This window comes from Aethalodelphis obliquidens, unplaced genomic scaffold, assembly GCF_003676395.1.
Source record: "Aethalodelphis obliquidens isolate GAN/ISIS:26980383/991018 unplaced genomic scaffold, ASM367639v1 scaffold4, whole genome shotgun sequence".
In the NCBI taxonomy this organism is placed as follows: domain Eukaryota; kingdom Metazoa; phylum Chordata; class Mammalia; order Artiodactyla; family Delphinidae; genus Aethalodelphis; species Aethalodelphis obliquidens.
The window spans coordinates 34,754,247-34,898,425 of record NW_020837948.1 but is presented as its reverse complement, the minus strand read 5'-3'; the positions used below and the strand labels follow the sequence as shown (position 1 = coordinate 34,898,425).

Here is a 144,179-nt window from a genome sequence, read left to right as displayed (position 1 = left end):
TCCCGGACCGGGGCACGAACCCGTGTCCCCTGCATCGGCAGGCAGACTCTCAACCACTGTGTCACCAGGGAAGCCCCACAGTATTATTCTTAACATGTCTTTCTGATTTATTTTTCGCTTATCTAGATCATTCATAATCATAATGTTTTACTTAATTTGAGAAAAAGAGAAATAATTCATGTCAATATTAGCATTACTAGGAAAAACAATGTAACGCTCGACTCTTCAAATGCCTATGTACCGTCATTTATTTATACAAGTAGGAAAAGTGAGCCACGTGAAACAAGTACAATATTTGTTGAATACCTCCTGATTTACACTCTCCTGTTTGTAAGCCTATTTCTCCCTCTCAAGGCCAACCTGCCAGTAGGATCTCAAGAAAGGAAACAGAATTAAATACGATTACAGAAAGAAGAGATTGATTTAAGAGAATTCCTAGAAGACAAGATGAGAATGGGAAGTGCCCCCAAGTCCCCTGAGTCCCTTGAGATAAAAACAGGAGACATGAAGGTGGTAAGAAAGGTCAGCCTATGCCCTCATTTTTCCTTTCTGGAAAATTCCTGCTGGGAATGGTAGATCCTGAGAGTAGGAGAGGGGGAGAGGATGGTGACATGTTTACCCAGGATACTCAGAGAAAGGCTGCAAGGCTGTAGGGCATGAGTCAACAAAACTTTTCTGTAAAGGTTCAGATATTAAATAGTTTAAGCTTTGTGGCCTATATCATCTCTGCTGCAATTACTCAACTCTGCCCTTGTAACATGCAGGCAGCCATGGACAGCACATAAATGAATAAGTGTCGTGGACCAATATAAGTTTCTTTACAGTATCAGGTGGCAGGTGGATTACACCTAAGGCTGTAGTCTGGATATATCTGCTCGAGGGAAGCTTTGCATGTGGCCATGTTCAACCTGGCATGTCTGGAATCTTATGTCAGTATTGGCAGAGGGAAGCAGTTAGAGAGATAGCCTAAGGTAGCCCCCTTCTGGATCGCCTCCAGCTGGGGTGCTGTGGAGGGACGTCAGTTTTGTTACACCCTGGTAAAGAGATAGACACAGGGTACCATCAGAAGCATGTGGGACTGGGATCAAAAGAATGCTATGTGTAGGGACTTCATGGGACCGTGCACTCCAATAGGAAGTTTCAGCACAATGCCGTGTTAAATTAATTAAACAAGGAGGCCATTAGACTGAAGTGGCTCTAATGCCCTGGCCGCCTATGTAAGCAAACCAAAATTTAAGCCTATAAATGCCTCAAGGTTACAAAATTGAAACTTAAGGACAACCAATCACAAAGAGACAATGGGCTTTAAGCTACAGATAATCAATAATTTCCTTTCTTTGTGTCCACCTTTACTCCATAAGAATCTTTCCCCAAGCTCCTGTCAGTAGAGCACTCCTAACCACTTCTGGTTTGGATCTGCCCAGTTGGAATCAATTTTTGCTCAGATAAACTCTGAAAAATTGTATTATGCCTCCGTTTATCTTTTAACAGCCCAAACGTTCATGGATCCACCACAGCGATCACTAACTCAAGGAATATATAGGACTAGTCACTCCACAGCAGAGACCAGAGAAAATCAAGAGAAGAATCACTTGTTTCCACAGACCTTGTCTCCTGACATCACCATAAGGTCACATAAGCCCCACGTCGCATGTACCAGAAGGCATCTTGGCAAACAGCTGGGGATGACAAAAATATTTTTTTTTAATGTCGAATCATCTCTAAGAGAATGTTACCAAATTATGTAGAGAAATGGTTAAATTGCTGAATTTGAATGAGTTTACTGTATTGTAAATTAATAATAGTAAGGGAGGAGAGGGAGGACGTGAGACTTGTGTTCTACCCTACAGTCAAGGCATTGCAAGGAAAGCCAGACAAATTATAGGAAGAAAAGAGACACTTTAAGTTGAGCAGATCATTATCAAAAATAAATATTCCACCCTATTATACAATTTCACACAGGGTGTTTCTTATTCCTTGAAAATTTATTTTGTGAAAAAAGGATGTTAGTCCAATGCCTAATCCTCACAATTCTGCATCCTGCCTACGTATCAACATAGAAAAATAATCCCTACGCAACTTTTCATCTTTAGATCAAAGACTGATACAAGGCTTATATAGATACAGGGCTTTTTTCCCTCTAATAGGAGTAGAAAAATTGAACAAACAATGTGAGCCACAGAAGAAGAAAAAATATTCAAATAGCTCGATTTATTTGCACGCTTAGGAATTTACTTTCTCTTAATACTAGCTTCTCCATTCTAAATTTCAAATGATAAAATGCAAACTTAGGAATACTAGGGAAGATCAAAAGGATTTTTAAAGTACATGACTCTAATCAGAGCTAGATGATACATTAAACTGAAAGCCAAAGTTTGATTTGGTGAAAGCAGCTTTTCCATTTCTCAGCAGGCTTGGCCTTGCTTTTATGACACTGACGTACTGCCTGCTGCACTAAGAAGGCACTTGGCCTTTGCTTTAGATTAAGCGAGTCTGGTCCTCACTCCTGATGGCTCTCCCATGTCATCTTTGTACCATCGTGATGTTATGGAAGAAAATACAAAGTTGGTTCATATCATTCTAAAGGCAATCTTTCTTTAATTATTCATCGATGGGCCAGTTTCTAAAATATTATAACTGAAGATAGAAATTAAGATCCATTTTCCCAGATGACCTGTAAAATATCAATGACAGAGATAAGCAACAAGAAACTGGAAGTATGGCAATGCTTTAGAGCTAGAATTTTGTTTTATTTTTTCATTATTTCTAAAGTTTCTCTATTAAGATGTACCTTTAAAGGCTTAGTCAATGATGTCAAGAACTTCCCAGAAACCCCATGTCCTGTAATTTTATGACTATAATAAACTTTTTGCAAAGACCCCTGCTATTTATTTACTTATTGATTTTTTTTTGCCACAGAAGAGACGGCTCATTCCTGAAAGCAGAGATTCTGACTTGATTTTTCTAAGCCATCAGAATATTATGAAAAATAAAAGTAACAGATCCCTGGATCCCTAAACTTACAGGTAACTAACAGTATATGAAAGAACAGGACTAAATAGTCAAAACAAAAAATAAATACCGTATTATTATGGTAATTATTATTACAAACAAAAATTTATACTATATTGTTATGGTAATACCACATTTAGTTATATAAATCCATATCTCTTCTCATAATTTCAGCCTAATTGAAGGGTGAGTGGCATGCAAGCATCTAGGTTCTGATCTATGGCTACTCTTAACAAATCCTTTAAATCTCACCATTAAATCAAGAATGATGACTGCATTTAAGAATTCCTTTTAGGGACTTCCCTGGTGGCACAAGTGGTTAAGAACCCACCTGCCAATGCAGAGGACACAGGTTTGATCCCTGGTCCGGGAAGATCCCACATGCAGCAGAGCAACTAAGCCCGTGCACCACAACTACTGAGCCTGTGCTCTACAGCCTGCGAGCCACAACTACTGAACCTGTGTGCTGCAACTACTGAAGCCTGCGCGCCTAGACCCCGTGCTTCACAACAAGAGAAGGCACCGCAATGAGAAGCCCGTGCACTGCAACGAAGAGTAGCCCCTGCTCGCCACAACTAGAGAAAGTCTGCATGCAGCAACGAAGACCCAATGCAGCCAAAAATAAAAAATTAAAATAAAAAAAAAGAATTCCTTTTATTTAAGGGCATAGCTAATTAAAAATAAAAGAGTACCCTTAATCAAGATCTCCATTTCCTCATATTTATTCCTTTTAACTACATAATTCCACAGAGTATAATGTGTCTAATCATGAGAAAAGAAAGACAAATCATCAGACCTTTCTTTTCAAGTTTTAAATTTGGAATTTTCAAGCAATTTTGTTTTCAGGGATAAGGAAAAACAGATGCTTCTCCAATTTCAAGGCTGTAGCCAGATCTTTAGTATTTTCTTGCTAAGAGAGTTTTGCAGGGTAGGAAGACAGAATCTTGTTGAAGCCAAGCCTTTCCTCTTTCCTTTGAAAAATGTTAGTCTCATAAACAGACTATTTTAGTGTGATGAGGTAGGGAGAGAAAGAGCCAGATCTTCCAGAGGGTTACGACCCTCAATATTGGGAAGTAGTATAATGAGAAGTAAACCTAAGTAGTATAATGAGAAGGAAAAAGAAGTCAAAGTAATGGAATTTTCTTCTCTCTGAGAAGACAACAGTCCTGCAGAGTACCTCTAAGAATGTTCAACACTTTCCAGCCCTTCACATTTGTCATATGAAGCAATAAAAGCCAAGAGAATGGATTGAGAGGGTAGGGAAAAGGTCACTTGGAGATTAGGGGAAGATGAAAAGGCTTCTAGCAGAGAAAGCAGCATTCCTATTTCCATTCTAAATTCCCTGTGTGTGGCAATGGCTGGGTTAGTTATCTTTGATGTAATACAACTTCATTTTGGATTAATTTTGTGAAGAGAAGTGAAAGTTATAAAAGGTAAATAGTGATTACAATCGATGTACCTCATATTGCTGTTTCTTTCAGTTTATCAGGAAAAAAATGTCAAATGTTGTGAAATAACCTAAATGATTTCCTATGGTCTTCTACTTACCCAGGGTCTCTGTTAGTATGCAGTAAATTTTACAATGGATGCTACTAGTTCTAAGTATTGAAACTCATTTCCTGAACTATGCTTAGTTACAGAGCTGTTCAGAACAATTATTTACTGGATTTAAGGCTGCCCCATAAAAGATACCTTTCATGTGTGTTGTGTGCAGGGAAGAGAAAGTGAGGTCTTCATGTTACTGTGCCAACACAGCTCTAAAGAGTATTCATTCATTCATTTTATAGTGGTTAGTTTGAATAATAGTCATTTAACCTTCTCAAATCTCTGTTTCTTCATTTATTAAACCCATCTCAGGGGCTTCCCTGGTGGCGCAGTGGTTGAGAGTCCACCTGCCGATGCAGGGGACACGGGTTCGTGCCCCGGTCCGGGAAGATCCCACATGCCGCGAAGCCTTTAGGCCCGTGAGCCATGGCCGCTGAGCCTGCGCGTCCGGAGCCTGTGCTCCACAACGGGAGAGGCCACAACAGTGAGAGGCCCGCGTACCGCAAAAAAAACCAAACATCTCAAAAGGTTCTGTGGACTAAAGGAGTTAATATACGTGAAGACACTTGGATTGGTTTCAGGAACGTACAGGTTTTGAATTTTTCTAAACTTTACTGATTCATTAAGTAGCAAGTATGAGACAAGTGATTTGAATGCACGCAAAGAAATATATGACGCGTTCTCTGCCCTAAATTTCTGAGGCACATTCATGACTGGGTCAGTTGCAGAACTTAAAACATGACCAATAAACTTGGCACATACTAGCATTCTGTCCCTGAGAATGATTTATGAGGGGTCCCTTACATACTTCCTGCCTGGGCCATGGGGAGACTTTCCACCAGGAGCCCAGAACTGTTTCAGCACTGACTGGCCAGCAACAGCAGTGTTCCTTCAGTACAGGAAGACTCAAAGTCACCTGGGCTAGAAGACTGTGTGAGGCACCTGCATCAAGTTCCACCATGCTTCCCTTCTCTCAGCGCAGGGTGTTCCATCATCATTCTAGTCATGACCTTGCTTTATTGCTTAGGGAAAGATTACTAACAGGTCATGGATAAGCTGTATAGAAAATAGCAAGCTCATAATAAATATGCCGTGGAACAAAATCACTGGCAGACAATGCCCTGGTATAGGAAGTAGGTGGAGAGGGGACCCATTCACTAGATCTCTGTGACAAGAAATGTAATTTTTATGATTTAAGGCAGGGATTTTCACACCTTGTTTAAAAGAAAGAACAGTATGATCAAAGAAATGCATGTTTTATGCTAGCACTATGAGCACACTTTGACATTTCTTTTCATTTCCTGACAACTGTTTTGCAAATTTCTCTCTAATATTTCCATAAATCAGTAGCTGGGTATATAAAATTGTGATTACATAGTCTCTGCAAAATCGGAGAAAAACTTCTTTAGGTGACTAACTTCAGGATTTTCAAAAGTCTGTATATTTTACACATTTTAGTTTAAATTATAAGCAATCAACTTCCTGGCACTTCCATCCTGCTCCATACCTGTGTCAAACCTGCTTCCATGACCAGAGAATTCCCTCAGGATGCCAGCAAGTAAGACAACGGACTGTGTGTAAGCTCCTCGGGGTAGGCTGAGGGAGGTGGCTGGGCACTGACAGTATCCTGGTACAGTAAGGATGGTAAAGAGTCCAAAGTATTTAGGATGGTTTGAATTTGTGTGACTTGAGGCAAGTAATAGAATAAGTATAGTCAGAAAAAGAGCAGTGTGTAGACTCTAAACCCAGTTTTGGTAGCACTGGGTTTGTGATGCTAATGAAACAATCGAAAACGTGTGTCTGGGACCTGAGAACTGATTTGGGTCAGTATTATACAGCATAAACAAGAAGACAGGCTGCGGGGGAACTCCCTGGCGGTCCAGTGGTTAGAACTCCACATTTTCACTGCCGAGGGCCCAGGTTCAATCCCTGCTCGGGGAACTAAAATCCCATAAGCTGCGTGGTGCAGCCAGAAAAAAAAAAAGGCTAGGAACAGGAGAAAAATTGGCATCTAGGAGACAAAACGAGCTGCCCCTTAAAAAAGAACAAGCTTAAAGGTTGAGGAGGAACCAGATATTAATGAATTGGGTTTTATTGGCATAAAACTATTGGCATAAAACATAATAGTATTATGCCAGTTTTGCTATATTAGAATTTTTTATCCAAGATAATTTGTTTCTAATATTAATTTGGAGATGTAACAAAAGTTTATGGAATATTTGGTTTTGCAATATTAAGTTTCATCCATCACTGATGCGTAGGATTGGCTATAAGAGGAAATGTGCAGACTAATTTTTACAAAAGTAGACATTGTTTCCTGAGACTTGAGTTTTCAGATTGCTGAAGAAATATTTCTTCAACTTTCAGAAAAAATACCCTCTGGAAAGCCTGAGAACAAAGGTGAAAAAGTTATGTCAAAACTAGGTTTTGTTTTAGTTAATTCCAAGTGATTGAAAATAATTATTTTGTTGAAAGCTAGTTTGTAAACTTAGTTATTGTATTCATTATCACATACCCCATAGTAACAGTCATTTGGTCCAAATGACTTTCCCTTGCCTTTGTTTAATAAAAATGCTGTTCCAATTGTTCCTTCTTCAAAAATAACCTGTAATAACATTGCCACTGCAAAGTTGGCCACTGTTGGGATTGCAAGGGTTGCTCTCCTGATCAGGATCAAACTTCAAGTCCAGATGCCTCGCATTTCTGTGACTAGAGAAAATATGATGCAATCAAAGCATGTCAGAGATGTACCAGCAGGAGGAAAGAGAAAAAAGACTATGAGGTCCTTTTGGAGAGATTCTTTAGGCATATTATCTCACATGATAGTATCTTAGAAGCATAATGAACAGTTTTCTTTTTATTAGTTTAATGATAAATCTTCTGATGTCTAGATATTACGTGAATTCAGTGATGATTTTAGTAGATTCTCATTTTCTCACCTTAGAGCTTAAGGCTGCTTATCAGTAACGAAGAAAAATGATTACTTTGATTTTCAATTTTAATGTTACTTACACACTTTTTTAATTAACAAAGTTGTGGAGCACATAACTTTAATGCACACATTGAGCTAAAATTTATCGCATGTGAAAAAAATCACAAAACTTGCCTTTCTCACCAACTCCTGATTATTTTCCTGCCATAAGCTGTGAGTATTCAATCAAATAAATTTCAGGTTGTGCTTCTGAGCATAAAAATGAAGTATTCTATTTCCATGTATTTCTATTACTGTGGTCAAGAAATTTTTTAAAACTCAGGATTTGAATTCTATGAGGGAAAGAAAAAAGTGTGTGTGTGTACGTGTGTGTGTGTGTGTGTGTGCGTGCAAAAGTTTGGAGGTCTATTTAACCATTCCATAGCAAATGCATTTAAAACTCAGTAGCATAAATGCTAGAAAGCACTGAATTTGTATCTATACAAGATGGAAAAAACTTGGCAAAGAGTCAAAAGCCTTTTTGCATTCCCTTGACTGACTAAATTCTTCCCTTTTTAGCTGATTATTCTGGCATCCTATGCAGACATAATGTATCTATTCCAAATTTTTAGACAAATAACAAATTTCAGAAAATCTTCAAACTGTGTGTTTTACCTTGAGATCCATCAGTCTCTGTGCATCCTTTTCATAAACACATAGGAGAAGCAGAATGAGAGGACAGAGTATGAAAGTTCTAGCAAAGTTCAGGCAATTGTACTGAAGGAAAATTTTAGACATTCCACTGAAAAACGCACAAAACTCTTTGTAGGTCAACTTTTTTGCAAAAACAATCTGTTTTCCTGTATGAATCAAGAGGTTTTTAACTTTAATCTTTGTATACATAATATATGCACAGAGTTTGAAAGGTCAAATAGTGCTGAAAGCTAAATGAAAACGAGAGTTTCTGTGAAATGTCAGAGAAAGACAGAAACTGTATGACTTCAGTTACCTGTGGAACCTAAGAAACAAAACAAATGAACAAACAGAACAGAACAGAAACAGAGTCATAGATACAGAGAACAAACAGGAGGCTGCCAGAGGGGAGGAAGTTGGGAGGAGGAGAGAAATAGATGAGGGAGATTAAGAGGTACAAACTTCCAGTGACAAAATACATGAGTCATGGGTAGGAGATGTACAGTTGGGGAATACAGTCAGTAGCTATGTAATATCTTTATATGGTGACAGATGATAACTAGACTTATCATGGTGATCATTTTGAAATGTACAGAAATACCAAACCGCTGTGTGTAACAGGAACGAACACAGTGTTGTAGGGCAATTATACTTCAAAAACAAACAGGCAAACAAACTCAGAAAAAGAGATCAGATTTGTGGTTACCAAAGGCATGGGGTTAGGGGAGAGGGAATTGGAGGAAGGTGGTCAAAAGGTACAAACTTCCAGTTGTAAGATACATAAGTACTGGGGATGTAATGTACAACACGATAAATATAATTAACACAACTGTTACATTTGAATGTTGTTAAGAGAGTGAATTCTAAGAGTTCTTAACACGCAAACTTTTTTCCTATTTCTTTATTTCTGTTTCTATATGAGATGATGGATGTTCGCTAAACTTTTTGTGATAATCACTTCATGATGTATGTAAGCAAAATCATTATGGGGCTCCACCTGTGTTATGTTTTTTAAAATGCTCTGTGGTCAGTTTTTGGCAAACACTGTCCTGCAAGGGAGAGTTATCTTTCATGCTTTTTAAAAATTAGTATGTTCTTCCGTGATTACTACTGGATGATTTTTAATGCCACTATTTAGTCTTTGTTCCAATATAATCTTGTCCCCTTAAGGTTCTGCTCAAAATTTGCTATTCCTTAGGAATTTTTCTAAGATTTCAATCTCAGCTCTATGAAGTTGGATGACATGGTTTCAAAAATATTGGCAAAGAAAGCTTTTAATTTTCTTTTGATTTCTTTCATTTTTATGTTCTAAAATCACTTTATGTCCTACATAAAGTACCACATCTACCAGATGTGGTACTTTAAGTACCACATAAGTACCACATCTACCAGAAAGGCTGTGTTGCATACCACAATTGTTTATCTCTTGGTAACTGACAAACTCATCAAATTTATCTCCTATGTCTGATGCAACTTCTACTGCATTCAAACCCATTTAAAGATATTAGCCTGTCATATTATTTTTCATAATATGGAAAGAAAGAGTAAATTAATCATGATAGTCATACATTAGAAATCTATGAGGTTGTTTAAAAACTAGGTTAGATCTATCTAGAGAGGCACTGATGTTGCCCATGATATAGTAAATGAAAGGGGGGAAAAATAGTGCAAGATTCGTTTTACAGTTTTATAAAATTAAATAGACAAATAAATAAGATAACCCTTGTGAATGTGTGTGTGTGTGTGTGTGTGTGTGTGTGTGTGTGTGCCTACATGTAGGAAAAAGTTAGAAAGCCTATGCCCTATTACACTAATTAATTAGGGGAGTTAGAATGTGAGGGGTGGGAAAATCGAGAAAAGAATGGTGAAGGGATGGAAAGATTATTTGATTTGTGTCCATAGCCATATAAAAATGTTATAATTTAAACCAGAACAGAAAATATCAATAAAGTATAGTCTCCTGAAAGAAAAGTTCCAGGACCTTACTTGAATGTGATTTCTAATGTCTTACAAATTTTAACATACAGGAAGATTTTTTTTCTCATAATTTAAGCATATTTCTTCTTTGTTAGTCTTTTTTTTTTTTCTCCTGGCTGGGTTAGAGCTTTATTTATTTATTTATTTAACATCTTTATTGGAGTATAATTGCTTTACAATGGTGTGTTAGTTTCTGCTGTATAACAAAGTGAATCAGTTATACATATACATATATTCCTGTATCTCCTCCCTCTTGTGTCTCCCTCCCACCCTCCCTATCCCATCCCTCTAGGTGGTCACAAAGCACAGAGCTGATCTCCCTGTGCCATGTGGCTGCTTCCCACTAGCTATCTATTTTACATTTGGTAGTGTATATATGTCCATGCCACTCTCTCACTTCATTCCAACTTACCCTTCCCTCTCCATATCCTCAAGTCCATTCTCTACATCTGTGTCTTTATTCCTGTCCTGCCCCTAGGTTCTTCAGAACCATTTTTTTTTTAAGATTCCATATATATGTGTTAGCATACGGTATTTGTTTTTCTCTTTCTGACTTACTTCACTCTGTATGACAGACTGTAGGTCCATCCACCTCACTACAAATAACTCAATTTCGTTTCTTTTTATGGCTGACTAATATTCCATTGTATATATGTGCCACATCTTTATCCATTCATCTGTTGATGGACACTGAGGTTGTTTCCATGTCTTGGCTATTGTAAATAGAGCTGCAATGAACATTGCGGTACATGTGTTAGTCATTTTTTAAAAAAAAAAACCCTTCTTTCATGAAGTTGTGGAAAGTGTGATGAGATAGTGAAATTTGGGTGCTGAATTAGACTCTCAGGCAAACCATATACAATGAGTTTTTTAAAATAATGTAAAAGAATAGCTGTCATACCCATTCTAGATACTAACCTTGTCCTTTTCCTGGCAACTCACATAATCCTTGTTAGATTCTTCTTTGTATCTAAAATCAGTTTTTAAAAAGGAGTGTGATATCTGCCTTCTAACTTGTAGAAGGTTGTGGTAATGTTATGGGATACAAATGATCTCTTCAACATATAAAAAAGTGAAAATGTCTATAAGTATAAATCTATGATAATCATAACTTGTTTGTAATATTTGAACCAGGTAAAAACATGGAAGACTACAAACTTTGCATCTAGGATCATATTCTGAAACTAAGCCCAAGATCTTAGAGAAATATAATTAAAAATCTCCTCCCTACAGGAGAAGACAGAAGGAAGCTACAAGTACAAGTTTTCTAAAGATTAAATGCTCTTAGAAAAGAGAGGGAAAAGAAGTCTCTTTCCTTATTCCCACAGGGAGAATTAAGCATCTAATTTTTAATTTTTATTTGCTCTTTACATCCCAGTATGCCACAGCAAACTCACAAAGGCCCAGTGGGATATTTAAAGTTTTTAAGAAAACAGCACTATTCAGTATCTGTTGTACTCTGTACAAGCTGCCAGCTTGAGAAATTCAAAGTCTTAATATTTGATTGTACTATATTCCTTTAGATGATGTTATTTGCAAAGATGGGTTTTCAGCAATCACTATGATAATAAAAGCAAGTACCTGTGAATATCAGTGTAGGAAAGGAAACAAGGATGACAGTGTCCAATCCAATTCCAAGCTTTGAGAAGGTATGCAGTGTCCAACGGGTGCACACATTAGTAATTGTGATTACTGAAGAATGAAATAAAAATATAATTGTTCTTTAAATTTATGTGTGTTGTGTTTTTCAAATAAGTATTAAACTTTTAGGAAATAAATAGTTATTACATTTTGGACCTATCTTCCTATCTAGTTAATAAACACAGTTGTTAGCTGTTTCTTTGGGTCTAGATGTGCCATGAAAAAAATTACTGAGATGCTAAGTTTGTTGTGAACTAAGAAAGTTTGGGAACCTCTGGATCAGTACCTAATCTCTGCAAAATTACTGTGTAATACAGGAGTACAGTAAACTCACCTCAGTCTATGCCTCTTTTCCTCATAACTTAAATGATAGAAAGGAAGATATTTGCTCCCTCCCACTCTCTGAGAGTTAAGTCCATATTCATTAAAATGGGAATAATTCTAAGACAATCTTAATTTTTTTATCTAGGACAGATCAGAGATGGCACCAAATTTAAGTTTTATTTCCCCTCACTAATTACAGGATCCACTGCTATCTTTTTTTCTTTTCCTTTTTTTTAATGAATTCTTTATATATATATATATATATATATATATATATATATCCTTTTTTTTTTTTTTTTGGCCACACTGTGCATGTAGCATAGGCATACAGGATCTTAGTTCCCTGACCAGGGATGGAACCTGTGCCCCCTGCAGTGGAAGCACAGAGTCCTAACCACTGGACCATCAGGGAAGTCCCATTGCTATCTTGTCATAGGAATAATAAAGCATATTATTCACATTTATATAAGCATGAGAATGAATTAATGAAAAAATTACTTTCCACCAAAATGGAGACATCCACCCGACAGAGGGCCAGACTTCTTGGGCCTAACAATTCACTGAAAATTGAGAAAAAGCCCTGACAATGCATTATTTCATCAATTAAACAGTTATTAATGTGTAAATCCATCAGTGTTTTGATTGGTGAAGAGGATATAACATTGGAAAAGTCTGTCTTCACCTGGATAAGCATAGCCTAATGCTTTAAGGTTTCATGTGTACAGATTGTAAACCTGCAATGTAATTAATTATCTAAGCATTAAAGAAAAAAAAGGAAAGAAACAGAGAAAGACCAAAAAAAAAAAAAAAAGACTAACCTGTATATCACTGATGTGTCTGTGTTCTCTTATAATACTGGATTCATGAACTATTGCCAACCAAGGTCATTCACTTCAACTGGAATGAAACACGATAGCAATGTAATTTTCTTAAGCTCCTATGTGACTTTCCTTCCATGTGTTACATTTTCATCCCTCATTGCTTTTGTCTCATTTCATGTCTTCTATTATAAGGGGCTTTAATATGCTTACTCCCCAGTCTCTTACTGGCCCACATTCAAACCACTTACTGTAAGTAATTAGCTTAGTGTGTCTGAGCCTGTGTTATCTATGCCTGCTCTGTTCACAGCAGTCTTTTATGTGTATTCTTCTTATATCAGAATTTTAAAGAGTCAAAATAAGCCACAGTGTCCTCAGCAGACATTGGTCCTATTTTTTTCAGTTCCTAGCAACTAACTGCTCTGTTACACTCTTTGAGTAAAAACACAAATCCATCGACAGATGTATTGTTTAATTAAAAACTAAAAGGTTAAGTCAGACTAAAATGTATGAAGGGCTACTATATTACAGAGTCCCTAAGTCCAAAATGAAATACCAAGCAACTATAAAAATATGTTATATAAAATGTGCTCAGAGAGGATTTAAGGAAGATCGAAATGAAGTCAAAGAATCTGTATCCTTTTGACAAATACATCCTCAGCATTTCCCTCAGCTTGACTGATCTTAAAAAAGCTTCTTCCTGACTCTAGGCCCTGACTTCCCTTTTCTTAGAATATTTACTTTTAGAAAACTGGTGAGCGTAAATTTTCTCTGCCCCTTTGAGATGTAAACTTTTTAAAAAGGTTCTTGCCTATTTTACAACCTAGGGATGTCTTTTTTGAGGATTTAGGAGCCTTTCCTTTGAAATGCATTATCAAGGAAGATAACATCCCTATTCATCCCTCCCTCACCCATTTCTGTGTAAGGATGGGAGATTAACTTCAGTGGGCTCTTTGCTCTGAGTTGTAAAACTATCTCACTCATGAAGAGAAAGTTTATTTTTCCTTGGGTTAAATAAAGCCCATTGGCAAACACAGGTGGCCTATATCTTCCCCTCACCCCACCTCTTACAAACCACACCACCTTTTCTTTCTGCAGAGCTGAGTTCAGACTGAATTTGGTGTTTGTCTGTCTCTCCCCTATGCAACAATCTTGAATAAAGTCTTCCTTTCCTGTTTAACTTTGCTAGAGCAATTTTTGCTTTGATACCCTAATGCCTGATAAAATTATTAAAAAAATATTCAAAATCATTGATTTTATTTCATAGTTTTTTCCCACCTCTGGCCAATCAGCTGAGTACTGTGGAGCTGGGAAATAAGAATTTAAGAGAATAAGCATTTCCACTGACAGTTTATATCATCAAGTAATTCATATTTCAGATTATTAAATTATCATACATTCATAAAATAATGTTTGAAAATAAAAATTAAGCCAAGAAATTAAATTTAGTGTATTATCGTTCTTGATTGTTTAAAATTCAATTGTCTCTTGACAATACATATAGATAATGAAGAAATAAAAATTTACTCTAGATGTAGACATGGCATTTTGTTTATTTTACTTTTACATGGTATGACCCAATACATATTTATTGAAGAAATTTAAAACTGTGTTTGTATGTTATTTTTTTTCCCTTGAAATTATAGTCATATGCACTATTTGTTGCTAGTTTATAATCAGTTGTAGAGATAGGGATTGTTTATGGATTTAGAAAAGGATGCTGACAGGTTTACAATGCAAAGGCAGGTGTCTGGGATTCAGCTGGATGCAGTCATCAATCAAAATAGAGAAAAGGAGAGAGGTAAGAAAAGAGGGAGGGGCAGGGCAGATGGTGAGTTCAGCTGCTGACAAATTGAGTTTATGATGCCTGTGATTTAGACCGAGAGGTGTCCACTAAAACCCTAAATATTTAATGGCTGATCAGGGCTGGACTTGGGCATTTGGAAAGCAGGAGGGAGAAAGATAATGTCCTACAGAAGGGGAAACTCTGAGCTCTTTAGATGTGAAAGAAATGGAACAGAGAGAGATTAATACATTCCACAGAACAGAGGAAAATTGAGCAATGTCCTAAGAAGATCAGGGGGCCTTCAGAATAGAATGAAGGGACTAGGTTGGTAGATAACTGTTAAAAACGACCTCTTTTCCACTGAAATGGAATGAAAGATAAACGTTAATTTGTAAACAGGGTGTAACGAGACCCTGAGAACAGTCCTATTTAATAGTCTCTGTCTTCTCTGAAAAGCAAAAAGCACTATCACCTGTGGAAAATGAGGTTAGGATGCATAATCAGGGCTTTGAAATGTATGTTCCTTTATGGAGACAGCTCTAACTGAACCAGTTGGGGCACAGAGCAGTGCAAATCATTTGTGATCAGACATTGCTTTGTAACGTTACATCAATCCATCACCTTCTGAATCACTAACACAGCTGTCACTGCCCTGCATGACTTGTTGTGTCGCTCCCATTGTGTGTTCTGGTAACAATTTGTAACACCATATTACACTCCCATATATTTATTAACTGTAAGCACTGGCTTGCGAATGGGGGGTGAGAGGGGAGGGGATCTATTTCCATTGTTATCTGTGTTATGCTTGACATCAATCTCCTCTACAAAAAAATGCCTGGTAATAACATTGAACTGTATTTTAATATAATTGATTAAATACAGTTCTATTTACTAAAGTCCACAAGCCCCTAAGGAATACAGACAGATGGCCTCTCTCTCAATCTCTTTCTCTTTCTCATTCCACCCCAACCCCCAATTTTTAGGGTTCCTGGCATTAAGTAAACTGTCAATAAATGTTTCTGGAAGCTGAATGTTCTGATTTCGTTTAAACCTTTAATTGCTTTACTTTTTTTTTTTTTTTTTTTTGTACTTGGGCCTCTCACTGTTGTGGCCTCTCCCGTTGCGGAGCACAGGCTCCGGACGCGCAGGCTCAGCGGCCATGGCTCACGGGCCCAGCCGCTCCGCGGCATGTAGGATCTTCGCGGACCGACGCACGAACCCGTGTCCCTTGCATCGGCAGGCGGACTCCCCAACCACTGCGCCACCAGGGAAGCCCTAATTGCTTTACTTTTGAGGAGAGTAACTTTAGTCACAAAACTGCATACTAAAGCCCCTATTGGCGTAAAAAGAAAACCTTAAGAGGCAGTTTTGTAAGAAAACTACATATAACATAATGCATTTCTTGGCTAGCCAAACAGCGTTTGAGCATTATAAACACAACTGGTATCTCCTTTTAATAGCAAGTATAAAGTATGAGAGCATATTATTTATGTTCTCATCTCAGACTTGTTCTTTTTAATTCGATTTTGAGAAGGTCTTACAGATACTGATGGGATGAAATGCCAGCCTAACAGTAAAAGAATGTTAATAATTTCAGGATGTACAGAATTCATGCTTACCCATGGAAAGACAATCTTAACAAAATTTTGAAATTTATTATTTTGGGGTTTTTTTCTATGCTTTTTAAGGATCAAATTCTTTTTATGAAAGATAATTTAAATAGCTTTTTGGTATTTTAAAATAAAATATAGAATAATATGAAAAATTCACTCTTGGTCAATATCTGGAGACAAAACCCATGAAATCAGAAATATGTGCCGTCGTATTTCTAACCGGGTAAAGTCAGCATAGTGAAAACCGTTCTGCTGCATTTGCCAAATAATTCTCGTTAGTTACTGAATAGTGTCACTTCTAACTGGAAATATTTCCAATGATCTGCATGAGAAAAGAATTCTGGCAAAATTACTAAAAGGATAGGAAATGAATAAATGAAAATGTAATTTTTACCAAAGAGCCAGAAAGAATCCTCCATCAAGAAAACGTTCACCTCTTGCACTGCTGGTGGGAATGTGAACTGATACAGCCACTATGGAGAACAGTATGGAGGTTCCTTAAAAAACTACAAATAAAACTACCATATGACCCAGCAATCCCACTACTGGGCATATACCCTGAGAAAACCATAATTCAAAAAGAGTCATGTACTGCAATGTTCATTGCAGCTCTATTTACAATAGCCAGGACATGGAAGCAACCTAAGTGTCCATCGACAGATGAATGGCTAAAGAAGATGTGGCACACATGTACAATGGAATATTACTCAGCCATAAAAAGAAACAAAATTGAGTTATTTGTAGTGAGGTGGATGGACCTAGAGTCTGTCATACAGAGTAAGTCAGAAAGAGAAAAACAAATACCATATGCTAACACATGTATATGGAATCTAAAAAAAAAAAAAAAAAGGTTATGAAGAACCTAGGGGCAGGATGGGAATAAAGACACAGACCTACTAGAGAATGGACTTGAGAATACGGGGAGGGGGAAGGGTAAGCTGCGACAAAGTGAGAGCGTGGCATGGACATATATACACTACCAAATGTAAAATAGCTAGCTAGTGGGAAACAGCTGCACAGTACAGGGAGATGAGGTAGGTGCTTTGTGACCACCTAGAGGGGTGGGATAGGGAGGGTGAGAGGAGGGAGATGCAAGAGGGAAGAGATATGGGGATATATGTATATGTATAGCTGATTCACTTTATTATAAAGCAGAAACTAACACACCATTGTAAAGCAATTATATTCCAATAAAGATGTTAAAAAAAGAAAATTAAGAAAAGGTTCAAAAAGCAAACCACCTTTACTGTGGTAGCCAAGCCAACACTACCACCTGCTGGTAAAAATATAAATTGCAAGCCTGGAAAGGCTATGAAAGGATTTTAACACTTTTTCTGGAGGCCAGCTTATTTTCATGTCTAAGTGCCTTAAATTTGCTTACCGACTATAACTTCATAAAATATAATTTTAGAATTATTATTCTATTATTATATTGGGTAATCACCTAACTAAAATACGTGTTTGAGGTTTTTTGTTTGTTTGTTTGTTTAAATCTAAGTTAACCTCAGCATGTTCCAATGAAAAAGAAAAAGCCTGAGCTTTGGAGCCAAAGATACCTGGATTCAAGTTCTAGCTCTGACACTTATTAGCTTTGTGGCCCTGAAAACTTAATTTCCCTGGGCTTTAGTTGTCTCACATGTGAAACAATTTATAGGACTGTAGTGAGTACAAAATGTGTAACATGTCCAGCTCATTTCCTCATACCCAAGAGATAAACAAAACTGATATTTTCAATAAGCAAGAGCAGCCTCATTTTCACTAGAATTTACCTGACCTTTGCTATATTTTTTAAAAGTGTTTTCATGAGTAGTGTTACCCAACAGGTTTGCTGCTTATAATTTTCAGAACGTCAAATTCCTTGTCAAAGACCTATGGTAATTATCATTACACCACTTACTTATAGAAAGAAAGCCAACAATAACCTGATTTAATCTAACCAAGGCAAAAGCAGGATGTATATAAAGCAAGGGAAAGAGAGAGGAGAAGGAAAAAAATTCAGATACATTTGAATCAGTGATGTATTTTTCCTTTCCGTGGGCAAGCTTCTGCTTTGCTGACAAGTAGCAAAGACCAGCCAGTGTCCTGTCATTGGGAAACCAGATGGATCAGTTTTTTCCATATTCTTTAAAGGATCTCAGGAATATTGCTGAGGAGCATGTGCCAGGATGTCTTTGTTTTACGTCTGTCAGTGTCTTGCACCTCTCCACTTAGTTATGTCAGATCTGCTCTGTTTTACTTTATTTATCAGAATTTCTCATGTCCCATCACCACATGATGCCATGCACTCAACCCCACTATTCTTGGATCCCTCCATGAAACAGGCTGTAGTAAATGTTCGGTCCACATTATTACTGAAGTACCTCGCTAATACAAGAAAAGGAATTCATCAAGTGCTGTCTCTAATTTTTTATTTCTGAAAGGAATAGCCCTGGGAAAAATTTAGAACAGGTAATTTCTCTCCATTGCTTTCCAACTTACTGGTACCCTTTCTTCCTCAACTCACTTTACTGCATCCCAGAGAACACATGCTTCTGTGTTTTTTTGTTTTTTGCGGTACGTGGGCCTCTCACTGTTGTGGCCTCTCCCGTTGTGGAGCACAGGCTCCGGACACGCAGGCTCAGCGGCCATGGCTCACGGGCCCAGCCGCTTGGCGTCATGTGGGATCCTCCCGGACCGGGGCACGAACCCACGTCCCCTACATCAGCAGGCAGACTCTCAACCACTGCGCCACCAGGGAAGTCCCTGCTTCTGTGTTTTGAGAAGAAAGCCCCAGCAGCAAAATTACCCAATTATTTCTTCTCTCTCCTTTACTTTCAAACCAAACTTGTATTTTCTTAGAGACCAAAATTAGAAATAAGAAAACATAATTAAATCACTGACCACAAAATGCGATTCATGCCCTTCCCCCATCTTCCTCAATGTGTTAGTTCCTATTCAGAAGTTTCCAGCCCTGATTTCACTTTAACAATCACCTAGGAAATTTTTAACGAATTTAATTGGTCCTGGATGGGGCTTGAACATTGTTTTAATGTTCCACAGGTGACTTCAATTATAGTCATCTTAGCCAACAACTCAATCCAAACACTAGTTAATGAATTTCAAAAAGTTAAGAAATAAATATTTTCACAGGTTAGAGAGGAAGAAATATACTAAACCCATAATGTTTATTTCCTTTGAATAAGTAAAAGGATACAAAAATAGTACAGTAATTCAAAAAGGTGAAACTCATGAAAAACATTTTAATCCCATTGTTACTTTCAAGTACATTCTGCAGGATCTGCTAGCTCTACCCCTTGAAAACATTCTTGGATAGATTCCATAGCTATGTGGCCATTTTTAGGTATCAGAAAGGTTCCATTTCTCTCTGGCCCCCGAATTAGAACTGACTTGTGGAAAAGAGTCCTAATAAGAGCAGTAGGTTAAATTCCTCACTACAGACGGGCCCCAACTTACGATGGTTCCACTTACCATTTTTTCAACTTTAGGACTGAGGTAGGAGATAGATGGGCCCCTGGGCTGGACAGCTGGTGTCTGTCAGGTGGAGTAAAACTGAAGCTTTGTTCTCACCCAGGCACTCCAAGACAAAGCTAGTGGCAGAAGCTGAGCTCTGCTCAAGTAAAGAGATAAGATGACCACTCCTGAGGTCAAGGAAACTTCCCTGTCTGCACATGCGCAGGAAGGCTCCCTGGGGGTCAAAAAGGGAGGGGCCGCCACCCCATAATAAGTGTGGATATGCACCCACAGGCCTCTGCGGTGGGATCCATCTTAGCAAAAATTTGCGCATGCATGTTGGGGAGGATCCTAGAACAGGTCACACGTGGGAAAAAAGAAACAAACAATTGGCCAAAGTAAACAAAGACCCGGAAGGACTGTCCTATGTAAGTGATTTAAATCACCTCTTTCCTGCGCTCCTCATTTAGGACGCCCACGCTCCTCTCCGCGTGTGTATCTCTGCCCAGTTTCTGACTTACTGAGCTCCTCCTCAGTAGAGAGGACGCCCACACGCTTTCTCTCCGGGTGTGTATCTCTGCCTAGCTTCAGTCCTAAACTGTTTCTCTGTGTGCTCTCCCATACATTGTGCTGTATCTTTAATAATAAACTTTGTACCTGTTTTTACAGTTTTTGCCTCCTTGAAACATTCTTGCTTTCAAATAGGGGAAAGAGCCAGGGCCACTTTGCTTCTAGCCTCCAGCCCCTGGTGGTCTAGTGACTAGGATTCCTGGTTTTCATCCAGGCTACCCAGGTTCAATTCCTGGGCAGGGAACTAAGATCTCTTTTCAGGACCACTCACTGCCGTCTCTCTGAGATCAGGATGGTGGGAAAGTGATACTAATTCAGTAGAAATTGTACTTCGACTTTTGAATTTTGATCTTTTCCCAGGCCAGCGATATGTTGTAGATACTCTGCTGCCACGTGGGCAGCGGCCGCCACAGCTCCCAGTCACGTGGTCACTGAGGTAAACGATACAACCATTTTGTACTCATACAACCATTTTGTTTTCACTTTGTGGAATTCAGAATTCAATAAAATCAACACTTTATTATAAAATAGGCTTCGTGTACAGGATGTTGCCCAACTGTAGGCTAAGATGTGTTCTGAGTGCCTTTAAGATAGGCTAAGTCATGATGTTTGATAGATAGGTGTATTAAACATATTTTTGACTTACAATACTTTCAACTTACAGTGGGTTTATCAGGACATAACCCTGTTGTAAGTCAAGGGAGATCTGGACTTTTCATCTTCTGTATTCTTGTGCACTGAGGAAGGGGTGGAAGGAATAGAGGAAGAGAGGCGAAAACCTGACACCACCAGGACCTACATAATTTTCTCTTGACTAGCCCTGGCTGACCTCCATGCCCTCCATTATGGCAAGTCTATAAAAGCTGGTTTAACAATGGGGTGCAATTGTGGGTCAATACTGACATCTGAAATTATCAATTCCCAGGCAGGCTGACGCTCCCTTGAGTTGATTTCTTACAGACCTACCCACCTTACTTTCTTCCTATAGTAGGCCCTCATAGCAGGCAGCTCTTTTGGGCAGAGTCCCATCAGGGCTGCTCGAGAATGTCACATTTCATGGCATCTCATGATCTCATGGCACATGGGAAATTCTCATTTTCAGATGTTATGAGTGCATCTAACCCTCTGAGGCTTCCTCTCTTTGCATTGTGATCCCTCAGCTTAAGCCAGGAACCCAGTTCTGTGTTCCTGTCCTGCCTTAACATGTTGGGGTACATACTCCATTCTGACGGGAGGGACTGAACTCAGCAAACATCCAAGTAAGGAGGAGATACCAGTCTCCTTTCTTAGAAATACCCTCATCACTAGCGTGATTCTCTTAGGCTTTCTCATTTGACTTCGAAACACCCAGCAATAGTTGTTTTTTTAACATTGTTTCTAATATCATTTCTTCTTTGCAAATCAACTCTTTGGGGGCATAATTTACATATAGCAAAATGTACCATTTTAATGTGCATAGTTCAACAATTCAAAAATAAAACTACCATCATAGTAAATAGTTCTGCCACGCCCTTTTGCAGATGTGGTATTAACTGATTTCCTGGTTTAGGTCATTGTTCTATGGATATGTAAAATGTCAATATTAGGGGAAGCTGAGTAAAGCTTATAGGGGAATTGTATTATTTTTACAACTTTTTAAGAGTCTAAAATACTACAAAATAAAATTTTAAAAATAGACAAGTTAAATCTAAAAAGAAAAAACTAGAATGTCAATTCTTGATAATCTTTATAAGCTATATTCATTTTAGTTAAAATTCTAAATGTTTTGATCCAATTTACCAGATCTGTTTTTGATTTCTTAGTTATTTTTCATCACTCACATGTAACATATGTTAATGTTTATTGTTTGGGGTACATACAAAAAAGGCTAAAGGAACCTGAATGTGCTATAGTGAGGGGAAAAGAATATTACATCTCAAATTAATGTCCAATTTGATTTCTTTAAAGATATTGTACTGAGAATTTTGATAACCCAAGATGAATTAAATATAACCTTTCCAAGACACATTACTTTTGGTGTCAGATACTTCACAATAAACCATCTGTAACACATATCCTACTCATATAAATCCTATATATTCATCTGTCTTACATGGAAAATGTTATATGAAAGAATTTTAGACTATATTTCATAATGAATGGCTTATATTGAATTAAATACATCGATTGAGATAGCAGAAATCACTGGATTAATTAAATTACATTCACCGACTTCAAAAGTACACTGATTTTCCCTCTCCCAACCATCAAATGTATGTGTATACATAAACAGAGACAAATCATATTTCAAAATCTGTGACATTTAATAAGGTTAAACACTTAAAACAAACTAATACAAACATTTTGATATTTTAAAAATATATATATACATTTTACTAATTATTTATAGTAAAGAAAATCTTGAAAAAAATAAGAGCCAAAATTTTACTTGTATTTTCTGTCACTTTACATAGCTAAACATTATATACTGTTATTTCCATGTATAAGAGCTTTACATTTGTATTTCCTACAATTAAGAAAATCCAAATGTTAAATTTTAAGACATATATCCAATTATGTACAAAAATCACCATAGTCAACTTACAGATTCAAACTTACTTAAAAATCATTATAAACTGTGAAAAATACATATTATGAAAAATTATGTTCTAAAAGTAGCATAATACCAACTCATATAATCTAGGTAAATCCAAAAGTATAAACAATGTTTATAAATTACAGTAGTGTCTATACTGCCCTATCATAAGAGGAGGTATTCTTTGTAAATATGTATGTTATAAATAAAAGTCTGACTTCTTTCAAGTGCCAAAATTATTTTCACTTTAATCATTTTCATTTAAAGCTTTGTAAAAATGTTTATCATCTTTAAAATTGAGTATGCTGAATACAGTGAAACCCTTGGTAACTGAAAATCATTATGAATGCCAATTATTTAGTGACTTATTCATCGAACTATATCTATGAGTGGGGTGATTTTTTTTCTTTTCTCTAAATTAAGTGGCTTTAGACTACTATGTTTTATAATTATTGTTTCCTCTCTTTCTGTTGTTTCACATCTCTAATAATGAGTTCCTGAGGATTTGCCATTATTTTACAGCTAGAAAATGTTTCAATTCCCTGCTTTCACGTATAGGATATAGAAAGCCTAAAATCTCCTTTTAGCCTTGGCTCGAAGAGGAATTTAAAATGTGTCCGTCTGGGTGGGAGGGAGACTGCTTCTGAATTGAGGTATCACGTGTTTGCTCCCCTGCCTACCTTGAACTGTCTCTTTGGTTGTTATGAATTTCCTGCTTCTCAAATACCTGGGTTTTTGACCACCCATCTGGCTTCAACCTCTGATGTTTATATGTTCCTGGTTTAAGTAGGTCTGTCCCTCTGATTCCTGACCCACTGCTCCTGTAATTCTCTAATATTCAAGTGTGCTTGCTTGCCTAACTCTAATGCATTCCTTCTTGCATTTCAATTTATAAATGCTACTCATTTCTTGAATCATCACTGGCCACTAATTACCACCAAACATAATCTCCTAAACTCTGTGAAGTACTAATGCTTCTGATCCTGGTCTCCTATCAGGCCTTTACTCTGTTTGTTATTCTGATCACAGTGTATATAAAACACTACTTGTAAAAAGCTAACCTAGGAAAAAGCTGATAATGAATCTTATTAAATTAGTAGCCGTATTTTATGAAATTTCAAATGGGTATGAACTTCAGCACTTCTTTTAATCAGTAAAATTCTTGACCAGGTAGCAGTTATTTTTACTGATGTTCACTGATCTATCTCCTCCACATTCTGAGTAGACAAAGTTGGCCTAAGTCTGATCTGAAAAAATGGAATTATAATGTTATCATATATGTGAAATACTTAATCTTTAAATAAGTGGATCAGTTAAAGAGTAGAGTTCAATGTTTTAATCAAACAACAATAATACATGCCTACTATGAGCAAAGCACTACTGAAGTGCTATAAGGAATGTACTAGGTGATCAGTTTTTAAAATGAGAAAAGTTAAAGGTGATCAGTTTTGAAAATGAGAAAAGTTAAAGTACTGAGTATACAAACATTGATCAGTAGTTCATTAAGAAATCTTTTCAAAGAATATCAATAAAATGCATGTAAGCCATTTAAAAAAAGCGATCTTTTCCTGTCTAATTGGCACTTTTCTTTACTGAAGCTGGCACATTCCTCTGGAAGACATGTAATTGAATAAAACTATCATAGAGTAATAAGAGGTAAGTGTTAAAAATCAGCAATATCAACAAATCACTTTCTGGAATTCTTGAGTTAAAGTGAAGATATGTGCATACAATGCTAATATTTCTGAATTCACTATGTACTGGGACACAAAGAAGGTAATTAACCAATATTCTAATAGTTCAGTAACTTTCTGTAATAAATCCAGGACAGATTAGTATATGTATATTTAAAATCAAATAATATTATTTAGATGGTTTTAAATTCATGGTCTTTCAATAACAGTTCTTGAAACTTCGAACATAAACTTGATGAATTTAAATTTTTACACCATAAATTTTCTAAAAAAGCCCAAACTATTGGCAATGATAATTAAGATAAGACAAGTTGTAAGAGGGATAGAAACATCACTTTGTTTTTAAAATGTAAACTTTTAACTAATCATTGGTTTTATGTTTCTAGTATAGTTTATTAGTTGGGGATTTCGTACCTAGATGTATCTCTGTGTGTATATGTGTGTGTGTGTGTGTGTGTGTGTTTTGAGGCTTCTGATGGGCCTTGAAGGCACAGGTCTGTTTCTTATATTAAAACAAAACCAAATTAAGAGTCCATACATATACAGAAAACACATTTAATTATAAAATATCAATTTTTAAAATATGATTATCCATATTGTATAGTTAATGCTGCAGTGACAATGTGTATTCTTACAGATGGAGGCCAATTTTCAATCTTCTTTTTTGCTGTTTTACCCATCATTCCCTGCTTTGCTGAGATCACATTCTAATGAAACCGTAGTCACAACTGAATTCTGATTTTGATATGGCACATCCGTGCCTAATGGTGGCGGTTTATACAAAAAGACTGCAAGCCCATTGAAGAAAATGGTGATAATTTTACAAGTAACACCTAAATATAGAAACAAATATTAATCATGCATTTGGGCCTTTAATTATTAAAAAAATTAATTCTCATTGAAAAATTCTTCATGAGTAGAAACTCACTACTGAAAGAGAAGTATATAAGCAATTAGTTTTATGTTTTAAATTTTTAAAACTTTAGTGAGAAGGTTGATATTCTTCAATAGAACATCTGTCCATAATTCAATGAACTAGTCCTTATTTTCTTTCTAAACAATGAAAATGTACAATAATTCTTCTATTTTTGGTTACAATAATACATTCTTAACCAAGGAAAAATAGCTTACGACATCCTTGAACCTGAATAATAAGTTGCAACATTTTCATGTCCATGATGAAAAGTAATTCTAAAAATAAAAAAGGCTTTGGAGTTCTTAAAAGAAAGCCTCTATGGGAATATATAACATTCAATACTCTTCACAGGCTTCAATTTGTCTTCAAAGAACTCTGATTTTAAGCTCAGTTATTTGAAGAAAAACTAGTTCTGGTCACAGTACAAGCATCAAAGTGCCAGCCAAATAAATTAAATGACCTCACAATATGGTTTTTGCAGTAGCTAATTTGTGTTAATCATTAATATTTTACTCAAACTGTGTATTTGAAAAACAGGCATACTCACTGCGCTAAGCATTTCTAGATTTATAAGAAGAACAATTACATAGGTACTACAGTTACAATGTTCTTGGAATATTTAAAGGTATATATGTTTTGGGGAAAAAAATTCTCATATTCACTACAGAGTAGGTAAAGGAACAATTCATTATCTATATTTTTTGGTCAAAAAGTACAAACATAACCAATTAAATAAATTTTTAAGCATAAAAATACACTGAATAAAAAATGTTTTTTAACTGGTAAAAGTGATGGGAAGGGCTTCCCTGGTGGCGTAGTGGTTGAGAGTCCGCCTGCCGATGCAGGGGACACGGGTTCGTGCCCCAGTCCGGGAAGATCCCACATGCTGTGGAGCGGCTGGGCCCGTGAGCCATGGCCGCTGAGCCTGCGCATCCGGAGCCTGTGCTCCGCAACGGAGAGGCCACAACAGTGAGAGGCCCGTGTACCGCAAAAAAAAAAAAAAAAAAAAAAGTGATGGGAAGATTAATTTTGCCTATTCTAGTCAATATTTATCTTCTCATTATTTTGCTAGATTTATATATTTATTTCTTCAGTGGATAATTTATTATTCTGTCATTATAAATTCAGACAGCATACTATGGATTTAAACACATGTAGGAGAAACAAGCTATCTTGATACATGTGTGAAAATAATCACACCACAATCACACATTATTTTAAATACACACATACACACACACACACAGTTGACTCTTGAATAACTGAGGGGTTAGGGGCACTGGCAACCCATACAGTCAAAAATCCTCATATAACTTTACAGACTGCCCTCTATTTGCGGTTCCACATGGCGGATTCAACCAACCTGAAGACTGTGCAGAACTGTAGTACATATTTATTGAAAAAAATCTGCTTATAAATTGACCTCAGCAGTTCAAACCCATGTTGTTCAAGGGTCAACTCTGTATGTGTGTGTATTTATACCTAGAATTTCTCTATTTTTAAATACTCTAATTTCTTAGGTTGTTTTTTTAAATTTTAAATTTTATCATACTCTTTCAAACTAGATGCATTGATCTATTTCCTTATTCTTAATTTTCATTGATTGCTTAACCAAGACTATGGAAGACAGACTACCAAAGGCAAAAAGGGTTAAACGTCATGGCTAACCTTGTAAACCATAAAAAGGTTTCTTACAACGTGCCTTAGAGCCAGAAAATACTTCCCTACCTCAGCTCTGTGTGCTTTCCAAAGCCCAGGTGCCTAAATGACAATCGTTTCAGTTTCTTAGAATTCTCTTTTAGCTTTTTGTTATACTTTCCAAAAAAAGTTTGAAAGAAGTTGTTAAAAGAAAATTATATGATATGTGATATGATGAAAGCTAAATGTTACTCTCTTCTATTTTAGACTGAGCCTTGCAGACTCCAGTTAAGACCTTTTATAATATGCTATGATAAATGATCTTGGCTTCAGGACCATAGGATAATCCAAAAGCATGGACTGAATATTTCAAAACCTAAGTAAGTAACAATAAGATTTTTTTTCTCTTGACATAATCCATTTACTCTAAAGATATCAAAAAGTCACCACTTACTTATGGCCACTAGCATATAGGCCATCTTGATGTTATTATAAATCCAGCAAGCTCCTTTAATTCCACATTCGTTGACATCCCAGAGAATACATGTGCTGTCTATTGTGATGCCAAATATAATAGGCCCAGGTATTGTGCCTAGAAGAATTACATGTGAAGATTATATATAAGTGATTATATATATATATATATACACATAAGTGAATATTATAGTTTATAATTACAATTTTATATATGATTATGTATATATTTTATATAAATATAGGTATTAATCTGCCCATATGCAAATCAATCCGTTCATGTACAAGTAATAGGAATATAAAGAAACGCAGATAAAACATTCTAAAATAATTATACATATTATATATTTCTAATCAATTCAAGAAATTATTTTAATAAACGTCTCTGTCATGTATTGGGTTAATATTTAGTTAAGTAAATATTCTAATTCACTGCTTTTCTAATTTAATAAATGTCTTTGAAATTAGCTATTATAATAGCTAATTCTAATTTAATAAATGTCTTTGAAATTAGCTATTATACTTTAAAAAAATAAAAATAAATTATTGATGCACAGAATAAGTCTCCTAAACTACAGCATATATATTATGCGTGTGTGTGCGGGTGTGTGTGCATGTGCATGTAAACTAATGTGGGTGTGTATATATATTTATATATATATATATATACATACATTCGGTGACATAGATGTGCATGGGAATGTACATATGTACATGCACACAAACGTTCACACTAACATGCCTAGTTCACCATTAATTGTGCAACTATGGGCAAATCCCTGAATCTCTCAGGTCCTTAATTTACTCATCTAAAAAATTGAAAACTTGGTCTAGGGGATCTCTTAATATTTCCTGCTTTTGATTTTGATTTTTATAAATAATCTTAATATTATTCATAATATTATTCATTAATATTATTCATAATATTATTCATAAAATTATACACACATATAATTACGCGTAAGACATGTTTCTGCCTTATTATTCTTCCTACATCTGGAACCTTAAAAATTTTCTGGCATAAATTATTTCTTCCATCAATTCTTAACTAGATACAATATTCACAGCACAGTTTTTATTGAAACATATAAATTCATCATTTTTCAATGCTAATGTAACATAATTATGTCCTAAATGGAGTTAAATACAGAGAGGAAAAGGAATTACAATAGTTATAAATAAGATTTTATCATAATTTATGTTGGTGATGGGTTTTATATGAATAGAAAAAAAATTATGTCTTTTACTTGCTCTATTAGAAATGTGCTGATGATAATATGTTATATTTTAAATAAATATAATATACTCTTTAGGGTTATATTTGCTACAGAATTGGAAACAACAGTTAACCAATCAGGTAGGTGAAAAGTAAAGTCATTATTTTCCTATGTGATATATAAATAATACTACATCTTGAATAGTGAAAAACAGCTCTCTTCAATGACAATTGCAGAAACTAATTGCAGTTCCACTGCAGTTAAACTAATTGTTTTCTTGGCACATACTGTAAGTGAATAAATCAATAACAGTAATGAATAAAAATAACCAACAGTTACCAATGCATTAAGAAAAATGGCATACCTAATAATCGAAGCAACACACACTGTATTCCCAATGCTAGAGACCGCTGCTTTTGATCAACACACCTGGATATATTAAATGCATATAAGACAAAAAATGGTTGTATAGTGTATTTACTCTTTGAGCAAATTCATTTTTGTAACAGCTTAGCATTTCTAGATTAAAGCAAATACTACACACATGAAATAAACAAATTATTTATAACAGCTTATATACAGTTCAACCTTTCTGGAATTATAAGAGAAGAAAAATGTTATCTCAACTAAAATACTGCAAATAATACCAAAAAGGAGTCAAGTGAGTTTTAACAAATGTATTGAATATGTATGAATTTTAGCAAATGTAAAGAAGAAAGGACATTCATTAACAAGACTTCTATTTGACTATCCCATAAGTTACAAGTCATATGGCTTAAGTTGCAAGCAAATAATTCTTACTCTCTTATTAACTTTGAGATAGAAATCATACCTGTGAGTTACGGTTACAAATTTGAGGTAGTGTAAAACAATTTCTGATGCTCAATTTGATTCAACAATATTTCTTTAAGTAATAACTCTCAGAGATGAATGAGACATGATGTTGGCACACAAGAGAGTTAGATGGGAGATAGAAGAGATCAAGTAGTCTTTAAAAAAATATATATGTAGGTAAAAAGTGACATAGATGTAATAGGTGTTATGTTAACAGACTACTTAATGTTTTTAGACAAAATCTCTGAAGCCTCTGTTTGTCAAAAAGTATGTGAAAAAGCAGTGAGTATCAAGGAACAAAAATTGAAGACGGAAAAACCTAGTTTGTTAGGAAAGATATAGAAAGGCTGATGAGCTTACGGAAGGGCAAATAGGAAATATTTTTACAAAGTGGTGTGGAAGGAAGAAGAGCCAATGAAAGCACAAAAGACTGAAGAGCCAGGGGAGAGCCAGCATATTTTACTGTTTACAGGAAGGTTTAATATCACAGCACCTACTGTATAAGACAGAATGCACATCATTCTGATTCTGACACATGTGGAATGCACTGCCATTTCCATCATACTCAAATGCAAATGATTATAACTCCAGCTTACAACCGAAGCCTCATGAAAGAAGCAGAGAAACTAGCATCGAGTACATGCCAAGTAGGCAATGTTAAGACACTTTCACAACCATGATTTTGTTAAAGCCTCAAACATCTTGGGTTCAATGAGGTAGCATTCCCAATGCCACAGAACTAATGATCTTGTAAGGGCTGAATTAGTATTGGAACCAACAGTCAATATAAACCCCAAATAAATCCCTAAGTCCATTTTTTTTCATTCAACATGTTGGCTTAGGGATGGCAAATTTCACAATATAACACATACCTTAGGATAGACACAGTTATAGGAGTACCAGCCATGAAGGTAAAAACAATTGCAGCAAAGAAAATGCCAAGGAATACAGGCAAGTTTTTACATTGACTCGAACACTTCCCAGCTTGAGCTTCAAAACTAAAACTTGATGGAGTAGGTGTTACTTCTGTTTTTCTTTCAATACATGAACAGTTATAATATACCTGGAAATATTAGACATAAACATACTAAAAGTGCTTATCTTCAAAACATATTTTATCATTGCAAATTATGTGAGTTTTAGACATGGCAAACACTTACACAGTCTTAATTCATACACATCAAATAGTGATAAGAAACAGTAATAACCCTTAAGAAATCAAGCAAGTGAAAACAAGGGGCCATAGTCACAAAGCAGAATAATCTGTATTTGACTTTTGTGTCCATTATTTTAACTTGTAACCTGTTATTGATTCATGTCTTATAAAACAAATTGACAAGAATATAACAATTAGATGATCTCACACATTCTAGGCTGCTTTCAATAGATCACAATTGTTCAAATAGCTTTCCTAATTTTCTTCTTTTCCATTATTAGGACACAAAGAAAAGCATGCATAGTGACAATCTCACTATTTATGCTAGTTTGGAAGAACTAACACTCTAATTTTAACAATTGCCACAGTAAATTAACTAATACATTACAAGAGTTTGAGGAAAAAAAAACTACTTTCAACTAAACCTTTTTACTATAATTTTCTGAACTTTTTGAATTGTTTTACCAAAAGCAAACTGGATCCTTCTTAAGATGGCATATTTATGATAATCAAAAACTAGAAGTTATTATGTTATCCTGAAGGCTATTTTTATTAACATATTAACTATTTAATATATATATACACATATATATGCACATATATGTATACATATAAATTAATAATATGAAATGTTGGAAAGTAACATGTTTAAAAATCACAAGTATTACTTTTGCAGGAAAAGAGTTCAGGTATTTGAAAAGTTAGGCATAATCATTTTTAAAGGCTTTTTACATCTCAAGCCCACCCTTACTACAAATCTTTTTATATGTTTAAGGCCTCAATAAAGTCAGAGCAGAGCTAGAGAAGTCAGAGTGAAGTGGTGCTTTTACTGTCCCAAAGGCCAGAGACCACTGGTACTGATTCAGGAAAATCAAATATGCAGGTGACATTCCTAAAATGAAATATTACATACTCAGCAATCCGATATGTCAAATAATGAAATAAAGTAGCCTTTAAAATTTTTAAGAAGGAAAACTGAAAACAGTATTTTGTATCTTAATGAAGCTTTACAACTCTCTTACATAAAAAAGTATATATTTGCCTATAATATAGCTAGCTGCTAGAACATCTGTTTTTGTAGTTCAGATCACTGGTAGGAAATATATTCTATTTCTGTGAAAAAATGTGCATAGATATTTATTACATTATTATCAATGCATTTTGCCTATCTGATATATTTCATAAAAAGATCCTGTGAAAAAATGAGTTGTTACATGGACTAGTTGGACATAAAAAAGCCAGGTCAAAAAGAAAATTTGGAAGTCAAAATAACTTGCTTTTCTGAAACAATCCCTAGAAGACAATTTATTGTTTAAAATGGTGATGATAATATTTGGTGACAAATATAAATATCGAATTAACCATGTCAAAATAACCAATACCATTTCAAGTGTGCTCTGGGTATTAGATTTTTTATTTATTTACTTATTTATTCATTTATTTTGGTTTCCTTGTGCAGGATGGTATTTGTGTCTATACATTTTGCTATGTGAGTAAAACCCTTCCATTAATTTAATTCCTTGTCATAATCTCTCATTAGAGTTAGTCAATAGCACTTATTGATTGATGATATTTTATATACAGGAAAATGCTACCTACTTATCTGCCTCTCAAAGGAATAGTTTACCTTCACCTATGATATGTATTATGCTCACTTGTGGAATCTGATTCCTTATAACTGACACAAACACCTAATTTTCTCAACCTGTTTTGAAACTAAAGCAACCCCAGATGTCCACTGGTTTGAAGGCATGGTAATCTTTCATTAAATTTTCACAGGAACTTTATGGTAGTTATTTAGTTAGTTTTACTCCAAGGATTAAAACTGCAGGTCAACCAAGTCTATTAAGTCTGCTATGATTCACCACATTTTTTCTGGCATATTTTTCAATGTTCTTAGACAACTATTTTTAAGTCTATAAGCTAGGTAATATGAAAAAAAATGTATACTGTTTCTCACATTCTGGTTTACCCCTAGCAGAAAGATGAAATCCTACATCTCTGTTGAGATAAATGTTCGATGTATTTATTACACACAAAATCATTAAAGATATGTATACATATATACAGACATATATTTATGTGCGTATATATGAACATATAAATGTGTATAACCACACACACACATACAGACATCTGTGTTAGTTCTAAAATAAATCTGAAGTACTGTTATAGATTATTTCAATTAATGATTTCTATTTATTTATGTAAAAATCTTTTCTTGCAATCTTAAAGTTATCTTTATATAGGAAAAGGAATGCCATTTCACTAATACATATTTCAAATATCCAAGATTGTGCTGTTTTGTCATATAATTCTTACATACCTTATTCATTGTAGTCTCTTATATCATATTATATATTTCCCTCAGGTCTTTTTAAAGTTATCACATTATCTATTAATGCATAACATTACCTATTATGTACTACTAGTAATGTGAATATTATTTCTTCCCAGGCTATTAAATTTAACGAAGATAAAATCTTTAGAGTGTAGATGTAGTACAACAAAATTCTATTGGATTTTCTTAAACCATTTAATTGTATTAAAAAGAAATCATATTTAGGTAAACTGATATGCATTCTTTTTTTTTAATTTTATTTATTTTTTGGCTGTGTTGGGTCTTCATTGCTGCACGCAGGCTTTCTCTAGTTGCAGCGAGCGGGGGCTACTCTTCATTGCAGTGCACATGCTTCTCATTGCGGTGGCTTCTCATATGTGGAGCATGGGCCCTAGAGTGCGCAGGCTTCAGTATTTGCAGTGCGTGGGCTCAGTAGTTGTGGCATGCGGGCTCTAGAGCACATGGGCTTCAGTAGTTGTGACACACAGGCTTAGTTGCTCCGCGGCATGTGGGATCTTCCCGGACCACGGATAGAACCCGTGTCCCCTGCATTGGCAGGCGGATTCTTAACCACTGCACCACTAGGGAAGTCCTGATATGCATTCTAATCCACAGCTAAAAGTAAACTTGCATTTGAGAACAGATTAGTGATCTGTATATATTTTTAATGTGTCCATGGTGTATCAATTAAAAGCAACAAATATTTACTGTGTTTTTATTATATACACTGTACTCAGTAAGAATAAGAGAAGTTCCCTGACTTCCAGCGACATAAAGTATAGTTGAGAAAAAATAAAACAATGTAAAAAGGTAAATAATATTTCACTTCTATAACAGAAGTGATGTTATAAAGATGTAATGTGAAGAACTGCTAAATTGATTTTTCAACAGTAATTGAATGTGAGGTGTAAAGGAAGAAGAATCTTTTTCATATGGAGTGGTCAGGGGCCTTTTTTTTTTTTTTAATTAAGGTAAGAACACAACAAATTTTAAGTGTATGATGCATTATTGTTCACACAGGTACAATGTTGTATAGCAGATCTCTTGAACTTACTCATTTTACTTGACTGAAACTTTATGCCTGGCTTCTGAATGGAGGAGGTGGGCCAGGAAGGAAAGACTAGGCACAGCATAACACCACTAGAGGGATAAGGAAGGGCATCAGAAATACACAAACATACTGCCTCATTGAGGTAAAGGAAGTAAGGTAAAGTAAGGTAAAGACACAAGTTACCTTTGGATGTCTTTTGGAAACAGAATTTGTACAACCTGCATAGCAGGGAGAAAAATATTGGATTCCATTTCCTCCACAGATAGGATAATAATATGATCGCAGGCAGTTACAATTGGCATTACAAGGAGCGATCAAGTTTCCCAGTTCTCCTGTCCTGTCAACAAGAAATAAAAGATGGGTAAATTATCTATGTTATAACTTTTAATGAACAGTTCAGAAGCATTGTTATATCTTGCCATTCAATCATTTATTCACTTACTCAACACTTCATTTAATTACTGAACAAATAAAACAAACAGAATGTCTGCCTTTTCACATACACCTTAATTAACTTCTTGTGGAAGAGACAAGCAGTAGAAACAATAGCTATATAATATAATGTCTGTCAATGATTTAAAAAACATAGGCAGAGTAAGCAAATAAAGCAGTTTCTCATGTGGTACCAGATAATTCTTTTTTTTTCTTTCTTTTTTTTGGTGCGGGGTGAGGGAGGGCTGGTTCTGTGGTTGTAGTACATTTAGCAGCATCCCTGGCCTCTACCCGCTGGATGCCAGTAGCATCCCCTTAGTTGTGACAACCAAAATGTATCCACACACTGCCTAATTTCCCTGGGATGTGAGTGAAATTTTAAACCTGGAAGGATGAATACAATTGTAATCTTCAGCATACTCACTTTATCAATGGGAAAACTAAGTCCCAGAGAAATTAATTTACTTTTCTTTCTTTTCCAAATATAATACTCCTGGTTCCCAGGCTTGGTGTTGTTCCATGCTGCCTCTTAATAGGAGGAACATCTTTTAAAATATAAAGGGTTACCCTAGGCAAAGATACTTCTCCAATCCCTTATTTATTTGTTCATTAAACCAATATATATTGAGCAAGTGCTAGGCCCTATACTAGGTATTGGGACTACAAAGCTGATAAGACAGTCACCATTCTCAAAGATTTCACAGTCTAGGAGTAGAGTGGACACAAATTTATACACTAATATGGTTATAGACTGTGGTTATAGATATCAACAGAGTGTATTTTATACATCTGCACTGAGGAATGACACTTAAAACAAGCCAAAGTTTAGATAAGTGGGTCTGAAGGAGCATCTGTCTGAGATCAGTCTTAGAGAATGAGTAAGAGTTAGCTGAGTAAATGGGGAAGGCGAAGGGTACTTCAGAGAAGCTGATAAAAGTCAAAAGGTGAGAAATAACATTCTATATGGAGAAATATGAATGATGTCTGAGGCAGGGAGTGATAGGAAATGTAGTTGGAAAAGAGTCATGGACCAGATTGTTGAAAGCCTCATGGGCCTTGTTAAAAAACAATGGGCTTTAACTTATTTTGAAAAAGTAATCAAGTATTTTAGACTGAAAAGTGGCAACGTGAAAAGTACATTTTAAAGAAATAACCCTATGTGGAGTTTGAATTTGGAGGAAGGGGACCAGTTACAATACCCTAGGCAATAAATTATGATAATGTGTAGGAGAACTAAAATAGAATTTTGATTAAAAAAAAAACAGATTTGAGAAATATTTTGGATGTAGAATCAGTAAGATTTGGTGTTTGGTTGACTGAAGATAGGAACAGGATGGAAAAGTCAAGAGTGACTCCTAGTGTCTAACTTGGCATTTTGGTGGAGAAGAACTAGTTCTGGGGAAGAGGTGATGGGTATGGTTTTATACATGTTGAGATTAAGAGTCTCAAATTTGGTGAAGAAATCTGGCCTGGAGCCAGGTATCTTAATATCCATTTGCATATAGATGTAGCTGAAACTCTGAGAATGATAAGATCAACCATATAAAGAGTCGAGAGTACAGAGAGGTCTTGGGAGTTCATTTATTTCATGAATACGTAGTGAGCTCCAATCATGTGCTAGACTCAAAGTGGTGGAAATATATCTAAAATAAATAAAGAAGTAGAGATAAAGATAGAGGAAGGAAGGGAGGGAGGAAGGAGGGCAGGGAGGGAGGGAGGGAGAGACGGAGGCGGGGAGAGGGAAAGAAAGGAAGGGAGGAAGGGAAGAGGGAGGGAGGGAGGAATAAAATTCCCTGCAGCCATGAAGCCAAGTTTCTTGCACTGGGGATCAAAAACAGTAAATGAGTGATTTATCTAAGTATCAGAAGATAACTGCTATGTTGCAAAATGATGATACCTAAGGAGTAAGTGGAGAACAAGAAGCTCATGAAGGAAACAGATTAAAGAGAAGAATATAAAACAAATGAGGAACAAATCAGTAGGGAGTTTGAAGGAAAGGGTGATCAAAGAGTAAATTTTAAGTAATTCATCTCTCTGCTTAGAGTCTCTCTGTCTTCAAATCTATTCCACAGGCTGCTGCTAGATGTCTTTATCAAGCATGATGCCATTCATGAAAGCAATCAGGATAGTCTCTGCCCACATCTAGTTTACAATATAGATGTAGAAATCAGGTGACAGAAAAACTATCCCTGCAACTCTAGAAATAGCCTCTACACAATAATTTTTAAATTAAATTTTTCCAATATATAATCCCCATATTATTGATAAATGATTACTAAGAATATGAAAATTTAAGACAGTCTGAGGCAAACTACAGTAGAAACAAAGAAATATAGAATATATTCTTTATTATCAAGGGTTTAATCACCTTAGCCTACACATTTTCTAAAGGTTTATTTCATAAAGTAAAGGGGAAACTATTACCAGGAAAATAGCCAGTGCCTGTGAAGTTTATTAAATTTTCTTAATATATACATATTTTTTAATATATAAAAATCTTAAATTTTTAAAAATTGAATATTAAAAATATTTAAAATGTATCATTTTGATTATACACAAAAAATATATAATCTTAAAAATACACATAAATGTGTGTTTATGCATATATATGTATATATGAGAAACGTGTTTATCACGAATAGCTGAATTTAAACATTAATGTCTTATTTGAATCCAAATTATTATTCTATAGTTATGTTTCTACAATAAGCAAAGATTTCCCTAAATCTACTGCAACTTCTTGATAGACATGCCTCTTTAAGGCGCTGTTTCAGATAAGCAATGAAATTCTAGCTATAGGCCAGATAGGGAAAAAATACTGTGTGTACTTACTACAAACCCTGCATCTTCACAACCTCTCTTTCTCCCACTTCACTAAGAAGGTATTTCTTGAGCTTTTTTTTTTTTTTTTAAATTAAGGGTACTTTAATTAATTTATGTATTTTTGGCTGTGTTGGGTCTTCGTTTCTGTGCAAGGGCTTTCTCTAGTTGGGGCAAGCAGGGGCCAGTCTTCATCGTGGTGCGCGGGCCTCTCTTGTTGCGGAGCATAGGCTCCAGATGCGCAGGCTCAGTAGTTGTGGCTCACGGGCCTGATTGCTCCGTGGTGTGTGGGATCTTCCCAGACCAGGGCTCGAACCCATGTCCCCCTGCATTAGCAGGCAGATTCTCAACCACTGCGCCACCAGGGAAGCCCTCTTGAGTTTCTTAGTCTGTTCTTTCATTGTACTTTGTCTTATACACGTGTTTCTTGCATAAGGTTATTATGACTAAGCTGTCCATGATGTAGACATTTTAATATGCAGGGCACATAGCTAAATTAAGAATCTGGGACCACAGAGAAAAATGATCTGACAGGGCTTCCCTGGTGGCGCAGTGGTTGAGAGTCCGCCTGCCGACGCAGGGCACACAGGTTCTTGCCCCGGTCTGGGAAGATCCCACATGCCGCGGAGCGGCTGGGCCCGTAAGCCATGGCCGCTGGGCCTGCGCGTCCGGAGCCTGTGCTCCGCAACAGGAGAGGCCTCAACAGTGAGAGGCCCACGTACCACTAAAAAAAAAAGAATGATCTGACGATTTCACACCTCCACTGTGACTTCAAGCCTTATCTCTTTATTAATAGAATCTACACACACACGCACACACATCCCGTGTGTGTGAATGTGCGTGTGTATGTGTGTATACTCACTTTCAGTTTTTTTCACCACTGAGAATGTGTATGTAATTAAGCTCTGTCTCTATGTCCCAGACCTTGATACCTCTCGATGACCAGCCCTCACATGCACGTCAAACTGACACCACCTCACTTGCTTTCCCTTCTGATTAGGCTAAGGCCACTCATCTGGTAGTGACTCTTGCTTAAGGTAGAAAATATCAGATGGATTCACATCCACATCATCTCTGCATCAAGGTGATAGAGTAGTATTAAACTATCCAGAAGTTTCTGTACTTCTAAAAGGAACATACAAAAAAAGTGGTTTCTTGGGGTACATTTGGGTAAAGTTTATAGGTGTCAGTCAGTTTCTGCACAACTTACCTCTATCTATCTTTCGACCTTTCCAGGTATCTTTCTACTATTTCCAGACACATGACCTAAGCGCCATTCAAACTGGTACCTTCACTTTCTAGCATTTATGCTTTGGCTTAACATATTCCTTTGCCATTCCCTCTCTCCCAAATCTTTCTCTCTCAAGCTTTTTGTATACTTAGAGGATATTTTAGCCCTATTTCTCTATTATGCCATGAAGCCATTCCTAAATCTAATTAAAGAAATTGAAAAGCTCTTTTTAATTCCATAGCCTTTTATATCTCTCACCACCTAATTCATTGTTCATTCACTGTTTTGTTTCCCAATCTATCCTGCTACCCTAGAAACTCCTTTAGAGTAGGAATTTTGCCATAAAAGTCTGCCAGAGGAAGCAGTCGATGAATTGTTGAACAAATGTAATGGAGCTGGACTAAACATTGCTTTCGAACATTTTTCATTAATATAAAAGAATGACAGACATGAACAGTAGCTACAAATCACGATAATTGTTACTGGCAAACTTTTCAAAACAAACTTTTTCCTTTATTTAGGTTATCTGAATGCCATATTAATACAAAATTAGAGAGTCCTTGACCTGGAGCACCATCCCCTTCAACAGTCTCAAACACATATATTCAAACAATTAAAGCAGCACTGTGGGCCATAAAACACACTGCTGGGCAATGTCCTACAGCCTGATCCTCTGTTGTGGCTTAGGATTTCAAAGCAAAACAAATAAGGCAAGGAAAGATAAAATGGTCAAACCAGTTATAGGTAGAAATATGTTTACAGGTCATAACAACAAGAAGTTATTTATTTCTCTATAATAAACATGAACTTCTAAAGTAAACACAACAGTGATTAGTATCACCTAGTTTTAGCTTCATTTTAATTTCTCTACTAGCCTATTTTCAATCCATCTAATAGGAGAATTTCACCATAGGGAGTTTTAAAATTTAAATCAATAGGAATATGAAATAGGAATAATATGAAATTCTCCCTAGGATGTTGAATCCATTACGGACAAAGATTCTGTAATATTAATCTTTGTATCCCCGAGAATAGTACTCAGTACAGAATAGTTGTTTCTTAAATTCTTTCTGAAAAAATATCCAACTGTTAATATGATATCAATTATTGAAACTAAAAGTAAAAACTACATATTCTTACATAGGAAAAGCAGCCTTCCAATTTTTTTTTAAAAAGCCAATTTCTTATCATTTTATTTAAGAAAGCATATACTTGGAAATACACACATAGTTTATTACTCTGATATTAATATCAAAAAGCAGTGAAATATACTTACCCATTATATGATTCAGATACACCTGCAAATGGCTCATTTTCACAGTTGGCATAAACAAATACAAAAGTCAGTGTAAGTGCAGTTATAGACATGAGCAAAGCAAACTTCATTATGTTTTTACACGTCATTTTGAATTTCGAAACAAGGATACCACCTAAAATCTGACCAAGAGCAGCTCCCGGAATTAAAACAGTCCCTAATGAGAAAGAAGACACAGTGAGAAAACATACACGTATACTCAGTAATTTATACCAACAATTGGAAAACATCAAAAACAAGTAGTACTATGGTTTTAACATATGAAAGCACTCATGTGATTTAGAAACAACATGAGTAAATGAGTTAACAGTTATATTAAGAGATTAATAAAATTAATGTTTTGAATATTAAGATTAATATATATTCGCTTTACCTCTGTATATAGCATTTGTATCTCTCAAATTCATACAATAGATTGTCTAATGTCAGAAAATTGGAAACGTTTATCAAAATCAGTGTAAAGTTTAAACTTCAAGGAGTGGGCTATCCAAAATTTTATGCTATTTTAATAAATATCTAATGTGGTAAAGTAAGATTATTAGATTAAGCTAGAACAAAGAAAATGTTTTACCTGCAAGGGTAGCTGCAGAGCTGGAAGACAATCCAAACTGATTTTCTATAAATTTAGGTAAAAATGTAGCAAATCCAGTAGTAACTAAGGCTTCTGAGCAAGTTGATAGAACTAAACACATAAAGACAGTATTCCTCATCAAATTCTAAAGAAAAAATACAGTTCACCAAATGAATAACTATGATTATACTGCAAAATGCAGCATTAGAATGGTAGGTACCATGATGAAATAGCACATTTTAAATACACACAATATAATTATTTGTAAAATTTCAGCATTTTCTTTAGCACAAAAGTATAAATACTGATCACTAATAGTTTTATACATACAATGTTGAGAAAATTTATACATGGAGCACCTAGAAAATTGACAGATGATTAATCAGTAGGGTGAATGTGCCTTGATCATATGCAAGGGACCAGGAAAGGAGGTAGAAGCTGGCTTGGAAAGTTCTCTTCCCCAGTCTTACTATATATCTCCATACAATAAATCTACCCCATATTCGATTTTTTTAAATTGTGTTCTGAATCCCTATGTCCAGTAAATGAAGAATTGACTGTGAGCAAAGATGAGAGTGGTCTCTAAGTATCAAACTTTTGGTATTGCTCCACAAGTATTGCTCTCGGTAGTTAAGAACCTTAGGTATAGAGTTAAGCAATTTTCAATAAGGGTCTATATTGCTGGAGTTCTCAGAACCTTATTAATCTACCAGAGGGGAGTGTAGAGATTCAGTTATTTCACAATATTTAACCATAAAGTGAACACCCACAAAGTATAGTTCTAGAATATTCAATGCAAAAAAATTTAATAAAACTGAGCAACACACACACACAAAGGAGTCACAAAAAGGCAAGATAAGAGATTTAGAAGTCAGAGCCAGATGATCGAACATAAGAATAACAATAGTGACAAAAGGAAAAAAAGTACCTGAATGAAGAAATGCAATAATTTTTAAAAATAATGAGCAGAAAATATTTAAGTTTTCAGATTGAAAAAGATAATGGAATCCAAGCAAGGATTAATGAAAAATGATACATATTTAGGAATAAACTAGTGAATTTCCTGAAATCAAAGAGAAATGAAAAAATTTACAAATTTGCAGATAGAAATAACTAAGAATCACATTAACTTGAAACTTCTCAACTGCAACATATTTAACTAGAAAAGAGCCAAACAACATCTACAGACTACTAGAATTAAAGGAGTATGATCTGAAAGTATCCATCCAGTCAGAAATATCATTCTGACATTCAAGGATACTTAGATGGCATCCTATCTGAGAAAAACCAGCAATAAAATGCTGTATCTATAGAGATCTGAATCAGAATCAAGATCTCAAAGCATGAGAACATAAGGATAAAAAAAGCATTGGTGAGTAATGACTCTTGATACATATAAGAATTTATAGAATAAATAGAAATATATGAAATAGAAGAGAACTACTATAAAAGAAAATAACAGTAATTAGAATTAAAAACAATTATAAACAATCTCAGCAAAACACAAGAATGTGCCTGTATGGAAGAGGAGGAAGGAGAGTTAAAAAGTAGGATGAATGGAGTAAAAACATGTTAAGGCTTTCATTTGAGGAGGGAAAAAAATAATAAAAAGTAAATAAGTTCAAATCTTGAAAAGGTAAAATTATAAATTCCCTTATGTACAAAACTTTTATGATGCTAAATAGAAAGAATACTTCTCTGCCGAGTTCAATAAAACAGACCATAACACTTTTGTTTCTTTAACCTCAAATTCAAAACAAGTAACCACTAACCGCCACTTCTTTCACAAGGGAAAAATATTGGTTTGGCATTCTCAAAAACATTTACAATTCAATGATAATTGATCCATCCATTACACAAGGGAAATGGCATGGGATAATGGACTATATGCTAATGCGGAACCACTGAATATTGATATTGCCAATAAGATAACTCATGTTCTTCCAACCGATCTACTCTGGAATAGTTTTCATTTACTCAAAGCACAATACAATTAAATCTGAAGAGGTTTTTATAAGAGCTAGAACTATAGTAAATAAGCCAGCAAGAGTGCATTATGATAATATTTGTGTGTATGGATATACTGTTTACATATATTTGTAATATATACATATATCTACATATGTATGTGTGTATAGTTGTATGTGTGTGTGTGTGTGTGTGTGTGTGTGTGTGTGTGTACAGTGTTATTTTACCTTTAGAGCAGCTGGAAAATCTTTAAAACTTTGTCCAAAATTCCCATCTGTATGTTGTAAAGAATTACTCTGATGAATCTGGGAAGTTTTTCCATCTTGAATTTCTGCTGTACCTAAAAATATAGTAAATTTACCCACTCTATCTTCTTGCTTTCTAATGATTCTTTCTCATCCTTTATGCATTAAACAAAGAATGTTTAAAGCGCTTCTCTTCTACTCTAATTCTAACATGTTTTTTAGATGAAATAATATTTATTACCTATTATCATGTCTAATTTTTAATAATAGTACCGTGAATAAATCTGAGAAAACAGTCAATACATAGACTCATAAGTTGGATGGCCCAAGGTAGAAAGAAATCAATGAGTCCATCTACTTCTACTCTGCCTACTTTTCTTCTACCCATTTCCAGAAGTTAATCATCTATCCTGTTACATCTATTCTGTTACATATAACAGAAACAACTAAATGCCTTCAGCATGGAGAAAAATACTTCTATAGATATGTATATGAACCACATGATTATAAAGAAACAAAATCTCACAGACAAAGGAATAGATATTCTTTTCTATTAATCTTTTCTTTTAGGACAGATTTTTAGTATTGAAATTTGGTGAAAATAAGTATACAAGGGCTTCCCTGGTGGCGCAGTGGTTAAGAGTCTGCCTGCCGATGCAGAGGACACGGGTTTGTGCCCCAGTCCGGGAAGATCCCACATGCCGCGGAGTGGCTGGGCCCGTGAGCCATGGCCACTGAGCCTGCACGTCTGGAGCCTGTGCTCCGCGACGGGAGAGGCCACAACAGTGAGAGGCCCACATACCGAAAAAAAAAAAAAAAAAAGTATACAAAAGCATGACTTTGGTGACAATTGAAAAAAAAGTACTTGTACTATCATTAATAAATAATTAACATCAATTGGCTCTTGAAGTTACTAACTAAATACAAACTAATAGTTTAAAGTTACTAATAGTTTAAAAGATATTATATCTCACATAAACATAAAGCAAGATTCCAGATAACACATAAGATATAAATTTAATAAAGAGGTGAATATGTACAGTTTTATTGGGTATTAAATGAAAATAAAGAAAAACCATGAATATTAAGATTGTTACCCAATATTTCCTAAAATAAAGACAGATATTCAAAAGTTTGCATAGGCAGACAACTGAGATTCTATTAAAAAAAATAGTGAATTTTCTAGGGTTCTTAGTAATAATGTAGAAAGCAACAATTGGCCTAGAATTGGAATAAAACTCCCTGGTTTTAAAGAAAATATTTTTACCTGGTAAGTGCTTTGGAAAGCAAGAAAAAGGTATTATCAAAGACCAGGCAAAGAGCCAAGACATGAGAAATCCAATCCACCATGCCCCCAGCCATCGTGGATCATCCTCAGTGATATCAATGCTATATGACAGAAAAACAGGAGGTAAAAGTCAACTCTACCTTGTTAATTAAAACTCAGTCACGATAATTATATAATTTATCATTCAAATGCATATATAGAGAAATATTATTATATTATCCAAAATTTTTAGTGGAGCCATTTTGAAGAATCACAATGGATAGCAGGCATAAGTGAGAGCTCTAAGAATAATGATTTACAAAGTATTCCACATGGCAAATACAACACAGAAGTTTTAAATATTTAATAGTAAATATATGTATGTTGACTATTTGAAAGCATGCATGGAATTTCTGAACATTCTTTATCTAACTTTGGCTACATTTTTCTTCTCTGAATATTATAATATATAGTATATATATAGAATACTAAATACATCTCACAGCGAATCACTGATTTTTGTTAAACGCCCATACACTATGCCCCAATTGTGGCATTCATTTGAATGTGAAATTCTTCTTAAAGTGATAATATATTAACAGTTTGTTATAATGGTTGTCATATTTTTATATCAACAGGCTCTTCCTCAAAACACATCATTTCTACAACTCATTTCACTCCACTGAAATTAAAACCCAGCTTTCTGCTCAAGGGCTTCCTCTGTACACCTTTTTATACAGTCTGGAAAAGATTAACCTAGGGCTACAAACATCAGTATCTTTGTATTGTACCACCTTCTGAAATTTTTTATTAACCTATAGTCTCTAAAAGATTAACCTAGGGCTTCCCCGGTGGTGCAGCGGTTGAGAGTCCGCCTGCCGATGCAGGGGACACGGGTTCATGCCCCGGTCCGGGAAGATCCCACATGCCGCGGAGCGGCTGGGCCCCTGAGCCATGGCCGCTGGGCCTGCGCGGCCGGAGCCTGTGCTCCGCAGCGGGAGAGGCCACAACAGTGAGAGGCCCACGTACCGAAACAAAACAAAACAAAACAAAACAGATTAACCTAGTCTCTAAAAGATTAACCTGGGACTAACAAATCACATACTGTGACCACATTTTCTTATTCATTGCTCACAGTCATGCAAAGGACTGTGAAGTTACAGTAAAATGAGAAAATATGGCCTCAGCAAAGGCCACTAACTTCTCTATTCAGGAAAAGGAGATGGTAACTCAGTGGGTAAGAAGGGGATTTTGGAGTCAAAAAGATCTACTTCATTTCATGCCTTGGCCACTTACCAAGTTCTGTGTATCAACTACCTTATAAGATTATTAAGAGGATTAAATAAAATGGCATGTAAAATTACATTATACACAAAACCTATGTTGTCTAGAACACAGTATGGGATAAACAAACATTACCTATTATTATCCTCCAGTGTTACAGTTGTTAAAGCTGAACAATTGTGATCTCTATATTATCAGAGCTACTATAGCACTTAGTCTGAGAATCATAAACTCTCGAGACTCTTCAGGCTATCTACCTACAGCTAAATCTACTGAAAGCACAACTAACTTTAATTAAACTATTATTTTTGAACAATGCACAGGGTACTGGTTATGTATTTTGAAAATTTTCACCATCTAACTATTAAGCATCCTTATTTGTAAATAAATACTCTATACCAAGAGATGGTGTGGCATTAATTCGTGAAGCAATGCAGCCAAAATAGTACATAAAAATTGTGTGTATTCAGTTGTGTTTCCTGAAAAATCCCTCATGATATTCTGAAGAAATATTATAAAAATATTCCGCCTATGGTACTAACGTGATTCAAATAATATAAATCTAAATAAAAGAAAAATAGATATTGCCTTGCCTTTGTCCCAAATCAGCATCAATGTACACGGTTAGCAACTGTCCTCCCAACACATAGCCAACAGCAGGGCCTAAAATTGACATGGAATAGCCAATTCCTAGAAAAAGAACAAAGACAATGAAAATGGTCATCTGTGGGACTTTGCTTTGAATGTCTGACAAGTGAAGAAAGAGAAATATTTTACTATAGAAAAACAAAATGATTAGAATTATATGAAAATTACACATATTTGTCAAGGAGCTTAAAATACATAATTCAATGTCAAATTTTTTAGACTACAATAGTGATGGCAACAAATCCAATAATTATAAATTTATGAAAGTTATATCACGTTAACTCACAGCAGGGGTAGTTCATCTACTATTACCCTTTGTGAACAGTGATAGTAATTACTGGCTACAATTCTTACGGAAGAAAACAAAGTGAAATGAGAAGGCTTTTATATTCTATACACATTCCAAAAGCATTCTATGGCAGCTGATTTAAAACCTGGATCTGGTTCATTAGTCTGTTTCTTAAAAGTAAACCATTAAACTCCTTCTCTTAGTGAATCTCCCATTTTAACTTGCAACAGAATTAAACTGACCTTATTTCTCTGATATTTAAAACTTTGCCATATATAACTTTTTACTTTTTGTTAAAAAATTATGCATACATCAGTATCTTCATATACTATCACCTTCTGAATTTTTTCATTAATTACTGAGATTCTCGTTCTCATACACAAAAGAAAAGGAATATACCATACACAAAGTGAAGCATACATCAATGGTAAAAATGACTTATGTACTAGATCAAGGCTCCAAAGTAGAGGTCATTCAAGATGATCTGAAAACATATAAGAACTTTTATTTATCTATCAACTACCCTAATTTATATTATAACTATATATATATATATATATATATATATATATTTTTTTTTTTTGTGGTACACGGGCCTCTCACTGTTGTGGCCTCTCCCGTTGCGGAGCACAGGCTCCGGACGCGCAGGTTCAGCAGCCATGGCTCACAGGCCCAGCCGCTCCGCGGCATGTGGATCCTCCCGGACTGGGGCACGAACCCGTGTCCCCTGCATTGGCAGGCGGACTCTCAACCACTGTGCCACCAGGGAAGCCCATAACTGTATTTTTGAATGTAAAAAATGTATTGGTAGAAAATTTTAAGTATATAATTTATAAATAAGTATATATATATATATATATATATATATATATATATGACTCATGCTCAAAAAATTTTATAGCTAAAAGTACATGATTAAAAATGCTGGAAATCTGGAAATCAATGATTCCCAAATTATCTTTGGTGATAGATCCTTTTATAAATTATTTCCAAAAGGGTTTAGACTGATACATTTGTAAGAATACCTTATAAGTTTTGTGGAAGTATAAAATTGCTATAGGGCTTCCCTGGTGGCACAGTGGTTAAGAATCTGCCTGCCAGTGCAGGGGACACGTGTTCAGGCCCTGGGCTGGGAAGATCCCACATGCTGTGGAGCAACTGGGCCCGTGCGCCACAACTGCTGAGCTTGCGCTCTAGAGCCTGCGGGCCACAACTACTGAAGCCCGTGTGCCTAGAGCCCATGCTCTGCAACAAGGGAGGCCACCACAATGAGAAGCCTGTGCACCACAATGAGGAGTGGCCCCCACTTGCCGCAACTAGAGAAAGCCCACGAGCAGCAACGAAGACCCAACACAGCCTAAATAAATAAATAGATCTATTTTAAAAAATTGCTATAAAAGTTTCTAAAAGTTTATTTTCATTTTTTGACTTTCTTCATGTTGGCATGGATCTATGTAATTCACACTGAATAGCACTATCTATATCACCTGCTTTCTCAGTCCTCAGCAATTACTCCTTGGTTAACAATAAAGAATGCTTTGCATATGTTCACAAATATGTTCATAAAAGAAATATATCAAGAAAGCAAAGAATTTAAAGTTTTCAATTGATGAAAGGTGAATTTGCTATGACCCCAAAATTAAAAATTCTGGTAATGGTGGATAACCTATGGTAGACTAGCATTTCCAACCAAATTGCCCACTAAGAAAAACTTTTAAAAACTGTAAAAATTATTTTTAAATATAAGGCAGATAAAAATAGTGAAGGACCACTGTGTTAAGATTCTTAAGAAGAGAGAGATTTAACAAAAATTGGGACTGATTTTTTTTCCTGGGTATGTTGGCTAATTCTATAAGAGGCACTGGGAGGGTAAACTGTCTTTTGCTAGTCTCTAGGAAGTAGGGAAACAAAAGTTGCAGTTTAGGGAGTAGAGCTTATAAACTTTCCCTGTCCTACATTTTAAGTTGGCACCTACGAGGCTATACTCTAAAAGCAAGGATGAGTTAGAAGTAGACTGGCTCACAGCGTAAGTGCAGTTTAGCACTTACTCAGTCCCTGAAATTAGATAAAGGGCATCCCAGACTGTAGTGTTCCCATGTACGACAGAGGTGGGAAAGTTATTAAAAGACACACAGAGTGATTCTGAAAAAAAATTCTAGAACTAGAATTTGTCACAATAAAAATGAAATGGATCCACAGCAGATTACTTAGAACTGAACTGAGTATTACTAAACTGGAAAATATATTATTAAATCAGTAAATATTTATCAACAAGCACAGAAAAAATACAGGATAGAAAATACAGAAAAGACAGTAAAGGAGAAAGAATACATTAAAAAAAAACAAAACCCACAAAGGCCTACCATACATGTAATTGGAGTAACTGGAGTCCCAAGAGAGGAGACAATAGGGCAGAAGTTATATTAATAATCATAGGAAATATTCCAAAACCAATGAAAAGTATCAAGCAATATATTCATGAAGTCATATAAGTTCAAAACAGATGAAATAAATGTAATCTTTCACCTATACACTCATAGTAAATAAAACAAATGAAAATCAAATACCAGAAAAGAATCTTAAAAATGGTAAACATACATAAGAAACAGTGGAAGTGAATACAGTAGAATAGCACTTTTAAAGTACTGAAAGAAAATTAATGGCCAACTAATTATCTATTCCCAGTGAAAACTAGATGAAAAACTAAGAGAATTCATCACATGCAGACTGTTGCAATAAATTAACTCAAGACTGTTCTTCATTAACTCAAGGAAAATGATCCCAGACTGAAACTCAGAGTAGCAAAGTAAAGAAGAGCAATAAAAAAAGGTGAACATGTTTATAAAAGTGGATCAATATTTTTAAATAAAACAATAATACTTATTTCAGGAATTTAAATATAGAAGGGATTACAGTACACAGAAATAATTGAATCAATGTTGGGAAAGGAATAAATTTAAAGGGTTTTAAGACTTATGTGATGATTAGGAATGTGGTAAAAGTATCAATTAACATTAGAATTTCATAAAATCAAGTTTGCATATAAGGTAATTAGCAGATGAACAGTAAAAGAGCATATACCTAGGAAGTTAATGGAGGGGAGAAATGAAATAATAAATATTAAATTATCAAAAAGAAAGAAAAAAAGGGCAAGAAATAAGAGTGTAGAGCAGATAGGAAGCACATATTAAGATGAAAAATTTAAACACAAAATAACATTAAATGAATTTAAAAGTTCAATTAAAGGACAAAAATTGTAAACCCCAAAAAAGCATTTAAAGAGGAAAAGGTTGTGAGGCTAGAGATGCTGTGTAACCACTTTTTTCCTTCATTCTAATAGGTAGCAAATTTTGACTGTTTTCATTTTGCCCATTTTTGCCTTGTTACATAAAATTGTTTCACATAGAGGAAGGCATGCTACCAGTAATACATACTATTTTAAAAGAAATAAAGAAGGGAGGAAGATTTTGGAAATGGGGAAATGTATACAAATATAAAAAGCATATGAAAGGATTTCAATCAACAAAACCTAATTACCCAATGAAAAGTATCAGTTAACTGAAATTGAAAAAAACTAAAATGAGTTTCCCAGTTTTGTTACTTTTTGTTTTTTTCCTTTACTCTCAAAAATTACCATTCAATGAATTCCTACAGTAGAAGAAAAAGATAAGGTAGCAGGCCTTGTGGCTGCTATCTTTAGAAAGACCTGCTTGCAACTTTGGCTTTTGTCTGGCACCTGGGATCTTAAATGTCCAGAGGGATGCCACAGTTCCCTAACTAATAAAGGTGGCTCATTGTGCTCAAACTGTTCGTATAAACAATGCGGTTTTGTTGAACACTTGTATTCCTTCTGAGAGTCTAGAAATTTTCTATGTGCAAGGCAGAGGGTTCCTACATGATCAACTACCAATAAAATCCTTGGGCGTTGAATCTCTAATGAACTTAGCTGGTAGAAAACATTTCATACATGTTGTCACAACTCCTGGCTGGAGGAATTAATTTCAATCTGTAGGGGGCTCCATGAGGAGGGAGTGGATTCTTGTAAGCTTGCAGCTGGTTGTCTCTACTTCACCTCATGTACCTTTTCCCTCTGCTGATTTTGCTTTGTATCTTTCTGCTGTGATAAATCATAGCCCTGAGAACTGTCAAGTCCTAGAGAACTTCAAATCTGGGATGGCCTTCACCCCACCTTCGCATGCTTAAATAATTTTTGAATAACTTCGTATTTTGTGTGTTACTAAAATATAAAGATTGAAGTTGTTTTATGAGAAGTACTGATTAGAAGAGGACCTCAGAAAGAAAATCTGTGAACTGGAAGAGCGAAAAGCATCACTAGTAGCTAATTGAAATAAAAGCACGGAGAAGTTGTACAGATCGGCCAGAATGTGTAATGAGAGCATCAGATCTTGTGGAGAGACCAAAGCAAAGCAAGTAGAGAGAACAGGTAGAAGTGTAGTGCTTTCCATATTAAAGATGAGCCTAAGAGATTAGTACCCTCTATCAGGGCTGCATTGAACACACTTGGCTTCCAGTGACTACGGCAATAGGTCTTTGTTATAGACTAAGAGTTTGTGTCACCCCAAAATTCATATGTTGAAACCTAATTCCCAATGCAATTGTATTTGGAGGTGGGGCCTTTGGGAAGTGATTAGGTCATAAGAGTGGAGCCCTCAAAAAGGGACTAGTGTGCCCTTAAAAGAAGGCCCCAGAGAGCTCCCTTGTCCCTTCTGCCATGGCTAAAAGTCAGCTGTCTATGAACCAAGAAATGGGCCCTTACCAGATACTAAATCTATGGGCACCCTGATCTTGTATTTCTCAGCCTCCAGGATTGTGACAAATAAATTTCTCTTGCTTGGAAGCCAAATAGTCTATGGTATTCTGTTATAGTAGTCCAAATGGACTAAGTCCCCTACATTAGAATAATAGACTGATAAAGTGAAAATTCATGTGCAAATAAATTACACATTAATTTGGATGTAGGGCCATGCATGGTCTAGTTAACTCTACCTTCCAGGAACTTCAGGGATGGAATTTAAGAGAAACTTGTACTGCTAAGTATTAGTTCACAAAGGAAAAAATTGAGTCATACATAAAAGGCATTAATCTGAAATAGAGAACTCCACAGGAGTTTCTGAGTACCATTGTGTGGTTTCTTTTGTTGACTCTAGTCAAGTCCACGTAGGATGAAGTAAGTCAGTAGAACAGCAGAGCTCTATCCCCACACCTGTGTAAATTAGCCTGGGGTACATTCCAGCAATCTAGACAGCCTACTGCTTGGATGGCACTTCCAGGAAGGCTGGCATGCCCCCCACAGGAAACAGAGCAGGATGTCAATAAAAATCATAACCACATTCAACTAAAGGACATGATACATCAGCATATAAACAAAAAAAGTAATATTGCATTTACCAAATGTAAATACCTATGAAATCATAACTTCTTAATAAGTGTATGTTATGTTTTACTTATAAATTAAACAAGCAATAAGATAAAATGACACCGAGACATTAACATTACAGAGCAAACTTACCTATATAGAGAGAAGATTTGTGGGTGGGCACAGAATCATCAATAAAGGCTGTTCCTAGGGTATAAAGAGGAGTTCCTCCTGTTCCCAGCAATAGTTGTCCCAAAATAAAGACATACAAGTAGTAGAAAAGTGAAGAACTTGAAGCAGTACAGGTGGTTTTATTCTTTGCTGTTAAGCATGTATCTTTAGGGGAAAAAAAATTGTGAATTTATCAAAATTTTAGCTAATAATTTAAACATCTTACAAATTATACTTGCCTAACATAACCTTCCTTATTTCTTCCAATCACTTCACTTTGATTATACTTAAAATATTTAAAAATACATACATTATTAAAAAAAATTTATGAAACATTACATCAAAATTTAGAAAATACAGAACAAAACTGAGAAACATTACTTAAGAACCAAAATTAACAAATTGTGTAAACACAAGTGAATTAAGTGGTGCCAGGGAAGGACAGTTTTCAAATTGAAGGGAAAAAAAACACTACACTTGATATTTTTACAAGTCATAAATACAGTATGACCACCGTATTGATTTTTTCTTTAAAAAGATTTTTTTTTTGTTACCACTATATTGATTTTATCAATCAGCATCTTAAACACATTTGAAAAGTGTACTTAGACTATAGGATATTTTGGCCAAAACAGTAATTCTCAATATTCACTACATGAGACTCCCATGGTGGCACAGTGGTTAAGAATCTGCCTGCCAATGCAGGGGACACAGGTTCGAGCCCTGATCTGGGAAGATCCCACATGCCGCTGAGCAACAAAGCCCGTGCACCACAACTACTGAGCCTGCACTCTAGAGCCCGTGAGCCACAATTACTGAGCCCACGTGCCATAACTACTGAAGCCCGTGAGCCTAGAGCCCATGATCTGCAACAAGAGAAGCCACTGCAATGAGAAGCCTGTGCACCGCAACCAAGAATAGCCAACGCTCGCTGCAACTAGAGAAAGCCCGCGCACAGCAACAAAGACCCAACGCAGACAAAAATTAATTAATTTTTTAAAATATTCACTACAAAGCAGTAATATTTAGAAGTTATGTCCTTCTTTTTTACAGGTCAAACTATTTTATTACATTTATATTTTGAAGCAATCTTTGGGTCCATAGGATGTTTTTTTGAATATTTTAAAAGGAAAAATTGTTATCTATTTTTTTCTTTTTTTCCTTTTATTGAAGTAGATTTACAATGTTGTGTTAGTTTCTGGTGTTTAGCAAAGTGACTCAGTTATACACATATATATATATATTCTTTTTCATATTCTTTTCCATTATGGTTTATTACAGGATATTGAATGTATTTAGCTCCCTGTGCTATACAGTAGGACCTTTTTGTTTATCTATTTTTATATAGATTGTATCTGCTAATCCCAAACTCTTAATTTATCTCTCCCCCACCCGCTTTCCCTAAGGGGGGTAACCCTAGGTTTGTTTTCTATGTCTGTGAGTCTGTTTCTGTTTTATAAATAAGTTCATTTGTATTGTATTTTAGATTCCACATATAAATGATATCATACGGTACTCATCTTTCTCTCTCTGGCTTACTGCACTTACTATGGTAATCTCTAGGTCCATCCATGTTACTGCAAATGGCAGTATTTCATTATTTTTTATGGCTGAGTAGTATTCCATTTTATGTATTGAGTCTTCTTTATCCATTCATCCATCAATGTACATTTATGTTGCTTCCACGTCTTGGCTATTGTAAATGGTGCTGCTATTAACACTGGGGTACATGTATCTTTTCAAATTAGAGTTTTCTCTGAATATATGCCCATGAATGGGACTGCTAGATCATGTGGCAACTCTGTTTTTAGTTTTTTAAGGAAACTTCATACTGTTTCCACAGTGGCTGCACCAATTTACATTCCCACCAACAGTGTAAGAGGGTTCCCTTTTCACCACACCCTCTCCAGCACTTGATATTTGTAGATTTTTTAATGATGGCCATTTTAACCAGTGTGAGGTGATACCTCATTGTAGTTTTGATTTGTATTTCTCTAATAATTAGTGATATTGAGCATCTTTTCATAAACCTATTGGCCATGTGTATGTCTTCTTTGGAGAAATGCGTATTTAGGTCTTCTGCCCATTTTCTGATTGGGTTGTTTTTTTTGTTATTGAGTTGTATGAGCTGTTCATATATTTTGGAAATTAAGCCCTTGTTGGTCACATCATTTGCAAATATTTTCTCCCAGTCTGTAGGTTGTCTTTTCGTCTTGTTTACGGTTTCCTTTGCTGTGCAAAAGCTTATACGTTTGATTAGGTCCCATTTGTTTATTTCTGCTTTTATTTCTGTTGCCTTGGGAGACTGACCTAAGAAAACATTGCAACAATTTATGTTAGGGAATGTTTTGTCTATGTTCTCTTCTAGGAGTTTTATGGTGTCATGTTTCGTAATTAAGTCTTTAAGCCATTCTGAGTTTATTTTTGTGTATGGTGTGAGGGAGTGTTCTAACTTCATTTATTTATATGTGGCTGTCCAGCTTTCCCAACACCACTTGCCAAAGAGACTGTCTTTTTCCCATTGTATATTCTTGCCTCCTTTGTCAAAGATTAATTGACTTTAGGTGTGTGGGTTTTTTCCTGGGGTCTCCTTTCTGTTCCACTGATCCATGTCTGTTTTTGTGACAATACAACACTGTTTTCATTACTGTAGCTTTGTAGTATTGTCTGAAGTCTGCGAGGGTTATGCCTCCAGCTTTGTTCTTTTTCCTCAGAATTGCTTTGACAATTCTGGGTCTTTCATGGTTCTGTATAAATTTTAGTATTATTTGTTCTAGTTCTGTGAAAAATGTCATGGGTAATTTGATAGGGATTGCATTAAATCTATAGACTGCTTTGTGTAATATGGCCACTTTAACAATATTAATTCTTCCAGTCCAAGAGCATGGGATATCTTTCCATTTCTTTAAATTATCTTCAGTTTTCTTTACCAATGTTTCATAGTTCTCAGCATATAAGTCTTTCACCTCCTTTGTTAGGTTTATTCCTAAGTATTATATATTTTTAATGCAATTTTAAAAGGGATTGTCTTTTTACTTTCCCTTTCTGATATTTTATTGTTAGTGTAAAGAAATGCAACAGATTTCTGTATGTTAAACTTGTATCCTGCTACCTTGCTGAATTCTTTTACCAGTTCTAGTGGTTTTTGTGTGGAGTCTTTAGGGTTTTCTATATATCATATCATGTCATCTGCATATAATGATAATTTTACCTCTTCCTTTCCAATTTAGATACCTGAGAAATAGTTATCTTTAGGATTTGATTAAAATCTTTTTAAAAAATCACATTCAGTGGCTTCCCTGGTGGCGCAGTGGTTGAGAGTCCACCTGCCAATGCAGGGGACACAGGTTTGTGCCCCGGTCCGCGAAGATCCCACATGCCGCGGAGCGGCTAGGCCTGTGAGCCATGGCTGCTGAGCCTGCGCGTCCGGAGCCTGTGCTCCACAACAGGAGAGGGCACAACAGTGAGAGGCCCGTGTACCGCAAAAAAAAAAAAAAATCACATTCAAAGCCTGGGTATTAAAGTAAATCCATATTTCCTAAACTCATCATATAATATTAATGAACTAAGAGATTTGTTAAAAATATATTTCCAACCCTTTCCCTTTGAATCTGGTGTAGTATCCAGGAATTTTCATTTTAACAATGGCCTCAGCTAATTCTATTTTCATTTCCTTGATATCAGATCAAGATTTATTATTTCCTGATTGATGAGACATAGGCCCCTAAAGCACCAATCCTGAATATTCTTTAACTGGTTCACTGTCATCAAATTTTCAGATGCAAATTCTATGCATAAAAATATATATTTTAAATTTTGTATTTAAAATATACTCTATAATACTGTATATATTCATGTTATAAGAGGTTGATGGATATTTTGGCAGATAATTTATTTATATTTATAACTGGGCTAGGTCTGCATTATCTGTGATATTTCCCTGGTCATGTCAAACATTTGAATTATAATTCTTGGTTTCAATATTCACTTTCCTGGAGGTAGTAGATTAGACTAACAATCTCTTATTATTTGCTTTGTTATTTGCAAATTGTTCATTTTGCAAAACTGAACATACGTACATGCATTATTGGTTTACTATTTTCTCCTATTTCCTTTTTATAATAGGTAAATTGCCTTTAGGAAAATATCTTTCTGTAGTAATCTGGTAGACTTTTTGATTGTAAGAGTATTCTGTGGGGTTTTGGTGTTTTTTTGTTTCTCCCAGAGGAAGTAATCAATGGGTTTCAACCTACTTGTTTAAATAAATTTTAAATAAAACAGAAGAATACCAAGAAAAAATCCAAGCTCTCCCTTACCTCTGCCTGCCTCTATTTATGCTCTCCCATGTCACTTAGATGAAGGCAATAACCCCTGTTAACAGTTCCTTCGAGCATTTTTCAGACATTTTCTCACACATTCACATGTTTTATATCCATTTACATTTTTACATATGTATGATCATACGAAACATACTATCCTTATTTTCAACAACTTCCAGTTTTCACTTTTTATGTCCTAGAAATCCTTGATGTTGGAACTTAAAGCTGTATTTAAATTTCTTTGTTGGCACTGTTATAATATTCCACAGCATAAATGTGATTTATTTACCAAGTCCACAACTTCTATTTTTTTTTTTAAGTTTGCTTGTATGCTTTCTTTTTAACATCTTTATTGGAGTATAATTGTTTTACAGTGTTGTGTTAGTTTCTGCTGTATAACAAAGTGAATCAGCTATATGCATACATATATCCCCATATCCCCTCCCTCTTGCATCTCCCTCCCAACTTCTATTTAATAATAATATAACATATATTATTAATATTATATTATACATACATTCAGGTCAAAACAATGTTGTGATGAATATTTTTAAAATTTATCTTGGCATATTTGTGCAAGCCTATCGTATGACAGGTTCCAAAAAGTGGAACTGCCGGGTCAACGTGTATAAATATTTATATTTGATTTGCCAAGTTGCCATAACAAAGAGTTATAAATATATGCATTCCCATTAGCAATGCAGCAACACTTTTGAAAAAATCTTCAGTGAACTTAAGCATTTTTCTGTATGTTTATTGGCCACCTGCATGTTTTTCTGTGAACTAACTTCTCAAATTTACTTCAGAGCTTCTGAGTTTGATATCTGACTTATAAAAGTCTTCCCTTTCTCCATGATTACATATAAAGTTATTTATGTTGGGTTTTATCCTAGCATTTTTACTACTTTATTTTTTAATTCATATGTAATATATTTTAGTGGGAAAGACAGGGATTATAGCATTGTGTTGGATTAACCAAAGAGTACATATTTTGTTACATTTCCTATGTATGGGTTTATTTCTGGATAATCAGTTTCATGTCACTGATCTTTGCAGTCCCTCTCCACAGATCTGTTTTAAGTACTTCAGCTGTCTAAGGTTTGTGGGTATCAATATTTTAGCCCGGCTATATCCCATTTTACAGTACTACATGAAAGGCTGTAACAGTTAACAGATCTAATTTTATCATTTTTCCCAAATAAACAAGGCCTAAGATCTACTTATTAAAACTACTGTATCCAATATATTACTCTCTCTGCATTACTTCTGAATAATTTCCTTCTTTTACTTTTCCTAGAATTGATAAAAATTGATAATGAGATGTCAAGCCACAGAAAGGCATGGATGTATCTTAAATGTTTATTGCTAAGTGAAAGAATCCAGTCCACAAAGGATACATACTTTATAATTCCAAATATATGACAATCTGGAAAAGTAAAACCATAGAAATAGTTGCCAAGGGAAGAGGGGAGGGAGGGTTGAACAGATGAACCACCACAGGATTTTTTTTAGGGTAGTGAAACTCTTCTATATGATGGTTTGATTGTGGATATACGACACTAGTCATATATTTGACTAGTATTTGCCAAAATACATTGAACTTTATAGTACAAAGAGTGAACTCTACACAAACTTTTAAAAATCATTTGAGGCCAAAAGTTTCCAGGAGGAAAGGCAGAATGTGACAAAAGGATCTAACTGTAATACAAATATATGAAACAACCTCACTAAGGAGAGTGGGGGTAAGGGTGCTGACCTAAGTAACTTTGGAATGAGTGGAGTCTGCAAGACTAAAGGCAAAAGTAACTATATATAATCACTGTATTCTAGATGATAAAGTTATTTCCCATTCCGTAATTAAAGAAACCAGGGCCCACTGGAGAAATAGCTGATTTTAGGACTGGAGCAGGAAATATATAGGATGAGCCTGCAGCACCTCAGAGTGCAAGAAAATAAGGAAAACAAACAAAAATATCTGCAATGATGGAGGTATGTCAAAGGTACACAGGAGCCAACCGAAAAAACTCCAGGTAGACAAAGCTGGAATAATTTGAGCAACGAAATAAAGTTGCATTGGATTATAATCTAATGTAAAATATAAATCCATGCAGCCACACTGAAAAAAAATAATTGAATAAATAAATAAATGTGGGAGAAGAGACAAATGTCTAATGCAGAATAACTCCGAGTAATTTATGTAGATACTGCATCCTCAAAGAGATGGCACATAACACTCCACTTCTGAAATGTTGGGTGCACATAGTGACTTTCTTCCAAATCATATAGTATAGAAAGGAGGAAAAGAGTTACTTCACAATGGATTAACCTGAAAAATACTACCTGAGTCAGGTGATCAAGGTTTTCATCAAGAGTGATAAGTGATGTTGATAGCATGTACCCTTCATATGATGTGATGAAAATGGCATTTTGCCTGTGTGGTCCTCCCCCTGAAAATCCTATAAAGCCAGTCTAATCACAGGAAAAACATCAGACAAATCCCAGCTGAGGGACATTTTACAAAATATCTGACCAGCACTCCTCAAAACTTCTATGGTCATCAAAAAAAAAAGAGAAAACTCTGAGAAATTATCACAGTCACAAAGAGCCAAAGGGACATGACAACTAAATGTAATAAGGTATACTGGATCAGATCCTAAAATAGAAAAAGGAAACTAGGTAAAACTAAGTAGATCTACATAAAGTTTGGACTTCAGTTAACAAGTAGAAAATTTAATAAATGACGTACCAATATTAATTCATTAATCATAAGAAATGTAGCATACAAAGTAAGATGTTAATAATAGGGGAAAATGGTTGTGGTATATATGGAAACTATACTATCTTCACAATTTTTCTGTAAATCTAAAACTGTTCTAAAAAGGCAAGTTTATTAATATTTTTTAAAGTATAGAATAAAACAGCCAAGTACAGATAAAGGCTTAAACTTTCATAAAAATTAAAAATAAATAAATAAATAATATAAATATACAGCAGCAATTTTTATTAAGCAGATACTACCAGAAATGCAAAAATAGACATAAAAAGTTAAAACAGCAAACTAATTTTCATCTTTCCCAGTCCAAAACAGCAAATTGTTAAAAATAAGCAACAATAGAGCAGGCCTAAACAGTATAATTAGTACCACTGAATTTAGGGAAACATGTCAAATTCTACTCTCTTATAAAATTGTGTCTTCCATTTTTAGGTACCATGGACAATTCTAAAAAAACCTGACCAAATATTATGCAACAAAAATATCAGTATACAATCCAAAGAGTAAACAACAATAATACTCTATGACCAAAATGGAAAAAAAAAAAAGCTAGATACTTTTAAGACAACAGAAAATGAAAAGGCCCTTCTATATGGAATTCAAAAAAATTAAAAAACTCTATTAAACTATTCTTTGATCAAAAAATTATAATTACAAAATTTCTCAGAAATGATACTAGAAACAAACCACATCGAAATTTATATGCTATAACTAAAGTGGTTCTTATAAGAAAACCATCTCATTGAAACAAAAAAAGACCCCCAAAAAAAGAAGTCAAAATAAAAAACATATAAAAATAAATTGCACATTAATGAGTTGCCCCCAGCACTAACACCACTGGCACTAGATGAGTTTATCATAGAATAGCGATGGAGAAGATAACATGCAAAAGAATATCTAGGAAAAAGAAATACTGAAAAAAGCAAGCAATTAAGAGGCATCTCTAATAAAAAGCAATAAAGAATTAACAAAGGGGGGACTTCCCTGGTGGTGCAGTGGTTTAGATTCCGCCTGCCAATGCAGGAGACCCGGGTTTGAGCCCTGGTCCAGGAAGATCCCACATGCCACAGAGCAACTAAGCCCATGTGCCACAACTACTGAGCCTGCGCTCTAGAGCCCATGAGCCACAACTACTGAAGCCCACACGCCTAGAGCCCGTGCTCCACAACAAGAGAAGCCACCACAATGAGAAGCCTGCGCATCGCAAGGGAAGAGTAGTCCCCGCTCGCCACAACTAGAGAAAGCCTGTGTGCAGCAACGAAGACCCAATGAAGCCAAAAATAAATAACAAAATTAATTTAATTTAAAAAAAAGAAAGAATTAACAAAGGAATAGAAATCTGATTAATAAAATGTAATAATAAAATTCACACAAAAATAAATCCTTTGAAATAATCAGTAAAATAAACCACTAGCTAACATAATGAGGAGAAATTACATATATACAAATAATACATGAAAAAAGGAAATAAACTATGAAGAGAAGAAATTTTTTAAAAATCACAAGAGACTACTTAGAACAAATTACTAGCATATTAATTTGAAAATCTAAAATGGTTAATTACCAAGCCCAGATACTTTCAGAGATGAATTTTACCAAAACTTTATATATTAAATAATAATCATGACAATAATAATAAATGATAAACTTAACACTACTTAATCTATTCCAGAACATAGAAACAAGATAAAAATTACCAAAATATTTTTACTGATTACAAATTGATAATAACATGTGAAAAAGATTAACAACACCGAAGAAAACGATAGACCAATCTCATACCTGAATATCAACGCAAAAAAATCATAAACAAAATATTAGCAACAAAATCCAACAACATATATGAAAAATACAGCATGTCTTTTTAAAGAAGCACATTAGGAAGTCTATTAAAATTTAACATATTAGATCTAATTAGAAAAATCAAATGATCAGTTTCATAGATTTCAAGTAGAAAACTGACAAATGTCAACATAAAATAGGAATAGACATTTCTTTAACATGATCAAACATATAAGTGTGTATACATACACATGTATGTATATGCACACATACAGACTGCTAAAATCAGGAGTAAGACAAGGATGTGCCCTAACTCTGCAACTTTTCATATTGTATTGGAAGGAAAGGGAAAGGAACTAGAGGCCTATGAATTGGAAATCAAGAGGTAAAACAATTTCTATTTGCAGAAATTATAATTGTCTTTTTGGAACACTTAATTGGTTCCAGAACCAATGGAAAAACTACTAAAAACAATAAAGGAATTTAGTAAAGTAGTAAAACATAAAATTAATTTTGAAAGAGATAAAAAAAGAATATACAAAAAAATAAGTTAGCTTCACATGCATAAGTTAGATGACATGATGGTAGAAATACCAATGTATAGTAAGAAAGATCAACTAAATACACTTAGAAATAAATGTGAACATCTTGTATGAAGAATACTTGTCTACCTAGCATCATTGAGAAGCAAGCAAGGTGGGACGGAACAAGGAACAGTATGTCATAGAGGCATGGTGTCAGAGAAAAATTCTAAATCTGAACAGCAATCTTTCTATGTGGGGAAGAAATAAAAGCTAAATAATTTATTCAGAAGGAACATCTGTCTCAACCAGAGAAAATCCCCACTTGTCCAGACAGAGTTCCAGTCCCTCTCCTGCGTGCATACTATGTTATGCAGGACTCTAAAATGGTCCCCAAGATTCCCCATCCTAATTCCTGGGACTGTGAATATGACAACATCACACCTAATTCTGTTACAGTGGCAAAAGGGATTCTGCAGAGTAAGTTCACCTTACTAATTAACTAACTTAAGTTACTAATCGGTTGATTTTGAATTAGTCAGAAAGGAGATTATCTGGCTGTGCTCAACAATCTAATCACATGAGCACTTTAAAAGCAGAAAGCTTTCTGTGGCTAGCAGAAGCAATGAGAGAAATTTAAAGCAAAGGGGCTCTGTGAACTTTTGCTGCCTTTGAAGATGGAATGTGGGGAGCTTCTAGGAGCTGACAGCAACCCCCACTGACAATCGTCAAGGAAATGGCGATCTCGGTTCAACAATTACAAGAAACTGATATTTCACAACAGTTTAATAAGCTTGGAAAAGAATTCTCTAGAGCCTCAAATGAGAATGCAGCCAGCTGACACCCTGAGTTTGAGACTCTAAGCAGAGAACCCAGAGCTGTGCCAGACTCTTGAACTATGGAGTGTGTAAGATAACATATTTGTGCTTTTTCAAGTTGGTAAGTTTGCGTAATATGCTATGCAGCAAAAGAAAGTTAATACAAACATCTTACAAAAAGCTGGCCAAGGAATAATTCACTTCATTCAAAGGTAAATAATAACCAAAGAAGAAAAGCAAATGCATAGCAGAACGATTACCATATTGCCATCCTTTAAAGTGATAGGAACAATTGCTTCCTAAAATCAAAAGGTGAAAACAGGGATTTAATAAACTCATGAATGTGGTGAGATAAGGGATTTTAAAAAAAGGAAAAAAAGTGGGCTGAAAGAACTCTGGAAAAACACCCCCTAACAGAAATAAAAGTCACATTGCAATGGACAAGAGAGACTAGAGACTGTGAGAATTACAAGGACAGACAGAAAAGCCTTGAGAAATACAAACAAAATTAAATGAACAAAACCTAAGACTTAAAAGATTAGAGAGAAAAATTATAGAAATGATATTCAGACAAAGAAAATAAACATGCATAATCAATCAGAATAGAATATATATATATATATTCAAAGGTAAAACTTAATAAATGAACACTGATCTATAATTTTAAAAGGCATAGAAAAACCCTGGAAATTTTGATGCAGAACTTTCAACACTAAAAGTCACTGAATTTTAAAGATGAAGAAAGACTTCTTTGAACAGTCAGGAAAAAAGATAGTCACTTAGGCAGAGGAAAAAAAAAAAAAAACCCTTAGCTGGCATCAGACTTTTTTAAAGCAACATTAATCCCATAAAGGCAGTAAAGGAATGACAAAAAAAAATCAGTGAAAGATAATATGACTCAGAAATTTTTCACTCAGCCACACTCTTATCCAAATATAAAGGCAAAAGACAAATATTTAACATATTTAAAATCTCATGGAATTAACCTTTCCTTTAAAAACAAACCAAAAAAACACTTACTAGAGGGTACGTTTCAGTTTACCACGAAATAGTCATTCAGAGATGCATCATGGGGACCTAAAGAAGACTATTCATCTTAAGTAATATTAAATAATTTATTAAATTGTGTCTGCTACAGTACAGCTTTACAAGATAGATAGATTTACCCTCTATGTGAATTCTGAGGTATTATTGCTTAAGGAAACTATCTGAACCTCGAATTTCAACTTCTAACGTGAAATCAAAAAAATTCTGACAAAATACTTAACGCTAAATTAAAGGCATGTGATTTGACAATACACCACAAGAGGGAGCTTCTATGTTGTTTATGAACACAGAGGAGTGTTGCCAATAAAATTAAGGCTTAGAATTTTACTTAATGAACAAACCAGTGTCTAGTCCTGCCCAGTAACATGCGTAGGAACTAAAGGCAAAACGGCAAAAGAAAATCCATATACCAGAATATTTATAAGTTAAATATCAAGCTCAGTGCAGCCCTCACCCTCACCTAGAGGTCCACAGCCTGCTCCCCGCCAAGCATTTACCTTCAACACCTATAAGTTTAAAGAGACCAACTTTTCCTCTGGCCCATCTTGCTGCCAGGGGCAGGGAAGGGTGTTGCAGTCATGGTATTCCACTCCCCTAGCCACACTTTTCTGACAGTATTTCCAGGAGGTGCCCGTGCCTCCTGAGAAGCACTGTTTTCTGGGAGAACCCGGTCTGCCTAATTACCTGCATCAGGTACTTTGAGGTGGCTAACTTTAATGAAAAGCAACCTCTCTTTCTCTCTTCCCAGGAAGTGACTGTAATTTTCTCCCCCTGGCTCCACTTCCCATATTCAACCCCCAGCCCTGAAAAGGGAGAAGGAGCTGCTGCTTTTCTTTAAACTTGACCGTCCCCAAGTCTACGTAGCAGCTTCTGGACTGGAGATGGTAGCTCATCCCTACCTCCCTCTCCTATAACCTCTGTTCACTTATCCTGTGTACCAATCTTGCAAAAATCTTTCTCGCAAAACTTTAAGAGAAGAACAAATTATCTTTGAGTTTCAGTGTCTGTGATATGGGCCCCTCTAAGCACAGGGCTCAGGGCAAGACCCTTCTTGTCCGGACCTAAGGGCAGGCAGCTGGTGGCAGCTTTGAGAAAGAGGGGGAAAAAATACTCTTCTTGAAGGTGGGGAGCAACACTCAGAAGTCCAGACTTCCCTTGCCTGAGACAACTGATACAGGAACAGGAGATAGGCCAGGTGGCAGCAGGGAATTCTTGGGCTGCTTTGGTTCATAAAAATAGATAGCGTGGGTGGGAAGAGGCAGCACAAGGAATCTCACAGACAATTTAGGACTCTCTATTTATGGGTACTAAAAAGTTGAGAGAGCCTTTGCCTGTGCAGCTAACCCACCTGGGATGCTGACCTGATCACTCACCTCCCATGGGAACCTAACTCAACCAATAAAGTGATTTTTCAAAAAAAAAACCTATCATGGCATCCATACAAAGATGTTGTAAGAAAAAAGACCAACATACTTTCATTAAAATTAAGATTAGGACACGGACCACAGAAGTATTTTCATGGAGCAGGTGAAAAATGTGAACACATCATAATGGCAAAGCAGAAATGAAATAACTTAGAAAAGAAGTGGTGAGAGGAAGAAAGAGGATATGAAGCTTGCACTGGTAGAACTCAGAGAAAAAAGTAAAAGGGAAAAACTAAAATCTCATAGAAAGGAAGATAAAATTGAAAGGGGTACAAGGGTGAACGAATTGAGAAAACACAGTAACAGGCACGTAATACAGAAATTAGAAAAGTGAGTAAAATGAATGATAAAGAAAAAAAGCAGAGGAAATGCTAAGGATATAAGGTGGCCAAAGATCATACATACACAAAATTGAAGTATCTGAGGAAAAAAAAAAACTAACATCATGGAACAAAATACTCAGATATGTAGTTTAAGAAAATGTCCCTAAAATGTTAATATGCATGTAAATCTATATACTTCAATCTGCATAACTGGGTGCCAGGGAAACATGACATCAACAGTCATCACCAAGATAGAGCTTAAACTGGACTTTGAGGAGACTCCAAATTTCATAGACATATGGACTCTTGAGAATATTCTTGGTAGAAAATATGAGCAGTATATTATATATCCAGTGTCACAAGCACTTCTAAATGATTTCAGAATACACAGGTGAAAAAGGCTGCTGAGAACTTAAATAATATAAGAATGGATAAGAAATTCCCTAAAAGGCAATGATCAAATTATGAATGTAAAAAAGAGAAACAGTGAAGTCACAAAAATGAATAACACCTTGTGCCAAATAACATATTAATCTTTAACTACAATTAAATCTATCCTATTTTACTCACATTGTATTGTTCCAGAGGAAAAAAACTATAAGCTTTCACATACACTTCCTAGCCTTTACAACTTTCTGCAATCATTTTACCAGTGAAGAAACTGAAGCCCAAAATCACATGCTATGCATAGTCAGATTTTGCAACACAGCCTAATAATCTGATTCCTATTCTCTGATCCTTCAATATATACTCCATGATCTTTGAGCTATAATTTAATGAGCTGAACCATCATCTAAAGAGGTACAAAGGAAGATTTCCCCAAGTATAATTTCTAGAACCCTAGGCTTCTGAGAATTTCCATAAACAAAAGGATGCTTTGGTCAAATTAGTTTGGGAAACAATCTACTATAGCACTTCTCCTCTTAGATTAATAAGCATGCATTTATATGTAATATGATAAAGTTTTATACATTATTTATTGTATATTCAAGTTGCTTTTTTTCTCCATTGATGTCTAACAGCTCACAGAACTAGTGTTCCATAAAACACACTTTGAAAAATACTGATTTGAAGTATGACAAAGGTGTCAAGTAAAACAAAACATTCCTAGATAATTAAAAATTTTAAATGTAACCCCTGTATAGACAGACATAAATCTTAAAGGGTTAGTGTTATCAATGATTGCTTAATGATTCATAGTGCCAAGATTCAGGATTTTGCTTCCCACCTTTTCTATTACTACCCATCTCCTTTGGAGTGAACATATACTGTCACAGATGTAGAAACTGTGAGGATGGCTCCAAATCTCAATTTTGAACGTCCAATGTCTTATGTTCTAGCGTTATATTTCTAATGCCAAATTTCTACCTCAAAATCTAAAACAAAATTCACAATCTTCACCATAAAACCAATTTCTCTACCTGATTTTCCCATATGTGTTCATAACATCCATTTTCTAGTCATCAAGTTTAAAACACAAAAAGCATTCAATAATATATTCCTTGTCTATAATGACCATATCATATGCTTTTCCTACTGATATCATACCCATTGTTCAAGTCTAGCTAAAACTCCACTTTCTATTAAAAGCTCTCACCTGAGTTGTCCAAAGGAAACCCTTTCTTCATTTACTAGTATCTTTCTTCATTCAGTGACAATAAGCCTGTATGACTCACTAGGTTTTGATTACCATTACTTTTACCTTATCCTCATTTATGTTAATAGCAATAATAGTAGTAATACTTATGGGGTGCTTATCTTATACAAGGTCCTTCACTGGCATACATTATCTTCTCTAATCCCCAGAAAAACTCCTATGAAAGAGATACTATTATTTTCCTCATTAACGATGAGTAAAGTCAGGATTGGATTAACTTCAAAATCTCTAAGATTTAAGAGCCTATGTATTTTAAGAGATTCATCTCATGGTTAACGGTGACAAAGTAAAATTAATCAGTTACTTAAATAATTTGGGATGTAAATTCAAAACATTTCTGTAAGAGCTTCTGACTATCAAGACAGACAAAAACTTTTGATATAAGATCTAACAGTCAACCTCCTTATGGTCTCTAAAATACAAACTCCTGACCTACCAGGCTATTAACCCATTAAAAGATACTAAAACCAGAATCCAACATCATGAATATAATAGGAATGACCACAAATGCATAAAAAAATTTTAACATTAGAAAATTCTATGTATAATCATATACCAAGAAATTTGAAAATCTCTTAAAATAAAAATATTGACTATAAATGATATAAAATTTGAATGAAGATATGATTCTGGAATAAATTGAAATGGGAATCAAAAGTGTACCTCAAAATCAACATATCCAAAATGGTTTTTCTGGAGAATTTATATCAAAGCTCCATCAAAAAAATCAATCCTTGCGTGTTATTTAAATTGTTCCAATATAGAGAAGAAAATAAAAAGTTTCCCAATTTGTTATGAAGTATTAGCACAATTTCACATCAAAACAGCAGTCATGGGCTTCCCTGGTGGCGCAGTGGTTGAGACTCCGCCTGCCGATTCAGGGGACACAGGTTCGTGCCCCAGTCCAGGAAGATCCCACATGCTGCGGAGCGGCTAGGCCCGCGAGCCATGGCCACTGAGCCTGCGCGTCCGGAGCCTGTGCTCCGCAACAGGAGAGACAGCAACAGTGAGAGGCCCGCGTACCGCAAAAAAAATAAAAATAGTAAAAATAAAAACAAACAAAACAGCAGTCATTTGTAAGGAGGAACTTACTTAAATCAAAATATTTGTTAAAATACTCAAGTTAGAATATGGATATTTTTACGTATTAGTTAAGGTTGCAGTAGGACACAGACAAAAGAGATAACTGAAGCAAATTTAAAAGTTTTGTATGGATGTGGATTGTTTTATGGGTGGATTTTTTACAAAGGCAGAGTTAAGGGAACAAACAGTGGGTGCTACTAGGCAGTTACCGAAACCCTGCAGCAACGTGGCCTTAGGTTGAGACACACAGCAACTCCCACACTAGGTCTTGTGGGGAGCACACCAGGGAAATAAGCACAAGAACCTCCTTCTTCCCCACATGCAAACTCCCACTGGCTGAACCCAGCTAGAAGCCGGAAGGCAAAAGTGCACGGCAATATAGTCCGTGAGGCTTATTCTAATAAAGCAGTAAGACAACTGACAAGCTTGATAATGCTCCCGTCTGTAATCACTTCTTTTTCTATCATCCAGATCATGTTTCCTTTACCTCCTGCCTATCCCTTAGCTGGTGAGGGATTTTACAAAGTTCTTACAAGTCTTCAGCTGTTCTGTCTCTATTGGATTGCCACAGTTTTCCTTTCAACAAGTACTATTGGGTTGGGGATATTAAGAGGCACAGGAGTGAATTCCCTCAGTCCAAAATACGCTCCTCCTTGCCTCTGTTAGAAACAACCCAATTTCCCCTTCGTAACGAGGATCCATCACTTCTGTCAGTTCAGTGACCATCTTCTCTTCCTGTTGATTATTGTATGAAGACCAAGGCAGGAAACAAAAATTCTGTAGGTGGATTTTTAGGTACAGTAGCAAGAGGCTCCAATCCATTGCCACGCCCTAGTTCACTACCCTGTGTATGCTGGCTATGGAGGACCCAGCAACACAGAATGGTTTCTGCCTTATTTAATGCATATACCATATTCTGTAGAGAAGGAAATCTTATTCTGCAAGGTATAACACAACAGACACTATTCTACCAAGTCAGCGGCTTCTGGGTGTTGAGGTACATAGTAATAAGACACACAAGTGAATTTCATGAGCAGAAGTTTGTTACCATAATTCTGCTGCAAATGAATTTCTTCATCAGAAGTGATGCTGTATAGGTTATAATAATGAATAAGGCATTTTGTAAGTCAAACAACATTGAGTGTTGGTGGAAGTATTGCAGGCAGTGAAAATAAATTCATATTTAGAATATTTACTTGTCTTGGGAGGACAAATTGCAACCAGGATATATATTTTTTCATTGCCCTGGGGTATAGTGGTTGCCCTAGGGAATGTTACTAAATCACTGCTCTCAGGACTAACCCCTGCAATTGGTAAACTGAGCAACCAATCTGCAGTACAGGTAGTTAGACCAGCCATTATGAGGGAAAGGGCATTTTTGGAACCCATGTTTAGCTTCCTTTTATGCTATATGGCCATTTTTTTACATGGGACAATTCCACAAGCACCACAGTGGCTGGGGAAAAACACCGATTGACACTCACTGTACAGACCATCTTTTCTTCCTGATTGAGAGCCTCTTCTACAAAGGATGCCCTCAAGTGAGTATTAACATGTGGGAAAAATAGCTTTACATTCTAGGCCCATGCCCAGAAGCATACTACAGATCTCTTGGCTGGAACTCCTCGTACCTTGTAAACAACTTTCATTTTTGTTTTCTTCCAAGCTTCTGACTGGCCAGCTTATCTATTAGTGTTGTGCATGAATCAATATAAATCTGTACCTCAGGCCTTCCCTTCTGTCAAGAGAATTTCCACTGACCATTGCCTTTTAGGGACATGCCTGACTGGGGTTTTTCTTCAAAATGTTCATCTTTGGTGGGTGCCAGCAAAAACCCACTGTGAGCCAGGCTACACCTCTTCCTCCTCTGTTAGCCAGCCACAAGGAACTCTGTGAGATCCTTTTAATAAGGACATCTCGGTTTTTGTAGTAAGACCATGCTAACTTCTGCCTATAATAACCTTTCTCTATTGAAAAAGAAGGAAGTAAAAGTCAATAAAAACAAGCAGGATAGTAGTATGAGATACCTGCCTATATAGTTATTTGTGCCTTCCAAATCTGCCTGCATCTACCAACAATGAGATGTCTAATTTTCACATGTCTAATTTTATGATTTGTTACAGTAGATAACATACACTTCATGATGGGGAGTCCAGGTTGAACGGTGTTCATAATCCTGTTTACCAGCATTAAGGAGCAAACCAATAGCTGCTTTTCAAAAGGAGAACAGTTAGGCAGAAAAGCTTGGTCTTACTACAGAAACCCAGGGGTCCTCACTGGGATTTCCCTATTGGAGACTTGCCCGAGGCCTCCTACATCTTCCCTGTCTGCCATAAACACTGTCATAAACACTGTCCATACCTGCTGTAAGAACTTTATCTTGTTCCAGAACTCAGAAAGCCTTTGAGCAGCAAAGGTTAATTAAAACAGCCTGTGGAGTAGATAAAACCAAGGCTATGGCCCCACTCCCTGTTAATGCCATTGAATGGATTAAGGTGGCCCCAAGCAAATACTTTTAATTGGAAAATATGGCTCAAGGAAAAGTACCTAAGGGTATGACTCTCCCATTAGTCTGATAAGCTTAATTAAGTTCAGAGAGACAGGAGGTTAAGACAAGATATAATGCAAAACTAAGTGTGTGGTTATTGGCACATATATCTGAATCAATTAGTTTTTGAAACATCTGCACTATCAGATGAACCATTAGCCTCTTCTAGGAGAGATTATGACAGAATGAGTGTTAAAATGTCCCTTAGTTCCCAAATTTCTACAGGCAAGAAACAGGCTGATACAGTTTCTAAGCATCTAAGTAATATATTCTCCATTTGCCCTCTTTAAATATAGCCAAGGATAATTAAAAAAAAAGACCAACAGAGAACAATGAACTATGAAGCCCCTCCCAAGAAGCAGAAGGAGAGTTTACTCAAGGAACAAGCATGACAGCTTCCCAGTGGGATTTCAGGATTTCTCTGAATCAGTGACTCCTGTGTATTTTCCCCTTTCCAACCGGTAATGATTATTGTGACAAATACATTAGTTATACATTTCTGTTTTTAAAAGGAGTAAACAGAGAATGTTATTTGGAAATATAAAGAGAGTCAAATCAACTCAAAATGTATCACAGGTTTAAATGGAAAATGATAAACTTTTTGAAGAAAAGAAATAGAAACTCTTTGGGATCTAGGACTAGGTAAAGAATTCTTAGACTCGACAACAGAAGGAAAAAAGTGATAAACTGAACCCCACTCAAATTAAAATCATTTGCTCTGTGAAAAACCCTGTTACGAGGTTGAAAAGGACCAGCTACAGACGAGATGAAAATATCTTCAAACCATCTATCTGACAAAGATCTAGTACTTAGAATACATAAGTAACTTTCAAAACTCAACAGTAAAAGGTAAACAATATAGTTAGAACATGGGCAAAAAACATGAAAAGATATTACATGAAGGACAAACAGATGGCAAATGAGCACAAGCAAAGATTCTCAACACCATTAGCCATTAGGGAAATGCAGATTAAAAGCATAATAAGATTTTACTACAACCTATCAAAATGGCTAAAACAAAAAATAATGACAGCACCAAATGCTGGCAAGGGTGCAGATAAACTGGATCATTCATACATTGCTGACGGGAATATAAATTGGTACACTCTGGAAAACAGTAGTTTCTCAATAAACTAAGTAGAGAACTATCATATGACCCATTGGTTTTACTCCTAGGCATCCATCCCAGAGAACTAAAAAGTATGTTCGCACAAAAATCTGTACACAAATGTTCATAACTTTATTTGTAATAACCAAAAAACTGGGATCAACCCAAATGTCCTTTAGCAGGTGAATGGTTGAACAAACGATGGTAAACCCATACCATGGAATACTTACTAGTTAGCAATAAAAAGGAATGAGCAACTGATAAATTCAACCCTGATGAGTCTTCACAGAATTATTCTGAATGAAAAAAGCCAACTCCAAAATGTTAAATACTGTATAACTCCCAAAATATAGTAAAATCTTGAAACAGAAAAATGTTATCATGAGATGACTTATAATGGAAAACTTTTAAAATGTAAATATTTATGAGAATCATTAAAATATAAAGTGGAATGCTATGCAAGAATAAGAATGCTCACATGCTGCAAACTATGAAAAATATTATACTAACTCTACAAGAAATAGGCACAATAAAAATATTAAGACAATCTCAAAGTTGTTCTCCTTGAGAAAAGAATAATAATGAATTGGGTTTTTTTCTCTTTGTACTTCTTAGTATTACCCAAATTGTCTGCAATGACCAGTAGAACTTTTCTAATCAGAAAAATAAAATGTATTAATAAAAATCACAACAAAGGAGGGTTGATTAAACATATTATCTATAAAATGAAATAAAATAAAAAATATTCTGCAGTTTTGTCTTTTTTCATATTTACAATATCCAATATATATTCTAAGTTAAAAAAAAGTAGATATCCATAAGTTCAAAATCTTGTTTCTTTAAAAATGTGCATTTGAACGTATATGTGAAAATGTGATGTAAAGATGTATGAATATGTATAAAGGTTAGTAAGAGGGTGTGAGAATGTGTGTGCATGAGTGTGTGTTAATGACTATGTAATGTAAAAGTGTAATTATGCATAACTATTTGTGAATACATGTGTGAATGTGTGTATATATTAAAAAGGCTGAACAATACTGACAGTGTTATCTAGGCTCTGTTATAAACAAATTTTATTTCCTTACTTTTTTATTCCATTTTTTTCCCTTCTATTCCATTTTTGTTTGTATTTTTCTATCTTCTGATTGGCTTGCAAAGGGACATATCATGTTTAAAATTAGGAAAAAAAATTAAAAATATTTAGAAAGAGTCAACTTGGCTATCTAAAAGGCAATATTTAATATGTCATATTAAATGACATATTAGCTCCATATTAATCTGAGCTACAGCAAATAAATTTATTTTCTTATCTCATAAAAAGAATACAATCTTGGAAACATAGCTAATTAAAACCTTTTCTAATATATTACTTTGAAAGTGTTTAGCCAGACTTTTGGGATATGTCAATATCAAGTGGCACCTAAAAAAAAGTATGTATCATATTGAAAGATTTTTAGTTGTTCATATTATCTTGTAACTATCATTGACAATAAGTAAACAAACCAAGAAAGGCAGTTTTTTTACATTAATATAGCTGTTACTTAATTATCATGAACATCATTTTTATTCATTGCTACTATTTAATGAGCACTTACTCACACCAGGCACCGCCTTATCACTATTTGTGTATAATTTCCTATGAAGTAGCAGTTACTATCCCCATCATGATTTACAGTTGAAGAAACTTGTCCAGGGTCACAAAGCTCTATCATACAGTGCTTGAGCAAAAATTTTAACTGTTTTGTCTGACCTTAATATCCCTGCTATATTGCTGCATACTTTCACTCAATGTGATGTGCTAACAGCATTAAAATAAAAGAGAAAAAATACATTAAAACACACGTTGGTTATTTGTGCATTTTTAAGAACAGTGACTAAGAAAAAAGAATTTCCTCATTTCTTTCTTACCACAAACCACATTTTTACCAACCTTTCTGATGTAAGCAAAAAGCATTACTTAATCATTACCTCCCATACATTATACCTGGTTAGACACAACTTTGCCTATGGTCCGCTTGAATGTCCTACCAGAGCATTTCTTTTTATTTCATACATGAAGACAAATAAGGGTAATCACTACTAACAGTCTATGAAAAAATAACTCTGACATTTTATCACCACTTTAGAAGTACAGTAGATACATAGTGAAATCAATATTTTATCAAGTAATTAAGATGAAAACCAAAAATAGAGTATCACTGCATTTTGCTTCTATTTCTGAATATGCTTCTCATTTTAGCTTCCTTTTTCATACTGCAAATTTTTCAGATCCAAAATCTTACCCGTAAAGATCATCTATGGCAAATAATTTTTGCCTCTGATAACTTACAATTCTTCCCAAGTCAGTGGCCAAAAGAAAATTCTTTATGGAATATGTTTATTCCATAAAGCCAAGTTTATGGAAAATGTGAACAGAGAATCCCAGATCGCCTTTATCTGCCATTACCTACTCTTACTGCCTTCTACAGAAGGACAATTCATCAGACTCCTAATATGCCTCCGTTGAAGGGATCCAATCGTTCATTTATATATTTGACAACTCAACAAACATTTCTCAGGTACCTACTATCTACCACACGCTGTTCTAGGTGCTGGCCATAAGGAAGTTTCTAAATTCAACAAGGGCTTCAAAATCACATACTTAGACATAAGACAGCATAGAGCAGATTTTTCCAAAGCCTGTTCACTGAAACACTAATCTGGAGGAGAAAATGTAAAGTGAGTAGTTGAAGCAGGGTAAAAGGGACAAGCATATCAATGGAGTTCCTGGTCAATAAGTTCAGAACTATACATTTCATATTCCCTAACTAAAGAGGCACACAATGCATTCACTTTTACAGTGATGCAATGGAGACGCCTCTTTAACTTTCACCTTTTCCCAAACTCATTGAACTACGGAACCCGTGTTTAACATACTCTTTTTTTTTTACTAGTAATTTATATTGGCGTATAGTTGCTTTACAATGTTGTGTTAGCCTCCACTGCACAACAAAATGAATCAGCCGTACACGTACAGATATCCCCTCCCTTTTGTACTTCCCTTCCATTTAGGTCACCACAGTGCATTAGGTAGAGTTTCCTGTGCTATACAGTATGTTCCCATCATTTGTCTACTTTATACATAGCATCAATAATGTATATGTGTCAATCCCAGTCTCCCAATTCCTCCCTCCCCACTCCTTTCCCCCCTGGTATCCATACATTTGTTCTGTATGTCTATGTCTCTATTTCTGCTTTGCAAATAAGATGATCTATACCATTTTTTCTAGATTCCACACATATGCTTTATCATACGATATTTGCTTTTCTCTTTCTGACTTACTTCACTCTGTATGACACTCTCTAGGTCCACCCATGTCTCTACAAATGACCCAAGTTCATTGCTTTCTATGGCTGAGTAATATTCCATTGTATATCTTAATACCTTCAGAAACTCTGCTCGGCAAATCATATCTTGAGAAATGTTGGGATGTTACTTTCTCTTGTTCAAGGCCACTCATTTTAAAATTTATACCTATCTGCAAATTATAACTGCGGGCAGAACAGAGTTTGTGCTAACATCTCATTGACACATGCTTTCGTACTTATTTTTCTCAGTGAGTTTCCTCTATTTCAAAAGTTAGGTCATTTGAATTTCAACAAAACTGGCTACATTAAGGTATGTAGTATTTCATGATGGTTGTGAAACTCCTATTTGAAAGGAAAATATAAAGCAATAATCCTGAAATGAAAAGAAACCTTTTTCTCTATGCCCACAATTGACTTTACAAAATAAGTAAACACTAAACTGGACACATATTTCCCAGATGCCAAGCAAAATTAAAGCATCCTGTGTTGAACTGGTGGTTGAAAAACTCTAAGATTCTTGGCCCTATGTATTCTCCAATCTAGGCAAGCATTCCATATTAAAAAAACAAACAAACAAAAAAACCTTAAGAATACAAGACAAAGACAAAACAGTAACTAAAATTTAAGTCTGACTTTGAGTCCCACTCTAATCATTTTCCTAGTTCAACATTTTTAGGTAGTCAGCCTGTGTAACCATAGTCTTTTAATGCAGAATTCTCCTTGAAATCCCATTTCTAAAATATTAGAAATTTAGTGATGAAGCAAAAGGGAAGTGTTGAGAGTTACATTCTTTTGAGAGAAAGGGATGGAAAAGAGAAACAAGAAAATAATATAACTTAGGAAAATTTATCCAATATTGGTCAATAAAAAAAAAGAGCTTTACTGGATTTAGTAATTACTTCTCTACAATTCCTAAGTATTGCTATTTACTAATGGCCCCTGTCACAAAGTTTCAAAGAGAAAAAAATATTATTTTGTTTACCAACATTAAATTAACTCATCCAAAGGAAATTAAAAAGTGCTTGAATGAAAACAAAATGTTATGTGGTAAAGATTTATTTATTTATTACATTTTTAAAAATATTTAAAAGTTATATTAAAATATGATGTGTTATGTTAATGGTCTATTAAAATATATCAAAAGTGAGTGGCAAATATGATTTACTTGAAAATGTTTTATGACATTATTCTATCTTCAGGTTAACACATACCAAAATTAGCCCTTAGAAGCATTTTTCTCCGTTAAATTTAATTCTTCCTTTTTCGTGTTTGTCCGATAACAAGCAAAACTTCTCTTTGATAAATGTTATCTCCATTCAAAGATAGATAATCACCTCTAAATCTTATGTGTCCATTAAAACTTCCCTTAAGAAAATACTTTCCCAAACCTACTTAAATTTATTTTTTATAGAACAATAGAAAATTCAAGCTGATTCCAAACACATTTTTCTACCTTTTTGCTAACTCTTAACCTCCTTCTGTGTAATTCTCACACCTGTGGAAATTATACAAGCTTATCATATTTCATATTTTGTTTTCTTCTACTTACAAACTATATTACATTACTTTAATATCCTCTTACAGAGATTATTTCATCCAAACTGAGCCTGAGTTTGGTTTACCTCAAGTTCAAAAAAACAACAGCAACAAAAAAAGCACACAAGGGAATATGTTAATTCTCTCAATGTCAGTTTCAAATTAAATTACATGTATGATTTCAATTAATAATATTATTTCTTAATGTTATACTCTTTAGGTTATTTATGTAATGTTACCTAAGAAGATTATACATTTCCTTGCTTCTAATTTATTTACACAAAGCTTTCAACTAATTTGTTTTCCTTTTCTCACTTAAATCTCCAGTTTTCCTCTATATTCTCCTTAGAGTTGGATAAATAACTCAGATTTTTGGTTACAGAATCCCATATTTACAAAAGTGGGTTAATTCACGTGAGCAGACAAGTATATAAAATAATGTAAAAATTTCAAAATAGCAACCAGGCATTTTCATATATTGACTGTGGGAGAGTAACTGGTATATCCCTTCCTAAAAGTCAGTGTGACATTATCTATCAAAAATTAGAATGAGGAAGCCCTTCAAACCAGTATTTTCATTTCAAGGAATGAAGACTAAAGAAAAACTTGCACATTTACATAAACATACATGTCCAAAAATACACACCGCAACATTGGATATATAGTATGCAGTTCATACTTAAGTCCAAACCTGAATTCTTGATTTCCACTCCCAATTCTGTTCTAACCCAGTCTTCCACATTAGAGTAAATGGCTCCAGTTGGTCAAACCAAATATGAAGGAGTCACCCCTTCTTCACAATCAATCCACTAGAAAGACCCATCTCTTTTTCCTTTAAAATACATTGAAACCCAAAGTGGACAGAAGGAAAGAAATCATAAAGATCAGAGCAGAAATAAATGAAATAGAAACAAAGAAAGCAATAGCAAAGATCAATAAAACTAAAAGCTGGTTCATTGAGAAGATAAACAAAATTGATAAACCATTAGCCAGACTCATCAAGAAAAAAGAGGGAGAGAACTCAAATCAATACAATTAGAAATGAAAAAGGAGAAGTTACAACAGACACCGCAGAAATACAAAGCATCCTAAGAGACTAGTACAAGCAACTCTATGCCAAGAAAATGGACAACCTGGAAGAAATGGACAAATTCTTAGAAAGGTATAACCTTCCAAGACTGAACCAGGAAGAAATAGAAAATATGAACACACCCATCAAAAGTAATGAAATTGAAACTGTGATTAAAAATCTTCCAACAAACAAAAGTCCAGGACCAGATGGCTTCACAGGCGAATTCTATCGAACATTTAGAGAAGAGCTAACACCCATCTTTCTCAAACTCTTCCAAAAACTTGCAGAGGAAGGAAAACTCACAAACTCATGCTATGAGGCCACCATCACCCTGATACCAAAACCAGAAAAAGATACTACAAAAAAAGAAAATTACAGACCAATATCACTGATGAATATAGACGCAAAAATCCTCAACAAAATACTAGCAAACAGAATACAACAACACATTAAAAGGATTATACACCATGATCAAGTGGGATTTATCCCAGGGACGAAAGGATTCTTCAATATACGCAAATCAATCAATGTGATACACCATATTAACAAATTGAAGAATAAAAACCATATGATCATCTCAATAGATGCAGAAAAAGCTTCTGAAAAAATTCAACACCCATTTATGATAAAAACTCTCCAGAAAGTGGGCACAGAGGGAACCCACTTCAACATAATAATGGCCATATACGACAAACCCACAGCCAACATCATTCTCAATGGTGAAAAAGAGAAAGCATTTCCTCTAAGATCAGGAACAAGACAAGGATGTCCACTCTCACCACTATTATTCAACATAGATTAAGAAAACACTCCCATTTACCACTGCAACAAAAAGAATAAATACCTAGGAATAAACCTACCTTGGAGACAAAAGACCTGTATGCAGAAAACTATAAGACACTGATGAAAGAAATTAAAGATGATACCAACAGATGGAGAGATATACCATGTTCTTGGATTGGAAGAATTAATATTGTGAAAAAGACTATACTACCCAAAGCAATCTACAGATTCAGTGCAATCCCTATCAAATTACCAATGGCATTTTTTACAGAACTAGAACAAACAATCTTAAAATTTGTATGGAGACACAAAAGATGCCAAATAGCCAAAGCAGTCTTGAGGGAAAAAAATGGAGCTGGAGGAATCAGACTCCCTGACTTCAGACTATACTACAAAGCTACAGTAATGAAGACAATATGGTACTGGCACAAAAACAGAAATATAGATCAATGGAACAGGATAGAAAGTCCAGAGATAAAGCCACGCACCTATGGTCAACTAATCTATGACAAAGGAGGCAAGGATATATAATGGAGAAAAGACAGCCTCTTCAATAAGTGGTGCTGGGAAAACTGGACAGCTACATGTAAAAGTATGAGATTAGAACACTCCCTAACACCATACACAAAAATAAGCTTAAAATGGATTAGAGACCTAAATGTAAGACCAGACACTATAAAACTCTTACAGGAAAACATAGGAAGAACACTCTTTGACATAAATCACAGCAAGGTATTTTTTGATCCACCTCCTAGAGTAATGGAAATAAAAACAAAAATAAACAAATGGGACCTAATGAAACTTCAAAGCTTTTGCACAGTAAAGGAAACCATTAACAAGACGAAAAGACAACCCTCAGAATGGGAGAAAATATTTGCAAACAAATCATCGGACAAAGGATTAATCTCCAAAATATATAAACAGCTCATGCAGTTCAATATTAAAAAAGCAAACAACCCAATCCAAGAATGGACAGAAGACCTAAATAGACATTTCTCCAAAGAAGACATACAGATGACCAAGAAGCACATGAAAAGCTGCTCAACAACACTAATTATTAGCAAAATGAAAATCAAAACTACAATGAGGTGTCACCTCACACCAGTTAGAATGGGCATGATCAGAAAATCTACAAACAACAAATGCTGGAGAGGGAGTGGAGAAAAGGGAACCCTCTTGCACTGTTGGTGGGAATGTAAACTGAGACAGCCCCTATGGAGAACAGTATGGAGGTTCCTTAAAGAACTACAGATAGAACTACCATACAACCCAGCAATCCCACTACTGGGCATATACCTAGAGAAAACCATAATTCAAGAAGACACAGGCACTCCAATGTTCATTGCAGTACTATTTACAATAGCCAGGTCATGGAAGCAACCTAAATGCCCATCGACAGATGAATGGATAAAGAAGATGTGGTACATATATACAATGGAATATTACTCAGCCATAAAAAGGAACGAAATTGGGTCATTTGTAGAGACGTAGATGGATCTAGAGACTGTTGTACAGAGTGAAGTAGTCAGAAGGAGAAAATCAAATATCGTATATTAACGCATATATGTGGAAGCTAGAAAATGGTACAGATGAACCGGTTTGCAGGGCAGAAATTGAGACACAGATATAGAGAACAAACGTATGGCCACCGAGGGGGGTGGTGGTGTGGTGGTGTGCTGAATTGGGAGATTGGGATTGATATGTATACACTGATGTGTATTGTATAAAATGGATGACTAATAAGAAAAACAATAAATAAATAAACATTAAAAAATAAAAAATAAAATACACTGAAAATCAATCACTCCTCTAGATCTCTACTGCTACCAACCCCATCCCAACCACCCTTATTGCTCACCTGAACTAAAATAAAAACCTCCTGGGTGATTTCCTCCCATCTACTCTTGTCCCTCAGAACAATAGAAGCCAAATGATCAATTAAAAACATAAATAAGATCATGTACCTCCCTGTGTAAAACTCTCTCATGAATTCCCATTGCACTTGAAGGAAAATCCAAATGCCTCACACTGGGGTCTACCTGACTCTCAAATTCATCTCATGCCACATTCTCCCTCGCTTTGATCATGCTGGCCAAAACTGACAATTCCTAAAACCAGCCAAGCTGTTTCCTGCTCCAAAGTCCGTGATCATTTTTTCTCCTGCCTGGATATCATCTTTCTTGGCTGGGTCCTCATTAACCAGTTTTCAATCACAATAGACTTTCCTTGCCCACAAATTTTCCCTTTTGTACACTATTACTTCACACTATTTGTTCTGTTATACACTCACCTCAATCTTCAGTTATCTTGTTTGTTTATTTTGTATTTCCTCCCACTAGTATATAAAATCCTGAGGGCATGAAACAGTTTCACTGCTATTATTTCAGCATCATGTATAGTCCATATCAATAAATATTCCTCATAGGAATGGCAGAATAATGTAAGGGCAACCTGAGTTTTTGCTTTTATTTGCCACAGATAAACTATTATTTAAATTATGAGTCTTAGAGTAAAACTTTTACAGATCAGCCAATTCCTCTACCTAATCTACCTCAACTAAAATAATGAAAAATATCAATATGAATTTGGTGAAAACTTGCACAATATACAATAATGTACTAAAAGTTTATAACCTGGCTTCAGCAACCTTCTTGGCTTCATCTCTGGCCACAAACACACCTTAATTTGTGGCCATTTCTCTTTAGTAAATATAAATTATTCAGACTGGCTGCAACTCAACACATGTATGGCAAGAGAAGAAGCTAAGAAGACGGCTGAGGACAAATCAGGCTTTTGCACTGGACTAGGTGTTTATGTTTTAGTTTAGAGAGTCAAAGAGTTTTTTAACAAAGTCTGTATACTTTAAGAACAAACAGGGCATCTGATCAACTGGAAAAATGAGGGATTAGGGCTTCCCTGGTGGCGCAGTGGTTGAGAGTCCGCCTGCCGATGCAGGGGACACGGGTTCGTGCCCCGGTCCGGGAAGATCCCACATGCCGCGGAGCGGCTGCGCCCCGTGAGCCATGGCCACAGAGCCTGCAGGCTCCGCAACGGGAGAGGCCACAACAGTGAGAGGCCCGCGTACCGCAAAAACAAAAAAAAAAAATGAGGGATTAGATTCAGTACAAAGAAAGATCAACACCTAAATACTATAGACACAATAATATTTTTGCTATCATAGAATCAGTTTCATATTTCTTATGTGACAGACTAAAATTAGCTTTTTCCTTTCCTCTTTGAAATTAGGATTTCAAAGGTATTATACTAAAGTCTACATGTGTTTTTCCCAAATCTACCCCCAGAGAAAGTATGTGAAGTTGGCCTGATAAAATCCTGTGGAATCTTAGTTAGTATACTAGAATCTAGTAACTGTTCTTTCTACTGATAACACATTCACCTTATCCAATTCATTCCAAACTCTATCACATTTTAAAAACATCCTCTCTTGGTCCATATGCTTGCATATTCTATTTTTATTTCCAAAATGAAGTCTGCTTTCTAAATAAGTGCACCCCTAAAACGCTGCAAGATATATATTTTGTTATTGAAAATATTTTCCCATTTGTTGTCATTCTATAATTGGGAAATAGATTTTGGGAAATGTTAACACTTAATATGAATTTTCAAAATTAATACAAATATAACAATCTTAACTTTTTAAAAATAATGCCTATTGTGCAGGAGGCCCCAGTTCTCCCTTCTTCTTACTATAAGCCTTTTCTTCACTTACCTAACCTATCAAAACTTCAGATTTTGTAGCCCTCTGATTTTATTTCAATACTTGCTATTAAAAGTCTCAGGAAGGACAAAAAACGTTAAGGTCTACTTTCATTAGCACATTTCTTGGGCTCTACCATAATTGTTTTTCCATTAAAAAGGATTATTTGGAGAAAAAAAAGGGAAGAAATATAAATAATCAAACTTCCTTTCTGAGCCTTTAAATAATGTACTGACCAGAGCAACACTTTAGGTAACTCATGAAGTTCTATGTCTCTAAACTAGAGTCAAAAGTAAAGCTAGTTTCAGTTCTCAGGAAAAGCCCCACTCCTACAAGTTTTACCTCTCTTTCTCAAATCAGGAGTCAACATGTCCAGGGTGCAGAGCTATAGGCACAGCAAATAAAGCCATAAAGGGAAAAACTAGATCTTAGAACCCCAGTGAAGTCACACCACCTGCAAACCAAAACAAGTCATGTCTTTTCTGAGGAAGATTGTGTATAATATGGGGAATGAGTATTAGAGGATTAAAAACTTGGAGAACCACTGAAGGGATGAATAATGCGCAATCTGTCTCAGGAATCTCCTAACACAATTCACATCATAACAAAGCAGTAAGCAGTGGAAGAGACTAGCCCTTACCCTATTTACCCATACAAGTGAGCTGCAATATAGAGTTGCAGTATAACATAGTTTCATACTACTTCTTAAAATAAGCAAAACACAACAGAAACTTACCTTCAAAAAGGGACCCAAATTGGTATTTTCCACTAAAAAATTTTGGCAATGAATATACAAGTGCTCCCAATCCTATCATAAAGGATGCAAATGCAAGCCATCTTGGTTTGTGTCCTCTTTCACCAATGAATGATACAAATAAAGACAACAAACAGAATGCGATATCATAGCTTGATGATATCAAGCCTGTCAGGGAACTCTTCAATTCATAGCGCTTCTCAATAGTGGAAATGCTAATATTTACTAGGCCATTTACCACCATACCTAAAAGAGAGAAGAGGAAATTTAAGTGCATTATTACAACTTTACCATATAGATTATGATTATTAATGACATACTAAAATTTGATTGTTTGTTTCTTTTGATATTTTTAAATGTACCAATTTTAAAAATCTCAAAGTTTCAAAGCTAAGCAAGCCAAACATATTTCCTTTACAAATCAGCTCGCTTTTAAATTATACACTTGTGAATTTTCAGATGTTAAATAAAATTGATGCTTATCACATACTGAATTATAACTAACTTCATTTTTCTTTAAATGACATAAAGACCGGTAAAGTCTCATGAGGCTGGTTTGCTAGAGAGTTCCAGGTGTAGCATAGTCCCATGGACCTCGCTTGGAAGAGTACAAAATGTAGAGGTGATTGAGAGTTCAAATACTAAAACTGCTCAAATTACTCAATCTTTAAACATATTTATAACATGAGATCCTTGACTTAGTCTTAAGAAAGGTGAAATTGAGTTCTCAAACCTCTATTTTCTTCTAGCACTCTTTAAAGTTATCATTTAAAAGTTCCTGGAGCAAAAATAACAAACTGAAAGTCTTATTTTCACCACTGGCATTCTAAATAAAAGGCAAAGTAACAGAAAAAAGCAAAATAAAAAAAATTATACTTCATCTGCTCATTATAACCATGATGAAGGAGTACAAGATAAACAAGGAAAAGCTGAAAATCCAATTTGACTGACAACGAAAATGTCCTGTTTGGATATAGATTAAATATACAGAAGTTTAAATATTACTATAAAGTGAAAATAAAAAGCATCTGATCAAATTACAAAGTTTTTAACTGATTATTCCTTTTACTTAAGAGACTGCCATGAATTGTTTTCATTAATTAATTAACAGAAAGAGTATATCCAAGTCATGACCTCTATAATCTCTTCAAATTTTGCTTTATCAAGACTGTAACTAGGAATGTATTTCAAGAAAATTTATATAAGCTTTAAAAGTCCTAACATGATTTTTACTTTTATGCCAGTTTAATAAATCTATAAGCCAATTTATAATTCTTAATGTTTTAAGAAAAAATTTCTAAGGTACCTAGGAATGACACATTTATAAGGAGATAAGGTTGTCTGAGAATTTGAAAATTTCCCATCTAAAATCAACTTTCCGACACCCTTGCCATACTGATTAAAAGTCAGTCATTAGAACTCACTGTTTTTATGGTAAAAAATTTTCTAAGAAAGCAAATTTGCAAACTCTTGTGGAAATATAGCACTTTAAGCCTATGATCCCAATGTGAATTCTATGCTACACAAGTTCCAAGAATTTTGCTTTTAAAAAAAAGAAATTTCATGAAACATTGCATACTATGTCTATTGTAAATGCATGAAGCAATGAGGTACATTAGGAAATTAAGTGCTAAGAGAAATCCTGTTTATCTTTGAGAAGTGCTGGGTTAAGTAAACTCACTTGACAAGTTTTGGGTCTTTTTACCAATTAATCACCTATTACTATATCATGGAAATGGTCTTCCCAAGGATCTTGTTTGAAAAACAGAATAATAATCTTTTCACTCATTCAGACTTAAACCCAAATAAGAACTTACTGGGTCACTTTCATCACAGATTATGCTTCTGAAATTGGAGATTTCTAGGTAGAGTAGCTCCAGGCTAAACTTGACACATTTCTCTAAGAATTTCAATTATATTCAATAATAATTTTAAACAATATTTTATATTAAATGTAAAATGATATATTCTGGAATAATATTGAAATTTCAAAATACGTTTAAGGTAATACACAAGACAAGGAATTTTTTACTTGTGCCCAATTTCTTTGAACTTTGCATTCCCTTGACACTAAGATGCTTCACAATCACTGATTTTGGACAACTGAGATCAAGATGTTGAGAGGCGGCCAACTTTGGTGGGGACAAGAAAGGTGGAAAAGGAAGTAACTCTTTAGCACAAAACTGTCCCTAGTAGAAGAGCTTCAGACTCACAATCAACAAATATTTACTCAGCACCTAACCTGTGCAAGGGTCACTGAGTTGCTTTAAGACAGTGGAGCAGGAATAAGAACAGGAAGAATATATTTAGATATAGTCTTCTGTTAATCTTAAAAAAGAGCAATTTCAACCCACCTCCTCCCCCCATTTTTTTTTGGATTAGATTTCTTTCAGTCAGTCCTTGATTGCCTCTTTAAAAAATATTTTTAAACTATGACTCAAGTGACCAAAAAATACCTACATACTATCAAATTCTAGCTAACCATCAGCATGTCCTTGAAGATGCTGCACTTTAATGCCCCCCTCCTTAATTTGTCGCCTTAGTGTAACTTCCCATTTCTTTCATTCCCTGTATGCTTTCTTTCAGGAGAGTCATAGTCCCTCTGCCCTTCTACTCACTCCTCCAAATCAGGCTTAGATTGCAGACTCCTGAGGGTATAAACCTGGACTTTATCAGTAACTCCCAAGAGAATATAAAAGAGATCCTTGAACAAACAACCTTACCAGTTAACAACGCCTGAAGCCTTTGCGGATTTACTCACTGGGCTCCACGTGTGCATCCAATACACTCAAACTATACTCACAAAACACGAATGCCTAGATCTAACCGATACCATATATTTTCAGCAAGTTTCTCCTTCGAGAACCACCCTACCTCAACTGCAAAGTTATTAATTCTTCTCTTCCAGAAACAACGTAAAAAAAAATCCTTTTAATAAGGGGATTTAGCAAAATGTATGTTTTTGTAACGTACAGTGGATCTCCCCCGCCCCACCCCCCAGCAAAAGGTTCCCGAAGAAAGGCTCCACTCATCTTCTTTGTAGGAATCGAATCTTCTAGACTGAGGTAGAACACTAAAGAGAAAAAGCTTGCATGGCCAGTTTTAAATGTTTCCATAAAAGAGAAGCTAAAATGTAGATGCCTGAACCTCATTGGTTGACGTCGGCGCGAGCGCTTCCAAGTCCCAAGCCTGGGGCCACCTAGCTCGCCGCGTCGACACCTCGGGCTCGCGGCGCATCTGCCGTCTCCTCCCCGCCGGCCCTCCGCGCCACCCTCGCCCCGCGCAGGCCCACCGCCCTCTCGAGCCGGCTCTGGACCTTACCTTGCGTGAGGGCCAAAAGGCAGTAGTGAAACAGAAAGCCCTGGGGCGTGTTGCAGCACTGGAGACACTGGGGTTGGAAGTTGCCCCACCCGCAGGGCCCCTCCTCATACTCTGACAGTGACTCTGGCCCGGACCGCTCCTGGGAGCCAGGAGGAGTTACTGAAGAAAGAGGTGGCTCCGGGGACTTCTGGGACTCCTGAGGCTCCTGCGGCTGCGAACCCTCTCTCAGCGGATTGGTGGACAAGACAGAGACCTCGACGGAACAGGGCAATGGACACAAACGGCGCGGGCTGTCTGGACTGGAGGCGACGAAAGCCGGGTTCCTGATGCCTTTGCAGCCCTTCATGATCAGGGTGAGTTCTCCCGACTCCCGTGCGTCGGGAGCCGCAAAAAGCTAGGTCCCGCTCTGGCTCCTCCTCCGGGCAGGTGGCAGCGCCCCCGTGCGGGAAGAGTTCCCGCCTACCGGGCGTCCGTCGGCAAGGGCTCTCGCCGCCGCCGGGACACTCCTCCGCCAACTCGCGGCCGCCTGCGGCGCAGAACGCGGGCGTCTGGCCCCGCGGTTGTGCAGTTGGCGCTCCGCCGCGCCTCACCTGTCGCGTGGGCGTGCGGCCCCGCGGCCGCCACGGGAAGGAAAAAGGGCCCTCAGCCCACCTCGCTGCTTCCCAGAGCCCAGGGACTGAGAGCCAAATAAAGGCTGTGAGAGTCTCCTGGCCCTAAAGTTCCCCCTGGGTGCTGCCGGGAAGGCTGTAAACACAGTTGCATAAGGAGATCGTTCAAGAAAGTATCTGGCGGTTTTCTTCCCTTGCTGCTTACCAAACCAGGCTAGGTCTGGACTCCAAGAATCAAGCAGCCGCAGGTACAATACTTTGGATTCCATGAGCCACGTGGTAAGAGTTTCACCTGTAACCCTCCCTAGAAACGAAATCCCCACCCGCCCTTCAACACCGCAGCCATTAGCATCACGACAGAACCCCTTGTTTTAGCTTTCACTTCCCCCAAACTGAAGGAATAGGAACTCAGAAACTTTAAAGCCGTATATATAATATTCTTTCTGCTGTACATTGCCTATCTTAAGATTAACAATAGTGATAGTCATGTAAATAATTTCTACCTGTGGAATAAATAAGAAAAACACTTTGAAGAACTGAAACCATTATGCTAATTGTAGTTACAATTCATTCATTCATCCTTTCATTCATTCATCAAAGCATATTTATTTCCTGAGTGCCGAACACTGTTCTAAGTTCTGGGGGTACAATAGTGCACAAAAACTGACAAACACTCCTACCCTTATGGTACTTTCATTCTAATGGGAGACAGAAAATAAGTAATAAATATGTAGTACATCTCTACAAATGCTATGGAGAAAAGTAAAGCAAGGACAGGCTGGAAAGTGTGCGTGTGTGTTAGGGGAAGGGGGAGAATTTGATGCAATATCTTAAAGAGGGTGGTCAGGGAAGGCCTCGCTGAGAAGGTGATATTTGAGCAAAGAACTGAAGAAAGTTAAGGGAGGGAGCCTGGTATATTGGGGAAGTAGTGTGACTGCGGTGGAATGAGATGGTTGGAGAGCAGTGGGAGTTGAAGGCAGGTAAAGGGGTGCAGGTGGGGTGAGGGAGAAGTGATTGGGGCCAGACCCTGTAGGCTATTATAAGGACTTTAGCTTTTATTGTGATTAAAATAGGAAGGTTTGGAGCTAAGGAGTGACATGATCATGGTATGATTAGATTTTCAAAGGACTCATTCTCTATCCCCTTCTAAAGATACACTAATACATCCCAAAGTAATATATTTTAAACAGAGACATTTTTAAAACTATATATTACAGTCTTGGAACGTTTATCTTTCCCTAAATGAACTATTTATTCCAATAAGGAACATAATAAAAACCACAAATATTTTCTTTTTGCTATGTAATCAGGACTACATACACAAAGCTGTTATGCTTCATAAGACTGCAGATTGTTAAGGAACCTACTTCCTCAAATCTAATTGTTGGCTGTAAAACTTCTCAAAGAATATGTCTGAACTACCTTTAGCAAAGTTAATAGAGGTCTCAGATATTACTGGATACTATACTGATATATGATATTTTCAGCACGTTAGTACTATTATTCATTTATAAGGGTCCTTTCATAGAAAGTTAGAGTACTTCACTAAATATTAATTAATCATGCTATCAAGTTCTAGAGATAGTTTTCTAGTCTTCCTATCTGCATTTAACACCTGGCTGGTTGCCTAGCCAAGAAGCTACTTCTAGATTCAGTGCTAATACCTCTCAAATAGCAATGATTTGGTAGCATATGATGGTCATATCCAAGTGTAGCCTTAAACCCAGAGAAGAGAGTATGGTGATGGAAAGTTTACCTCTCATCCTGAAACAAGATGTTTTTATTTATAACTGTAGACAGTAGGCTCACTTAAAGTGGCCTAGAGGAATGTTTTCCAAACACTATTACCTTTTAATGAAATAAAGTAGAATTCAGAAGAAAAAAAATACACAGTGCATGACATAGTACATTTTCACAAGTACTATTTTGTGAAAATTTTGTTTCACTTATATACACCTATTTTACTGAGTTGAGGATTAAGATATAAAACATTTATCTTATTTTGAACAGACATACATTATGTTTTTTATTCCCTCACAGTCAAAAAAGGTCTAGACTGGCCTAGAACCTAAGGAAAGAGCAGAAGTAGGAGCTAACATTTTTTTAATGTCTGCTATATATCCCATTATTAATCCTTACAAGAGCAGTATCTATTAACATCTTCATTTTACATATTAAAGAAACTACATTCCAGAGAGGATTAGCAACTCTTCCAATGTCATATAGCTAATAAATAGCCAACCTTATTAAGGATTTGAACTTAGTTCTCTCAGTTAGGTATCTTCCCTGGACTTTGCATTTTCTCTCTTATAATTGTTACAGCCTGTCTTTGTGGTTAGGATTATTGCATAGCAATTCTGAGAGATCAAAACTCCTATTTATCTCGTATTGATGAGATTTAGAAGACTAAGGCTGCTCTGAATTCCCCAGATTTGGCAGATATTCAAATTAGGCTTGGTATGTAATCCTCCTAGGCCTTCTACCGAAAAAAGTTTCGACAAAAATAAACTTACAGTGGTGTTTAAATGTGTAAATAGATATGATCACCATTTTATCTATGAAACATGAATTAATTTAACCAATCAGCAAAGTTTGCTTTGTTGAGATGTAAATACATTCATGGTTTAAGACTATTTTGCAGCTTTGAATGAACAAATTCAAACTATCAAAATCAAAGTAGCATAATCTTTATGCACTTAAATCCATAGTGTCTAAGGAGAAATCTCCACTGTTGCAGTGAGGAAGAGTAGAATTTTGTTGAAAGATTAGCAAAAGCGCTATTGCTTCGTGCTGAGTACTTCTTGGTCTTCATGAAATAGTTATCAACACTACTTTCCTGTTCCCTTAAGTTCAGGTTTACAACAAAGAAAACAAAACAACTGCATGGATTTTGTCTGTGATAATTCTGTGGAAAATTGTCATTTAAAAATTCTTTATTCAACCTAGCGTAAATCTAATGAGCATAGTCAAAATACCATCTTAAATTTCAGGAAGTAATTAATAAATTGCTATTCTTTTAGCAAATTTCATTTGCTATATTTTTAAACTGTGGAGAATGGGAGAAAGAATAGTATCCAGATTTTAAAGTAGAATTCCACCAATGTACACAGAAGCAGATGTCCCTGCCTATGGGTTTCATTTTCTGGGATGTGCAGCAGGTCTTCCCTATCAGGAACTGGATGAACCTAGGTAAAGTGGCTTAATGACAGAAGCTTCCAAGACTATCCCACCAACTCCCCTTGCTCTGATTCCATGCTGAAAAGCATTCTAAGGATTATATTTTTGCCTTCCAAGTAGGTATGCCTATAGGGTGAAAATGTACTTATATGCCTATTTGAGTATTTTATCATATTCTTTTCTGTTTGCTTTTAATTCCTTATTAGTTCCCTTCCAGTTTCAGACTGCTGTGAAATCTTTAGCAGTATAACACTATGAGGCTCATAGAATATTAAAATTGGAGGGATCTTGAGGAAGGCTGAATGGAAAGATGGTCAAACGCAGATATTTTCGAGATAATTTAAAATTTCAGCATTCATATACACAATATTATATATAAAATGGATAACTAATAAGGACCTACTGTATAGTCCAGGAACCCTTCTCAATACTCTGTAATGACCTATATGGGAAAAGAATATATATATATATATATATATATATATATATATATATGTATGTATAACTGTACAGCAGAACCTTACACAACATTATAAATCAACTATACTCCAATAAAAATTTTTTTAAAAGAAAAAAACAAAGCAAGACAAAACAGAAGGAAGCAACACCAGAAAAAAAAATTTTTTAAATCCCAACATTAGGAGAGGACTGGGGTTGGCGGCGTGAACACAGCCTGCAGGGGGTTAGTGCACTACGGCTGGCCGGGAGGGAGTCCGGGGAAAAGTCTGGACCTGCCGAAGAGGCAAGAGACTTTTTCTTCCCTCTTTGTTTCCTGGTGCGCGAGGACCAAGAGGGGACTAAGACATTTAGAGAGGAGCTAACACCCATCCTTCTCAAACTCTTCCAAAATATAGCAGAGGGAGGAACACTCCCAAACTCATTCAATGAGGCCATCATCACCCTGATACCAAAACCAGACAAAGATGTCACAAAGAAAGAAAACTACAGGTCAATATCACTGATGAACATACATGCAAAAATCCTCAACAAAATACTAGCAAACAGAATCCAACAACACATTAAAAGGATCATACACCATGATCAAGTGGGGTTTATCCCAGGAATGCAAGGATTCTTCAATATATGCAAATCAATCAACATGATACACCATATTAAGAAACTGAAGGAGAAAAACCATATGATCACCTCAGTAGATGCAGAGAAAGCTTTCAACAAAATTCAACACCCATTTATGATAAAAACCCTGCAGAAGGTAGGCATAGAGGGAACTTTCCTCAACATAATAAAGGCCATATATGACAGACCCACAGCCAACATCATCCTCAATGGTGAAAAACTGAAAGCATTTCCACTAAGATCAGGAACAAGACAAGGTTGCCCACTCTCACCACTCTTATTCAACATAGTTTTGGAAGTTTTAGCCACAGCAATCAGAGAAGAAAAGGAAATAAAAGGAATCCAAATCAGAAAAGAAGAAGTAAACCTGTCACTGTTTGCAGATGACATGATACTATACATAGAGAATCCTAAAGATGCTACCAGAAAACTACTAGAGCTAATCAATGAATTTGTTAAGTAGCAGGATACAAAATTAATGCACAGAAATCTCTGGCATTCCTATACACTAATGATGAAAAATCTGAAAGTGAAATCAAGAAAACTCTCCTATTTACCATTGCAACAAAAAGAACAAAATATCTAGGAATAAACCTACCTAAGGAGACAAAAGACCTGTATGCATAAAATTATAAGACACTGATGAAAGAAATTAAAGATGATACAAATAGATGGAGAGATATACCATGTTCTTGGATTGGAAGAATCAACATTGTGAAAATGACTATACTACCCAAGGCAATCTACAGATTCAATGCAATCCCTATCAGACTACCACTGGCATTTTTCACAGAACTAGAACAAAAAATTTCACAATTTGTATGGAAACACAAAAGACCCCGAATAGGCAAAGCAATCTTGAGAACGAAAAACGGAGCTGGAGGAGTCAGGCTCCCTGACTTCAGACTATACTACAAAGATACAATAATCAAGACAGTATGGTACTGGCATAAAAACAGAAATATAGATCAATGGAACAGGTCAGAAAGCCCAGAGATAAACCCACGCACATATGGTCACCTTATCTTTGATAAAGGGGGCAGGTATGTACAGTGGAGAAAGGACAGCCTCTTCAATAAGTGGTGCTGGGAAAACTGGACAGGTACATGTAAAAGTATGAGATTAGAACACTCCCTAACACCATACACACAAATAATCTCAAGATAGATTAAGGACCTAAATGTAAAGCCAGAAACTATCAAACTCTTAGAGGAAAACATAGGCAGAACACTCTATGACATAAATCACAGCAAGATCGTTTTTGACCCACCTCCTAGAGAAATGGAAATAAAAACAAAAATAAACAAATGGGACCTAATGAAACTTCAAAGCTTTTGCACAGCAAAGGAAACCATAAAGAAGACCAAAAGAGAACCCTCAGAATGGGAGAAAATATTTGCAAATGAAGCAAGTGACAAGGGATTAATCTCCAATATTTACAAGCAGCTCATGCAGCTCTATAACAAAAAAACAAACAACCCAATCCAAAAATGGGCAGAAGACCTGAATAGACATTTCTCCAAAGAAGATATACAGATTGCCAACAAACACATGAAAGAATGCTCAACATCATTAATCATTAGAGAAATGCAAATCAAAACTACAATGAGATATCATCTCACACCGGTCAGAATGGCCATCATCAAAAAGTCTAGAAACAATAAATGCTGGAGAGGGTGTCCAGAAAAGGGAACACTTTTGAACTGCTGGTGGGAATGTGAATTGGTACAGCCACTATGGAGAACAGTATGGAGGTTCGTTAAAAAACTACAAATAGAACTACCATATGACCAACCAATCCCACTACTGGACATATACCCTGAGAAAACCATAATTCTAAAAGAGTTATGTACCAAAATGTTCATTTCAGCTCTATTTACAATAGCCTGGAGATGGAAACAACCTAAGTGTCCATCATCAGATGAATGGATAAAGAAGATGTGGCACATATATACAATGGAATATTACTCAGCCATAAAAAGAAACGAAATTGAGTTATTTGTAGTGAGGTGGATGGACCTAGAGTCTGTCATACAGAGTGCAGTAAGTCAGAAAGAGAAAGACAAATACCATATGCTAACACAAATATATGGAATCTATAAAAAAGAAAATGTCATGAAGAACCTAGGGGTAAGACAGGAATAAAGACACAGACCTACTAGAGAATGGACTTGAGGATATGGGGAGGGGGAAGGGTAAGATGTGACAAAGCAAGAGAGAGGAATGGACATATATACACTAATAAACGTAAAATAGATAGCTAGTGGGAAGCAGTCACATAGCACAAGGAGATCAGCTCAGTGCTTTGTGATAACCTAGATGGGTGGGATAGAGAGGGTGGGAGGGAGGGAGATGCAAGAGGGAAGAGATATGGGAACATATGTATATGTATAACTATTCACTTTGTTATGAAGCAGAAACTAACACACCATTGTAAAGCAATTATACTCCAATAAAGATGTAAAAAAAAAAAAAGGCACGGATGGTAGGTGCTACTAATGAGAACAAAGCAAGAACCGAGGCATTGAAAAACAAAAAATCCCAACATTAAACATTTATTAACACCACTAGATCTTATATTAACTAAATAAATGCGGAAAAGCAATGAAGCAATCTAAGTGAGCTTCCTAGTATTCTTCACTTTAAATGCTCTAGAAAATGTATAATTAAAAATCACAAATTATAGGGACTTCCCCGGTGGCACAGTGGATAAGATTCTGCTCCCAGTGCAGGGGGCCCGGGTTTGATCCCTGGTCAGGGAACTAGATCCCACATGCATGCGTCAACTAAGAGTTCGCATGCCACAGCTACGGAGTCCGCCTGCTGCAACTAAGCAGCCCACGTGATGCAACTAAGGAGCTGGCAAGCCACAACTAAGGAGCTTCCCTGCAGCAACCAAGACCTGGCACAACCAAACAAAAATAAATAAATAAATACTTTAAAAAAACACAAATTATATCTTAAGAAAAAATTTAATGCTGACTAGATTTTTTTTTTTTTTTCGCGGTACGCAGGCCTCTCACTGTTGTGGCCTCTCCCGTTGCAGACCACAGGCTCTGGATGCACAGGCTCAGCAGCCATGGCTCATGGGCCCAGCTGCTCCACGGCATGTGGGATCTTCCCGGATCGGGGCACGAACCCGTGTCCCCTGCATCGGCAGGCGGACTCTCAACCACTGCGCCACCAGGGAAGCCCCTAGATTTTTTTAATACTGCTTTGAATTGCAGTTTCACAGAAAAAATATATTTATATTTAGGAGAAATGCACCTACATTTTTCTTTTAGTAATACTAAGCATAAATCATTAAGAGATACATCCATAAACATGACTGATCATAATTTTTAAAAAGAAAATATGTAAACATTTAATACAATAATCCCATAAGAAAGCAAACTCAGTAGGAAGTGAAAAATGAATGACTAGTATAATATTTACTATATAGTACCAAGTTAAGCTTTTCACTAAGTGATTGTTATTATAATTCACTCAAAACACTATGAACGGGCTTCCCTGGTGGCGCAGTGGTTGAGAGTCCGCCTGCCGATGCAGGGGACTCGGGTTCGTGCCCCGGTCCGGGAAGATCCCACATGCCGCAGAGCGGCTGGGCCCGTGAGCCATGGCCGCTGAGCATGCGCGTCCGGAGCCTGTGCTCAGCAACGGGAGAGGCCACAACAGTGAGAGGCCCGCGTACCGCAAAAAAAAAAAAAAAAAAAAAAAAACACTATGAACTTTATAAAAGCATACTTATGATCAAATATCACAACAGTAGATATAGTGAAGAAAGCATAATTGGATTTATATATCAAGAAATGCTTTAAACTAGAAGAAATTAACCTACTGTAAATTAGTAATTAGGATATTATTTCTAAAACATATTTCTTTTCTACTTGAGGTCTGATTTTGATGCCTGGAAACAGTCTTCAACATGCTATGATTCTATAGGATATACACAATCACAATGTCATAATCATAACAAAATGCCACCTTACTGAATAGAGAAATAGCCATCCTGCCACTCTTGATAGTGCCATCACATCCACAATTTAACCACTACCCATTTCTTAACAAAGGAAAGGAGATAATGAAGGTTACTAAAATTTAGATTTATAAAACTATACAAGACCGATTTCATTTGTTCCAGCAGTCTGCTTCTAGCAAGATTAATGTCAAATATACCCAAAAACTCAATGCAGTCAGAAGCAGAAAATAGGCCAATAACAGATAAAGCGATAGCAGTGAGTGAGGAATTTTCATAAATTCTTTCACAATAATCTTTTCACAATTTCCTGGGAGTTGGGAGAAGTCTGGTGTGAGGCTGAGGGAGCTAGCAGGCTGCTATTAATTAGCAAAATAATTTACTTGTAAATAAGAGCTTTAATGAACAAAGCTCAAGTCTACTGACATAGGTAAAACAAAACAAAACGTTTACATTTCTACTTTACAACTTGTGAAAGCTCTCAGCGTATGCTCCTATAGGACAAAGACAAATGTTTTATACTCTACAAGAGAGATATGAAAATAGAGAATTGCTTAAGTGAGTATCAGAGAAAATTCACAGAATCAACTGTCTATTCTTTGATGAAGAGGTACAAGGATCTCCATACTCCAGCTTATCAGGGGAGATGAAAATTTGCTAGACTAGAAAAAGAAAATAATACTGAAGAACTATAAGAAGTAAAAACTTCTGAGGCAATGGTGAAATAAAGACAATTTTTTTTTAATATGAAAAATGGAATACAAAAAACTGGCATTAAAAGAACAGTCAGTGAAGGGACTTTCACTTCCAGGCAGGATGGAGTAACAGAGACTGGATTTAACCTCAACTTGAAACACCCAAGAGAAAAAGAAAAAAATATATGAAGGAAAAAAAAAAAGGTTTTTAAGACACTGGATACCAGGTAATGAAGGACAATCATCTCAGAGAGATGGGAAACAAACTAGGTGAGCAGTTTATTGCCTTGAGAGAGTTTTCAACTGATGGTGTGGGTAGGGTGGGGCAGGATGTGAGATCCATAGAAAACCCATCAGACTCTCTTGGGTTGAGGAGACAAAGCTGAAGGTACAAGACAACTAGAATGTGCAGGACAGAGTACTGGAGAGGAGAAAGCTGGACAGAGTTGATATGCAGAGGGTTCCCTCTAGTATTCAGCAGAATACTGAGAGCACATGTATGGGAAGAAACTATCCTAGTCCAGGGAAAGAACCATCTGAAGGGATTAGAGGGACAGTGGCCAGTAAGACAACATGAAGGTGAAATAAAGAAGTTTTCAGACATTAAAAAAAAAAAAAGAAAGAATTCATCACCCAGAGCACCTGCACACATGTTATAGAAGTCCTTCAGGATAAAGGAAAATGATAACAAGTGAAAATAATGATTTATGCAAAACAATAAAGAACACCAGAAATGAGGAGATGGAGTTCAAGACCCACGGAGAAATATGTGTGATTTTTAAAAAATTATTTCAATCTCTTTAAAAGATAATTCACTGTTTAAACAAAAATAAAGAAGTATTGTGGAATTCATAAGTTGTGTAGAGGCAAAATGTATGCCAGCAATAATGCAAAGACCAGGTAAAGAGAAATGGAAGTATGCTATTGTAAATGTCTTATATGTGAAGTGATATCATGTCAAAGGTAGAATATGATAATGACTTACACCATGAGCCCTAGAGCAGCCTCCAAAATAGAAACAACAATAAAAAAGCCAAGAAAAAAAATAAAGTGGAATCATAGAAAATATTCAATTGATCTAAAAGAAGGCAGGAAAAGAGATCAAAGGGAACAAAAATAGATAAGAGAAAAAGAAAACAAGTAACAAGGTGATGATTTACAGCTAACTATATTAATAATCTCACTAAATATAAATAGGATAAACATTGCAATTAAAAGGAAAAGATGATCAGATCTGATACAAAAAGCAAAAACCAATTAAATACTGCCTACAAGAAACACACTTTAAATATAAACGCTAATAGGCTAAAAGAAGATTGAAAATGATATATTATGCCCATACTAATCAAAGGATAGCTGGAATGGATACATGAATAACAGTGCAAATAGATTTCACAGTGAAGAATATTATCTGAGATAAAGAAGGTTATTTCTTAGTGATAATGGGGTAAATTCATCAACAGCACTTAAAAATCTCAAATAATTAATCACAAAAATAGAGTATCAAAATGCCTGAAACAAAAACTGATAGAACTGCAAGGAAAAATACACAAATCCACAATTATGCTCAGAATAATTAATATGCTCTCAATTATGCTCTCAATAATTAATAGAACAAATAGAAAATCAAGAGTATTGCAGACTCAAACAACACTATAAACAAACTTGACCTAATTAAAATTTATAGAACCTCTTGCCAATAACAGTAGGCTACACATTCTTTCAAAGTTCACATGGAACATTTATCACGATAGACCAGATCCTGAGCCATGAAAAAAGTTTCAATAATTTTTAAAAGATTCAAGTCATACAAAATATGTTCTCTGGGGCTTCCCTTGTGGCGCAGTGGTTGAGAGTCCGCCTGCCGATGCAGGGGATGCGGGTTCGTGCCCCGGTCCGGGAAGATCCCACATGCCGCGGAGCAGCTGGGCCCGTGAGCCATGGCCGCTGAGCCTGCGCGTCCGGAGCCTGTGCTCCACAACGGGAGAGGCCACAACAGTGAGAGGCCCGCGTACAGCAAAAAAAAAAAAAATGTTCTCTGATCACAATGGAATTAAATCAGAAATCAATAACAAAGATATCTGGAAAATTTCCAAATGTGTGAAAACCAAATAACACAGCTCAAATAACCCATAGGTCAAAAACAAAATCAAAAGGAAAATAAGAAAGTATTTTGAACTGAATGAAAAACAAAACATCAGAATTTGTAGGATGCTACTAAAGCAGTGCTTATAACATGCCTGTATTAAAAAGAAGAAAGGTCTCGAATCAGTGACTTCAAGTTTTTTTTATTTTTATATAAAAAAAACTTTATTTTTCAGTTTCTTTCTTTCTACCATAAGAAACTGAAAAATAAAGAACAAGTTAGCTCGCGGCGCTGGGAGATGGCGGAGTTGGACATTGGGCGGCACTGCCGGGTGGAACAGTGCCGGCAGCGAGATTTTCTTCCATTTGTATGTGATGGTTGTTCAGGAATATTTTGCCTTGAACACAGGAGCAGGGAGTCACATAGCTATCCTGAGGTTACTGTAATTGAGAGACTGAAGTCAGATACACATACATCTTACCCATGCTCATTCAAGGACTGTGCTGAAAGAGAGCTTGTGCCAGTTATGTGTCCTTATTGTGAGAAGAATTTTTGCCTGAGACATCGTCATCAGTCAGATCATAAATGTGAAGAACTGGAAATCCCTAAGTCTCGTATGGCTGCCACTCAGAAACTTGTTAAAGACATTATTGATTCCAAGAGAGGAGAGACAGCAAGTAAACGACGGAAAGGTGCAAAAAATAGTGAAACAGCTGCAAAGTTAGCATTGATGAAATTAAAGATGCATGCTAATGGAGATAAATCATTGCCACAGACGGAAAGAATTTACTTTCAGGTTTTCTTACCTAAGGGGAGCAAAGAGAAGAGTAAGCCAATGTTCTTTCGCCAGCAGTGGAGCATTGGAAGGGTCATAGACTTTGCAGCTTCTTTAGCCAGTCTTAAAAATGACAATAACAAATTAACACCTAAGAAATTGAGATTATGTCATAGTACTTCAGGAGAAGCCTTACCCTTGGATCATATTTTGGAAACCTGGATTGCTAAGGAGGATTGTCCTTTATACAATGGTGGAAGTATTATCTTGGAATATCTGAATGATGAAGAACAGTTTTTAAACAATGTTGATTCTTACTTGGAATAGTCATTCAGGGAGTCAAGCTAGAAATCACGAGGAAAATTCATTGTTAATCAAATTCTTTTACTACAAATACTATGTATTTTTTATTTTTAAAACTTGCTTTTTATTTCATATTATGTCATAATTTACATTATCAGTCTTCTATTAAATTGGATTTGAATTTTTGTGTTTTCAGGTTTAACTATGAACTGACATTTAGCAAATTCTCTTATCTAATTAACTTTTATTAGGTTATGCTATAATAACAACAACAAAGATATATTTCTCATTTGGCTAATGTCGGCTTTGATTGGCTGTGACTCTGCTCCATGTTGTCTTTACTCCAGAATCTAATATGAAGGAATGACCCTTTTTGGGGACATTGCCATTCTTATGGCAGAAGAAAGAGATGGCTCTTAGAAGATAACATGTCTCACTTTTGCTTTACGCAAGACACATGACCAAGCCTACCATCATGGAGCCTTAGTATCCACCTACATCATGATGTATAAATTGATGTGTATACATGAACCATAGAAACTTAGAGGTCATCTCACTCACTCTTCAAAGTTTGTGGATGAGGAGTCTCAGGCCTAGGAAGGGAAAATTATTTTCTTGTTGTCACCTAAGTGCTTTGGGGCATATCTCTGATTAAAAAACTCCCTCCAGTAGGATTCACCATTTTATCTGTATCATATAGTACAGATAAGAAGAAAGATGGGATAGCTAAACTACATTACAAGTCCTTTATATATATACCAAAGCAAAACACATGCCAAAAGTAACTACATTTTACCAACACATTAAAATTAATGCTCCTGACTGATGTATTCTATCTATACTCAGCAAAGTACTACTATAGAGAAGAAATAGAAGTTATTTCTGTTTGTTATTTGTCCCTTTCCTACTTTGCGATAGACAGGGATAGTGGCTTTAGGTTTAATTAAAGGAATAAACTCACAGTGTTTATTTCATCTCTAATTCTTTCTTCATATTATTTTCATGCAGTGAATGGAGATAACTTCTGACTTCTATCAGCTGCTTATACATTCATTTATTAACCTAGTATTCAAGTACCTACTAAATGTAAGGATTTGATTCTAACTGCCGTGGTGGATACAATGAAGAGATGTATACGTACTTAAAACTATAATACAAAGCAGCGTGGCAAGTGCCAAAGAATATATAGTAAGTATAGCTATGTTCTAATAGCTCTTTTATCAGAAACCATAAGACCAGAAGTAGAAATAATATTTAAATATATTCCCAGATACCAGAAAGTTTTAATACAAATACCTTAGCATCTGCATAATTACTTGCACAGGGTAGATGACCAACACATGTCTCATGAATTGAACTGAAGCTAAATATACCGGAAAAAATACCAATGCGGGTTGAAAAGAAGGGAAGTAAGGCGAACAGAGATTGAGCTACACTTGAGACTAAAGAAGAGGTCCTGTCAACGATTAGAAAAGAGACAAAGCAGCATGGAGGGAAGGACTTATGTCATGTGGTCCCAGATAGTGGAGCAAACTAGTCTGTAAGAGACACAGGTGCTAGCATTCTTGGAGGCTCTATGGACGGGAGATCCGGCCTGAGAAGTCTCCTAAAGAGAACAAGATTGTGGGCACGAGAGGAAGTACCCCCAGTGTCTCGTTTCCAAATTACTCTGAAATCAGACATCTTTCTCAGGCTTTCTTTTAGGGCTTTCAGTTGAGTCCGCTTAATATAATTCTAGGGTTGGCTGTCCCCACCCCTCCTTAGAATCTTTCTACCTGCTCACAGGCGACTAGAATTACAAGCAGAAAACCCACAAGTAGAAAAATGTTTTAAATTCAGATAAATATCTAACTACAGTATGATACAAATGAGCTTAAGCTTCATATAATCAGCCAGTAAATACACATGAATAATAAATTACTAGATTTTTCCCAGATTTGTCAGATTTTATTCCAGGCAGTTTTCAGATAAGAAGCCTTGGAGAACCTGAAGAAGGGTAAAGGCTACAGATGGAAGGATCTGAGGAAAGTAAAATTTACATTCCTCACCTCTTTGACCTGGGCGACAAAAATTGTGAATTAAGATATTTGGTCACATAACTATAAAGATAGCTTTGGTTTCATAAAGTTCTTGTCTTATGTTTATTTTTTGTCTTTTTAAACCAGGGAAGTTCTCTGGGAACTTAACTGAAATATCACAGAAGCATTAGTTCCAGTCCCTTTTTCAACATTGGTATAGTGTATTTTGTTTTTCTCAGTGTGGTACATGGAAATAAAATTGATGGACTATAAAGTCTATTGTATTTGAAAGATTAACCTACATAAGTCAAAATTTCAAAAACCTATAAAAATATCCAATAAAAATTGCTTTGACAATTTTTGAAGAGCAAACATTTTATGATCTAAAATACTTAATGTGTAACTGTCATTGTTGCATCTGACACAGATTGTGTCATGATTACAGGAAGGATCTGCTGAAATGATTATATGATCAGAGACTACTAGATCTGTAGGCTCAGTAGTAGATAACTGTAGTGGGGTTTCTTTGTTGTTCTTTTTTTTTTTTCTTTTTTTTCTTTTTCTGCTTAGCATCAGAAGCCCCTCCTCTTGTTTGGGAAACAGAAAGCATTTGTGAATCTGTGGGTTGAAGTTCAAAAAGCCTGACTCTTTTCCTTATTCCTTCCTTATTCCAAGACAGGCATATGACCTAAGTTGGGTCAATTGAATATCCTTGCCATAGCTGTGAGTAAGGAGTCGTGTTACTAGGAAGGAATAAAAGATTAGAATTAGTCAGTGGGCTTCGATTGCCCCATTGTGTCAGGGTCCAAGTGTCCAGCAGCAGTGGTCCCTTAACCAGGCTGTACCTTTGGCCATGGATCTGGCTATGTGCTCTCCCTAGGTTGCCAAGCTATCTGGTAACCATCCAGGAATTTTTTTTTCTACCTAAGGACACCACAAACCGTTTCAGTTTTTGCCTAACTGATACCATCACTGTTTAGAGTCATGGGAAAACCCTAACTAGCCTAAGGATGCTGCAAGGCCAATGTATGGGCTCTGCAGTTTCCTAAGTAATGATGAAGAGCCACCAAGGCTAAGCTCCAGGAGGGACGAGTCACCTAGCTTGATTACTGTGGTATACTCAGCTCCTAGCTCAGGGCCCTAGAACACATATTCAGTAAATTTTTACTTGATTCTGACCTGAATGAATAAAATAGTAACACCCACCTCTAGGCCTCCTCAACATCTATTTAAAATTTTTGGATCCTGTCTGCTTTTAGTGTAGATTTTCCTTAGGAAGGAACAGAACTCAAAAAAAGATGACACTAAGGTTTTAAAATCAAATAAGTAGGAGGCTGTTTTTCCAGTGGCAGAAATGAAGTCAGGAGTAAAGATTAGGTTTCTGCTGTGATAAACTGAACCTGTTAAATGCTATGACTTTGACATTTCGTAACTGTAGGTTAAACCGTTATGTCACTCATTAGATAGCTCTGTATTTGTTTGAAAAGTACAAGAGTCCCTCCTACTGGACTTTGATCTAGCAGAAACAACTGTTACCTAACAACCTCAGACCATCACTGGAACACCTGTATGAAGAACATTCTTTAGTTTATTTAAATGGTTTTGCATATGTAATGTATTTAAGGCTTCAAAATGATTAGAAAACTTTTTATGGTCCTGCTTTTGTCGTCTGTGACTCTTGGGGAGGCAAGGAAATCGTTTCTCAGTTTTCTGAACATAGAAAAGACTGAAATACTATTTTTCACAAAGACTGAAGAAACTGTCGTTGTAAGGTCAAGTTACAGAGGTCAACAGCCAAACTCCAGCTACCTCTTTGTACAACTAGAAGATCCTAAAATGCTCCAAGTGGTGAATGTGACTAAGACTTTATCAGATGTTACCAACTTTACCATAAACCTGGTGACAGATGAAGACGGGGAGACAAATCTGACCATTCAATTGTGGGATTCTGAAGGTAGGCAAGAAAGACTCATTGAAGAAATAAAGAATGTCAAAGTCAGAGTGCTCAAACAAAGACAAGACAGTATTTTCCAGACATCAAACCTTATTGATAGAAATAACCTTATGCTTTTTCCGCCAATGATACTGTTAAATAAATGTGCATTTGGTTGTAAAAAAAAAAAAAAAAAAAGAACAAGTTAAATGCAAAGTCAATACAGGAACTAATAAAGACCAGAAAGGAAATCAATGAAATAGATAACAGGAAAACAATAGAGAAATTAATAAGACCAAAACTTATTTTTTTTTAGAAGATAAAGAAAATTGATAAATCTCTAGCCAAACTGACCAGAAGGTACAAAGCACCAATATCTGGAACAAGAGAGGTGATATTACAGATTCTACAGATATTAAAAGGATACAGTTATAAAAAACCTTACGCCTAAAACTTTGACATTTGGATGAAATGAACAAAATACCTATAAGACAAATTACAAAAGAACTCTTAAGAGGTAATAAATAGATACTCTAAACAAGCCTAGGTCTATTAAAGAAATTGAATTTGTAGTTAAAAATCTTCCCACAAAGCAAACCTCAGGCCCATTGACTTCCATAGTGAATTCTCCTGAGCATTTAAGGGAGAACTAATACCAATTCTACATAAACCCTTTCAGAAAATCAAAGATAAGGGAATACATCCCAACTTATTCTATGATGTCAGCATCACTCATCATTTATCTAAATTTCACCATACCATCTACCAAAAATTATCTTATATTCATGTGGATATGATAAATATGGGGTAAATGACAGTACAGTTAGTACTCTTAGTATTGTTGAGGTAGTACAGTCCTTTTTTTTTTTTTTTTTTTTTTTTGTGGTACACGGGCCTCTCACTGCTGTGGCCTCTTCCGTTAAGGAGCACAGGCTCCGGACGCTCAGGCCCAGCGGGCATGGCTCACAGGCCCAGCTGCTCCGCGGCACGTGGGATCTTCCTGGTCCAGGGCATGAACCCGTGCCCCCTGCATCGGCAGGTGGATTCTCAACCACTGCGCCACCAGGGAAGCCCTTAGTACAGTCCTTTTTGATTGACTGACTATGGCAAAACAGTGATTGAATAACAGACTAATGTCAACCATAGAGAATTTTAATAGAAGCTGAGAACAGGTAGGCTATCAAACAATTCAATGAGCGTAGAGCAATAAATAACAGTTTCTTTCTGGCTCATGGAAGGTTCAGTGTGAATTTTCCTCTTCAGAAGGCTCTCCTGGAATGTCTCCTTCAAATGATGGACTCAGGGATCCACTTTTTGTTCTCTCTGAGGTCTTTTTTTGCAACAAGTCAATTGGAGAGAGAGTACACCTTTGCACTGCATGTTTCTAGCCAGCACTGAAACAGATCATAGGGCACTTCTGCCTATATCCCACTGATCAAAACTCAGTCCTATGCCTAGATGCAACAGGAGCTCAGTATGTAGTTGTGCTGTATGCCCAGGAGGAAAATAAAGCAATTTGGTGCATGTTGCATTATATCTGCCATAAATATTATGAATACTTTGTATAACAGCATCAGGATCCACAAACTAAAACCATGATCCATATCTAACAAGATGACATAGGTTTAAAAAATTCTATAAATCCACTTAAATCAAAATTGCAAAATAGGGCTTCCCTGGTGGCGCAGTGGTTGAGAGTCCGCCTGCCGATACGGGGGACGCGGGTTCGTGCCCCGGTCCGGGAGGATCCCGCATGCCGCGGAGCGGCTGGGCCCGTGAGCCACGGCCGCTGAGCCTGCAGGTCCGGAGCCTGTGCTCCGCAACGGGAGGGGCCACAGCAGTGAGAGGTCCTCATACAGCAAAAAAAAAAATTGCAAAATACAGATTTGACTAAACATCAGCTAGTTAAAATATGGATCAAATATGTATTAATTTGAGACATTAATTGAAGTATGAAATCCAGGTTAAGATTTTCTCTCTGCACCATTCAGACTATCCTGAAATATTGTATTCAACCCTAATTGATGCACGAAGAGAACAACTGACTAATGGGAGTAGGCCCAAGGATAATATTGGGTTGGCCAAAAAGTTCATTTGGGGTTTTCCGGAAGATGTTTCAGAAAACCTAAATGAACTTTTTGGCCAACCCAATATAACTAAGGTGGAAAATTGAAAATTTTCACATGATAATTAGTTGAAAGAACTATGAAAGTTTATCCTGAAGGAAAGATACAGGGATAACAAATAGCTGTCATAAAATATTTGAGTGAGGGGATCATTTGAAACAGAGATCACACTTATTCTTTATGGTTCTTGAGATTAGTACAAGGACCTTTCAAGTAGAAGGATAATATGAACTCAAAATAAAGAAAATCCTGTGTAAATAATTGGAGCAATGGTTCTCAAAATGTGATCCGGAGTCCCAGCACAATCTGAGACCTTTTCAGAGGGTCTGCTAGTTCACAACTATATTTAAATAATACTAGGATGTTATTTGCCGTTTAGATCCCCATTTTCATGCAAGTGAACACTGAAGTTTTCCAGAGGCTACTTGACGTGTCATATCACAAAAAAGAAGACATAAGAACCCCTTATTAAGCTAGACATTAAAGAGATTAAACCATTTCATTCTTCTCACTATAATTTTTTTTAATATAATTATTTTTTTCAATTTTATTGAGGTATGATTGACAAATAAAAATGGTATAGGGGCTTCCCTGGTGGCACAGTGGTTGAGAGTCCGCCTGCCGATGCAGGGGACACGGGTTCGTGCCCCGGTCCGGGAAGATCCCACATGCGGCTGGGCCCATGAGCCATGGCCACTGAGCCTGCGCGTCCGGAGCCTGTGCTCTGCAACGGGAGAGGCCACAACAGTGAGAGGTCTGCGTACCGCAAAAAAAAAAAGAAAAAAAGTATATATTTAAGGTGTACAACATACTTTATATATATATATATATGTATATATATATATATATGCATTGTGAAATGATTACCACAATCAAGCTAACAAACCCATCATCTTATACAGTTAGTGTGTGTGTGTGTGTGCGTGTGTGTGTTGTGAGAACACTGTAGATCTATTCTCTTAGCAAATTTCAAGTATACAATGCATTATTATTAGCTGTAGTCACTATGGCTGTACATTAGGTCTCCAGAATTTATTCATCTTATAACTGAAAGTTTGTACTCTTTGGCCAGCATCTCCTCTTTTCCCCCACCTCTTCCAGTCCCTGGTCCCATACTACTCTCTGTCTCCATGAATTAAACTTTTTAAAAAATTCCAGGGGTTTCCCTGGTGACACAGTGGTTGGGAGTCCGCCTGCCGATGCAGGGGACACGGGTTTGTGCCCCGGTCTGGGAAGATCCCACATGCTGCGGAGCGGCTGGGCCCGTGAGCCATGGCCGCTGAGCCTGCGCATGCTCCGTAACAGGAGAGGCCACAACAGTGAGAGGCCCACGTACCGCAAAAAAAAAAAAAAAAATTCCACATATAAGTGAGATCATGTAGTAGAAGTTTTTCTGTGCCTAGCTCAAAATTATTAAAATTTTAAAACATTTATGCTAATATCTAATGGCTTATTGTTGCTATTTTAAATGAACTAATTATTTAAATGCCTCATTTTAATTCCTAATATCACTATCAATAGATATACCCCATATAAACAAAAAGCTCTTTGTGATGTTTAGTTAGTTCTAACAGTATAAATGGGTCCTGAGACAAAAAAGTTTAAGACCCATTGAATTAGAGCTATATAAAATGGGATAGATTGCCTCAGTAGGTACTGAATTCTCTTTCACTGAAGGAGCCAGCTGGTCAGTTATTAGGGGTATTGTGCGAGGCATTTATACTACAGATTTGGATTAGCCAACCACTGAACCCCTTTCCAAATCTGAAATTGAATGATGCTAAAACTCAGTAATCCAGTAATTTCATAAAATACTGATCAGAATATAAACTTAAGTAAAATTTGTTTCATCTAACATCTATTTAGTGTCAGAGCCATACTTAGAATTCTGTCGTCTTTCTACTAAACCACTTTTATTTCTTCCCCTTATCCTGTTCCCATACCTAGCAACCTTATGTTTACTTCCAGGCCTTGGCCAGGCAAATAAATGGACTGTGTTCTATTCTAACTAGAACCATTCATGAGCTCACCAGATAAGATGTTTGTTGGTTGTGACCACCTTCCTTTCTTAGCACTCCTTGACTGAATAGACAATAGATTTCTTGGACTTCTGGTGTGCTGTTTACCATGATCTTGTTTTCTATTTGTGTCAAAGGCATTCAAAGTACATGTTAGCAAAGAAAGAAAGATTCAGTTGTGAGATGTGGGTGGGAAGAAAACAAGAAAGAAGCCAGATGAAATACTACATAGTTTTGAGGTCATCCATGGAGTGGGATGAGTCATAAAACAGTAAAGCACATATAATTGTACACCAACAAATACTTTACCAAATAATGAACCTGAATAGAAAAGGTATATTGAATGAATGCCATGCAACACTTTCTAAAGCAAGTGTAAAAAATCAGTAAGAATGGCATGCTATGAGCATGGAGACACTGTAGGCACAAGTGTTAATTAGGTACTACCATGTATGTGCCATAATATTCAAGCATCGTTGTTGGTGTCAAAGTTTTGGATCAGTTACACATTCCTTTAAAATGTCCATGGTTCAGAAACTTGTACCTATATTTCCTTGCCAAAACAAAACAAAAAAAATGTCAAGAGTAAAGGCAAAAATCCTAAGGTGAAATTCAAACAGTAAAATAAAATTGCCCACAGGATACTTGCAATAACACCAGACTGATCTGAAAAATAGTTTCCTACCAGTCAGTAGATGCCATTTTATGACTGTCCCAAACTTAAACACTAGAGATAATTTCAATAGTCTCCAAACATTTTGTACTTATTATCTGAATATTTAAAGAGAAAATAACCTAATTATAATGATTCCTTGTCCTTATATAGTAGGTACAGAAATGTTGTCTTCTTTGAATACTAGAAAAGTAAAGGCCAGTATACCATTTTAGATGTTTTGAAGACAATAGATTCAATCAGAGAGAGCTGGCATTGTTATAATTTTCACCACACATATACAGAACTTCCTTACACTATTCTTGCAAGTTTTCTATAATTTGAAGAAATATAAATTTAGAATAAATTTAGAATAAAAGCTTAAAAATAAGATTTTATCATTACCTTTCATAAAACACTACAATCCTTTCCATCATACTTAGAATAAAATAACATCCTTCCCACAGCCTACAAGGTCCTATATAATTTAGCCCCTGTTTACCTCACCGACATTATAACACTTTACCCCTTGCTCAGTATACTTTAGTCATAAGGTTCTCCTATTTCCTTCACATGACAAACTCTTCTCTGCCTCACTGTCCTTGAACTTGCTAATCTCTCTGCCTACAATATTACTTTTCAGGATCTTGTAAAGCTGATATTTTCTGAACATTCAATCTCAGCATAAGTATCATATCAAGTAGGCTTTCTCTGTCTTGATTGAAACAATCATCACACACACACACACACACACACACACAATCACCTTGTCCTGATAGCTTTCCTTATATCATTCATCAAAATTCACAAGTATTGGGCTTCCCTGGTGGCGCAGTGGTTAAGAATCTGCCTGCCAATGCAGGGGACACAGGGTTGAGCCCTGGTCCGGGAAGATCCCACATGCCGTGGAGCAACTAAGCCCGTGCTCCACAAGTACTGAGGCTGCGCTGTAGAGCCTGCAAGCCACAACTACTGAGCCCTCGTGCCACAACTACTGAAGCCTGTGTGCCTAGAGCCCGTGCTCCGCATCAAGAGAAGCCACCGCAATGAGAAGCCTGCGCACCGCAATGAAGAGTAGCCCCCGCTCGCAGCACGCGTGCAGAAAGCCTGCATGCAGCAACAAAGACCCAACTCAGCCATAAATAAATAAATAAATAAATTTATTTATTTTTCAAAAATTCACAAATATTTTCTTTACCTGTTTATTATTATTTCTCCCCTAAACCAAATAGTTTTGTATTTCCATTTCTAACATTATAAGCATTCAATAAACATTTGTCAAATGAATCAATTTGAAAGAGAGCCACAAAATAATTATCATAATTATCATTATGATAGCTACCATTTATACAGTAACATGCTAAGTCCTTTATGTGCATTATTGTATCCTTACCTTACCTACTATATCCTTACTTTACTTACAACTGTATCCTTACCTTTTTTATTATTATTACTTTTTTAAAGTTTTATTTTATATTGGAGTATACTTGATAAACAATGATGTGTTAGTTACAGGTATACAGCAAAGTGATTCAGTTATACCCCTACAAGTATACATTCTTTTTCAAATTCTTTTCCCATTTAAGTTATTACAGAATATTGAGCCAAGTTCCTTGTGCTATACAGTAGGTCCTTGTTGGTTATCTATTTTGAATATAGTAGTGTGTACTTGTCAATTCCAAACTTCCAATTTATCCCTCCCCTCCCCATGCCCTTTCCCCCTGGTAACCATAAGTTTGTTCTTTAAGTCTGTGAGTGTTTCTGTTTTGTAAATAAGTTCATTTGTATCATTTTTTTTTAGATTTCACATATAAGCAATATCATATATTTGTCTTTCTCTGTCTGATTTACTTCACTTAATATGATAATCTCCAGGTCCATCCATGTTGCTGCAAATGGCATTATTTCATTCTTAATGGCTGAGTAATATTCCATTGTGTATATATATACACCACATCGTCTTTATACATTCATCTGTTGATGGACATTTACTTACCTTACCTTTCATAGTATGATGAGCAACTTCTGAAATGACTCCCAATGAACTTTGCCTCCTGATACTTATTCCATTATATCATCTCCTTCCTTGTGTGTACTGGCTGGACTTAGCGACTTGTCTCTAACAAATAGAATATGTCAAAAGTGGTGGTGGTTCCAGATTGATAAAAAAAAAATAGTAACTTCATTGAAGTGAAGCCTGATGCATACAACCTTGACCAATTTATCAAAGTTAATAACACTGCCAATATATACTGACATCATGTACCCATGATATGATACAATGGAAAGGGAAAATCACTTTTGTGTTATCCTTCTAATAATGTAAAACCTCAACAAAATCATGAGAAAATACCAACAAATCCAAATTGAGGGGCAGTCCTACAAAATAACAAAATAATTAGAAGTTCTTCCAAAAAAATGTCAAGATCATGAAACACAAGGAAATACTGAGGAATGATTACAGATCAAAGAGACTAAGGAGACATGACAACCCTGAATAGGATCCTGAGTGGAAAAATTGTTGAAATCTGAATAAAGTTGTAGATTAGGTTTTTTTTTTTTAAGTGATGAGCTGTCAATTCCGAGACTACGCTATAGACCACTGCAACTTCCATCTGGCTTGCACTTACTCTTGGGCTCTTCCTGCTTGCGGCTCTGATGAAGTGAGTTTCATGATATGAGCCACATGGAGAGGCCCACATGCCAAAAAACTTCTGTTCAAAAAGCTGGTGGAGTCACTGAGGCCCTTGGTCCAACATACCTTGAGAAGCTGAATCCTACCAACAACAGTATGATTATCATATGACTGAACTTGGAAGAAGGTTCTTCTCTATGTAAGACTTGAGATGACTGCAGCCACAGCTGACACATTGACCCAGCCCTGTGAAACCCTGAGCCACAGATCCCAGGTGAACTGCCCCCAGATTCCTGACCCACAGAAACTGGATGATAAATGTTTTAAGCCATTAAATTTTAGATTAACTTATTACACAGTAATAGATAACTAAAACCCATGGTTCTATACAATTATTATTCCTGTTTTTGCAAAAAGAAAAGTTGCTTAAAGAAGTTAGGTAACGCCCAAATTTACACAATTAAGCTACAAAACTGGAATTCAAACCCTGCTCTATCAGAGACGAAGACTATGATCTTAATCACTACATTATAATGTGCTCACAAGGTCCCTTACAGTAGCAGTTATATTTCTGTTAATGAAATTGGTCCAAAACAAAATAAAGTTTTAAAAATCATCTGAGCCTATTGCCAAATAAATTTAAGAAAAAAATAGGCTTTAACATCTAACAACGTCAAAGTAAAACAATGAGTTTTTGAGAGTGATTACTCACCATAATACAAATGGATAATATTAAGTAATCCGGGGCTTCCCTGGTGGCACAGTGGTTGAGAGTCCGCCTGCCGATGCAGGGGACACGGGTTCGTGCCCCGGTCTGGGAGGATCCCACATGCCGCAGAGCGGCTGGGTCCGTCGGCCACGGCCGCTGAGTCTGCGTCGTCCGGAGCTTGTGCTCCGCAATGGGAGAGGCCACAATGGTGAGAGGCCTGCGTAGCGCAAAAAAAAAAAAAAAAATTAAGTAATCCCATTTAATTAGTGAATTCTCACAGCTACTTGGAGGTACTTTTGGCAATTAACATTTAGTGAGCCCAGCAATGATAGACAAAATCAGACATTCTGTAAGATTCTGCAGTGAGTTTGAGGGATTTCAGGGCTGAACAAGGGAAAAGATATGACCATGAAGTGGCTGTTGTACATATGAGCATTATTTCAGCAACACTTTGACAGGTTTGCATGTGGGGGAAGCCCCTCATGGCATGATAGTATTTGGAGCCTAAAGCACTATCTAGAAGGGGATGGAGGGACAAGTGAACTCCCAGGGGAGAGGGGGCTTACATGTTTAGGGGATGTCATTCAGGAGACCAGTAGGGAATCTGGTTCAGAGAGTTCCAAAGGGCAGCAGCAGCTCTGCTTTTGTAGCTATAGGGTTTATTTTATCCATGGCCAGCAGATGTTGGGCATAGCTTCACAAGATACACAAAGCAATCAGACTCAAAATGACTAAATTCTGTTTATTTGGGCTATGTTGAAAACAAAATGTAAAAATTTTACTTTGGCACCAGTGACCTTTTGAGCTAACAGGACACAGTCTGCTGTGACGAAATAAACAGCCTAGGGGACATCTTTGGTTCATTTATAAAACAGATTTACACTAAAGTTCTTCTGTAATTAACTAGGTCAAATAGGAACAACTTGCCTTTAAAAATCTCTCAGCTAAAGTAAAACCATAACTTTTAGTTCTCAGGTAACTCTGCACTGCCACAGAAGTATTATTCAGGCGTATGAGAGGCTCAAAATTCTTTGAGAAAAATCCTGGCTCCTCTCCAGGCATTACTGTAGACTCTTGTCCCAGGCACCTCCATGAGGAGGTGGGATTACGGATTACCTCTGAGCAAAAATAAAACAACTTCTTTAATTTGTATAACTGCATCTTATTCTGCTATTGACCATAATCCGTAAGGAACATATGACTCTTTTCAATAAGGTACACAGTCTTCATTCCAGTCACTGGCCAGAGAGCACAACTTAGAATTGGAAATCTTGTGTGCTAAAAGTATAGATGAGATGTTACAGTCTAAGGGCAATGTTAGCCATGAAGTCTTCTAAATTCTGCAAGTTCTGTCTTTAAGACAGAACTCTAGAAATTAGAGAAACTTAGTTCCTGACAGAAATATTTTTACTAAGTTATATTTAGTATCTGTATTTTTTTTTTAGGATAAACCATGTCAAACAGCAGTAACAAATTACCATTCCAACTGTGGTGGCTTAAAGTAATAAAAAAAAATTTATTTCTAGCTCCACTACATGTTCAAAGAGGATTTGAGAGTGTTTCCTGCGCTTTACATAGGCTTTCAGGGGCCCAGCTTGACTGAGGAGGTGCCATCTTGTAGTTGTACCATCTAAACCATATGGACATGGCAGTAGAAAAGAATCTGATCTGAAAGTGACCCATTTCACTTCTGCTTACATTTCACTGGCCAGAACAACTAACATCTAACTTTAAGGGGACTGGAAAATGTAAGTGAGGGTAGGGAATAGAATATTTGATGAATATTATCTCTGTGACAGTATCATTCCTATACATTTGTGAGGACAAGTATGATAGATACACTTGTTTGCTATAGGTGTTTTAACAAATTACCACAAACTAGTGACTTAAAACAATGAAAATGTATTACCTTAGTCTTTGAAGGTCAGAAATCCAAATGGGTCTCACTGGACTACAATCAAAGTGCTGGCATTCCTTGGCTCATGGTCCCCTTCCTTCTTCTATCTTCGAAGCAAGAAATGGACAGTTGTATTTTTCTCACATCACACCATTCTGACACTGACTCTTTTGCTTCCCTCTTCCACATTTCAGGGTTCTCATGATCACATTTAACCTGGATAATCCAGGATAATCTCTCTATTTTAAGGTCAGCTGATTAGAACTTTAATTCCATCTGCAACCTTCTCCTTTGCCACATACTCTAACATACTGACAGGCCCCAGAGACAAGACATGGACATTTTTGAGGGGCTGTCATTCTGCCTATCAAAGTAGGATATGAAAAACATATGTGCAGCTTTGGCATGCTGCTTATTATGTTAAGCAATGACTTTTATATAAAATTTACATTTAAGGCACTACCCTGGCAGTCCAGTGGTTAAGACTCCGAGCTTTCACTGCATGGGGCATGAGTTCCATCCCTGGTCGGGGAACTAGAATACTGCATGCCAGGTGGCGCGGCCAAAAAAAAAACAATTTACATTTAAAAAACTGTAAAAACTCCCTTTCATCAATTCATAGGAACAAAGTAAAACAACATGTTTTCCTTTTAGTCTTAGAGACAAGAAGAAAAATGAATTCAGTAATATATTGCTATATGCATTTCAGTATCACTTTCTGAAGCAAGTGAATCCTGTTTTCCTAGGTAGTCTTATAATTTATTTCTCCTTAAAATAAGTGCTCCCTGTTGCTTCCAATGATTTTAGAACAAAAAGTTTTATGTACATTAATCAAAAATAGAATAATAATGTCAGTATTGCTGAATGAAAGAAAAATTATAGAATATTGGATGCAAAGTAAAAGGAAAAATACATTTTGAACATTTTCTACAGAATGAACTTGTTCTTATATTTTATTTTCAGTCATATAGAGAGCAAGGTATGCATGTGCTCAGAAGAGAGAATATTCCAAAGAATGAAGAAAAATCCCTTCCCTCAAGGGGCATAACATTTATTTGGAGTGATAAAATCATACACCTAAAGGGATAACTAGTTACACCTAGCATGAAATAAGCAGAAAAGTGTCTTTAGTTAAATGCTATGAGAGTTATATTAGAAGGAAAAGAAGGAAAAATGGGTAATTATCTGGAAAAAAAGTCTGATGGGACAAGAGTAAGTTTTCTTTATCTTATAATAGACTTTATTTTTTAGAGCTGTGTTTTAGGTTTATAGCAAAATAAATAAATAAATAAATAACAGGATGTACAGAGATTTCCCATATAAACTCTGTCCTCTGTCCTCCACATGCAGAGGCTCCTCTGTTATCAACATTCCCCATCAGAGTTGTAGATTTGGGGTTTTGGGTTTGTTTTTGTAGGTCCTTTTCTTCTCTTGTGTTTCCCACTTAGAGAAGTTCCTTTAGCATTTGTTGTAGAGCTGGTTTAGTGGTGCTGAATTCTCTTAGCTTAGTCTATCCTAAGATAGATTACTTGCTAGGCTACAAAACAAGTCTCAACAAATTTAAGAGAACGGAAATATATCAAGCATTTTTTCCAACCACAATGGTATGAAACTAGAAATAAGTTACAGGAAGAAAAATGGAAACACAAACATGTGGAGGCTAAAGAGCATGCTACTATAAAGGAATAGGTCGATGAAGAAATCAAAGAGGAAATTAGAAAATACTTTGAGAAAAATAAAAATGGAAACACAGCTTTCCAAAATCTATGGTATACAGCAAAAGCAGTTCTAAGAGGGAAGTTTATAGCGATACAGTCCTACCTCAAGAAACAAGAAAAATTTCAAATAAATAACCTAACCTATCATCTAAAGGAATTATAAAAAGAAGAGCAAACAAAGCCCAAAGTCAGCAGAAAGAAGGACTTAATAAAGATCAGAAAGAAAATAAGTAAAATTGAGAATAAACAATAGAAAAGATCGGTGAAACCAAGAGCCAGTTTTTGAAAAGATAAACAAAATGGATAGCCTTTCAGCTAGGTTCATTAAGAAAAAAAGAAACTGGGTCCAAATAAACAAAATAAGAAATGAAGGAAGAGAATTAACAACCAATATCACAGAGATTCAAAAAATCACAAGAGAATACTACTAGAAGTTACATGCAAATACATTGGACAACCTAGAAGACATGGAAACATTTCTAGAAATATACAAACTTCCAAGACCAAATCATGAAGAAATAGACAACCTGAACAGACCAAACATAAGTAGTGAAATTGAATTTTTAATTAAAAAAACTCCCAGTAAGCAATAGTCCAGGACTGGATGGCTTTACAGGGACATTCTACCAGACATATAAAGAAGAGCTAATATCCATCCTTCTCAAACTATTCCAAAAAATTGAAGAGGAGGGAATACTCCCAAATTCATTCTACAAGGCCATCATTACCCTGATACCAAAACCAGACAAAGACACTGGAAAAAAAAAAGAAGAAGAAGAAAATTAAAGGCCAATATCTCTGATGAATACAGATGCAAAAATCCTCAACAAAATATTAGCAAATTGGATTCAACAATATATAAACAGGATAATACACCATGATCAAGTGTGATTCATTCCAGGGATGCTAGGATAGTTCAATATCTGCAAATCAAAATTAAATAAAGGATGAAATCACATGACCATATCAATAGACACAAGATAAGCATTTGACAAAATTCAACATCCATTCATGATATAAACTCTCATAAAAGTTGGTATAGAGGGAACATATCTCAACATTATAAAGGCCATTTATGACAAACCCACTACTAACATCAGACTTACTGGAGAAAAGCAGAAAAGCAGGAAGTTTTCCTCTAAAATCAGGAATAAGACAAGAAAGCTCATTCTCACCACCTCTATTTAACATCATACTGGAAATCCTAGTCACAGCAATCAGACAAGAAAAAGAAAAGGCATCCAAATTGGAAGGGAAAAAGTAAAACTGTCACTATTTGCATATGACATGATGTTATATATAGAAAACCCTAAAGTCTGCACGAGGAAACTATTAGAACTAATAAATGCATTCAGTAAAGTTGCAGGATACAAGATTAATATACAGAAATCTGTTGCTTTACTATACACTAATTATGAACTATCAGAAAGAGAAAGCAAGAAAACAATCCCACTTAAAATGGCATCAAAAAGACTAAAATGCCTAGGAATAAACTTAACCAAAGAGGTGGAAGACCCATACTCTGAAAACTATAAAACACTGATAAGGTAAATTGAAGATAATACAAAGAAATAGAAAAATATCCTGTGTTTCTGGATTGGGAGAATTAATACTGCTAAAATGCCCATACTACCCAAAGCAATCTACAAATTTAATGCAATCCCTAACAAAATATTCATCACATCTTTCACAGAACTAGAACAAATTATCCTAAAATTTATGTGGAACCACGATAGATACAGAATAGCCAAAACAATTTTGAAAAAAAATAACAAAGCTGGAGGTATCATGCTCCCTGACTTCAGGTTAAACCACAGAGATACAGTAGCCAAAACCCCATGGTACTGGTACAAAACAGACACACAGAACAATGGAACAGAATACAGAGCCCAGAAATAAACCCAAACACTTATGATCAATTAATCTATTACAAAGGAGGCATGTATATACAATGGATAAAAGATAGTCTCTTCAATAGATGGTGCTGGGAAAACTTGACAGCTACACATAAAACAATGAAATTAGAACATTTTCTCACACCATATACAAAAGTAAATTCAAATGGGTTAAAGACCTAAAAGTAAGCCTTAAAATCTTAAAACTCCTAGAAGAAAACAGGCAGAACACTCTTTGACATAAATCGTAGCAATATTTTTTTGGATCTGTCTCCTGCGACAAAATAAACAAAAGTAAATAAGCTATTCGGACTTCCCTGGTGGCGCTGTGGTTAAGAATCCACCTGCCAGTGCAGGGGACACGGGTTCTACCCCTGGTCCAGGAAGATCCCACATGCCGTGGAGCAACTAAGCCCGTGCGCCACAACTACTGAAGCCCACACGCTCTAGGGCCTTTGTGCAGCAACTAAAGAAGCCTGCGTGCCTAGAGCCTATGTTCTGCAACAAGAGAAGCCACCACAATGAAAAGCCTGTGCACCACAACGAAGAGCAGCCCCCGCTCACCACAACTAGAGAAAGCCCACGCAGCAAAGAAGACCCAATGTAGCCAAAATAAAAAATAAAAGAGATAAGCTATTCAGACCTAATTAAACATAAAAGGTTTTACACAGCAAAGAAAACCACTGACAACTTACTGAATGGGAGGAAATATTTGCAAATGATATGGCTAATAAGGGGTTAATATCCAAAATATATAATCAGTTCATACAACGCAATATCAAAAAACCAAACAACCTGATTAAAAATTAGGCAGAAGACCTGAATATACATTTTTTCTACAGAAGACATACAGATGGCCAACAGGCACATGAAAAGATGCTCAATATCACTAATCACCAGAGAAATGCAAATCAAAACCACAATGAACTATCACCTCACACCTGTCAGAATGGCTATCATCAAAAAGTCTACAAATAACAAGTATTGGTGAGGATGTGAATAAATGGGAAAACAGTATGGAGGTTTCTCAAAAAAAACTAAAAATAGAACTACCATATAATCCAGTAATTCCACTTCTTGGTATATATCCAAAGAAAACAAAAACATCTTAATAAATCTTAGCACAACTAAATCTCCATAGCATTTTCACCCAGCATCACAGTCACTCAGTCCTTTGTAGGTTTAAATGCTGGGGGGCTCACCTCCCTCCTTTGAGATGTAGTTCCTTGAGGGCATGAATTCTCAATAGAGAACAGTTTCATCAAAAATTTAAAATCTGATACTTAAAAGTGTCTTTGCAGATTCTTCATCTGCACTTGCAGCTTCACTAGATACATTAACGTAGAAAGTGTAATGATCCTTGTTAGCATTAAAACATTCAAAACTGACTCCAAAGGAAGGTATTTCAATAGGATTTTTAGCTGTTGTTTTTTTTTTTTTAAGACTTCTTCTTAAGGTCTTCTCATTAGTAGTGAGAAAGCTTCCTCTGATTGTTTCAAAAGCTGCTAAATTGGTGTTAACCAGTGACTTTGGGTTGTATTTTCTCTATTTATCAATCCTCTATGAACTATAATAGTTTGTGACATAGAAACACATGGTCTATTGTAGCAGAAAGTTATACGCAAATTTAAGTCTTAACACTACTCTCCAAATTATTATAATCTTTATTATACCTTTGCTGGTTTGTTTTCCAAAAAAACCAAAAAGAAGTATGTAGATATTTACACATACACAGAAATATATTATAAGCACCTTCAAATTGGATCTGAATATTATTGTTTTATCTTATTTCCTAGTTGCATAAATTTTCAAATATTTTTAGACAATAGAATATTAAGGAAGAATATAAATAACCTAAAATTATTAATCTTTAATTCTAGATAAACCTATATTGTACATTGATGTTTAAAATCCTACATACATTAAAAACATATGAGAAATGCTTTATAAGAATGTATTTTATTATGAAAATACAAATCACCACAGATACATTTCTACTACTTTGGTAAACGTCACATGTGATTCCCCTTTTCTGAAAGTAGGACACAGCAACAGATCTTGTAGAATCTTTAAAGATTCTGTTTTCACACTCTGATCCTCAGATATTCTGCCATCCTGCTGGTTCAAACAGAGAAGAGTCAAACTGTCAAGTAGAGTTTCACATAAAGACTGGTTTATAGATTTTCATAAATGCATGTTAAAGTTAGGTAAGAAAAACATATAGTAAGATATGAATATTCCCTGCTTCTCACTTCCCTCTGCCAGCCAAGATGAATAGGGCAATGTCTGCCCTTACACATAGGGTCATTGACTAATGTGAATAACAAAGAAGAAATTTTGTCAGTTATGCATTCTCCCAAGAGAACAAAAGAAACACTGCAGAGAAGTTTTTGTTTCAGAACAATTTGATTTTTATTTCAATATTTGGAAGATTGCTATATAATTTGGATAGATGTAGAATCATGTATGAAATAATTATATCAAAATTGTTCTATAAAAACACATTTAAGCTTAAGAAAAATTCCACAAATGGTTGACACATTTTCTGCATTCGAATTTGAACATTTCTTTAAGTGAAATAATTACGATTAATCATGAAATTAAATACAAAAACACAAAAATGGATATCAACTTAGGTACCAGTAGTCTTTATCAATAAAATTCAAGTCAAGGTAAAAATAGAGAGGTATATGATCAAATTGAATTTTATGTCTACAAAAATTAAAGAAGCATGAAAATATGTATTGCAAACTGGCCAATTGACCAGAGAAATTTTCTGAGGAAACCTCTCCATTAACAGAGATAAATGTTAATTTTAAAATGTCTCCTTTTGGAGAATAAATATGACCTTCATATAAATTTTTATTATATGAACTAGACTGGCACATCTAATATTACTTTGAAAAATTATTGAGAAATAAATACCCACAGCCCAAATGAAACGTAATAAGAATAAACTATATGAAACCTAAGTAAGCCTACATAACCAAAGACCAATAACTAATATATACGATATCATTGCAGTCAGAATTAACTTATGTGTATTTTCCCATTTCCACTTCATGCTTTTCTTTCAAAGTATTACCTTTCTATTGAAAGTATTAAATATGTATCTTATAATATCCTTTAAAAGTGCAAAACACAGAGACTATATTATTATATTTATACTCAAAATATAATAAAGCTTATAAGATCACATGAATCACATTCACTTATTAAACATATAGTTATATTAAATCATTTTAAATTTTATTAATAATATCCCATTGATAGATTGACAATGTGTAATTCTTACATAATGATGATCCAGTTCTTTCCTTTTTTTTAACTTTTAGATTCTTCACAACTGTAGGCAGGATGTCACTGTTTTCCTGTGGTAAATATTTATATAGGCCAAATGCAATAGCAGTGAAGAAGATAGTAACTACTTTGCAAATAAAACCTGAATTCGAAAAAAATACAGCCATCAGATGTGTCAATTTATTTAGAGCAAAAATGTTTGTGGAAAGAGCCATCTACCAAAGAAAAGGTAAGTATATTTCATCTATAAATGTACCAATTTTCAAATTGTAGAATGCAATTAATGTCATAAACTTATGTCAAGTTACTTAAAGGAAATTTTAAAAATATGTTTACAAAATCTTTTAGACGTCTTAAACAAATAGCCCAAGACAAATGCAAAGTGTGTTACTATTTCACAGAATGTATTAATTCTAAAACATAAAAATATATTTCTACTTTCAGAACTTAATTATCAGCAGAAACTGGAACCTTTTTAAACAACTTCATGCAGCTTTACTCCTTGAAATATTCATCGTTTTCCAAAGGCCAACAGAAATATTTCAGAAAAATTAATTGACTATGTAAGTTTTTAAATTCATTTTCATTTTTCAAGTTTTGGAAAGTTAATATATTACAGGAATTATATAAAAGTACTTGAACTTTGGGTGCAAATAACCCTGGTCATTAAAGTAAAAAATATTTTACAGCAACAATATCAGTTATCTGACACTATCAATTACAGTGGTTTCAAAGATAAAATAGGAAACATTAATGAGCTATTTGTAATGATACAATACTTCAAACATTTATTTATAACGGCTGAACACTGCAAACAACCCAAATGTCCATTAATAAGAGCATGAATAAGCTATAGCATATTCATAAAGTGAAACAATACTCAGAAATTTTTTAAAAGCACAAACTACTGCTATAGAATAGCATGGATGAATCTCCCAAAAGCATAACATTAAGCAAGACAGGTGAAAAACCCCACCAGCATGTATTATATTCCATTTCCATAATTTGTAGAACAGGCAAAACCAACATATTTTAATAGAAATATGAAAGGGGTTTATCTGTGGGGGAGGGAAATTGACTAGCCAGGGGCATAGGAGAAATTTCTATAGCTTCTTTTGAGTGCTGGTTCCACAGGTGATTGATAGACTGATAAATTTTTTATTAACTTTTTTAAGTTGATAAAACTTTTGAGAATCTGATGAATGTCACAGCCTTCCTTTATAGAAGACATACAATTGTACAAACAGAATTTTAGGATTCCAAAAATATACTAAAATTTAATGTGGGCTCCTAGGGCTCATGCATCCCTCTTGAATAAGCCTTGCTCTAGAGTAGTGGTATGCATAGAACTTTCTGTGACAATGGCAGTGTTCTACATCTGCACTGTCCCATAGAATAGTCAAATGTGACCATTAAGCAAGTGAAATTTGGCTGTTGATACTGAAGAACTGAATGTTTAATTGCATTAAATTAAATTTAAATAGATATGTGCAGGTAATGTCTACCATATTGGACACTGCAGCTCCAGGATCTCTCACATAGCTGTCTTCAAAGTTTACTGTGATAAAAATCACCTGAGGTGCTTTATTAAAAATATACATTCCTGGGCCTCCCTGGTGGCGCAGTGGTTGAGAGTCCGCCTGCCGATGCAGGGGACACGGGTTCGTGCCCCGGTCCAGGAGGATCCCACATGCCGCGGAGCGGCTGGGCCCGTGAGCCATGGACGCTGAGCCTGTGGGTCCGGAGCCTGTGCTCCGCAACGGGAGAGGCCACAACGGTGAGAGGCCCGCGTACCGCAAAAAAAAAAAAAAAAAAATGTACATTCCTACCACTAATTCTTGGTATTCTAAATAAAGACCTCAGAACTTACATTTTAGCAAACACTCCAAGTGATTCTGATTCAAGTGACTCATGGAATAAAATTTAAATACTGGTTTACACTAAATTGCTGCAAATGTATATTCCTATTTCAGTTTCCTGTATTTGCCCTTTCTGACTGTAATTCCCTATGTTCTGTATTATCATTATCCCTTTTAGTAGCTCCCTAGTAGGATTTCTAATAGTTCATCTATTTTCTCAATTATATGCCACGTTTGAAAATAGCTAAGCACGTTACAGTTATATCTAAAATGAAAACTAAAAGGTTCAGCAGACTTTCTTAAGAATAATGCCTAGTTTTGTTGAATTATCTCTGAGAAATTAATTTTGACTTCTTAAATGCCATTTTTGACTTTTTAAAATTTTTAAAAATTTATTTAGTGTTCAGTATTGACTAATAAGCTCACTGGACAATTGACTTCTGATTTAGAAGGCATTGCTGAATACTGTTTATCAAACAGATATTTGTTACTGTTAAATATTAGAGTCTATCATTATGTGGTTCTTTGAATTACTGAACCCACTCAGTAAAATCACAAAACATATAAACACTTTTAAATGTTTAGCACACCAGAAGTATCTATACAATAAAACCACTGAAAGTTAATGCTGATTAAGGCTTCAGAAATTATGTAGTTCAACATCTTCATTTCACAAGAAGATCTAGTGAATTTCCCGAAGTAATACAAGCATATCGAGGCTTTCCCCAACAATTTGACCATATCACTATAGCATCCCAATTTTCTATATCTCTTATTTATTCAACAATACTGAATGTTTGCTATATGTCGGCCCTGTTTTATCACTGAGCAAAAGAGACGATGTGAAATTTACATTTAAGTGGGATAAGAGTATTTTGATACTTTTCAGTGGTGTAAAATTTCTTTTTTAAATTATCCAATCTCTTTTACTGCAGAAATGGAAAGGGCCATAAGGTCAAGCAACTTAGTTGTATATGTATACAGGCAAAATTTTTTCCCAAATTGAAATTCTTCTAATCATCACCCTTTATTCAGGAATAACATAAAACAATTGTGTAGTTAATGCAATGTCTCAAATATTTACATCAGTTCTATAGTAATTAGTTTCTAAAATATTTTGCATATAATAATATATGCTTCTTTAATAATCAAAGTATCCATTTGTTCTTAGTTTATTATAACTATAACTTACTCTAAACCATACGTTTTTAAAAACAATTTGTACCTAGAGTCTGTCATACAGAGTGAAGTAAGTCAGAAAGAGAAAAACAAACACCATATGCTAACACATATATATGGAATCTAAAAAAAAAGGGTCATGAAGAACCTAGGGGCAGGACTGGAATAAAGATGCAGACCTACCAGAGAATGGACTTGAGGACGGGGGAGGGGGAAGGGTAAGCTGGGACAAAGTGAGAGGGTGGCATGGACATAGATAGATACACTACCAAATGTAAAACTGATAGCTGGTGGGAAGCAGCCACACAGCACAGGGAGATCAGCTCCGTGCTTTGTGACCATCTAGAGGTGTGGGATAGGGAGGGTGGGAGGGAGGGAGACGCAAGAGGGAAGAGATATCGGGATATATGTATATGTATAGCTGATTCACTTTGTTATAAAGCAGAAACTAACACACCATTGTAAAGCAATTATACTCCAATAAAGATGTTAAAAAAATTTTAAATAAAAACAATTTTACTTCTCAATATTCTTCAATAGATATCACTTACATACTCCTGTCAACAGGTAGGCCATTTTTGTCTTGTTATAGATCCAACAACTTCCAATGCTTCCACAGCGCTCAGTATCCCGAAGGATGCAAGAAGTTTCTCCTACTATTTTAAAAATTACTGGTCCAGGTATAGTCCCTATGAAAAAAGCAATGATTGTAAATTCACCATGAAAACACTGTAGGTTGGGATCAGAATGATTTTAATCCTAAATGTAAACTTATATATTTAGTCATCATCACTGTAAACATATCATTTAAAGTTATCTAAGAAGTTGCTTATCAATAGGATTGTTAAAAACTGAAAACGTAATTGAGTGTTTTCAAAAATCCCTATCCCTGTAGATATAAAAAAAGCTAGCAGATTTTCTTCTTCTTAGAATGATATGCATGTTGTTATTTAGTTGACATCTCAACATTTTGTTAATTTCTAAATGAAAAACTTAGGAGAAAGTATTTAAAACAGAGATACTAAATATTGATTTTGTGAACTCCATATATCTCCTAAGATTTCAAATTGTGAAATTTTCAATGACTGAAAATTTAGTTTTGAAATGCAGTGTATGCCTGTTATGTATCAAGATATTGCGAAAATAACTGAAAATGTAAATGCTTTGGCATGTTTGTAGCAGCCCTAGCTTCAGAAGACCTCATATGCAGAGGAATAGTTGTGTGCTGCCTGAGGGAAATCTCTATATACTCACAGAGACACTTCCTCAGCAACAGTATTGCTTTCAGGTAAAAGTGAATGCAGTCTTAAAAATAAAAATAAATAAATAAATAAATAAATGCCACTCCAAAGGCATTAGAACTAGGTTTTCAGAACTAACATATCTAACAATTGACCATCTTCCTTAAGAAATTATCGGAGTGCTCATGCCTCATGACTTTTTGATTCCTGTCAAAGACCACTGCCCATCACCAGATTTCCCAGTCTCAGTGAGTGCTGGTACTCTGTTTATAATTGTTCAAAGTGAAAAACCTAGGCCTACTACTCATCTTTTTCTATTTCCCACCATATTTTTTCTAATCCATGATAAACCACTGTAACACTAACTCCAAATACACCTTGGATAAGTTGATTTCTCTTTTTCATTACAACCCCTAGAATCCAATTTAATATAACTCAGACTTCAGCAAAAGCCTCCTTTTTCTTTTCCTCCACATTTATCTTTGATAAATATTTCTCACTCCAGCAGCAGAGTTATCTTTTAAATGTAAATCAGATAATATCTACCCTCTGCTTAAATTCTCTGATGGCAAAACCCTGAAAGATGTAGAGACAGTTGTATCTAAAATATCATCACCTTATTCCACCCTCTCCCATTCAAAACTGCCTCAGCCTCACGGGCTTCCTTTCTGAGGTAAGAAACTGTGCACTTGCTGTTTCTTATGCTCCCTCCTCCACTAAGAATCCATCCTTATCCACTGGATCACTTTTGACCGTAAAAATATGCTCTAATTTTTCTCAATTAAAAAAGCTAATTTAAACCCTGCATATTGATCTAGCTATAGAACAATTTCTCTGATCCCCATTAGAGCCACACTTAAATTTTTCTACTTTCTTGACTCCATTTATCATATGGCTTTCAGTCTTCAATCCAGTCTAATCTTGTTTCCTTACCCCACCAATAATTTTAATCAACTTCTTGAATCAGAGCTCCTAATATAGTCATAATGTGGATTTGAAAGCTATTTTTTGCATAAGAAAGCCTGAAGTACACAGTGCATCACCCTCAGCAAAACCAATTTGTTCTTTGGATATAAATCTTTTAAAACATCAGATTCAGTGTCTTTGGTAATGAGAAATTTTTAAAGCACTAGTCTAGGTTAATGACTTCTCAAACATGCAAGCAATGGAAAATATAGTTTCTATGCTTATATGTGCTTTGTTTCAGCTTACCAAACCACTTGTGTAAGCTTGAAGAATATACTTCTGATCAAAAAGATTCTCTTCTAACTTAATATAATATTAATGCATATTTTATATGACAGGACAGGCTTTACAGTATTATCTTTTTTTTTTTTTTTTTTTTTTTTGCGGTACGCGGGCCTCTCACTGTTGTGGCCTCGCCCGTTGCGGAGCACAGGCTCCGGACGCGCAGGCTCAGCGGCCATGGCTTACGGGCTTAGCCGCTCCGCGGCATGTGGGATCTTCCCAGACCGGGGCACAAACCCGTGTCCCCTGCATCGGCAGGCGGCCTCTCAACCACTGCGCCACCAGGGAAGCCCCAAGTATTATCTTTTTTACACTAAGTATTGTCTCCTAAATTCTGTAAAGCAGCTCCCCCATTCACTTGTTTTGTGTCAGTTTATCATAATTATTCATTTGAAATTCTAAATATACATGTTGACACATGTATAAATCAAAAAAGAAACCATTCAATTCAATGTAATAATAGATTGCCAAAAGTCCATACCAAATATTCTCAAAATCACAAAGGTCACACCCATGGCCAGAGAACGTTGTTTGTCAGATACAATCCTGCAAGCAAATAGCAATGATATCATGAAAAATCATTATTATTAGCTGTAAAGAATGTTTGCTAGGTTCAGGGGTAATTTTTTTCCCTGTGCATCCATTAGACTAAGGATCTTTGGCCAGTTGACAGAGTTCAATCTGGGTGAATTAACTGCAACTCTTCCCATGTTTCCATATTCTGCCCACTGCCAACCAATTCTAAAGCTACTTGTGCTTCACTAGGAGGAAGCATTTATGGCCCAAACTCTCTGCCCCAGCCTTGGCTGAAAAAAATTTAGCACTACCTTTCATACTTCTCATTTTTCATTCTGTGGTGCACATCCATTGTTTCAGATTTCTTCCTTTTGTCCCTGTGAAACTTACTCTCTACCTTTCTCTACCTTGCTCTCCATTTAGGTAATGGACTACATCAATGGGGTTCTCTTGCCTCTGGCTACTGATTGGGTTATGCCAATAGGGTGCTCCAGAGTGAGAAAGGAAGGTGAAGTTCAGGTCTTCATTCCCAGGCTCCCTCTCTGCAGTTACCCAAGTTGACTGGGTCACTAGGCAAAGCAGTACCCTCTACAGGTCTCTCTTCTTCCTACCCTTGTTTCCCTTTGGGTGTTGGGTGGTAACAGACCTGAAGTACTGCACTATACTTTGGGATTCCTTATACCCTGCCCGCATTTTAAATAGCCACATCATTCAACCTTACTTGAATTGTCCTAATTTGAGGGTGCCATCTCTTTTCGGTTGGACCTCTGACTTTTACCCTCACTATTCAAAAGTTAAAATAAATAAGAAATAACTTTCTCAAATATGAAGAATGAAGATCTCTGTATTTTGTATTCATCAAGTATTTGTTTTAAAAAGAAAAATAATGTATAAAAATCACATATTAGTATTTTGGAAAATAAACTAAAATACAACAAAAAATAATCAACCCTTGAACATTTTAAAAAGTAAAGAAATAAAAGCTACATTTTAAATGGATATTTTAAATAAATCCTGTGCTTACCCTTTATTTCCTTGTTCTGGAACTTGAATAATAAACAAGTATGACCAATATTGTCATCCAAAATGACTCAATTTATTAAAATGTAGCATATGTTCAGTACTTTATGACTATTTTGTAAAAAGTGAGATAATTCCACCTGTATCAACCTGGTAAAAATATATGTTCTTTCCTCAAATATTTGCTACATATTTACCAATTCTTAAAAGATAGTGATGTTTCTAAATGAAACATAATTTAACTTTTATTATGAGCAGATTCATTAAAGACATATAAAGGAAGTAAAGTGTCACATTTTAGAACCACACTTTAGGATAAAGTTTTTGGTATAAAACAGAAATGTGGGTCATATGCCTAACTAAAATTTAGTATTCTGCTTCATTTAGCATAAGCAGTTTTTTTATATGTAGTACAATAATGGTGTTCTCTGAAGTATATAAAGAGCTAACAATAACTCATAATTATTAACAAATATTTATGTATCTTCAGTTTGATTATAACTTTATTTCTGATATACAAAAAAGATGAAAAGATGAATGATTCCCCTAATTTTCCAAAATCAGTTAAATGAACAGCAAAACAAGAAATAATATTCATAAAACACAATTTTTTAGTGAAAAACATTACTATGTTTTAAGAATAAAGTGATTTTTTTTGGTATTTTGTCTAAGGAGTAAGGCTATGATGGTATGGTTTAAGAATTTCATGGAATAAACAAACTATTGGTTAGTACTCTTCCAAGATGTAAAAGACAGCTTCCAATATCTCTCATGACTTCTAAATATATATTTTCAGTCCATATCTTTCTTGAGTTCTAGACTTAAGTTCCTATCACACACAAAAGTTGCTCTTCCCCTGGTGCTCCCTGTCACAAGAAATGGAATCATCACCCATGCAGTTTTCAAGCCCAAAACCTGGAAAGAGGCATGCTTGAAGGAGTATTCTTTTCCTCATTCACCACAGACAATCAATAATAAAATACTGTGATTTTTATAAATAACTTTTTTTATATCTCTCTCTGATTTTCTTCATCTCTAATTCTACTGGCCTATTCCAAGCGTGTATTTTTTGCCTGAAGAAAATAAAAGAATTTCCTAACTTATCTTCCAACAACCATTTTTATCCCTGCAGTCCACTCTCCACATAGAGCCACAAGTGATTTTTTTAAGGTAAAATTCTGATTACTTCACTAACCCACTAGGAACCTTCAATGGCTCATCAGTCTCATTGCATGCCACCTCACAACTTTTGCCTTTACCACCTTCTTTGTTTACGACATTCTGTCATACAGCACTCTTATATAGCTATTTCTTGCACTCAGAGTCAGAGTCTTTGCATACATTGTTCCCACTGTGTGAAATTCTCATCCCCCATCTTTTAGGGCTTAGCTTAAATGTGATTTCCTTAAGGACACCCTCTCTGAATCCCCAGAGAGGAGATTTAGTTTAGATTGTCCCATAATTCTCTCTTGGCATTCTTCTACATTTTTTTTGCAGTACGTTTTAATATTACAATTGAAAACTTATTAGTGAAACTACTTTTTTTTTTTTTTCTATTGTGCCACCCTCCAAAGTCCATCAGAGAAGCAGGAATCTGGTCACTTCTGTTCCTCTTTTATTTCACCTTTTTCCCTTAAAGTGCTCATCCACCTTCTTGTTTAAATCCATGGTAACTATCACAGGTGAGAATACATACACATATTAAAATAATGATGGATGGGGACTTCCCTGGTGGCGCAGTGGTTAAGAATCTGCCTGCCAATGCAGGGGGCACTGTTTGATCCCTGGTCCGGGAGGATCCCACATGCTGCAGAGCGGCTGGGCCTGTGCGCCACAACTACTGAGCCTGCACTCTAGAGCCCATGTGCCACAAGAAATAAAATAATAATAATAATAATTAATTAATTAAATAATGAGGGATGGAAGGGAAAGAAATGAAGAACTAATTTTTCTTAATGATCACCTTGATGGAGTGAGAACTGACAAATCATGATATTGATACTTTTCTGTTTAGACTTAAGCCTCACACAGCTTCGGATTTCATCAGAATTCTCCAGAGGAAAAAGAATGGTGTCATTCCTGGCCCCATTTGGTCACCAGAAACTATGTCAGTTTGCTTGCCCCCTAGTGCGACACTCTACCTAGACCTAGTCCATGTTGTCAGCATCTACCCCTCATCAAGAATTGACAAGAATGTCAGGGACAGCTTTAGATCCCTATTTCATCTCTAAAAGCTTCTGCTCTCTCTGGAATTTTAATCCCTCTAGTCCTCTGCCACTTTGTGCCTTTAAATATATGATTGTTAATTTAACCCAGCTTTTCTAGTTATCCTTTGTAGGAGCATTGGCCTGCAATGCTATTCCATCCCACACCACTTCCATGACATTAGCACTTGATAATGATTTCACAATTGATGTATTTGGTTTTGACTTTTATTGTACTTTTTAAAAAATTAAACTCTGTTGAATTTGAAGTTTGATTATATTTTGGAAAGCTATACAAAGAGCACATGCTGGAGAGACATGCTTACTTATACCCCTGCTCTCATCTACTCTCATTTCTATCCCATCCCTTTAGGTTATCATTTTCATCACTTTCTTGTTTATACCTTCACAGTGTTTCTTTATGAAAATACAAATGATTATAAATGCATACCTCTATACTCTCATTTCTTCAGAGGAAGTAGCAAACTATTGGGTTGGCCAGAAAGTTTGTTCAGGTTTTCTGTAACATCTCATGGAAAAACCTGAATGAACTTTTTGGTGAACCCCATATATTGACTGTTCTGTACCTGATTTTTTCATGTTACAATATATTCTTAAGATCCCCTCCTATATGAACATAGAGCCCCTCCCTATTTGTTTTCACTTTCATTATATTACATTGTGCAAAAATGAAATCATCTACTCAACCTGTCTGTTGCTCTTTCACACTTAGTTTTTTTCCAGTGTTTGTTGTTTCATGTATATAGTACATACACAATATGTGGTTCTATGTAATATAGATAGCCTTATGGATGTAAATATATTTTTTTGCAGGATATCTGCAAAAAGGATTTCAAGTACAAGTGCTAGCATAAAGGGTAAACATATCTGCAATTTTTGAAGTATTAAAGATACTCTTTTCATCAGAGTTGCACCATTTTGTGCTCTTTCAAGCAATATATGAAAGTACTTTTTTCTATACAGCCACATAAACAGATCTATTATCAATGTTTTATTCCTGTCAACTAGGTACATAAGAAATACTATCACATAAAATTTTTAAATTCTATGACCTTTACTGTAGATATGGCTGAACATCCTTTCATATTTGTATTTGTATTTTGTTTTCTTTGATGCTTTTCCACTTTTCTATTGGGATGTTAATCTTAGGAGAGCTTTACTTATTAGAGGAATTAATCTTTTATAGAATATGAGTTGCATAAATTCATTGTTCCTTGGCTTTTGACTTTGCTTATTATTTTTAATTTTATGGACTAAAATTTATCAGTCTTTCCCTTATGACTTCTAGATTTTTAGTCATAGTAACAAATACCTTCACCTTTTAAAAATAATAATGAGGGCTTCCCTGGTGGTGCAGTGGTTGAGAATCTGCCTGCTAATGCAGGGGACACGGGTTCGAGCCCTGGTCTGGGAGGATCCCACATGCCACGGAGCAACTAGGCCCATGAGCCACAACTACTGAGCCTGCACATCTGGAGCCTGTGTTCCGCAACAAGAGAGGCCGCAATAGTCAGAGGCCTGTGCACCGCGATGAAGAGTGGCCCCTGCTTGCCACAACTAGAGAAAACCCTCGCACAGAAACGAAGACCCAACACAGCAAAAATAAATAAATAAATTACTAAACTCCTACCCCCAACATCTAAAATAATAATAATAATGAAATTAGCTGATTTTTTTACCACTTGTATTATTTAATTTTTTTTACATTTAAATCTTTGTCCCATTTGAGTTTTTCTTGTTATATCATATGGGCTCTGGATATAATTTTTTCCCCAAAGTCTATCCCCATTATACCCAAAACACTTTCTTAAAAGTCCATTTTTGATGCACTTATTTAAAATTTTACTTTCATTATATTAAATTCCTATATGAGTTGAGATCTATTTCTAGACTTAATGTCAGTCTATTCATAAGTCAATATTATATTGCTTCAGTGTTGAGACTTTATGGTGCATTTTAGTTTATGAGGCTAAGCCTCTGTTACTGTGCTTCTTTGTTTCAGATTCCCAAGCTACTCTTGCTTATTTTTCCATAAAAACTTTAGAATCAGGTTTTATAGTTCAATAATTCCACTAGTATTTTCATTATCACATTAAAATTATGAATTAACTTAAGGAGAACTGATCCATTGGTGGTGTTAGGTCTTCCTATTCAATAATATGAGATATATCTTTTCAAATTGTTCAAGTCAGTTTTTTTGACATTCAAGTGTGTTTCATTTTATTTTGAAACTATTTTTATTTTGAAATTATTATTTATTTTGAAACTCACAGGTAGTTGTAAAAATAGTACAAAGCATCATGGGTACACTCACCCAGCATCCCTAAATGGTGAAATCTTATAGAACTGTAATATAATATTAAAACCAGGAAACTGACATTGGCTTGCTGCTGTTAACCAGACTACAGACCTTATTTTGTTTTCATTTTTCAGTTAATATACGTTAAATTTTTTTAACTGAATTTGTTTGTGTGTGAGTGTGTGTGTGTATAGCTCAATATATCTGCTATTTTTTATCTGCTGTTACCTGACCAAATAGTTAGCTAAATGTACTGGCTATTATTTCTTTTTTTATAAATTTATTTATTTTTGGCTGCATTTGGTCTTCGTTGCTGTGTGGGGGCTTTCTCTAGCTGCAGAGAGTGGGGGCTACTCTTTGTTGCAGTGCACGGGCTTCTCATTGTGGTGGCTTCTCTTGTTGCGAAACACGGGTTCTAGGCATATGGGCTTCAGTAGTTGTGGCACGGGGCCTCAGTAGTTGTGGCTCATGGGCTTAGTTGCTCTGCGGCATGCGGGATCTTCCCAGATCAGGGCTCAAACCCGTGTCCCCTGCATTGGCAGGCGGATTCTTAACCACTCCACCACCAGGGAAGTCCTATTATTTCTAATGCAATGTAAAAAGAACTGATAATATTGCTCTAGGAAGTTTTACTGTGACTGGGTAGACAAATACTGGAGTTCAAATGTCACCAAAAGTGAAGGATCCTATGTTCAACATACCTTTCAATCAGGACCTCTTGAAAGATGATACTCTAGGATAAAGGACAATCTGAAAATTGATAAGGTCTTTAAAAAACTTAAACCTATCCTTAAATCAGCTAAATTCCTGCTTGGTTTACAGAGAACTGTTCCTATTCTACTTTCCTTAATAAAGCTATTGTAAAATATTTTTGGAGTTATTAATGTTCAGAGTCTCTATTATTTTTGGTACACAAAATCTCACATGATTAAAAATAATTATAGGAGTTATAAGAGACAGAGTCAAGAGAAAAAAATGAAATTTAAATAGTACTACAGAATATTCAGATACTAGATATCTGACAGACATTTTAAATTTAGAGGATTAATATGTCCAAGAAAACAGATGACAAGAAAGAGAATATTATCAGAGAACTAGAATCTATTAAAAAGAAATAAAATTCTATAACAGAAAAGTACACTAATTATAATGAACTCATAGGTGAATTTAACAACTAATTAGACACAGGGGATGGTAGAATTAGTAAACTAGAGTACAGGTAACTGGAAAAGCAGGTGGAAATATTATTAATACATTAGAGATCAGTGAAAAAACTTTAGTCTGAAGCACAGAGCATAAAAACAAATGAAAACAGAAAGTAAAAAAGAATAAAAGATACATGGATATAGTGAAAGGTTTACAATATGTGTAACTGATATCCAAAAGGTGAGTAGATAAGGAATAGAGCAGAAGCAATATTTGAAGAAAGAATAGTTAAATATTTTCCAAAACCAATGAAAGATACTGTGGTAGATAATCACTCAACATGGCTATCATTGATTCCTCTTTTCCCCCAATACATGCTTGTTGCTCCTGACATCAAGAGATGGAATCTAATCACCCTCTTTTGAAACATGACTTTTTTGACAAATAGAATGCAGAAGAGTGACATTCTTGGACTTTCAGCCTAGGTCTAATGAAGCCTTGCAGTTTATGCCTTGTACCTTATGCCTGGGTCTCTTAGAACACTAAAACCTGGGATGTTCCCTTTTGGAATTCTTGCACTTTGTTAGCAGACGTTTAAGTTGCACAAAGAAGCCTCTATGACCAATCAACAGCTCCACCTAAGCTCCTAGGAAAATTTAGCCTAAATTGTCAGCCATCTAGGAAATCTAACCCAGTCATGCTATCAGGTAACTCAAATGTTATGTGCCATCTGACCACAAGCTTAGGAGAAACCTTAAGCAAGAACTACCCTGTTGAGCCCAGTCAACTCGCAGAACCATGAAAGATAAGGATAAATTGTTGTTGTTAAGTGATTAAACCTGGGATGGTTTGTTACTGTTATGGACTGATTTCTGTTCCCTCCAAAATTTATATGCCAAAAATCCTAACTCCCAGTACTTTGGAATGCCATCATATTGGATACAGGGTTTTACAGAGGTAATTAAGTTAAAATGAGGTCAGTTGGGTAGGCCCTAATCCAATATAACTGGTGTCATTATAAGAAGAGAAAATATGGACATAGACATTCACAGAGTGAAGATAATGTGAAGACTCAGGAAAAGATAGCCATCTACAAGCCATGGATATCTGGAACAGACCCTGCCTTCATAGCCATCAAAAGGAACCAACCTTGCACCAACTGTACACTTCTAAATAACACATGGTTTAAATGAAAAATACATTGAAAGGCATATTTGAATTGAACGTATGAGTAAAAATATATATCAAGACTTCTGGGATGCAGCTAAATTTATACTTGGATAGAAAAGGCATATATACCAATAGACAGAAGATATAGGTGAATAAAATAAAAATACTAAAAACATAGAAGTAAAATGATAGAAATTATAAAGATAAAAGCAGAAAGATTTGTTAGTCACACACACACACACACACACACACACACACACAGACATTCAATTTTTAATTTAAAACATTCTCCCAAAGAAATTCTAGGCCAGGTACATGACAACTGAGTTCTTCCAAAGATTTAATTAAAAAATAATACCAGGGCTTCCCTGGTGGCACAGTGGTTGAGGGTCCGCCTGCCGATGCAGGGGACATGGGTTCGTGCCCTGGTCCGGGAAGATCCCACATGCCGCGGAGCGGCTGGGCCCGTGAGCCATGGCCACTGAGCCTGTGCGTCCGGAGCCTGTGCTCCGCAACGGGAGAGGCCACAACAGTGAGAGGCCCGCGTACTGCAAAAAAAAAAAAAAAAAAAAAAAGAGAACATATTGCTAAGAGAGCTCTTTAAAATGGAGCTGGAAGGCCATTAAGGAAGCAGGGCTTACGCACATCCTCACCAGCTGGAACCATGAACTTTTGAATTGGGCCAAACCACAAATATTCCAAGGACTCTACAAGAAAACCTGCAACCTGTCACAGTAATGAACTTTTCCCTCCCTCTAGTGGTAGCCTTTTGCTACCAATCACATAAAGATAAGAATAGCTTTGGCTTGCCAGTACCAATTATAATTCTTTTGAAACAACTTTTGCAACCTTGTTGGGTTTTTTGCCTTTATAAACCCCTGTCTTTTATCTCCTCCTTGGAACACATTTTCAACTCTTGCTCAGATCAGTGTCTCCTGAATTGGAATTCTCAGATGCCAAATAAAGCCTTTATTTCTTTGCAGCTTTGATGTGGTGAATTTTGTTCATTATTACATAGAAAATCTGAAGTAATCTACCAACTAACTATTAGAAATTAATATGAACACAGTCACAAAATACAAGGTCAAAGCAATAAGAATGAATTGCATTTCCTTCATACCAGTAATAAACAACTATTTTATACTATGCTATACTAAATATCAAAAACATCAGTTACCTAGGAATGAATCTAATGAAGGAGGTTTAAGACCTCAACTCTGAAAAAGAAAATTATGAAACGTTATTGGAGAAATAAATGAAGATTTAAATAACTGAAGGAATCATACTTCATTGAATGATCAAGAGACTCAGTGTGGTAAGTATAGCAATGCTCCCAAATTGATTCAAAGACATTCCAATCCAAATCTCAGCATGTTTTTTATGGACACTAACTAGGTGATTTTAATCACCTAGAAATACAAAGCGCCGAGAATTGCCAAGATAATCTCAAAGATGGACTTACAACAAAGACTGATGTAAATATTCACAAAAAATACACAGCAATTAAGACAGTGTAATGTTGGTACTGGGATGCTCAAATACACCAATGGAACAGAACAGAGTGCAGAAATAGAACCACATATATAGAGTCTGCTGGTGCATGTCTGTGGGGAAAAGACAGCCTTTGAATAAACGGTGGTGAGTCAATTAGTATCCATCCAAAAATGATGAACCTGGGTCCCAACTTTATACAAAAAATATCATTCCCAGTTGAATTATTGATTTTATAATCTCTTATTAAAATAACATAAGAAATGTCCACATGACTTTGATCAGGCAAAGATTTCTTAAACAGGACATTAAAATTAAAAATTTATTTCACTCAAAAGATGCCATTATCAGAGTGAAAAGGCAAGTCACAGAGTTGAAGATATTTGTCATGAATATATATGTCAAATGACTCCCACATTTGGAGTATATAAAGAAATTCTGCAAATCAATAATAAAAAAGACAGACAACCCAATGTAAAAATAGACAAAAGAACAGAAAAGACATTTGACAAAATTGCACATTCCTATGGCTAATGAATAAAGGAAAACATGCTCAATAATATTAATCCTCTGAATAGGGAAATTAAAATTACAATGAAATATCAACACTTATACACCTATCAAAATTGCTTGAGTTTAAGAACAATTAACAATAGACTGCTAGAAGAATGAACTAGTGCAAATACTTTAAAAATTTATTAAAAAGCTTAACATACATATGACTCAGCAATTCTGTTTATATGTGTACTCAATAGAAATATATTCATATGTTTTCCAAAAAACAAGTAAAAGAATGTTCATAGAAACAGCATATTAGCCCTAAAGTGGAAACAACATTAACTACAGAATGAATATATTTTAGTATATTCACACAATGGACTACTATAAAACTATGTTGTACAATATGGTTAACTATTACCCATGTGTGCTTACTTAAATTTATGTCAATTAAAACTAAATAAAATTAAGAGTTCAGTGCCTCATTCACACTGACCACATTTCAAATGCACAATAGGCACATGTGGCTAGAGGCTATATTGGATATCAGAGATACAGAACATTTCCATCATTTTACAAAATCTGATTGGATAGTACTGCTATAGAGCAATGAAAATGAATTTCTGTTATATACAACCATATGAATGACTCTTAAAAGCACGTTGTTGAGTAACGAAACGCAGACACAAATGACTATGTGCTGTATTCTCCTGTGTATGCATAAAGTTCAAACACAGAACAAATTAGCCTATTCACTGCAGAAGTCAGGAGAGTGGTAATCTTTAGGCATTAAGGGTTTAGACAAGAAGGGAGGTGGAGGAGGGGCTTTTGGAATACTTGTATTATCCGTTTCTTGGGCTGGACTCTGGTTACATAGGTGTCTTTGCTGTGTTAAAATCCATCAATTTACATTTGCAATTTGTGCACTCTTCTGAAAACATATTATGCTTCAATAAAATGTCTATAAAAATAATATCCCTTGACTCTCCGTTTATTATCTATTAGGCAGCCATCAAGCTTATCCTTCTTTTGATCTCTACCCTGTTTACTTCTCCCATTTTTCTTAGTTGTACAATTTCTACTTTATCAAAGCATATTACATTTCATTCTATTTTGCCACCCTTATGCTTAGCTTAGTATTTGCCTCAGTTCTAGCATAAATTAATTGCACTTAGTTAAATATATTAGCTAAATATAGGTAGTTAAATCTAAGTAGTTTAACATACTTGATGCTTGCCACCAGACCTTCTTTTTTGAAAATATTTAGTTATTTATTTATTTGGCTGCGTTGGGTCTTCGTTGCAGCACGCGGGGTCTTAGTTGCAGCACACGGGATCTTCGTTGAGGCACACAGGATCTTTTGTTGTGGCGTGTGGGCTCTTCGTTGCGGTGTGCAGGCTTCTCTCTATGTGGCGCACAGGCTCGGTAGTTGCGGCACGTGGGATTAGTTGCTCCATGGCATGTGGGATCTTAGTTCCCCAACCAGGGATCAAACCCACGTCCCCTGCATTGCAAGGCAGATTCTTAACCACTGTACCACCAGGGAAGTCCCTCGCCAGACCTTTTATCAAAATTTCCCCAATCATATCTTGGTTGGTTACAACTTGCCTTGTTGTCAGTTCTTAAGGAGTATCTGATATCAACATATCCCGGGTACTTCCATATCCAAACTGTTTATAACTGTAGGGCAGTTTGTTGATGATGAAATAATGAGCTCATGTTTTCCTTCCTTGAGGATCTTTTAAGTGTTTCTCCAGTCTTCTGGAGGTGAATGCTGCTGTTTAGAAACCTGATGCCAAACTTTTGTTTTTCCTTTTTTCTTTTAGATGACAAAAGGATTATTTCTGCATCTGTACATCCAATAATTTTACCACAGTACATCTCAGTGTTGATTGCTCTGGATCAATTTCCCTAGACACTTGATGTGCCATTACAATATGTAGATTCAAATATTATTTAATTATTCATTATTTATCATTATTTATTATTTCAGTAAACTTTAGCTACAGATTTAAATATTTATTTTTTTGGTTTTCTTCTTTGGGGACTGCAATTATGTGCATTTTGGATCTCCTTTTCCTATCTTCTATATTTGCCTATTTTCTCTAATACTTTTTCTTACTTTTATTTTATATTCTCCATTCTCCCTCTTCTATGCCACATACATGCTTTCTATGTTGTCTTTTCTTCCTTGTGTGCTTTATAATTTAGTCTTCATCTATAAATTTTTTCCCATTTCTTTCTTTCCTGAGTTCTGTCAGTTTTCATTCCATAGCCTCCTTCATCTAGCTATTTTTCTCTTGTTTTGTGGCCAAGATTGTTTAATTTTTTTAACTTAAACTTACATATAGTTACATTTATATTTTTATCTGATTCATGGTAACATTGTTCTAGTGAGTTTTCACTGTCCTTTGTAAAGTAATGCTTAATAATTTTCATTTCTCTCACTATAATTATTTGGTATGTAGGCAGAAGCTTTTCCTTTTCTACTTAATCATTTTGAATGAGATGGGTTTTCTTAAACTAGAGGCAGAAAGTTATGGGAATGGAACATGCACCCAGCTTTCCAAGCTTCAAAACTGAAGAGTTATCTTCTCTGTTTATATAGAGGAGTTAAATATAGTCCCTATGTGTGGTTATACCTTCTCTGCTTCTGCAAACCTGGCCTGCTTCAAAAGAACTTGTACTGCCAGATCTGGGCTTTCGAGATCTCTTCATATTTATTGTTTTCCAAAGTTATGTATTCACTTGTAGATGGTATTTTGCTGGCACTTTTTTAGATCTGCTATGTCTGGACCCCCTTGGCATTTTGCAAAACTTTTTTCCCATTCTTTCCAAAAATACTCTGCTTTGACTTATCTACCTCGGTCCTACTCCCAGAACTTCCATCTTAAGGTACCATCCTCTCTTCCTGAGCAGAAATATATGCTGGAGATATTTGAGATCTGTCAATCCTGATACCCTCTCCACATTCCCTGTTATTCTTTGTAACATCTTTATGAATCTACAAGCTGGTTCCTTGTTCTACTTCAATTTTGGCAATATTTATATGCAATTACAACTCTGTCATTTTTTGTTGATCTCATAATTGTACTGAAACAGTATATGTGTGCATGTGTGTTTATGTGTGTGTGCATGCATGTTATATTTTATTCTACTTATTGCTCTCTACAGTTACCAGGAGACATGAGAAGATTCAGAACTAGACTTCTGGAGTATTACTATCATCTTTCTCATCTCACTGCTGAGAATATTTGCTCAGAAGTTTCATACAATGTTAAGGCATGCTCAACATTGTACTGATTATGTTCAATCTGAGCTTTCTCTTCTCTTTGAATTTATCTCAGTTAATACATTATAATTCATTTAGTTCCCCAGACTGGACAACTGGACATAATTCTAGATTTTTCCACATTTTATACCAGGAACATCAAATTAATAACCTTGCCCTTTTATCCAAACTAAATATTTCTCTATTATGTTCTATTCTCTCTATCTCTAAATAGAGATAAATTCTAAACTGGTCTCCTAAGTACCTTCCTTTGTTTCTTGTTTTCTTCTATCAGCTTCATCATCCACACTATCTTCAAACTAATCTATCTAAAACACATATTTGATAACTTTTACTTCTGAGGTTTACTCTTTTCAATGGCTTCTAGATGCATATAGGATAACATCATTCACGTTAACATGGCAAAGAAAGCCTCCCATGACCAGGCCCTTACCAAGCTCAAATCTCCCTGTCCAATTTACAATCATGCTACTCTTGTCATAACAAACTCCTTGCCAAGATATTTCACACATTTTTGCCTCTACTTTTCCTACTAATTTTTCCTGTTAAGAACTTGCCCCCAGTTTGCTTGCATTGTGAGAAATCACTTATCTTCACAACTCAAGTTCAAGTGCCACACTGTCTATAAGCATTTCCAAATCATCCTAGATAAAAATGACCATTTTCTCCACTTTGTTCCCAGGTCAATCTGTACAAGTCTTAATCATGGCATTTCTAAGAACTCCCTGCACTCTTTTTTTTTTTTTTTACGCTGGCCTCTCACTGTTGTGGCCTCTCCCGTTGCGGAGCACAGGCTCCGGACGCGCAGGCTCAGTGGCCATGGCTCACGGGCCTAGCCGCTCCACGGCATGTGGGATTTTCCCGGACCGGGGCTCGAACCCGTGTCCCCTGCATCGGCAGGCGGACTCCCCAACCACTGCGCCACAAGGGAAGCCCTCCCTGCACTCCTTTTTATGTGTTTTTCTCCCCCTAGCAAACTCTAAGCAGCTTAGGCAAGGTCCATATTTTATTAGTTTTTGTAGTTTCAGTGCCAGATCTAGGTGAATAAGTAAAAACCTGCTTCACTGTATTGATATGTTAAAGTTTTGTCTCCCATCTAAACTGCAAGTTCATTGAAGTCAGAGACCATGTGTGCCCAACTCAGATTTCTTTTGCATATATTTATTCATGTTTTTTAGTCTGTTTTCCTAGGGTACAACAAATTGCTCCTCATGACCTAAAGGTTTATGTTAGTCTTTTGAAAAAAATAATCTGAAAATAATGACCAATTATTCTGCTACTATGGTAAAAACAAATATTAAATATATTTCATATATTCAGGAAGAACAAATGAATAACAAATGTTGGTTTAATTTAGAATAATAATAAACTTATGTATTGAAATTCCAAAATTCTAGAAGTTATTATGTTCCTTTGTTGATGACACATGTCTTCTCATAGTCAAACTGGCTAATATAGAAGTAAATAGTCAATAAATATCTATAACCAATGAATCAACATTGTAATCACATGTGTTATAATTAAGATTTTTCCTATATTTATGAATTTTCCAGGTATGTTAAATTAAGTAAATAAATTTAGTTTTAAATTAAACTAAATGTGTTATCTATATACATACTTTATGCAAATAAATTAGTTAAAATAGAGAATTAAGCATATACATGAATTTTGAAAATATAACAATTTTCCCCTCTAGCAGTTGCTACCTTGAAACAAAAGCATAAATCATTTACTACAATATTCTAAAACCTTCCTAAACTTGTCTTTCATATGTATTAAATGAATAATGATTATGAATAACATATACACACCGAAGGATGGTCACGATGTTTGGTACACCAGCAAAAGCAGAAAATACAATTGTAGAAAAGATAAAAGCAATGAACAAAGGTAATTTATAGCACTTTGGATCACATGTCCCATGTCTAGCGTCAATAAAGTCACCTTGATTATCTGAGGTTGTTAATCCTTCTTTAATGCAAGAACAATTGTAATATGTCTATGAAAATGAAGACAGGAAACAATCTTTTAGAAATATAGTCACAAGACAAAAACTCTTATAATTGTAAAATAAAAATTAAATCAATAACTACAGGGAGACTAGGCAGTTTTATTAGTAAATATCCTTATATTAAATCTGCCATTCATAACTTACAAATGAACCACTAATGATAAATAAGATCAAGGTATTTTACCTAATAAAGAATTGTGTACATGTATATATAATTATAGTTACTTAGGAAAAATTCTATTAATTTAAGAAATTTCACTAAAAATATTTACATTTAATTGTACAAATAATTGTTGGAGAGAGATATAGATTAAGGACAAATAAGGAAAATGTAATGAATAAAGTGGAATTTTAGCTGGAATTTGAAATATGGAGAGTTACCCAATCGTAGACAGTTTTAGAACTATGCTGCAAAGGCAAGACTTTATTTTGTATGTGATGATGACAGGGCTGTTATCTATTAGGCAGAGTAGGCACAGTGTACCTAGGACCCACAATACTTTCAGAACCAAAAAAAAAAGGTTTTAATTTTAGTGTCTTTTAAAATCAGAGAAAAAATAAATATCATAATAATGAATATATTATAATGCATCCAGCCTGGATCATATTTGTCTTTATGCCAAAGTAGTTGTACATTAAATCTCTCTCTCTCTCTCTCTCTCTTTCTTTCTTTTTTTAAGTGAAGGAAGGGGTTTAAAAAGGCAAAAGTGCCTAAAGCCAACATAAGTCATAATGTAGTCCCTAATGGGAACGAAGGAAAACTTGGGGCTGTTATATTATTATTGATAACTCAAGGAAGATGAATAGGTGGTATTTTCTAAGAAGAGATAAACAGAGTTGGAGATACAGAGACCAGTTAGCAATTTGTTAATCTGTTGAAAAGATTCTAAATTAAATAATAATAATAATTTTTAAAATTCAGTAGAAATATTAAACTAAGTTACCAGTGAAGGAATAAGAGGAAATAAAGATGGCTTGAACCTGTGTGATTCAGAAAATGATGGTACAAAAACCATGTCCGTTGTTTAGGGAAGCTGCTAAGTGGTTACTGGATATATTAAAGAAAAATAGAAATATCTAAATAGCAAATCATTCATTCTACCGTATTTTTTTTATAATGCCTATGTGCCAAACATCATTCTAGGTATTGTGAAAACATAGTAAACAATACAATAGAAATCCCTGCCCTCATGTAGGAAATTTTTTACTAGCATGAGATAGGCAATTTTTTTAAAAAAAGAACCTTTAACGGAGCACATGGTGACGAATACTATGGAGGAAAAAATAAAGTAAGGAAAAAAAACAGGGATTATAGGGGTGAGTTTAACATGAACAGGTAATGCTACAATGATACAGTGATATTTGAGCAGAGATTTGAAGAAGGTAAGGGAGTGAGCCATGTGGTTACCTGAAAGAAGTATATTCCAGGTGGGAAAAACAAAACAGAAATTGAAAAGCCTTGGGACTGGAGCTTGCTTGAAAAATTCAAAGAAAAGCAAGGAGAAAAATTTGTTTGAATCAGAGTGAACATGAGGGAAACTAAGAGAAAATGAAATTGGAGTAATGAGGGAAGGATTTATATAGAAACTGGTAGGTAATTGCAAGAGCAATTTAAGAACTTCAGTCTTTATTCTTAGTAATGTGAAACCATTAGAGGGATAGATGTATAAATGACATTTTTTAAAAGATCACTCTAGCTGATATATTGAGGCTACTGAACTGTGAAAGCAAGGGTAAAAGCAGAGAAAACAGTTAAAAAGCTCTTAAAGTAAGATGCAAGTCATTGGTGACTGGGGCCCGGGTATCAGAGAAAATGATGAAGATAGTCAGATCTAGCATGTATTTTGAAAGTAGATTTGAAGGGTCCTAGGATAAGAATGGTTACCAGAAAGAGAAGGTCATATGGAGAAGGCCTCCCTGAAAGAAGTTAAGACTTGCAGGCAAGGGAGGCAGTCAGTCCATGGCTCAGAGAGGGAACCAAGAAAATAAACACAACGACTTCACTTTTTCCCCCCATCTTTCTGACTTTCTATCAAGACTCCTTATTATCATAGTCTATATGACAATAGATTATATATGATAATAGAACTCTCATCCTATAGTTTGGTCTCTTGGAACAGTGAGAGGGTAGAGAAGGTGAAAAGTGGATCTGGAGGTCAGAAAAAAGATATCTAGTACAACAAATAATTGCAGACCATAGAACCTAAGCTGACTAAGGGGAAAAGTGAAAATGTGAAGAAACTTTAGTGAACAGATGGTAGAATCAAAAGATATTAGGCTCTAGAAGGGCTGAAGAGCTGTAGAGTTATATCCAAAGAGATACAACCAAAATAGGAAAAATTATATTAAAATGAAATAGTAAAATATATTCAATTCAAATAATAAAAGAAGAAGATAGATCTAAGTCTACCATATCAATAATTATAATAAATGTCAGTTGTCTAAAAACTCCAATTGAAAGACAGACATTAACAGAATTGAGGAAAAAGCAAAAGCATATTATACCTTGGCTACAGGAGACATTTTAAACATAAAGACATGAACAGCTGGAAAATAAAATGATAGAAGTAAGATAAACCATGAAAACAGCAAGAAAGCTTACAGTGACTGTTTAATATATAAAACAAACTTCAAGACAAAGAGTATTACCCGAGATAGAAAGGGACATTTTGTAAAGATAAAAGGATCAAGAAGCTGTGACAATTATTAATGTGTGTGCACACAATTAGAGGGTCTAAAATACATGAAGTCAAAATAAAGAGAGAAATAGACAACTGTATAATTATATTAAGATACATTTTTCATATATAATGTTCAGAATTTCATATATTATTACAAGGTATGCAAAATGACAAGAATAATTGGCTTAAAATTAGGACAAATATAAGTAGACTACTACAGATAGTAGACTAAATAGCAAGAACTTTAAATAGTTATGATTAATATTTTCCAGAAAATAGAGGGTAAATGGATAAAATATCTTAAATGATGTGGAATTTCACCAGGGACTTGGATTCTACAGAAACATAAATGTTAGAATGGAACAGATCAAAGGAGATGGAAAATAGAGAAAAGAGCAAAAGAGTATGGGATACAGTAGAAAGGTCTATTTGTAGTCTGCTGTTAGGCAGAATACTAAGATGGCACCTAAGATTCCCATCCTGCTATTTTATAAACCTGCATAATCCCTAGATTGATGTGAATTGGTGGATTTTAATCCCTTTACTAAGTTATGTTACATGGCATAGCTGACTTTAAGAGACAGAGGTAAACTTCACCTAATTAGATAATATATAAAAGGAACTGAGCTTTTCCTGAAGTCAGAGATTCAAAACATGTGTCACAAGGGAGATTCTGTTGCTGGCTTTGAAAATGGAAGGAGTCATGTGGCAAAGAATGGGGGTGGCCTCTAAGAGCTAAAATTGGCCCTCAGCAGACAGCTACCAAGGAAATAGGGACTTCATTTTTCACAGCCCAATGGAACTGGATTTGGCCCAAAATCTGAATGACCTTGGAAGTAGATTTTTTCCCAGAGCCTCCAGAAAGGAATGTATTTCAGCCAACACCCTGATTTCAGTTTGTGAGACTCTGAGCAGA

General features: G+C 35.6%; 2 protein-coding genes and 1 pseudogene across 3 annotated transcripts in view; 1 reads left to right on the top strand and 2 right to left on the bottom strand.

Moving 5' to 3' along the window:
- Positions 1-23,433: 23,433 nt before the first annotated feature.
- Positions 23,434-86,924, bottom strand: SLCO4C1 (solute carrier organic anion transporter family member 4C1). The gene is made up of 13 exons (XM_027100535.1): positions 85,790-86,924; positions 82,451-82,714; positions 51,837-52,019; positions 45,963-46,059; positions 44,086-44,207; positions 42,801-42,913; positions 40,606-40,750; positions 39,996-40,191; positions 34,420-34,573; positions 30,561-30,751; positions 29,219-29,283; positions 27,618-27,755; positions 23,434-25,442 (listed from the first exon to the last, which is right to left on the bottom strand). The coding sequence occupies exons 1-13, from the start codon at positions 86,133-86,135 to the stop codon at positions 25,282-25,284; spliced, it is 2,175 nt and encodes a 724-aa protein (XP_026956336.1). The 5' UTR covers positions 86,136-86,924; the 3' UTR covers positions 23,434-25,281.
- A 10,772-nt stretch (positions 86,925-97,696) lies between these two features.
- Positions 97,697-98,671, top strand: LOC113617294 (AN1-type zinc finger protein 1 pseudogene; annotated as a pseudogene). The gene has a single exon (XR_003431570.1). The product of XR_003431570.1 is annotated as an AN1-type zinc finger protein 1 pseudogene (transcript).
- Positions 98,672-119,329: 20,658 nt separating this feature from the next.
- SLCO6A1 (solute carrier organic anion transporter family member 6A1) overlaps positions 119,330-144,179 on the bottom strand; it is a 96,732-nt gene continuing 71,882 nt past the window's right edge. Inside the window, exons 10-13 of the mRNA XM_027101248.1 lie at positions 140,383-140,570; positions 125,396-125,460; positions 122,977-123,114; positions 119,330-119,529 (exon numbers count right to left, since the gene is read on the bottom strand). Of these exons, the coding sequence (XP_026957049.1) occupies positions 119,330-119,529; positions 122,977-123,114; positions 125,396-125,460; positions 140,383-140,570 (591 nt within the window). The remainder of the gene's footprint in view (positions 119,530-122,976; positions 123,115-125,395; positions 125,461-140,382; positions 140,571-144,179) is intronic.

Bases quoted from the DNA above. Each gene is read 5' to 3' on its own strand.
- SLCO4C1 (XM_027100535.1), bottom strand. From the start codon at position 86,135: ATGAAGGGCTGCAAAGGCATCAGGAACCCGGCTTTCGTCGCCTCCAGT. The intron at 44,208-45,962 runs GCAAGGCAATAT...TCTGTCATATAG, and splicing joins GATGCTGATTTGGGACAAAG to CATTGATATCACTGAGGATG. The intron at 40,751-42,800 runs GTAAAATAACAC...TTTTTTCTTTAG, and splicing joins ATTTTCCAGCTGCTCTAAAG to AATTTGATGAGGAATACTGT.